Here is a 114122-nt window from a genome sequence, read left to right as displayed (position 1 = left end):
CCACATTCCGACTTCAAAACAGAACAATGACTTCACAACTTAGGAAATGGGACCTTCCAAGGAGCATGTGAATGCATAAACCTGGAGGTATCTCGGGTCTAATGAAACATTCTATAAACTTGCATTGTGGGAATTCTAGGATCCAGGATGTTTGAACTTGAGCCATCACAGCGACGACACATCAGGATCTTGTCTTGTAAATTTTGACCATTCTTTGACAAACCTGTCTCACAAGTCCCTACAACTTTCTGACCGCTGTCCAGAGGGGATCAGAACATTTCTGACAGAGGGTCAACCATCCGAAGTGGATTAAAACCATCAGGAAGGATCTATGGCATGCTGTATTGAGCCTTCAGACGTGGGTGGTGTTGTCACGAGGCACTGTCCCCTTGACTGTTGGGCAGAGTGATAACGGGCGGCTTTGCAGTTGCCTTGAATCGATGTTTTGACTTTGAAAGACAAAAGCATCAGTTGATCAGGTCACCGTAAGGAAATCAAAACAGCAAATGCTCCTGCTGATTGTGTTTTACCAAGTGGTATGTGCAAGATCTTTTGTTTCGATGACAGTGTGGTCAACAGAAACAAGAATCACCGCCCTGCGGTTGTACGCCTCTGCCAACCAGTGCAGTTTCAGTCCGAATACATTTTTGTGGACTGACTCATATGAGATCTATGTGAACTTTTACAACTGAAATATATTCAGTTCATCTTTGAATCCAAGCGACAACTGGTCAACATTTGAAGAAATTTTCTTAAGGTAGACTTTGGATACCATGTACAAAAAGGCAAAAGGCCAAACCATGTTTTGTGAGACCAAGTGACTTTGACCTATGACCACTCAAATCTAAGAAGGGGAACAAGTGAACATTTGTGCCTAATTTGAAGAAATTCCCTTCAGGTGTTCCTGAAATTTTGCGCTTACAAGACCAAAAACGTGTTTTGTTAACTAACAGCGACCTCGATCTTTGACCTGTGACCAACTAATTTGTATCAGCTCACCTGCGAGTCCAAGTGAACATTTCTACCAAATTTGAAGAAATTTCCTCAAGGCGTTCCTAAGATATCAGATTTAAAAAATGGGACAGATGGACAGACAACTCCAAAACATAAGCAGCATTTGACTCAATTCAACGTTTTTATTGCTGTCTCAATGTCTTTTGCATCTTTACATGGAAACACAGGTGTGTGTTCATCTCAAGGTAACAGGGGTACAGTCAATGTCAGTCAATCAAACATACTGTAGGTCCAGTGCAAAAAAGTAACAATCATCCTTACAACACAGAGGGCACGGAATCAAAAAGAAATATATATTCTGGAATACATAATATTAACATTTGGTTTTTTTATAATCTCAATTTCTGTGAATTTTCACACAATTGTCCTGTAATGCTCCACTGAAGAATAACTTCAAAATAATGACAGTAGCTGTAAATTATTGGCTAAATCTCAACTTCTGGAAAATATCCCCCGTAAACAGACAGTTCTAGGAAATTGCTATCAGCCTACTGGGTTTTGACATTTGTTGTTATCAAGCAGCAGGATTCATCCGACCAATAGATAAGTAATTCATCACAATCACTGTGCCCCCTTTAACTTCCTCACCTCTTCCTTCTTCTTCCCTCTCTTCATCAAAGCCATCATCATCTATAAATTGTCAGTTCAGTAAATAGTTTGACTTAGTTTGAAACAAGAGTTTTCCAACGTTTACTTGAATTTACTTTGTGCTTAGAGGATGGCAGTAAATTCCTTTTTTCAATTGTGGATTTGTGTTTTCAAGCAACGTCTGAGTTCCCTCTGTTAGGCGACACCTCACTCAAGCCACCAGCGTCCTCCTCTAACTCTTCTTAACACTTCCTTCCCTCGCAGACTCAATTCTGCTTTAGCAAACACCTGCTCACAGTCTTCGTCACACCCTCCCACACAAACACACACTTTCTTTTGACCTGCATTGCTCATCCGGACTCTTGTTCGTACACAGGCTGGAGAATAACAGTTGCAGCACTTTAAACAGAACTACGTAACTTTTGAAAGCAGAAACAAAATAAAGTTATATTAAAAGAATGCACCCGTGATCAGTCCAATACCCTCTAGAGCCTGACTCTGTCTGGTATGTCCATGGTAGCTTGCAGTGGCAAATGTTAGCAAACCTAAGATATTGGCAAGCATGTGACATTACTAAGTCACTAACCTTATGAATCCTTTCTACCTGTGTTTATGTTAAGTTTTAGCATTTAGCATTGTTGTGCACCTGCCACAAGTTACATAGCCTTGCTGTAAGGGAACATGGCAAACTTAATGCATATTCATTCATTTTTCTGCATCATGTTTCAGCCCACTCCAACAAACAGCAAAAGGACAGATTGGGCCAGATCTGTGGTTTTCTTCACACGATTGGTACATGTTAGATGGAACATAGAGGGACAGTGTTGTGGTGTAAAGGAAATAATGTGATGTATGTACTAGTTAAGAAATGTGACACGATATACATCTAACATCAGTCTCCTATGCCTCATACATAACGTCTTAATTCAGATGATTTAACAGAACAATAAAAGAACTCAATTCAGTCACACTATCAAAAACTTCCTCAATAGGCTGGAGGTGGGCTGGGGGTGAATGGAGAGATTTGACACAAGAGAAACAGAGACAATCTAGAATGAGACATGAGGAACAAACTGATCTGGAGAATGGTGATAGACACCAGAGAGCGAGACGAGTGCAGGCTGAGGAGAGAGCTGAGGGAATAAGACGCAGCAGAGAGAAGAGATGTGTTGACAAAATGAGAGAAGGAGAGTTGGTGGGAGAGTTAGCGAAGTGAGTCACAGCGAGCCTGAAACAGTGGAAGGTGTGGGAGGAAGTGCACTGATCTCTTTCTCTCTCATTAGTGACAGAGCTATAGTCAAATGTTCAGCAGACGACAAAGTGAAGCAGAGGAAGAAGAAGTCCGTATCTAAAAATTCCTCGCTGGATTAATTCAGATCAACACACGTCTTTAGGCACGACACTGATTTAAGTTTGAATATGAGCTGATTTCTGTGCTGTTTCTTGGAGCAGGTGGAAGAAAGATACAGCTTAAAAGGAACATACTGATCATTGAAAATGTGATGTCAAATGGCAGTTTCACAATAATGATAATAAAAGAAACTTCTTTTCCTTCAACATAACATAACCCCAAACTCAAGACTAAATTTAATAATACTTTTTAGTCCAAATCATTATCAAATCTGTCATTGTAATCAAATTGCATACAATGATTTAATTGGTATTCATACAAATACATTATTGCTTTAAAAATACTTAATTCCAAATTTAAATGAACATTGAAAAAATTAAGCAATTGGATGTATAATCTAATGAATGAAAAAAGTAGCTTTTGATTACTACGTGTATGTACGTACATGTATACGTATGCATATATAGGAGAAGCAAATACAGGCTTTACTGTACATTGGACAGTTGGTGGAACCACTGTTGTAGTTTAAGACTAATTTGGTCTCGTCTTTTCTGTCCTATGTAGACTCGAATGGCCAGGGTCTTGCTCAGGATCCCAGCAATTAACCAGTTCTTACATAATCTAACACAAAGTAGCACAGGGCCTGATGCTAATGTTACATTTCTTCCGCCGGACAGATAATTCTAATGTATTGTGTAACTGGACGAATTGGTCAAGATTTAAAAATAAAAAAGTGAACCCTTGTGACTTGCTTGATATTGAAATGAATTTGAATTGCTAAGAGTTTATTATACAATACATGCATTGCATTGTATGTAAAAGGGGTTTGAAATGATCTCCACCAGTTTGGACCAATATTGTGTTGAAACTTTACACAGCTAAGCAAATGTTAGCTTGCTCACCAAGAGTTGCTATCTTAGCCACATGCTAACTAGAAACTCTGCATTACACTAGGTAGCTCAAATAGTTCAAAAAATATTAGCCCATGTTAGCTAGTATTCTGCATCTGTCAGCATACATTTAAATTCCTGTGTAACTAGATATCTGGTCCTGTGTTTTGGTAGCAACTGAGCAATATCAGAAAGTTTGTATTCCAGTTTAAATTACTCTCACAGAACCAGCTGCTGTAATATGACATCAATAAAAACTCAATGTATCACTGGATATAAAACATTTGGCACAATGTCTGATAGTCACAAAACTCAAGAGTAATTACAATATAGAGAGGAATGTATAACTAGCTGTTTAAGCTAAATCGGACGAAGGAATAAAAAGACTGGTAAAGTGAAAATGAATCTGAAATGAACAAATTGAAAATTCACATTTGAAGGTAAAACCCAATAACTTCACTTTCACCAAATCTAAGACTGTCTTAAACATAAAGGTAGGCTATTAAATGTAAGAATGCTAGCAACAATAACGTGCATATTTGTAAAAATTTGCAAAACACACCAGTCCAGGGGATTTTGTAGGCGGATATGTTGGTTGTAGTCTTTTGAACTTTGTTAAATAATACACCCCAAATCATGTCTGTTTTGCAGATATAGATTATTTTTCGTCAGATCTCTTTTCATTAGTTATCAAGGGAAACCAATAAATCAAAGCCTTTGATCTTTGGTTTCTTGCTTTTAAGCTCATTGTGTAAATAAAATTAAAAAAAGAAAAACATACTAAATATTATAAAATGGGGCTTTTCACTTTTTCAGCCCAGCTAATTGCATCTCTTCAGACCAAGGGTCAACAAAAAATCATTATTTTTCAAGGTGACCCATTAAAAACAAGTGTGCGTCCCATGTTGGGTGGTGAAGAAACAGATCTAAAGCCAACGGCTCGCAGTGAGCTCTTATACACTGACTGGACTAGAGAATGACTTGAAATGTTTCAAAATAAAAATAATTTCAAAGTATGATATATTACAGAAAGCATGTACAGAGAGGCCATTGTGCAAAGAGCCTGACTTATACATGTTAGGAGAAAATCAACCACAAAACAGAATTCACATGATACTTTGTTTGTTCTTAAACACATGGATATGAGCCTTCAGGTTCACTGTCAGTAGCTCGTGTCCATGTTCACAAGTGTTCTAGGATCATGGAAATAACACTCTAAACTCTGCTTTGGGATAGAATTTCACATTCATTAGCCTATACTTTTGTACACATACTGTACATAAAGATGTCCTGTCAATTATACAATATTTAGAAAACAGTGCTTGTTACAGGAGTATTTACACAATAGATGCAAGAAAACAAAAAAAAGCATTCACTGCCTTTTTGAGTGGAGTTGATTTGTGTCTTTACTATTTATGCTGTACATCTGAATTAATGCTCCTACAGTAAAGTTAAAGGCTCTCCAGGTCCTCAATTAAATCATAATAAGACTAAAGTAAAATAGTGCCGATCTGAAATAGAGTGAACGCTCAGAAAGGACTGATCCAAAGCGGTTTGCGTAAGAAAATGTATTGGATATATTAGCAACTGATTTCAGGCTAAGCAGAGAAATAATTTGAATCTCATTAATTAGGAACAGAATGGTCTGTTAATAGTCAAAGAGAACTATGGTGCAAGGATATTGTGCATCTTAATCCTGACTTTTGTCCTCACTATAAGGTTTGCATGGACAGTATAATTACAGCTAAGGATACAGCTAAATATAACTGATTGGGTCTATAATGGTAATGGTCATGCTGACTCACTGTCACCCAGAGTAACTGTCAGAAAAACCCTCTTCTTTCAAGCAACCGCAACAAAATGTGGGATGACATAAGGTTACCGTCCAACTCAGTCCACATTTTGGCCCCAACATCTGGCCCCAAATGCCCAGATCATGTCCTTAGAGGGAACGAGGTTGAGTAACCGCTTCTTTTGTTGCTTTCACTCCTTTTCGCACAGTGGCTGCTTGCATGCGAGCGAAGCAGATGATCCAGTCACACGCCACAGCCAGGCAAATGGATATAAGTGAAGAACAGATAAAAATACCAAAGTTACCGTTACAATGGAGCCCTTCAGAAAAGTGAACTGATCCTGGAGAGATGAGCTGAATATGGTACAAACTGAATAGACTCCTGTGGTGTCTGACAGATGTGTACAGGAATCTTGAGGCCAGATGTTGACCAGTGATCTGGTGTTCATGAGAACTCGCCACATAATCAAAATGATCAAATGATGACCAAAGAGATCAGGCCTGTTAAAGATTACTCTTCCATTGACAAGTGAGGCAACAGTGATGTCCAGAATTTTGTGCTGCTGCCGCTGCAAAAATCAAGGATGGGGCGATGGATTCAAGCATTTTGTTCTGCCGCTGGCATCATGGTCAACTCAACTGTGGATCCATACATGGAAACTAGACATAAGTGATGCATCCAGGAGAATTTAGTTGATCCTTGTCTTCTGCCCATGGAGGTCAACACGAGTCTGCACAAATATAAAAAGGCATCACCAGGCGATCACAGAATAAAATAGGCAGACATCACCAGTTGATCCCAGAGTTCACAGGTCCAGTCATTACCAGCTGAACAGAGAGTTCTGTCCAAGAGTCATGAAGTAAATCTGACTGCTGCCTCCCGACTGCACTGAGGCGAAGAACACCTGCAGCAAGAGAGACTCAGGTTTAGGAACAACATTGAATGTCCACAAATGTTACTGAGGTTGTGAGTTCAATGCTGCTGCACAGTAGAGGATAATCTGCCCGATTTCTTGGTTTGATTTAGCCCTCCCAGGTCTGTGAAATCACTGCTCTGAAAAGGTTTGTTTAAACGCCAAGTGTGAGGTCCTGCGTCTTGACTGGATCATCTAGTGTGTGCTCTCATGATTAAAAGATTAAAACTCGATCACATCTGTCGTTATCTCTTTGGTCGCCCACATTTTAAAAACCAGTTAAGATTTGAAAATCCTGTAGTGTGCAGCAGGTGTTACTTAGGTTATATTGTTAAAAATAGATGAGTAATGTGGTTGACAACAAATATCTTTCATCACTTTTCAACAACAGAAAATTCCTCCTCTATGTACTAGATTTCTCAGGGGACTTTCAGCCATATCTCAGCAGATTGAGTTTTCTCATGAAGATTGTTCAGCTGTCAGCATGTTTTACTTTTTTTAATGTGAAAACAAACAAGTGCATCTGCTAAGGACGGCGTGGCCTTGAGTGGCTGACAGTTCTGAGAGAAATCCAGTGAGTGAAACTTGATTCAAGACCACTTTGAACCCAGCTACTATTTCTTAGGTCAAGAATCACTGATACTTGTGCTTCTTAATTTTTAGTAAGTATAAGATAATGGAAGCTCATTTAGTATAAATACCATATTTATACATTTTAAAAAACATACTATATCCATCTAAACATCTACGAACAACTAGATTTAACACGACACTTGGGTTAGGCTAACACTAACTGTACTCTTTACAACACTGTTGACTGAACATGGGGCTTTTATTACTTGATAAAATGTGAAGGTGTACATTTAGATAATAAATGAATGTATGTGTTTGTAACTCCTACCTTGTCATTCCTCTCACAAAGAAACTTGAGTTTCTGGGCCTTTTTGTGCATGAAGACTCCCTCCAGGTTCCCTGTGTTGGCAGACCTCAGTTCAATGGCCTTTTCTCCCCAACCCATCACCTGGTTAGACTGCAGGTAGGCTGGAGAGAGAGAGAGAGAGAGAGAAAGGGAGAGAGATGGGTAGAGTTCAGGTAGGACATGTATGTGTGTGTGTGTGTGTGTGTGTGTGTGTGTGTGTGTGTGTGTGTGTGTGTGTGTGTGTGTGTGTGTGTGTGTGTGTGTGTGTGTGTGTGTGTGTGTGTGTGTGTCTGTTCAAATTGCTGAGGCCTCAGAAATAATAATGGCACCATATGCTGAAATAGCCATTTTGGAGAGGTACCAGGTCATCAAAAGTCAGGAGAAAAACAAAGTACTGTTTTGCTTTGGACAGTGGAAGTCAACTTTTGCCCTCAAAATATCTCTATGGCTCAGAGCGCTCATGATGTTTCTAAACCTTTAGGGCCTGATAATTCATCACATGCAGGACAAATGAAACCATCACAGATCATGTACACTCCACCAACACATGTCAATAGCTATTTCATTTACAGGACACTCATGCTCATGCTCTTCTGTTTCATCATTTATCCAATTAATATGTGAAGAAGAAAAGCCCTGTTGCCTCCTACATTTTATTTATTTATTTGTTTATTTAATTTAAATGATTATTATTCCCCCCCATATAATCTTATGTGGGACCAGGGGTGGATAGGGGGTTAAATATTAAAACAAATCTATTGTATTTCCTTAAAAGTTAAATAAATATAAAATAAAATATTAAAAAAGGAAATCTGTATGTGTGGTCCTGGTATTATTCATGACGTCGGGACCTAAATATGTTTATAAATTCACTTTATGGGGATCAAAAGCAAGTCATTATAATGTGACTCATTACATTTAGGGTGAAGACATGTTCAAGGAAAAGGTTACAGTTAGTGTTAGGTAAGTAGTAACTATGGTTACGGTTAGGGTAGGTCTCCAGGAAATCAATGTAAGGCAATGACCTGTGTAAGTGTGTGTGTGTGTGTGTGTAAATATATTCCCTACAGACTGTCCTTGTGAAGCCAACACGCTCACATTGAGAATCCCTACCATTTTATTTTTAGTTCAGCCTGTCCCAGATCTGTCTATATAGAATCTGGTTCAGGGTCAGTCCTCAGTGCTCAGGGCACCTCCTGGTCTAGAATCAGTGCATCAAACAGCAAGTCATTATAAACTCTAGCTGTTGATTTAATATCTTAGTTTAGAACACAAACACAGTGTATACTTTGATAATGTGTGTTTTTCATGCCTGCGAAACAATATGCACACTCCTTGTGTCCATTTGTGAGGCTGGCTGACTGTTAATGTGATAATAGATTTCGCTCATATTGCACAGCTCTACGTTTGTGTGTGTGTGAAAGAAACGTACCGACTGATGCAGGCATCTCCCCCCACTGCAGCACTGTATCCTTGGTGATGCGGCCGTAGGTGTCAATGTAGACGCCCTCGTCTTCGTAGCAAACCAGAACCTCCGTTCCAGCGCTGTTTGGCAAAATGATGATGGCGTGGGGACGGATGGAGCCCTGGATCTGTGAACCAAAACACAATCCATCAAAAACCAACAACAACCAACCCACCAACCGAAGACTGTGCTGCAAATTCAAATACTTCAGTGTGTTTCAATGTTCGGACACTTCTTTGTACATAAAACACAAAGGCACATCTTATGGTAAACCCATTAAAAACGACCAGAATTAAGAAAGTTAACAGTAAAAGACTACTATAAAACTACAAAATTAAATTTGACTTAAAGGGGGAGAGGTGGATTGTGTTCTATTGAAATGCAATGAAATGGAATCTCTGAGTGCACAGATGCAGTGACATATTGGACTTCTTTTAAAAAAACGAGACTTCATCATACAGTTAACGTCCCTGAGTGAAGCATGAAGGTCAAATTCATGACAGATTTCAGTTCTATTTTATAGGAAATGACCAAAACCTTGAAACAGTCAAATACTTGACCTCTACTATTTATTAGCAAAAGCTTTCAGTTCTTTTGAATGACCCCTTATCTTTTTAGATTTTAGCCACAACCACTATCTTCATGAAACTAAAAATATGCATTAACATTTCTCTATCCAGAAAAGAAACACTTCTCTAAATGTTCCGGAATGTTTATCTGACCGTTAAAGACAATGTCATTTGTTCAGAAACTGAACCAACCAGAGGTTTGTCTAACCAACCCAAGACATTTATCTGACCATTTCAGACATTTCTCTTACAGTACAGGAACACATCTCTTCCAATTTAGAAACATGCATCAAGTCAAATCAGTAAGATGTATTGCACTAATTCAGAAACATGCATGTCAGACGTAGTGAATGTGTTTTATAGGAAAGCAAGCCAAAAATAATTATGAAGAAAAAAAAGGAAGATAATTGTTCATCGGCAAAAAACTAGTTGAGAAATCTACTACTGAGAAGAACAGTCTAAAAACAATATGCCAGCATCTGTCAAAAAATAAAACTACCCAGGATTAAACTCTGCAGCAGCTCACATCTTAACCAAAACAGGGAATCCCTGTTCAAATCCAACAACGAAGCTCCACCAGAAAAAGAGAAATAAAGGGTTAAGCAGAATTCAGTGCTTTGTAACAAACAGCAGGTCAACGTGAACATGTTTCCTACATTACCAGAGTGTGAGCCACCACGATCCTGAGCATCAGAACAGGCATCCACAGACGCAACGCAATCTTAATCCTCTGCCTTGGAATCAGCATTGTGACATAGTTTGCAGGCAACAATGAACGATGCTCGTGTGCATGTGTGTGTGTGTTTGTGCTTCTTCAAGTGGGTGAGTGGTGCATTTGCGTGTGTGAAATGTGGGTTATGCTTGTGTTTGTGAATTGCTTTTGACAATGACACAGTGTTGTGTGAATGTGTTTTACTGTTGATGCAAGTGGGGGTGTGTGTTTGTGTGTTTGTGTGTGTGCGTGTGTGTGTGTGTGTGGGAAGATGAGCGATGTGGGAAGAGAAGGTGTGTGTGTGTGAATGAGTGCGTATCAGAGTACAGATGATGTGCAGCTACAGAGAAATCCTGGGAGTGTAAAGGGTCCGTAAGAGTCCTCAAAGAAAGTGAACTATGAGCATGTTGAAGTAAAGGTGAGTGGGTTTATAAGTACGCTGTAGCTGAGTGTGTGTGTGTGTAAGAGAGAAAAGGAAAAAAAAGAGAATGAGCCAGGCTTGAGAGGTGAAAAGATATCGCAGCGGCGGCGGCGGCGGCAGCAGTATAAGGCACCAGTGTAGTAGGTAGCTGTCTGCAGACTCACTTAATATACCAGAGTGACGGAAAGAACACATACACACACACACGCACACATGCACACAGTGTGGGACAGGAGGGGTGTATTTTTAGCTTCTTTTTTTTTTCTTGTCATACATCTTTCTTTCTCCATCTTCAACTTTCTAACAGAAAGTAGCACATGTTGGGTTATACTCGCTTGTGTGTGTGTGTGTGTGTGTGTGTGTGTGTGTGTGCGTGTGTGTGTTCTGACCTGCTCTTGCTCTTCCCTGAACTGAGAAGTATTTCACAAAACATTTCTCCGTCCACCCACTCAACACTATATGAGCACAGAGTATTTAACATATTCTAGTATATGAACCAACAAAACAAATAAATAATGAATATAAGATAGAAATACTTGTTGTAGACTTCATCTTAGAAAACGAAAAATCTGAGGTGGATCTACTTGAGCTAAAGACAGAAATAACAGGATGTGTTTGAATGTGAATGTGAATATGACTCATCAGAAGCAACAGTGAACTTTAAGTGCCCACATACAGCTGAGGAGAGGGAACAAAATCCCCTGCTTCTTTCATTGTATCAGCAGTGGGAAATTATTTTCTGCATTTAAAGAACCTTATTGGACATGGAAGTAGCAAAAGTTTACAGACTCCAATGAGCCATTATAACTTCATCTTATAGATACAATTAAAAAATATGACCAACAATGATAGTACGTGATCTATTTAGCCACTGAATGCATTTGTTGTTAGGCATTTAGCAAAGACATACATTGTAATAGAGATTGGGTGCTCACGAGGATAAACTAGAAAAGGAAATCTCAATGTGATAAAAGATTGAAGTTTGGCAGTTGTACTTTTTAGTCCACTGGAACTTACTATCTGTCTCTGCTCTGGACCCTCATACAGGTCAAGCCACACATTGCTGGATCCTACATGTCATATTATCTAACAGTGTCTCGAAGCTCCCCTGCCTTGTGAATATCCATGCATTTTAAACCACACAGTTACAGTGTGATGCATGCTGTTTGTTTGAACTGAGGTAACCTGATGCATCACTATGACAACACGAGGGATATTTTCTGTGGACAGCTCTGAGTTCAGGAGCGATGTATTTGAGATTTGATCACACGGACACTATCAGGAGGTGGCCTGAGACGGGGTTACATTCTTTTAGCTGTGTGAACGTGTCCTGGGTCACATTGAAGGATAACCTCAGCTGATGTCCTCTGACCCACTATATAAAAATATAGATATAGATTTTTAGTTTTTTGAGTAAATGAGTAAATGAGTAAATTAGTAAAATTGTTTCAGTCAGTCCTCATTGCCTCACTCCCCTCTCTGTTTCTCTCTCTCTCTCTCTCTCTCTCTCTCTCTCTCTCTCTCTCTCTCTCACACACACCCGCACACACACACACACACACACACACACAGACGACTGACCCGTCTGTCACAGTCATACTGACTAAAAACATCATCATTTCGTCTATTGCACACAGCAGTGATGTATGTGTTTATTTGCATATAGAGCCGTGAAGTGAGATCTGATCACATGTGGTCAATGGAAACACATATGGAGACTCAACCTATAATATAATTGGTGTTCCATTGTCTGATCCAGCACCAGTTTCAGTCAAAGTGCGACCCACTGCTTTAGATCTCTGAAATCAGGACTTCAATCTCTGAACTCACAAAATTCATCTTTTTAGTTTTTGATGCTGTTTGATGCTGCATATTAGTACAAACTCACCATGTGAACAAATGTAGGAGATATTTAAGTTAAGAATACAAACATGTAACATACAACATTCACAATGTGTCACAATATTCTGTTGTCAGTTCTACCTGCCCACAGACTGGCGAGAGAGAGAGAGAGAGAGAGAGAGAGAGAGAGAGAGAGAGAGAGAGAGAGAGAGAGAGAGAGAGAGAGAGAGAGAGAAATTTAGCAAATGAACGATGCAACATTGGATGATAGGAGGAAAACAAGGAGATGGATGCAAAAGGAAGAGAAAAGAGTGTAACAGCTATAGACGAGTGGGAGGAGAGTGGAGGGGGAGGATGGAGGAAAAACAGTGCGAAATAAAGAGAGAAGTGAGTGACATCTGTAGACTAAGAGTGGGAGGAGGAGGTGGAGAAGAGCATCCTGAGGGACTGAGGGGGTGAGGTGAGCTGTAGAATAGAAAGTTAACAGCTGGTGGATATAAGGAAAATGTGGGGCAAAATCAAAGTCAGGTAAGATAGAGAACTCTAGCTTCAGGGAGAATAACATCTATATTTCATCAGAGATCTCTTTGCTACAAAATATTTAAAAGTTCAGTACTGGAGGAAGCATTTTCATTAAAAAGATCCTGGTCACTGCCTGTATTGTTTTCTACTAAGAGAGTTCTGCTTCATTCTGTATGCTTATTATAAAAAGAATTGTATTTTCGTATTGTCCTATGTTGCTTTTATACCTGTTATATTTCATGTAAAGCCCATTGAATTGATTTGTTGAAATGTACTATACAAATAATCTTGCCTTGCCAACCTCCTTCAGGTTCATTCTTAATCAACATTGTAACCTTCGTAACATATTTTGACTGCTGACTCAGTAAACTCAGTTAATTCCTTCTGCAACGCCTCCCATTTTCTATCGTGGTAAAATTATGAAAAAACGTAGATATCACAGATATTATCATGCTTTGTTCAATTTTTCTCTCTTTCTCTTTTCATTGAAAATCCTATTTGTTTTGCATTTTTTGAACTACAATTACCGTCTCACACTTTTATGCCTCTGCCCACAAGTCAATTTTATAATCATGTCTGTCCAGACTCATACAACATGTGTGTCGTGAGGTCACCTTGAACATTGCCCACCAAATTCTAACCAGATCATTCTTGATATATAATACGTCTTTTACACCAATGATTACTGGGGTTTAAATGCGGGTAAACCTGCTAAATAAAAAGACAATATACTCCTTTCCCATTGCCAGTAGGAGTTTGGAGGATCTCCAGAGTTCAGTTCATGTCTGAAAGCAGTTTATTTGTGAATACTTGAACCAAATTTGAATTTGTTTTGCCTGAAAGCAATCTTGTAATATCCAGTTGAAGAAACAAAATCACAGCGACCTTGACCTTTGACCATCCATGGGTCCAAGCAAACAGGTTTGCCAAATTTGAGGGAATCCGTCAATGTGTTCCTGAGATATTATTTTAACTAGGCCTCTGTGTTCAAAGTATATATATATATGTATAAAAAAACATACACATAATATATATATATAATATGTATATGTAAATAAAACGGAGACTCTTACATGAGTAGGCAGGTAGAGGTCGTACGGTGTTCCAGAGTCGACATCGATGGCGTGGAACCCGGACAAGGAACCGTAGATGACCTTTAATCTTTGACCTGCCTCCACTGTCAGGTCAACAGACAGTGGTTTTTGAGGCAGAGACCTGAAAGACTGAGTAAACAAGTACACAAACACACTATTTAGAATGTGATGAGTTAGAATAAGGACAGTGTGAAAACCTTGTAAGACTTCAACCATTATCTTTACTGATAAATTCTCAAAATAAAATGTGACATCACCAGAACCACTTCCTTAATAATTAATCAGCATTGACTTTGACAGTTTGAAGAGCAGCTTCATAAAGATGGACATCCTCAAATAGTCATGCTATTCGAACGAGAGCTTCAAGTGTATTTTGGACTTTTTCTGAAGAGAGAGGGTTAAACTATGAAGTGTGGAAAAAGTAGCTCAGGCCACGAAGGACACAAAGAAATGGGACACTGCTCTTCTGAGACTCTGTGTGTATAAACTCCCACAGCCTGGATGTGTCATGTCTGTGTGCATGTGCAGATGTTGAGGAAGTGACCCTATTAGATTAGATATTTTGGTCTACGTCTATCAGTGTTTTGTACTAGATGTAATGAGACTCTACTACGTTTTTAAGACGCATTGTGTCACATTGTTTATGTATATTTACATATTTTTCATTTTACACTTTTAAGTAATCAGTAACGAGAGAGTAATTGTTTCACTGATCCAATCAGAGCAGGCAGGTCATTTTACATCCCGTCACCCCTCGCTTGAGAAGAAGAACCATCGGCAATGGATTTGGATGAACCCACCGCAGAGACTCATCCGTAATTCTAAATATATTTAAAAGCAATTACTTACATACTTTGCTCAAGTAGAAACATTAATGTGGTACCTTTACTTTTACCCAAGTACATTTTTGACTATTTATTTGTTCTTTTACATAAGTAAAAAGTGTCCAAATTTATGACTATTCACCCAGTTTTGCTTGAAATGTTTCACTGCTCACAATCAAGGCCAATCTGCACTGCAATCTGAAGAATCCTGCTGATAGTGTGGCTAAAAGACATTGTATAATCTACAGTATTCATATGTGGTGTAAATAATCTCTATACAATTCTTTCACACTGATACCAGACACACACACACCACTAAATGTTACCAACCTTGAAGGCCATGAATTTGTGGTAGGGCTTTGGGGCCCAGGCGTACACTTCCACAGCATTCTTCAAAGCAATCACCAGGAACTTTATCTTCTCGTAACGCACTGGAAAACAGAGACACCTTTACAAGTCTGTAACTTCCCCCCCTGAGCTTAATGTCATGGGGAAATGAGAGCCGTGATAATATGATCCATAGTGCTCTTAAATAAGAACTTAGTAGTGTGTACTTACCCACTTTATAGTGTACACAGCCCTCCAGGTCACCTACTGAGGACCAACCCAGTCTCTTCTCCACCTCTGGGTCATTATGGAGGATTTTATTCCTTAACCAGGACAGGTAGTACAGACGGAGCTTGTTCTTTTTACCTAGGGCAGTTATCATGTTAACATAGACAGAGGTCTTTGTGCCAATTCAACTGAAAAAAACAAACATTATTCGTCAGGGAGATTCCCCTCACTTGGTCTGGCTGCAGTATAAAAGCTGGCAACATTCAGCCAGTCTCTTCCCCCCCCCCATTGCCTCCACAGCATTTGGTTTTGTTAGTACTTTGATTTCTACATTTACTCTATTACTTTATTTATTCACATGTGTTTAGTTTAAAGTCATGTGTGGTCTCCCCTACTTTATCCAGCCTTGAGTCGGGTTGTGACAGAGGGGAATTCAAGACAGTGGAGGCAAATGTGTGCTGATGGCATACCTGATTCTTCAAATATTAGCATTAGCAAGATTTGTGACTATAGTTATTATGACAATCTACGTCACGAAAGAAGACAGAAAATCATTGGCAAAAAAAACCTTTATTCCTCACTATAACATGATATTTTGAGATATGACAGTGGCTTCTCTGTTTCTCTCTGCTTCAATCTAAAGGGTAAAACAAATGCTCTCAGGTAACATTTACCTGATATAGTGATGAGCACATTGAGTCCTTCCAGCACATCCATCTGCTGAAACCTCCGCCTGCTGATGAGAGAGTAGACTTTCCCTTGACCGCTCCTGTCCAACAGCCACAGACCATTCTCTGTCCCCACCAGCAGATTCACACCTATGCAGCAGAACGGAGACAAACCTTACACTCACAAGCAAAATGCTGGGCCATGCACCTATCTCTCTGTGTGACACTAGTAAATCTGAATATTGGATATTGATGCACCACAAATACCATGCAGGCTTCAGGTGTGACACAACACTGGATCAGATATGTATTTCAAAGTAACAAAAACAAGTGATATTGAACTACGAACCCCATAGTCCTGCACAGAGCACCTCTGTGTTGAACTTCTTCTTGTACTTGCGGATCTCTGGAGTGTCGCTCTGTGGTCGAATGTTGGTTGGGTTCACATTCACCACAGAGCCCTTCCTGTGGTTCTCTCTCTTGATTGGCTCGCCCTTAACACCAGCTACATGAGAGCAGAGAGTTCACAAAAACATGATGATGACCTCATGTAAGAAAACATCCAGAAAACAATCCAGGTATTATTTTTGATAAGATAACATGATGATTAAAATCTATTGATGACACACTGTTACATCTTTTTTTATTAGAGCTGTCCTTTAATTTATGGATTTTGGTCAACAAGTGTTTCATTCTTTTCTGAGGTCTATCACCACATGGTCTCTCCTGACAGAGACTTGGCTGTATTTGGATGTTCTGAGATCTATTTCATTTATCATTAACCATTAGTCCTCCTGATAGGCCTGGTACTGGCAAAAAAACATGAACCCAAAGTCTGGAAGAGATCAACTACACCGTACTCTAGGAACTGGCTGCATGAACTTGTGTCTGTTACACACATTGAGAAACTGCGACAAAATTCTTCAAAATGCCAACGCAAATGGGAGGAACCTGGGGTCCTTTTAACAATACCTGGACTTTAAACACATTTTTATTTATATACTGTTGTTATTTTCTTTATATAATTATTTTTGGTTTTGTTGCTTCATATTTCTGTAATTTCTGGATTTAACAATTGCATGTGGATGATATGCACGTTAATACGTATTGTTTTTTTGTGTCCTGGACACAAGACAAACTTTTCTCCGTAATTTGTATCTCTCCCCTCATGTGTGTCTGTGTATGAGATCAGGTTGGGCTCTGGGCTTTGACTTGTGTCTGTTCTTGTTTCGAAAATATTGATTAAAAGAATTGTACTCACTGGGGCTCTGTGGCGGTGATGATATGGGGATCAATCTCGGATCGATGAAGGACAGGAAGGAGGAAGTTGAGGAGGTGTTTTTACCAGTAGGACTGCTGACAGCCTGATGAGTAGAACAACAGTAAAGACATTTATTCCAGTGACTACAACTATGTAAACTTCAAAGATCAACACCTTTCAGATTCACTTCCTTAAAACAATTGCAGCAAATAACTGGTTCTTGTATAACAACATATGAAACACATGGCTGGCTAAGAAAGTGTTTGTGTTATTATGAAGACTGATACAACTGTAGTCCTACCAAGACACATTAATACTGATAAGAAAGCACCAAAGCTGTGCCACTACCTCCCTCTAGCGGATAAATCTAAGTGGTGCAAATGGTCAGAGTAATTCTTTTAAACATGTTAAGTAGCTTTGACAATGGACAATGTTCTCAAATGCTTATTAACTATTTAGGTCGTTCAGCCTATTATCATCACAATGACACAAGTTTCACAGAGGTAATTCACTGGCACATTTCTTTTTTCTTTTTTCATCTGTCAATAACCAGAATCAATCATTTTCAACCATGAACTTTTTGCAGTGGATGTATTGATTAAATGCATAATTTCTGAAGACAGACTCTGAAGTACTCTGGGCTAAATATTAACTAGGAGAACTACAACATGAAATAAATACCTTGAAAATCAATATTATGCATGTGCAGGTGCGTGTGTGTGTGTGTGTGTGTTTGTTTGAGTATGTGTGAGTCTGTCTCCTTGTGTCTGTCTGACTGTACATTCTGTTTACCGTATTGGAATTGAGTTCCTGATGTGTGGGGCATCGAGGGGCTGTGGGCGACTGCGAGTAGCTGAGTTCACGTGTTTGCTGCTGTTGGCACAGTGTATTATGGTTAGGACTGCAGTGGGAGGTTTTCTGCAGAAGGTCTGGCAGCAGGTAAGTATCGTCAGAACCCAGCCGAGAAGTCTGTACAACACAATCACACAGACACACACACACACACACAGTAGTAATAAAGTGATGGAGCAGCTGAAGACCCCTGGCGGGACAGGCATTAACAGGAATTCTCTTTATAGTTTTGTCTTTTATAGTTAAAAAGTTCTATATTTTAACTGATTTAATAACCACAGAGCCTGTGAATCCATAAGCACCCATTTACAGTATGTGGTTTGGACAGTACAGTGTGGACATTGCAGCTTTCCGCTGTAAAACATGAAGATGCAGAGAGAAGTGTGGAGAGGAAACAGGTTAGTGTGTGTGTGTGTGTGTGTGTGTGTGTGTGTGTGTGTGTGTGTGTGTGTGTGTGTGTGTGTGTGTGTGTGTGTGTGTTTGTGTGCAGGGTACCTGGTGCAGATTGTGGTGAGGTTGCAGGACGATACCATCAGGTATTCTTCTGTAGTATTTCCCTTTTCCATTGGACAGAGCAGACCTTGGAGCACACAGAGCAGTCACGATTTTAGAAAAGACTCTGACTTCAGGTCATTTATTAGTAATGAACAAGATCAATTCATCCCATGGCAATAAAAACAAGGCTGAGTAACTTCCTGGGAATGGCAGAGGAGCCTGATAAAAAAATAAACACTAATCTTTTTATCCTCTCCATGAGCAGACTCAAATGTATTTATCGTTTATAATACATTTTGCTTTAACATTTGTGGTAATGTAAAATGTAAACCAATGACAGATTAAGCTTGTCCCAGTTTGATTATCGAGGTTTAGATGGCTCAAATAAACCTTAAAGACATCCATGGGGTTTTATTCCTATATTTCTATATGCGCTATAATTCAAACTTGTCAGTTTTGTGGGTTCAGCTCAGGTTTAGGGGTCAGCAGAAAGGTCTTCATATATACAGTAGGAGTTCTCAGCAGAAATCTGAGTCAGAGTTAGAATAGAGACTCTTCATACTAATTCTCCACTAGTTTTGAAAATTGGTTTCACATTGTCTTTTCTTCTGCTTGCAACATGTCATGTGCCACTGAAAGAATTGCTCAAATCTTTGTATGCAAGACAACTTTGTTATTCGAAAGTCCCTTTTAGATTTAAAAAGATCAATGCAGGGAATATACTGACGATGAAGATCCCCACCTGTTCCTCTCTTCATCATCACTGCTGCCGACCTCATCACTGGAAGAGGAGTATTCTGTGGCTTTGTTGAGCCGGACAAGAGCAGATTTTACACCCTGCATGATGGAGGTGAGAAACAATATGAGTAAATGAGGTGAGGAGAGATCAGAGATCAGTATATGCACAGGTATGCGTAACATAAAAAATATCAGAGCAGCAGCACGTGATCATTGCTGTGAAAATGTCAAGGTTATTTACTTGTGTATGCCCGCCGGTCATGTTTTCTCTTGTGCCTCTGTGCTGCTGGAGACGGTGATTTAGAAGAGGACTCTCCAGCTTAAAGTAACCTACAAAACACACACACACACAAACAGCAGTTATGCCACGAGAAAATAATAAAACACTGAACCCATACCTGGATGATGGTGAGAGAGGCCATCATGAAAAATGGCAGCCTTTGCTTGGGATGATACTGTACATAGGGTGCAGTGGAATGGTCTATTTTCCTTAGGAAGATGAATGAAATGACACAAAAGTATTTCAGCGGCCGCCATATATGTGGAGTCTCTGTCATGGTATTAGCATCTGTCCTGGATGATCCAAATCAAAAGTAGTCACTGGAGACACAATCAGGCAAATGTTAATGCCAGGTATTAACCAGTGCATTTAGAGCTGTTCATATATGATCGCATCTCTCAGGACGGATGATCAAATCAAGTCCGAACTGGTCTGAGTGTCAGAAGTCGATATAAAACTTTTAAGGAAGCAACATCTTTTTGTTAGACAAATCACATGGGCTTTTATGTTAAATAAAGATAACATTTTCACCAGCATAGGGAACACCATACTCCAGACAGAGGTTACCAATCTCTTGCCTCCCACCCAAGATAATCAATAGATATATTATGTATGTATCACTGCAACAAATTGCTGCACTTTCCTACAACAATGCAATTGAAAGAACAAAGCAGCTTTTTCTCAGTTGCAGAAAGAGCAAACAAAAGGCTTTTCACCACAGTAAAGCTGTATGAGTCTCTAGGTGAATCTCTGATCTGTGGCTCTACAACAAGTTTGGTCGAGGCCAGGAGCCAAATTGAGTGGGTGGCATAAAAAACATTTTCCTCCCAACTACACACAGAGGCCAACTTGAAAAACATTTTCTCCCCGGTCTTTCTCTCTTTTTAATATCCCTCCTTGTAGGTAAAAATGCAGTTTCCTTACTTCCGGGCACAGTGGATACGAGGGGAAGAGCTTTATAATATATGTGATATCTATTTTCCTGTCTAGACACAAGATTTGAACCTATAATCTGTGTTGTACATTCTCACTGCTTAGAATATGTGTATTTACTGTATATGAAGTTTGTGGTGGGCTTGGTGTGACTTGGTGTATGTGTGTGTTTATGGATAAACTGAGTGTGTGTGTGGGTTGAGCTGGAAACCAGTGACTTAATTGTTAGCGAACACATGCACAACCCCTTAAGTGATTCTGACAGATTAGCAACTGCATGCATTGCTGCAGGGCAATTTACAGAAGCACAGGAAACACAGACATCCTTTGAATGCTTCAACAATCTTGGGAGATAATGGCCACAAGTCCCTGGCACCTTTGTTTTGGAGATCAGAGGCTGAAAAGTTTGAGACCCCCTGATTAAGACCACAGGAGGTGACTGAACAACTGACATCTCTCAACTCTTTCAACAGAACTGAGCCAACCTGCACCTTCTGGGGTTTCTCTTTACTTTTCATACAGCAGAACACAGCATGTGGATAAGCATTAAAAGTGAGTTAAGGCTGCACCGACCTGGGGGCTTGCTGCTGGTAGAGGAGACGACGTGGGGCTGAGACCTTCCGCTTTTATCTGCTGCAGACACCGAACTGCCACTAGATGGAGAGAGAGACACACACACACGCAGAGTAACACAGGTGGAGTGTAAAAAACTAAACAAGTGGTACAATAGAGGGAATTGTGATGAAGCATTTCTATCCATTCTAATCAAGTATATCCTTCACGCTGCCACTGCACAATGACCCAATTTCCTCACCATTAGTTTTATCTAATCAAAAGTAATCATCTAAGCCAAACTAATCTGATTTACCCATGGCCGACTGTTCTCTAATGGTATATGCCAGTACACTGAGTTGTAGTGTGACATAAATCCTAACAACAATAAAGATTCACTCTGGCTGGAAGAATAACTGCTTACAGCATGGTTACAACACCAAAGATTACAGATACTGGTATTTGCAGCTTGAGGCAACCAGCTCAGCTGATGCTCAGAATCAGATGGTGGGTGTTTTCAAAGTAGAGAGAGCTGTGTAGTGTTAAAGGGAGCTGCATTGCTAAATTATAATTATAAATATTCTAAAAAAACATCAACAGTGAAGCATTGCTTACCTACAAACAAACATACACCAACCCTCATTAACCCTCTGAAGTCTGGAATCATGCCGGCATGATTCATTCAACAAATTATTTCATACATCATTTATCATTTCAATATAATTTTCCATAAATTCTCCAGGTAGTCAAGTCAATAATAAAAATGAAATTTAAAACCTATGTCAAGGTCAACATATGTGAAGGAATGTTGGAATCGCAGAATTACTTACACCTCCCCATCACCGAAAAAGATTTGAAGTAGTCCAGTAGAGAATAAACCATTTTATTTTATTTTACAAACTACAGCCAAGCTGAGTGTACAGAGATAAACTCTGACTAAGGAATTTATAGGCTATTAGATTACTATCGGTTATTCAGTCTATGTTAGTCTTGTTTGTAGTTTGATTATTGTATAAAATAATTAAAACACAGAGACATTACAAACTATGCATATGGCAAAAAAAAGTATCTTAAATACGATCGTCATTTTTAAACGTGATGCAAGTAGCATTAAATTGTATTTTTTAAAGATGCATAATATCAAATATATTTGAAATGGCTATGAGGAAGACATTGTTTTTAAAACCTCAATGTTACACACATTGTGTTTTGGTAAGAAATATAACGCTAGTGTTTAAATGCCAGTTTACCATTTAAGATCTACAGAGTGTAACAGTGAACACCCATTATTAGAATAACTCTGGTTCCAGAACACATTAAATAGATGTTAACATAAATAACACCTTTTTAAACGTGTTAAAGACTTAGTGTGTTTAATACGATTTTTCCCGGCCTAAGTTTTCTATTATTGAATTTGAGACTTTTTAAGACCCTGTGGGATCCCTGATATATTGGTGACATTCTAACAGCTCTTAGATTATTAGATGAATATCTGTGTATTGCTTGTGTATGCTGTGTGAGCACAGTGTGACAGTGCTGTACCTTGAAGCAGCCCTCCTGTGTCCCATCACCAGCTCTCTACAGTAAATCTTGGAGGTAGTGCGTTCTGGGACCTGATATTTACATGATAAAAAGGGCAGATTTATCAGACTTAATGAAAACACATGGTTAATAAATACACAAAGATTGCAACCTCCCCGTGGTCCTCAGTACTTATTTTCTCTCTTCATAGGCTGGAACGAGCTCTTTACAAGGATTTCACGTCCAGCCCAACAGGGACTGCAGCTAATTAGAGGGAGGTTTCTACAGTTTTGATGTGGACAACAACTTCAGCAGTGCCTGAGACGCTGCAGAGCAAAAGTGCAATAAAATCTTTAATATCTCATTGGGAGATATTTAATACTGGGGATTTAATGAGACCATTTGGTTGAGCTGTTTTTAACGTTTCTTAACATTTCAGTGTTGTTCCTCTAAAAACCATGTCCAAACCTTACATGTGGAGTGGAAACATCATCTGAGTCAGGGATCTTTCTCAACTTTCTCAGCAACATTGTGCTACTGACGTGACACAAGCAGCATAGTGAAATCAATACTAAATCAGTCTGTGTGAGTTCTGCAAAGTATTGTTTTCTTTTAAACTAGAATTTTTTTAAACGTTTGATTCTTCTCAAACTTTGTTCTGCCAACCAGCTGGTGACCTTTCAACCTCTTGTCCCCTGGGTCACACGACCTAGTTACAGACAGGAAGACACACCCAGCAGAGCAGGAAGAGAGCTGTGAGAGTACCTATCACCCTCTGACAAGTTGCCCACATCCTGCATCTGGATACAAACACACACAAACACGCACGCACACACACACACGCACGCACGCACACACACACACACACGTTTGTACAGCTATCTTAGTGAGGACACTAATTGGCATAAGTCATTCCCTAGCCCCTTACTCTAACCCTAACTATCCAAACTAAATGCCTAACCCTAACCCTTAACCTAACCTAAACCTTATTCTAACCCTGACCCTAAAACCAAGTCTTAGCCCCCAAACATTCAATTAAAGGGGGGTCACAAAGTGAGGACTGGACAAAAGGTCCTCACTTTCCCAAGTGTCCTCACACCGTAGGTTGTAGGCTCATACTGGTCCTCACAAAGACAGCTGTACAAGAGCACACACAAACACACACGCACTCACACTCGTGCAGAACTTGCTGCCTGTTGTTTCCTGTCTAATATTGCGGCACACGCATGAAAGTCTTTGATGTTTTGAAAATCATTGCACGTTGAGGATTACAAAACCAGGGTTAGTAGGGCTTTATAATATCAAATAAATCAGGAAAAGCTCGACCATGAGACTGTTCACTTGATTTCAGACAGCTGTAAAAGTCCTAAAATACATAATATTGTGCTGTACGACTCCAAAATGTTAAAAAACATTCTTCAGGCCACTCCAGTCTCTTACGGCAGCTCCAGCTTCTACATTGAGGTCACAGGAGAGAGTAGTGAGTTATTAACTGCTCTATCGACTCCATATGGTCTCCTCTTCGCTCAGCAACATAACATAGCAAACAGACAGCTTTATTGGGCTCCCCTCCCCTCTCTGTAGTACTTATTAGTTGTTCTATCAACTCCATATGGTGTTCGGTTAGTAAATACACCTAACTGCGGAGCCACTTAGTAAAACACCTAGTGGACGAGCAGGGATGTTATAGTGAGAGAAAAGTGAATTACAAGTTTTGGAGTATTTAAGGTGTGTTAATCACAGAGAGGCAGTTAGAGGCACTTCAGAACAAGCCTCGAGCCAAAACACAACACCTCCCCAGCACAAGCACATAAACATAAACAGCCCAAAACACAAACACACATCAACAGTATGCCAACCCTGTGATGGGTACACCACTTCTTGCTTGGTGTGACAGGATGCATCTCTCACACACATTTGCCAACCTCATGTGATGCAGGCTACATCCTGTGCCTGGCATGACACTAAGAACAAGTTCCCCTCTCAGAAAAAGTTGTAACTCACTTTAGGCGGCTCATCGACTGAGTCCCAGAAGACATCATCGGTGATGGACATGGGTGAAAATGGCGACAGGGGAGAAAGGGGCATATCTGACATGGAACTGCTGTGAGGGGCGTCTCGACTAGAGCGCAGATTGGCATTCTGGGAAAATAAGAAGTACAACCATGATTATTGCATTTGTGCATTGACCCACACATCCACCCACCCACTCACCCGACCAACCATCCATCCACTGGCATATCAAAGGGCCAACAAAGACAGACAACTAAACATTTTCACGTATGTTTAACTTTCACTCATATTCAAACCTACAATTGACAATTTGGAGTCTCCAATGAACCAAACCCAAATCTGCATGACCCACCCAGACACAGGGGGAAAAAAAGCAAATTCCAAACAGATAGACCCCAGCCAATTAGGGATTTGAATCTGAAAACTTCTTGCTGTGAGGCACACTTTGAACCATATCATAGAAATCACTACAATCCCAGAAAAGATGAACCTATTAATGTTTCCGAGCTGTAATTGTAAAAATAATGCCGTACTAAAAAGGGCAGAATACATAGACGAAACATTTTCTTAAAACAGAGGCAAGAAAGAACAGGCAAAAAGAAGGTGTAATGTGCTAAAATTAGTATACCTGGCTGAGGTGAGCTCTCTGCATGGCTGGGGTACATGGACTAGAGCTGCTCCCAGAGCCCATCCTCGAGTGCATCTGGCTGGGAAGACCAGCAGCCAAGAGCAGCCGGGCCAAGTTTGATTCTTGGATGTCCATCTACAGCAGAATAAACATGTAAGACTGTGTGTGTATGTGTGTGTGTGTGTTAGATGGGATCAACAAGACCAATGAGATTTATTTTTCAGACATAAATTACTTTGTGCAGAAATGAATTTTACATACAAAAAAACATGTTTCCTTTTACAGCAGATATTAATGTCAGAAGATAAGTTGAGACTATGACTGTACATCCTGTATAACCTTTTATAATAAGGTTTGCATGAAAAGTGATGCAGCCACGACGCATCATCTTTGGATGTCTGATAACGGCTGAATCAGCATTTTTTGCAGGTCACTGAGGGTAGACTTGTCACATTCCTTATTCTACAACCTTTTGCAGTCCCTGCAGTCTGTATTTAAAAAAAATCACACATTGAATTAATTTTAAAGGTTACAAAACTCACAACTTCAAAAATTCAACTTTTTATAATAATGTTTTGACTCCTATGTCAGGGTTTAGGAATGATCTTCTTCTAAGAAGTTTTCACACACTCGCCCAGACTAAAGAGTTCCACTAATCAGTCATATGTCTGAGCTTGTTTTAATAAAAAAGTAAAACCTGCTTTTGTTTTTCTTTTCTATTAACTATAGACGGTTTAACACAATCGTCTAGAAACAACACCTTAGGTCTGTTTCCTGTTCATGTTCCTAGTGTGGTTTAGCTACTGTGCTAAGAATAGAGGGTGTGAACCACATGTTGTCATCAAACAGTCAGCATCCAGTAAACCATGACCCATTTACATGGAAAGAAAATAAATAATTGAAGCTGATTTAAAACACTGCAACACCTTCACATCCAAGGTTGAATGTTTCATTTTAGTTTTTTTCAAGTTTCACTCATAACAAGTTGAAAAGTCCTTGCTGGTACATTGTTTACACTGGAGAGCACCAGTTCCAGACTCTGTTCTCACTTCTTCCTTGGGCAACTGTATTTTTTCAACCATGTCTGCCAAACATTTTTCTTATTTTCTTCTGGTGAAAAAGGTCTGTCTAAGGATGACATGGAGTGGACAAACCAAGTTCGAAAAAGGGCTGGGAAGAATTGGTGGGGGTCTAAAGAGGGACTAAAAACTGACTGAGGAGGGACGAAAACATGAGAACACAGAGGAGGGTGCGAGAGAGACAGACAGAGTGGAAAAAAGTGGGATGTGGAGGCAATAACGGGTGCTAGATGGCTGAGGAAGGCTGGGTTTTACCACTGAGCGCTGGCTGTTTGCAGGGCGGCTGGGTGAGGAAGCGGCAGCTGTAATCCCACTTTTAGCTGTTAGCTTCTGGACAGCCGCCACAGGCTTTTCTCTCTGCCTCTGCCTCTCTCTCTCCCTGTGTCTGTGGTCGTGCTGCAGCGACAAGAGCTGGGTTTGGTCCTTGGGCAGGGTGCGGTGGGATCGTCTGGCCACTGAGGGCTGCTGATGCTGGGCCACAGCCTGGGGCTTGGATTGCAGCTGAAGCTGATGCTGGGGGTGCTGGGACTTACTCTGAAGCAGCTGTTTCGGGGCCACGGCTCTCTATGTAGCAAACATGAAAAGCACATATAGAAACTAACAAAGCCTGGGAGTGCCTACATGAAGTAAGACAAATGTATGTATTGAATTGTGAGGTTTTAATAAACAAAATTTACAATAAAAGCAGGAAACTTAAGACCGGTTATTGTAAAGTCAAGAATATAAAGCAACTACCGAGACTCTAGATTCTAGACATATTTCAGGATTTTTATTCACACGATAACTTCAATTCTTTCTCTTAAGTCGCATACTAAATTTGCAACGTACGTTCCTGCTATTTTTTGGTTTTTATGACACAAGTGTTTTTTTCAACTGATTTCAACCCCTCTTTCCAAGATTAACTCAATCTTCTTGATTAGATTGACTCTAAACTGGCCCTATTTTTAGCTGAATGTCACTATTCTCAAATCACATACGTGGCATATTTAGACAGCCATTTTGATCTGGTAAAAAGGATAATATTGGATAATGAAATTTTACTTTAGAAGAAAAGAAGAATCACTTCAGATAAAAATCACAAGGAAGTTGCTATGATATTTCAGTTTCTAATGAGTCAAGACGTTCTAATAGAGAAACAAGTGACAGAAATAACAAGACTTAATAATTTAATGTTGTGCAGAAAGAAGAATTGGATGTTGAATACATAATTTGACAACACCCATCATCTATAACTATTGAGTTTGCATAAAAAATATTAGTTTTCAGTGCAAATTAATTGATTGTTGTGTTTGTGTACATGCTAAAAAAGGCCACTCCCAGGTTCTGTAGAAACACTGTAGACAAACATGGCTGTGAAAACATAATAAAGCATATACTGGATCATCAAGCTTGTTGTGCCACACATAGAAAGAAAGCACACACAGTAAGACAGAAGCTGATTTGGTTTCAACCACAGACCAACGTGTGAGAAAAAAACCTTAATTAAGTAGCATTCAGTCAAGCAGCTGGGTCTCTGGCACAAAATGTTCACAAAAATCTGTTGAAGTTTGTGCAGATCAGGACTGAGAATGAGCTCCAGCTGGGTCCAGAAAGTCCAAACAAGATGGATGTAACATGACACATTACAGGCAGTGTAATGACACAGTCTCGTACTATATGCTGTGCATCCACAAAGTTCACACAGACACACACCACGGTGTTGATACCGGCCCAAATCCATCAGGACCTGACGGGACAGGTCAGATTTGGACAAAACTATTTAAATGATATTGGGGGTTGGGTCGGTGATGTTACTTTGGCAGATTTTTTTACACTGCACTTTTCTGTTATCAGGGAAAACAAGCGATAGTGTCAGGATAACACAGAGAAGGGTAACAAACTCAGCTTATATTAACTGCATCAGGCTTGAGTCGGGTTTGGACATAAAAAACAGAATGCCTGCGGTGTTTGGGCTCAGTTAGTTTTCTCTTGCGCTTGGACAGTTTCAGACAGAAAAATGGGTCCCGAGATGCACTTAAAAACCCACACGCTCCAACACATCACTTTGATTTTAGTAGTTAAACTTTCAGGGTAACGGTCACAAGCCATGTAGTACCTTCCAAACCAGTAGACCCAAAGGAATAAAACAACGTGCCATCCTGCTGTTCAGACGTGAACATGGCCACCACATGACAACCGGCTGAGGTTAGATTCATGTGAATGCTGCCATAGCTGGAAAACCACCTGAGATTTAATGCTGTTTTCTTGAGGACAATATAGGGCTCACACAGAACTGAAATACCCAACATACCATCCACCAGCCAATGTCACACATCAGTGCCCGAGAACAAGGTCTATTTTCACAGCAAAATTAGGAAACAACTCATGTCAGCCAACTGCAATTTACTATCCAAATCACCACTGAATAAGAACCACTAGTTGCTCTATTTAGCGAGTTACCCAATGGTAATGAATGCAACACAGTGAAAGAGGACAAACAAAATAAATATAGGCTCATACCCTAATAAGTCCATCTAATATTTAGAGCGACACCAGGTAATTCTTACACTTTAAAATAACAGCCTCAAAACCACTTTGATGGTGCACAAACTTAAATAGGGAGAATGGCATGCCTGTCATTGCCACAGCGCCCCCTGGATTCCTGAAACTGCACTATGTAACACTGGTGTACGGTGCCAGTACTCAGTAGTTTATAATCAGAAGCCAGGTTAACCCATTTTGATAGAGATTTGGCTAGCCGAACAATTTGATTTGATTTGCTGTACCTAATGCTCGGATATCAATAACTGCGTGGGCTACTTGTTTGCTGTGTTAGCTTGTCAGCTTGTATCATCTCAAATGTCACAACAAATTAAACAAAATGGTCATATTTGTGTGAACTGTGTCAGTCAACATAGTTCTTTGGCTTCTGAGGTTGCCACTTTCAAATAAACAAATAACCGTGTGAACAGCTGTGTGCATGGGGAGGCTCTGATCAAACTTGTATTTATGACAGTGAATAACCCAACCCACCTGTAGGGGGAGTGCGAGTATAGCTGAGAGCGAATCTTGCGTTGTGTCGCTTTAATCAGCGCTGTACCCAGCTACGACAATGTCAGTTGAATAGTAGATCAAGCAAAGTTTTACCGAACTGAAAGATGTTTGAACAGGGTTCAGCAGGACGCTCAGTGTGACAACAGTGTTAATGTAATTAACGACCTGATGTAGTGGAATGATTTTATGTCATGTTTAATGTGTGCTTAAAGAGTTTTATTCTCATATGACAAAAGCTGATCTTAAATCTGCTTAACACATAAACAATACATCAAATACATCTGAGGACAACAGTTAAAATTAAAATAAAGTCAAGCCCAAATGAGGACAAATATCTCCAATACCAGGGACAATGGTAAAACTCATATATGTCGACAATTGAAACAGGTAGATTATGCCAAAGTTCGCATGACTAACCTCAAGAAAGAAAGAAAAAAAATATTTTTCTTCTCAGTCCAACTCACCAAGATACTTGATATGTACAAACCCTCTGCAAACAAGATACCACACACCAAAAAGAAGAGGATTACACAACAGCTAAGATAAGAAGCTGACCAGCATTGCTGCGAATCATAGATGAAAATCCTTCAGCAAAATTAAAAGTCATACTTAAATAGTTGTTAATTCATGTATCCCATCTGTGCATCCAGTCCTTAAATTTAACAAATCTACAGGCTATCAGGCAAACATCAAGAGAGACTCTCATTATACCAGAAAACATCAGGGCAAAGAGATGAGGCACTTTCAGAGGCAGCAAAGAGAAACAGAAAGAGTTTTCAGAAATCGAAAACAGCAAAAAGAAACGTGTATAGTGAATTTGTATTTCTGAAACCCCTAATGAGATTAAAAAGTAACACTTTAGAGGAATACGTTGAACGGGAGATACTAGAAATGAAAGCGGCTCCACGCTGTGAACAATGGAGTGAGGGGTGCAGAGAGGAAACAAGTGAGGTAAGGATAGAGGAGGCATGCTGGGATCGGAAGAGACAGAAGAGGTGAGCTGGGGAGAGACATAGAGGGAAGGCTTAGAGACAAAAGTGATAGCGTGCTGTGAGAAGCATTGGCCTAAAAGCTTCTCAAAATCTGACACTCCTGCTACGGTGCAGTGTGTTTCACTGAGGTCTCTCTGAATCCTTAATGGAGTCCCACACAAACGCTGAATTAAAAGCTCAGATCTTTTACTGTCTAATTGATTGAAAACTTCAATATGTATGAACCAGTCCCACCAGGTGTATTAGAGCATGAATGAAACAAATCTTTCACTGAAAATTATAAAACATAAATTGCAGACACTTGGACAATTGACTTCGTTCTCCATTTGTTTTCGCCTCCTTTCTCCATTCCAGTGTCTTATATCCATTCTCTCTATCCGCCTCACTCTTTCAATTCTCCCTTTAAAGTATAGGTGTCGTGCCAGAGACAGCACCAGCTAAATATTCTCTCTCTCTTTTTCCTCAAAGCATATACTCTCTCTTAAGACCTAATCCTCTCATCTCGTAAAAGAGCCTTGCTACAAGTCAGTACATTGTTTTCTCCATTAATCATTTGATCAGTAAAATGTCGGAAAATACTGCAAAATGCCAGCTACAAAGTCCTGCAGTCGCAGGTTACATTTTTCAATGTCCAACAGTCCAAAACTTTAAATATCACATAAGACAATCGAGAGGATGGACAACAGAGGAGAAAGAAAGAAAAGATCAAATTCTCCTGATAGGTTCGCTGTTTGCATACAGTACATCTTACACCCCGAAGCGATGTGTCGTCACTGACTGACACCATCAGCATCATTAAAAATGTATCTGCGTTCAGTTAAATAACAAATTCCCCCTGTTCTTTAATGACATGTGAAAAGACGAAGAGTGATGGATTGTTACCTGCTCTGCTGTGAAGTCCAGAGGCCTTACTGACACATCGGCACTCCCCTTTCTGCCCGCCTGGTCCTGGACACACACACACACACACACACACACACACACACACACACACACACACACACACACACACACACACACAGTTGAAAACAGAAAACCACATGGTTGAAATAAAATACCTGTCAGTATATTCCATGACTTTGATAACTTTTTGATTGAAGAACTAAATCATTTGAATTCAAACCTGTCCCACATCAGGATATTCTCACAAAGTCCTCACAAAAATGTAGGAAGACACACACACACACACACACACACACACACACACACACACACACACACACACACACACACACACTTTAATTAGTGTCCAAGGTCCTGAGCACAAGTCTGAGAGGTGGGAACTAAAATATTCAGAGTGTGCATGGTATGGCGCTTTTAGCCAGCGCCCTCAACTCTGAATATTTCATTATGACCTATTTTCCAATTTCTCCTCGAAAAACCTTAACTGTCCAAAGAGTTCAGACTGGATTTTCTTTTACATTTACAATGTTTAATTGAATCTGCACAATTTCAATATTTGCAGTGGTTGCACCATTGCCTTTAAATTGCGTTTGTTCAGCTTGGATTTGGAGGGTCACATTCTGCTTAAGCTGAAACGGAGGCGATAACAAACTTAAGTAAATTGAAAAGAATAATATGAATGCGAATGAGTAAGAAATCCAGCACCTGATATAAACGGTGCTCAGTGAGTAAAGGGGTATGTTTGCCAGAAATAATCAAGCTTAGTGGTTCTAAAAACCACAAATTGCATCTATGTCATCAACAAGCAAACAAGCAACAGGAGGACATAGGTTTTATGGGAATTGTAGTCTGTAAATACAGCAGATAAGATAGATCATAGCACCTACCATGGTCTCATTATTAACAGTTTAGATTTAACAAAATCCCCTTATTAATTATTCATGTAAACACTATGTAAATGTTTTGTTTTGTCCCTAATGTGCAATGATTTAATGTTCTCCACAATGGTTTTGCAGTATGCATTTAAATGTAACTTTGGTGGATTGATTTTATTATTAATAATAATTTCTATATACAACAGCTTAAAATCAAATCTTGTGATAGAGATGATGCAATAAGTTGATGTTACATCAGTGTTGTACAGATAAAAGATACCAGCTGTTCCATCACAATACCCTAACATCTGTAAGAGAACAATGGCGCCTTCATGTCGCTAAGTCATTCTGGTGAAAAAGGCTGTTTTATGCAGATAAAATCTTTACTCTCTAAGCATCAATCTCCTTTAGTCTACACTTCCAGAAGGCAAGCAGTTACACAAACGTGTGGCTGGGGGTCGCTTAGTATAACCACAGTCTGCTGGTACAGTGAGGGTTCAGAGCACCCACAAGAAAAACAAATATTTACTGTACTATACACACAAGCTAGCAATTCTCAAAAGGTGTACTTTGGAACAGTGGTATTTTAAACTAAAGCAGTCGGGATGAGAGGCAGGTCCTCTTATTCCAAGGCCATGGTTCTCTGCTGGAAATCGATGGATTGCTCTCTCCAGGTTGAGGGTGAGTTACTGCCCCAAGTGAGGGAGTTTAAGTATCTCTGGGTCATGTTCACGAGTGAGAGAAAGATGGAGGGCGTGAGATGGATGGACGGGTCTGTGTGGCATCAGCAGTAATGTGGAGGTTGTGCCACACTTTTGTGGAGAAGAAGGAGCTGAGCCACAAAGAAAAGCTTTCAGTTAACGCGCAGATCTATGTTCCAAATGTAACCTATGGTCATGAGCTCTGTAGTGACCAATAGAACGAGATTGTGAATATAAGCTGCTGAAATCAGTTTCCTCCGACAGGTGGCTGGGCTCAGCCTTAGAGATAGGATGAGAAGTTCAGACATCCAGAGGGACCTTGGAGTAGAACCGCTGCACCCTCACATCAAAAAAGGACAGTTGAGGTGCTTCTGGCCGGCTAGCTCTGTGACCCAATGGATGGATGGATGGATGGATGGATGGATGGATGGATTAATAGATGAAAAGATAATGTAATGAGTTCTTTCAAATTATTAATTTTCTAATAAAAAAAGGGCAAAAAAGAAGGAAATCCTCCTATTTGACAGATTATAACTAGTAAACTTTAGTCTTAGTCGTATGATTGCTACAGCAGAGCAAACAAAGAATGGGAATAATCACGCCTATCAATCTTTTTTCTATACTCACTTATCCTGTTGAGGATCACAGGGGCCTGTCCCAGCATGCATTGAGGCAGGGAAGATCATAGAAGTATTTTTAGTCTATTAATGGGAAGTCAGACTACTGCTTTCTCAAATGAAACAAAGTGTTTACAGAAGTGTTTTTTCTTTATCACAGCAGAGTTGTGTAATTCCACCCATGACCATGTACTGTCCCCATCCACTGCAGAGATTCAAACACGTACAGACACTCGCCCACGTCTCTAATCTTCAAACCACCAACAAACCACTGAAACACACATGACACTTGCCAAATCAATCAATGTGTGAACTGATTGGAACCAATCAGTTGAGAGCGTGCACCCAGGCAAGCTCTTTCATCTGACAAAATACAAGACATCACATCACACACTCACTGAACCCATCACACAGTTAAATGCAAATGCATTAAAGCTTAATGAAGCATCAGATAGATCCATTACACAAGCTGAACATAATGAGTTAGAGGCAATCTGTGTCATCAGGATCTAACACGTACAGATACCGCCACACACACACACACGAGAGCACACCAAGTAGATATATAATGTAAGTAGACAGATATTAATAGAATTGAAACACACTGTCTTCTACATGAAGAAGTCACAGCCATGAACCTGCTTTGTGGTGTTAAAATACACCTATTTAAACTCATTGGTGTGTGGGATGGATTCATCAAGTATGTGTTAAAATTAATGACTGTAAAATGAACCTACGATCGTAGGGAGGGCTATGTGTCTTTGTCTGAAATGAGGCGAATCGGCAGAGACACCTCAGCCTGTCTAAACATATTTTGTCAAAAGTTACTCTGTAACTCACATTAAAGTTTTTTTTAATACCACATGGATTTGTGTGATGTTCCAAATTGAGTTTTATTAAGGTCTTTTATAGAAACCTCTTTTAAGTGACGGCCCTTCTTCTAAACTTCAAAAACTGTAGAACAGATACAAAACAAAGGATTTCTGAAACTTATTCAATCTCCAACTAGTGTACAAAACCTTTCAAAAGTACTATGACATGCTAATTTATTTTATAAATGGGCCTTTTGAAATATACTTGTATGTTTAAGAACTTCAAGGTGCACCTGCATAAGGGAAGTAGTGTTTGATTAGCTTGTAACTATAACGTGTAAAAATCTGCCCTTAACAATCTCTCCTCTGTGCCGCTACATTGAAGAGAGAATGGTTTCATCACCAGGATGCCGAAGCCTGACGGGTGCAATGACTACATCTGTGCATCAGTATCAAAAACACACCTTGAGCTTTCAAGTTCCTGTGAGAAATCAGTTCAGCAACAAATATGTACAGCTCCATCACACAAGAGGCTGCTCAGGGTAACCGGGCTTAAATAACTTTGGTCTAACATTAACTACAAATCCAGTACAACCTAAACACGATGTAGAAATGTGATCAGTGCAGCACGATAATGAAACTGTGTGTCTGCTGGAGGTGTGAATGGGAAACCTGTTGTGATGAATCAATGAATGCAGGCACATTTTAATGCTACAAGTTAAAAAATGTCCTGCTTTCCTGAACAATGCGTATATTTGAATGTTAAAAAATTGCAAACTGAGGTTGTGTAATTTGTTGTATGTGGGATTTTTTATCTTTTTGTAAACTAAAATTGTATCAAGTGAATGAGGTAATTTCATGAATCAGATCCCTTGAGGTTCTGAAGTAGAAAAGATCACTAAAGTCAACAAGATTTGCGCCCTCTTGACCAACTTACCATCGGACCAATTAGCATCAGCCATCAGAGCCTTTTCACTGGGGCGGCTTAAAATACTGAAACATTTCAGAATTTTTATTTCCCATAATAGTCAAGGAGATAGAATTTATGTTATGTTTATTGTCCTAAGTAAGAGATTCATCTTTACCAGCCTCCTGTCGCTCCTCCTGTTCCTCCCGTCCAGTAAGATTCTGTTGTCATGGAGATCTGACTCCTCCCCAAGCAAGACTTCCTGAAGATCTGCCCACTGAAAGGCACAGTCCGCCAGCTGCTGCCTCTGCTGCTGCGAGCGGGGAAAAGAAACGTAGTGCAATAAAAAATTTACTCAAAACCACGTCCAAAAACTTTCAAAAAGACGGAATCATTTGTATTAACATGAATTACAAGAAATGGATCGTGAAAAATTGAGCTTTTAGATCATTAGCATTACACACAGTTGCACACTTGGATTACGTTTTTCAGGTTGAATCTGTCAGATCAGTACAGGAAAGATGGGACGCAGCAGGTGGAAGGTAAGGTTAGATGTAGTTGATAAAGCAATTTTTTTCTCCAGCAGTGCTCTTGCCACCTGACTGTCCATAAGTGCTGAGTGACTACAGAACAGTTTGTGGGCAGTACTTACAACCTCTAACTTTTGCCGTTGCTCGTGTTGCTGTTGGATCCTCTTCTGTCTGTCCGCCACTAACTGCTGCTTGTATCGCTCCTGCTCCGCCAACTGTTGCCTGTGCTGCTGTAACGCCTGGACATGGATTAATATATGATTATATTTCTTATAGAAATTATCTAAAAAATTATAGAGTAGACTTAAATTCAGTTTCATTTAAGGAAAAACATGGACTTTAAAATCTTCATTGCAGATAAACCAGATAGGATGATCGCAAAGTTTTCTAACTTCACTCTGCACCATAGACTGTTTATAAAAGGCTCTGCACACAAAAGCACAAAAACAAAGTGTATAGAACTTTTTGAGGAGGTCTGACTAATGACAAGGAATAATTTTAGGTAGTTTAACCCAGGCCAAAAGAACACAACAGTACAAACAGGCAGGTTTAGAACTGGCATGGAACTTGTACTAATAATATCACTAGTTAGTACGTCAACTAGGAGGTATTTTCTTTATTGATTAATCTGCCAATTATTCCCTCAATTGGTAAAGTGTAATATGCTTGTTTTGACATAGGAAACAGTCACATTTGAAAAGGTGGAACCAGTGATTATTCACAATTTTGGCTTAGAGTATAACAAAAATTATTTTCTGATTATCAAAATTGTTGCTTATAACCTTTTTCTGTCAATAAACTGCTCGATTAATCGAAAAATAATTTCAGTTCTTCAGAAAGAATCAAAGAATTAATTTGCTGTGATGTTTCCAGCATGTTGATACGGCAAATAAACTCTTTACCAGGAGTTTCTAGCTATTGAGATTGTATTTCTAAAATATTCTGTGAAGTTAATCAAGCACTCATTCAAAATTTTAGTTTTTACTGGATGTGCGTGTTGTTTTACCACATTTTTTGCTTTGAATTAGTAGTGATGGCATCTTTACTGTACATTAAGAGAATAGGACTGAATGTGTACAAGGTTGCGAATGAACTTGAAACCTACTTGTCTTTGATAAGCAGCACCTCCTTCCTGACCTCCCTCTCTGCCTCCTTCACGATCTTCTGTCTGCAAACGTAGAAACTCCCGTCTCAACGTCCACTCACCAGGAACATTCACGATTGAGCTGAGAGAGGGCGAGAGGGTGAGAGAGTAAGAGAGAAAGAGAGAGAGAGAGTGAGCGAGAGTGAGAGAGGCAGAAAGAGAAACGGTGTGATATTTACTGCGACAGCTATGTACCGAGAGAAAATGGGCACAGTTACACAAATACACACTTAAAGCTCATCCTAGGAGAAAGTGCCCGGCTCCAAGTGCCATCTGCTGTTTAAAGTCCAGAGACAGTAACAGAGAGGCTAGTGCATCTGTCTATTACCATAAAAAAACACACACACACATATGCCCCGCAGTGATTCATTAGCAATGAATTTACTGGGGGACATTCAAAGTGACATTAGTGTTTATGTAGTGATAAAAAACAGTGATAATGAAAGCAATGACACATTTTATAAAAATCCGACACCTAGTTTGTACGTTCACCTGGTTTCTTTAACCATATATGTCTTGACACCACATTGCAGAATCAGTACATCTGACGAGGTTCATTAAATGAACATTTCTTTTTGCATATGTAAATCTGCACCAACTGCTGTGGTTCTAAATTATTTCTCAGCACATTTGAGCAGACTTTCATAACACTCCCCAACAGCATTTTTTCCCATGACGTCTGATGGCTGAGTGGTTAAGGTGCAAAGCCACATACGTGCACATGATGAGCACGGTTACGTTCCCAGCCAGGGGACTGTCGTTACATGTCACACGCTTGTTTCCCTGCCCTTGTTTCCTGTTTATCTTTAACTGTGAAGTGTCAAATGAAGTCAAAATGCTGAAACAATATTCAATATTCATGCCAAGTGTGAAAAGGCTTTTACCTGGGCTCTCCTTCCTCCTCTGTTACCTCGTCCTCCTCTTCTTCACTGCCACTGTACTCATACTCTGGACCCTCTGAATGTGAGAGAAAGAAAGAAAGAGAGAGAAAAATAATTTATTTATTTGATATAAGTTAATACAAAAAAAATAAAATCCAATATCTCCTCACAAGGACTAATGGAAACGGATCATTTAATGCACCTTTTATAAAATATTTAGACAGCTATTAGAGCTGAAATGATTAGTTGATTAATCTCTGACTGACAGGAAATGATGGATTAATCATTTAGGTTTTTTTCCCCAAACAAAATATCCATCCACACTCTGGCTCCAGTATGAATATCTGAGCTATAGACTCGTGATCAGTCAAATTGAGCAATAACAAGATGTCACACTGGGCACTTGGAAGTTGTGACACTGTTGTCAGGCATTAAAGCTCGGGTTGGTAATCCTGGAGAAGCTAGCAAGAGCGGGCTACATGATTACTGATTACTGATACATCCCACTCCTTCCCATTGGCCCTTCAAAGCCATGCCCCCAAAAGACTAATAGAGGCCAACGTTTCCATGCCTTGCTTGCTAACTTTTGACTCTCGTCTCTGCTTCAGTGGTGTATCCTCTCCGGCTGCGCAGTGACAGCACAGCCAGGCAGGTTGATTACTGGCAGACAGGTATGCAAACAAATTGTATTCCGTCCTGCAAGGGCCACAGACACCAACTTTTTTTTTTTCTTTTAACACAGCTTAATTTATTGATGTCTATCACGACATGAAGAGGTTTTCTACAAATAAGACAAAAAGTGTTTGAGAAACAAATTATTATTATGATTTATTGTGATACATGATATTTAACTGTAGCTCTAATGGCTATTTCACAGTGGTTGTAAATCTTTGAACATGTATCACCAGCTGCACACCACTTGTGGAATGTTCCCCACTGTATCCTTGACTTACTTGTCCATGTTAATATGAGCTGCATGTCTGTAAGTGTTGTCAGAACACTGAGGTATGGTTTGTAGGTGGTGCTTTGGGTGAACACTTTTGATGTGTAAGCACTTCTGTGGGTATTCTCCTCCGGCTCTCTCTGAACCAGCCACCGTTTCATTATAAATTCCTCCATGCCCCGCCGTCTTGTTACATCGTCTGCCACCAGTAGCAATTTTGTCATTTACAAAGCCACACCAGAGCATAATGTGGGCAAACTGGGGCAATAAGAAAGTAAATCAGACTCTTGTTTGGTGGAACACATATGGCACAGAGTTGTTATAGCGGGGCACGGCTTCAGATGAGGAACGCTGAGTCATCTCAATGCCGACCCAACCTCATTCACAAAATAAATGTCTCTCCTTTCCACATTCACCTCCTGCCATGGGACCCATAACACAGGCACTGTAGAGTGGGTCAGTCAGACAGCTGAAAGTAATAATAATATCTTTGCACAACCGTTTTTAAAATGAATATAAGAGTCATGATTCCAATAGTGATTTTTTTCTCCATGCAAATTTTTAAGTGTTGCAGTTGTTTTTTTTTATGTGTATATAGTTAAGTCTATATAATTTGCAGTTTTGACAGTGGCCACTACAACGGAAATCCAGGGGTTGGGCGGTCATTGCCCAGAGGCCAGGACGATGGGCCCTGGCAAGCTTCTCATAACAACATTTGGCCGGCATATGGCGTGAGTAGCTCGGGCTGACTTGACCTGACAAGGCGTATGTTGCCATTAACACGCTTTAAAGGTAACACAATACAGGTGTGTTTGTTCAGAGCAGAACGAAGCAGCACTGAGGAAATCTCTGCTCTGTTGCTGTGATGTCATGTTTGAATGTGTTGGCTCGGGTTTTGTCGTACTGGGCCAAAGTTGCAGGAGGAGTCTGCATTAATGCCAACTTTTGTCAAATGCGAAGAGGGCAATTTTTTTTCTCCGTCTGTCTGTTTAGCTGTGTGTGTGTGTGTGTGTGTGTGTGTGTGTGTGTGTGTGTGTGTGTGTGTGTGTGTGTGTCTGATTCATGTGCCAAAGCAGAGACCATCTTTGTCCAAACTACACTCTTGGCTAAGCTAAAAATTACATATCCTTTTCGCATCTTGTCTGGAGCATTGACTTTTTTTCTCCCTCTTTTTTTCTGAAGAAGTGACTTTTCCCACACACACTTGAGAGTACCAGCATTTCATTACTCTAGAGGGGAATATGGGAGCACACACACAGACACACACACACACACACACACACACACACACACACACACACACACACACACACACACACACAAATCTGTTCTTAAACACATCGTATACACACACTCCGACACACACACAAATCTGTTCTTAAACACACTGTATACACACACACACACACACACACACACACACACGCACACAAAGCTTGCAGAAAGTCTACCAGTCATTAGTGTGTTTTTATAAGTTAACTGAAGATTAGAACCAGATGGCCATTCTGTTTCCTCCTTCCTTCCCTTCAGCCTCTCGCTCTGCTCTGCTCTCTCTCTCTCTCTCTCTCTCTCTCTCTCTGTGTCTCCCTCTCTCTCTGTCTCCCTCTCTCTCTGTCTCCCTCTCTCTCTCTTCTGTCTCTCAGCTGTGTCAAAATGAAGATGAAAAGACAAGACACTGCTGCTTTCATTACTTGAGTATTAACAGTCATCTGTTTCTCACTGTTTGACTGCACATGTCGGAATCACACATTCAGCACATACAACTCATCCACAGCCGAATGAATCTTTACAACAGTCTAAGAATAAATTATTCTTAGACTGTACGCCTCTCTGCCCCCCCATGCCTTTCCATATTCCTAACTTGCCCCATTTTCAGCCTCTCTCTCTCATCTCCTCCTATTTTTGTGTCTGCTGTGTCGAACATCGCTCTGAGTAAACGTAGAGAGGAAGAAAAGAAGAGGAAAGGTCAGCTGTGAACAGCCTGTTGGCTCGACCCCACATTCTCCCCCTCACGCTCTCTTATTGTCGCCCCTCCTCACTTTCTCTCCACATTCAGCTAAAATATTAGACATAAATTCAAGTTCAAAAGCTTAATTGGCCCAGGAGGAGGGACACCTGTTGTCTTGCCAGCCCCGGTGTATCAATTATTGTTTTTTCAAAGATGTAACTTTATGCATAGCTCAAAACACCTTGATAACTACATCAGTTTCTTGTTTGGTTTCGGTGCAGTGCAGCAATGGTGGACAGGCTTCGGTGTAGATTTACTTTATGTAGCAGTGAAACATTTCCCTTAGCAGCATGCTATAAATTAGCAGTAATGCAGCATTTGTGACAGGCCGAGCAGAGCAGCTGCTGAGCCATGAATGCAGCTGGTTCACAGTCTCAACTCAAGGGTGCTGGTTGTTTTTATTCCAACATGTGGCCTGAAACTCACATAATCCTTGTCATATCTATCAGGATAAGGGTTGGGCATTGTTTTTTGTTTTTTTTAACTGGTCGGGTGCCTGAAGCAAATTGGAAGGTAAAGTTTAATAATAATAAGTGCAAAACTCCAACTTCAATAATTAAACATTAAATAACAGTTCCAGTACTTAATACAGCAAAAATACTCCAGCTCCAAACTCGTCATCAATTGTTTCGACACACCGCAAAGGCCAGGGACGCCCACACTGCTGGATGATGGGCTTTACATGAGGTCATGCAAAGAGGTCAAACACATGTTCATCCCTTTTGTTGGGGATGTGCACGTCCCGGTGCCGGAATACTTTCTCGTAAAATACAACCACATTTTGGACTGAAGTTTTAGACATTTTGTTGTTGTGTCGACGCAAGTTTGAGGTAGCGACTAGCCAGCTAAGTGTAATATTAACGAGGCATGTGCAATGACGTTTATGTTGCCAGTAAGCAGAGCAACTTTTTCACCAGGCTCTGTCAGTGTACGTTCACCTGTGAACGTATTTAAAGCATTGATCTGCGCTCACCTTTCTCTCTCTTTTTCCTGGTCCTGTCCAAGTGATCTTTGAGCATGATGCGAACTTGTCTCTCATTGGCTAGGTCTCGGATGAAGGCGTGTCTCAGCAGGGCGTCGGTGGTCGGTCGATGCAGATGGTTCTTGACCAGGCAATTATCAACGAACGACAGGAAGCGCTTCGACCTGTGTGAGACAGAGAGAGAGGGACACAAAAACAATCCATGAAAACAAATTGTTTAAAGTACAGTAGGGCTGCAAGATATTAGGAAAACATGTGATATGTGATAACGTTCTTGAATATTGGGATGACGATATGACTTGCGATGAATAAACAAATGCTTAAGTATAGGGTTAAAGTCTTTCGGCTTTGGTTTCACTGCTTACATAGACCCAATACAGAAAGTGGTCTATGCAAACAAATAAATGAATGAAAAGCATTATTTCCATTCCAAAAACATGGTTTTATTGAAAAAATGCCACCTGGCGACGGACGCAGGGACAACGGACAGCTCCACAGCCCGAGGGAGAAGGCGCACAGCCTGGTCACAGCGCCACCAAGTCCGGGGCCGACACCCAGGGAGCCATGCACAGTTACACTAAGTCCAATAACAGTGATCATTTTGTGTCTTTTCATCGGTGAAAAGTAATTTTTTACAGTAATTTCCTGCTCCTCTCGGTGTCTCTATCATCCGCGATGTGCACTATGCCAACCGAATAGAGCTAAACCAAACGCGCCCCGTTATCTCCTCCAGCTCTCCATACATTGTCTAAGTTTACAAATTCATTATGTGATGGTCAGTGTTGATATTATGGCGTCATTTCAAACAAATCAACATTTAAAGTGGAGCGAGTCCGAGACATCAGCTGAGTCTAAGAGAGAGAGAAATAGAGAGCAGCGGAGTCAGTGTGTGTGTGTGTGTGTCTGCCCCATTACTTTTCCCTCAGGTTCTGGGACTATCATAAATAAGCTATGCAACTCTTTTATATAATCAACCGCTCATAGTGATGAATTTGAGCCGGGACAGACGTGATCACTAGAAGTTTCTTTGTTTCCACATTAAATCCAAGTTTTACTTATCACAATTATTCAGGTCTCTGCTAGTTTTCTTCTGTAAATAACTCTGTGGTCAATGGACTTGATAAAAACAGTTTATACACAGAAACTTGAGTTTACAAATGGTTAGTGGCTTAACTGAGGAGAAGTGATACATTAACCTACAAGCACATACATTTAATACATTGATAAAACAAGTTTTCAATCAAATGTAATAAACTGGTATAAAAATAACCATGTACATTATTCACACATGACAATCAATAGCAGCGTCTATAACCTGCCACAACATTCTCAAATATTTTTTTTAACTCACCTACTGCAGGCTAGTAATCACTTGTTTGAGTGGTACCAAGGAAAATCTGGGCAAAAATGCAGACTTGAAGTTTAGGCAGCGTCTCTGTGTACCTTGTGTTTGAGACGTGTTGTCTGTGGTTTTAACTCTGACAAAATAGTCAGGCAGTGTGTTGCTGCTTAGTTTTGGGGTTCCTGGTCGCCTTAGGGCGGCCTGGAGGTTGAAGAACTGCAAAGCATTGATACTACAGGCTGTTGGCACTATAACAAGCTGTCCTTTGAACTTGTATTTCTGTTGACATTAATACTGAATGAAAGAAGGGATGAGTTCAAGTTCAAGTTCAGTCCAAAGAGCGTATTCAGTATGCATGGGAGAGGAGGAGAAGGGAGGACAGTGAACGAGAGGGACAGATGGCCAAAAATAAATTTCTGAATGAATCTCCACTGAAGATTAATAACATGTAGTTTAAACTAAACTGAGAACAATAAAGAACCGACTGCAAAAAAACACTCTGTCCACCATTCTTTCAGTCTTTTTAGGTCTTTACTTTAAATTAAAGATTCAGTCCTCCTGGGCATGGATGATACCAGCCTTGCACAAATCTGTGGCGTGATGTCCTGCCATGCCTCACCCATGATGCTGTTCAGCTGCTCTGTGCAGAAGGAGTTTTGTTGTTTTACCTTCCACCCTAAAATACTTTTCTTCCTTAAAAATTCAGTTTTAGGGATCCTTGTCATTGTGGAGCTTTCTTTTACTGTCAAGCATCTTGAGACTGAGATTCCAAGAATATAGTTGTAATATTGCAAGTGTAAAGTCATAGAATTAAAAGAACGAAGTCGTAATTTTACTAGAAAAAAGTTGTTATATTACAAGTGGAGAGGCAAAATTTTATGAGACAATTCATATTTAAAAATAAAATAAGAGGAAATACTCAGTAAGGAGTATTCCACTCCCCTTGAATCTAAAATCTTGAACCAATGTCATTTTTTCTTGAGAAACTACCCACATCTTTGAATATCACGCAGATGTTACCAACGATAACCTCACAGTCAACCGCCATCAAAGATTGAATCACTGTGTGGTTCTTTCTTCTGAATAGGCACAGTTTCCTACACAAGCTTTTCTTATTATATTGTGCTGCTGGTGAGCACAAAAGATGAAGTATTTTGTTATTTGTGAAAGTTATACTAAAGAATAACTTAAAAAGATGCTCCACATTCATCATTTCAACTTAGGTGAAAGGCTGATCTTCTGATCTTCCCCTGCTAAAATTACACATAACCTAAAATTGCATATTTATTATCGTAATATGAGACTGTATTCTCTTACATTTACAAATGTATTTCCTTAAAAATTTCAACTTCACTCTCATAAAAAATGAAGATTTAATTCTCATAATATTAGACTATTTCCTCATAATATTACAACTTTATTTTCAAAATTACAACTGTATTCTCGTTATGTTATGGCTTTATTTTTCATTTTAATACTTTTAATCTAATACTCACATTTCAGTGTTTGGCTAAACAAACATTTATCCTTCATCTATGAATGTCAACTCCACGACACCTTCCGCCCTCATTCAGCCCGTGTTTTACATATTTGTTTATGTTATCTATGTATTAGTGTTATGTGTAATTAAATGTTTTTATTGTGTGTTGAGCATTATACTGTATATACCGTAAGCCCAGGGATAATAGATAGAGAAAAGCACTTGGCTAAATCTGTTTAAATATTGTACACTGTCCCTGTTTGAAATGAACCAGTATCAAAACAGTCCTTTCACAATCGACCCTGTAGACAAGTCACTGTGGTTGTCGTGACCTGGTCCGCCCCAAACATCCAGGCATCTATCTGGTCCAATCAAATTGAATGAGGTTTTATCTGACCAAAGAATGTGCTGGCAATATCCATCACGCTTTTTGTCATTCTCTGGCAAAGTCTGATCGAGCAGTTTTGTGAGCGGTGGTTTTCTTCTTGGACGCTATGTGTAGAGGTTGACTTTATACCACTGTCTAATCAGCAAATCAGCTACTGAAACCCTGATTTTCTTCTGACGAATCAGAGGGGCGACAGCTCGCACTGTTATTGGTTGTATGGCTCTTTCTGTTCCTCCTAACCACCTCTGCAGCTGTATTTGAGGATGTTCAGTAACCCACTGCTGCTCCGTTACCCTCTTCATGAAGACTCACAGTGTAACCATCTGGAGCCCACAACCACAACCCAGACACAAACGGAGAAAAACGATTACGTTCACAGGTTATTATATAACGTTGTTCATGTAATTAGCCTCAGGTGTAATCCTTCATGTTTCTATGTCAGGACAGACCTGTGACTTTGAGCTTTTCTTTTAGAAACAGAGAGTCGGGATACGTTTCAGTTGTTTGTCTGAGGCATGAAACCCACAACAAAGTCCACTTTCATGTCCTGTTTTCAGAAGGGAAAAGTTAAACACTGCCCTCTACATCCTGTTGTGTGTGTGTGTGTGTGTGTGTGTGTGTGTGTGTGTGTGTGTGTGTGTGTGTGTGTGTGTGTGTGTGTGTGTGTGTGTGTGTGTGTGTGTGTTTATGACAGAGTTCAGAGGCTTACCATTTCTTTGACTTCAGTTTGGGCGGAGGGTTTCGTGGAATTAAAAATAGTGCTCTCATTGGATGCATGTCACACAGAGCTACGAAAAGAGACAGAGGGGCAGAGAGGTAAAGAGAGAGAGAGAGTCACAGTGACAATAAGAAAGAAAGATGAACAATTAACAACTATTAATAAATGAACAAATTAGATGGGAAAACAAAGCAACAATCTGTTAACATAAATCCCTTATAGTTTTGTGTGTCACTTACGAGGGGCTCCTTCGGCCATCTCTAATGCGGTGATGCCCAAAGACCAGAGGTCACTCTGAAAACAAGAGACAGGAAAAGGTTAAAAATGGTGCACAAAGCTCGGCTCGAGTTCCAGTCATTTCCTGTAAACTCGGCATGTCCTCTTTTAATTCAGATAGTAAATCAGTTTGTGCATGGTGTGGGAGTATAGATCAAGGGATTACAAAAACAATTTCAAGCCAAACTTCTGGCAATTTACAAGAAACCGTGGATTCAAAAGGGGTTGAATGATTACTTCCAGAGAAGGATAGAATGAGCTGAATTTACATTGAAACCTGTTTCTGTGAACTTTGATGTATATAATCACTTTGTGTAGATGGAATGAAAAGGCTTGTTTACATTTTTTTTGTCAGGAATCAAATTGTTGCATGAATAATGATGGAAACCTGCTGAGTGTAATACAAGGGAATGAAAGTCTAGACATAGTCATTGCATGTGTCTTTGGCAGATTGGAGGGCAATCAGATATCAAAAGCAGGTATGTAAGTATAAATGCAAATTAAAGATAAGAAAAAAACTCAGGAGAAGTATTCTGGCCAGATGTAAACGCAGCTGTCTCTCCAAGGTGCATATGCAAGCTTTACTTCTCCCATGTGTGACTGTATCTGTAAGTGGATGATGATCTTTCCTATTTTGATAATGGCTCTAAATCAGCCACAGACGCAGTGAATTCAAATAATCATGCAGACAACATAACCTGCTGTTGCAGCATTTATCTGATCGCTGATTTTTATGGGTGAGAGAGGACTGGTTTTTACTGGTGAAGATGAGCACATTTTTCTCTATTTCGCTTGTAGTTCATCAATGGGTGTCGAGTTTGTGCTATGGATAATTGCTACTGTATATACCTTGTCAGCTACATTGTTATTGTTGTAAATAAATTGTGTAGGAGAAGGGTTGACCCAGGATTTGTAAAGCCCCTTTTCCTCTGGTCCAAAAAAGTATCTTGCAATAGGAATGCACAATATCAGCATTCACTCCCAGGTCAAATGACTCTTCTTTATTTTGGGGGTCTTGACGCTGGCGCAGCACCTTTTCTGTGTTTTTTTGCTGTTATAATGTGAAATGAACCTTCGGGGGTCTGTACTACGAAGCGAATTCAACATACCCAGGATATCTTACTGAGATCCAGCTGAACTTAACCTAACAATCGCGATCTGGCTAAGCAGTCACATGAAACTGGTTATCAACTCATTAAATCAACCCAGGTTTTCGTCATCAAGATCTGAGCGCATGCACATGAAAGGGGTGGGGTTTACTGCAAATGACCAATCACAGACATTGACAAGTGAACTGATCGCAGAGCTGCATATTTCACAACTGAGGAGCAAACTGTTAATGCGAGGAGTAAATACACATTATCCAGACTAAAAGAAACACAGTTACAGCTGCTAGATGCAGAAAGGAAGGCTGGTAAAAAGATCTCTGATTGTGTGAATCTGTAAGTTACGGAGGCCCCTGGTGACATTTGGTAAAAAAATATATTATGTGACCCCGACATAATTACGCGTAGCATTGAGATAAATAACTCGAGGCTACGAGATATGAATCTGTTCTTTACTAACAAGACCTGTGGAACTGAACTGAAGAAGCCTCTTGGATGAGAGATGAAACTTTTTATTTAAATACATGATGTAGCCTCTATAATGAGCTTTAGTTTGACACACGCTGTCTGCACTGACTCTGAGGACACACTGTGGTGGTAACGTTTGCAATTACTAGTCAAAAAACCCATATGGACCTATTTTAGTGCACCAGGGTACACGGAACGTGACTGTGCGCATTTGGCATAGTGGTGACAGGATGCGCCTGGCGCATCTGGAAACAGGGGGAGATTGTACTGGGTGTGTTAGGAGCGGGGATTGACCTAACAAACCAGACATTGTTTTAAACTTCCCTTATCCTTCCGTGTCAGGAAAGTGCGCACCGCGCAACAGTGTCCTGTCACTTTGGTGAGAGATGACTGTCTCAGAGAGAGAGAGGGGAGGAAGGGATGGGGGCGTCAAATGGTAAATTTCTGAACTATCTATCCCCCATTCCAAATAAATATTTAATTGCATAGGATAAACCTACTTAAAGAGAAGTATAAAAGTATTTAACTATGTCTGGTTATTCCACTGCAAACACACCAAGTACATCGATATAAGTAACTCCCACAAGCAAAGAAACGTAGAGCGGTGCAGACAGTCTGTGGTACTGTGAGCACGTTGCTTCTACGTGTCAGGCTGGTTATGTTCGACTCCAGGGGATGAGTTATTCCCTCTGATGAGAATCTATATTTTTCATAAAGATACTCATCAGCGTATGTAAAAGGATTTTGTCGCTCTCTGAAGACCCTTGTCCTCCTCAATTCGAGCACTGAGCTTCACAGGATCCTCTTCTTTTTTTTGCTCCACAGGATCCTCTAAGAATGGCGATGTCATGATTCGAAAGAATTGATTGGTCAGTGGGCACTGCTTTTATACTGCTTGATCTCTTATCTCAGGCAATGGGAAAAACAGCTTTTTAGCATATTTACCTACATTCAAAAAAGCCTGGGTAAACCAGGATGGGTTGGATTTAGAATTGTGATCTGGTTCACAAAAAGAGATCATCCCATTCATTTTCTAAATAGACATTTTGATTATCAGCCATAATACTGCAAACATCCATGGTAGACTGACCACAAGCCATAAGACTGGCTGATTGGTGGAGCACACTGTTACCGTGGAAATGTTTACCACAACCACAAAAACAAGGTTGGCTATGATCGGATGGAGAAGCTTTACATAACATCTACCATAGAGCAACCAAGCAACCACCTCTCTAACATGCTGCGGAAAAGAGTCCAAGAGAGTGAAAATCAACACAAAATCAAAAAATTCTAGAAGCAGCGCTGGAAGTCATTAGAAAGAAATGATTCATGGGATTCTTCACTCTTAAAATGATGATATCCAAAGTCTTGTACCTTTACCTCTTTTTTTTTTCCACTGGGTCCAAACTTAAAACTCTTTTTATAAGATTTTCTGCCTCACACTGTTTTCCATCTCACATGCATCTGTCAAAATAGACATGGTTCTCCATAGGCTGCTTAATGGTTTCGGCTTCTGCTACATTCAAGTACCACATCCCAAAGCTTTTTTTAACAGCCAAAGTCTATTTTTGTATTTATGTGCTTGACTACACAGACTGTGTGACATGTGTGACCTACTATCAATACTGTACAACTAATCTCTGTGTCACTTCAATGTTTGAATGTGGTTGATGAGTGGCTGCATTCAAATCTCACATATGGTTTGTGTTAACTGATGACAAAGAACATGAACTTTCACAGAACTAATCAGTGTTTGAAATGCTCTTCGTGTTTCTGCTGGATGCCCAACTTTTATATTCATGAGTCACCCGAGCTGATGGGAACTAACATAATCCTCAGTGTTTTTTTTTTGATTTTTTTTTGCAACATCCCAAGAGGTTACTCAAAAATGTCCTTGAAGTTTGCCAGAATACTTTTGCGTCATCAAGTACCCTGTAGTCATATGTGGCATCGGGGTTCTCATCACAAGCGATGACCTCTGGAGCCATCCAGTAGGGGGTACCAATGAAGGTGTTCCTCCGACCAATGGTCTTGTCCAGCTGAGCCGACACTCCGAAGTCCACTGAAACATAAAGAAATGTAGAACAATCTGCAAACAACCGCAACTTCTTTGAGTGTTTGAGTATTTGTGTATGTATGACTGTGATTGTTCTAAAGTTTGGCCTGGAGGGATGCGCGTGTGTCTGAGAAACTGCAAAGCATGTGTAGATGTGTCATACCCAGTTTGACTTCAGCATTCTCTGTGAGCAAAACATTTTGTCCCTTAATGTCTCTGTGAATCACATGATGGGAGTGAAGATGGGAAAGACCCTGGAAGACAAACGTACACACATACACACACACACACACACACACACACACACAGTCAGATGACGATCACTATAAATACGAGGTCAAAAAACATTGCCTTCATTGTCTGTTTTCAAGAAATGCTGAATACAGAGTGTAATTCAAACTACTTCCCCCTCCTGAGGAAATTCTACATAACTTTTCTTTAGGTGGCAGATTGACTGAGTGGTAGTGGCACAGTTTGAATATGGGTGTCTCTGTGTGGTTTGCTGTGTTTGTGTGTTTGTACTCTTTCTTCTTCAAAGGAGGTTAAATAAACAGAGGAAGTGAGACTTATTTCAGAGGATGACTTCACCGTGATATGCTGAGTGTCTGCGTGAGTTTGTGTGTGCACGCTAAAACAATGGGGAGACAGCATGGCCGACAGCAGCAGAGAAAACACTGGCGTCCATCCAAAGCCTGTTGTCTCTCAAAGTTTTTCACATCCCAAAAAAAAGAATCTGTTTTAATGTTGTCCTTGATCATGTCAGCATTAAGGACATGATATGTTGGAGCTGATACACTCGATCTGCATGTGCAGGTCGGTCAGCAGAGCCGCAAACACAAACACCGACGCAGAGAGCACTGCAAACATCCTGGAGTCTTTCTCAGGACCTTGTGATCTCCTATAATGATAACCATAACATCTCACAGACATGTTTTTTAAACTGGCCTTTTAACTACTCAAATGAGAAAATAAATCAATTATTCCCTCTACGAGCCGATCCGGCAATATAAATAATCAGCTCGGCTTCTTCTCTTTGAGGCTTTTGAAAATAATCTGTGTTTCTTAGACAACAGCAGCTACTCTTTTGACCTAAGAGCCTTTACATCCGGAAGAAGTTCACTTGAAATTGTTTGTGTATCTAGTGCAAGTTATTTGAAGACTGCAAATGTCTCTGACTGCAGAGCTGCAGGACCCAGATAAACAAAACCCATTTATTATTATTATCATCATTGTTATTCGTATTAATATTAGTAGTAGCAATAGTAGTAGTATTGTTATTAATCGGTGATGCTACCAGTAATAACACCATTATATCTATAAATTGCATCCCTATTATTTTCATTATAACAAGCAGTCTGACAGAGCTTTAATATGACGGTTACACAACTGTTGGTGGTCTCTGTTTCTTCTCTCCCCTCTTTTCAACCCACCTCAGCTCTGTTCTCCATTTTTCTCCACTCACCCCAACTGGTCGAGGCAGACTGAGTCTGGTTCTGCAGGTTTCTTCCTGTTAACAGGGAGATTATTCTCTCCACGGTCACTGTAGTGTTTGCTAGTTTTGGGAACTGTTGGGTTTTGCTATAAGGTCTCAACTTACTATTCAAAGTGCCTTGAGATAATGTATGTTGTTATTTGGCGTTATAAAAATAAAATTGAATTATATTGAATTGAATTGAATTAAAATGAGTCATCACATAAGAGGAAGGCAGTGGCTCAAGCTGATATCTGATTGGCTGCTGAAGTGCCCCTGTCTGCTCAGTAGTGTTTTTTTTATTTTTATTAAATTAATCACTTACTAACAATTCCAATAGTAAATATGACAACTTGTTGAGAGTTTTTATTATCTAATCTTTTTGAAGAACATAATGCACTTGAACAAGGAGTCATTTTCAAACTATATCAAATGATGTGTGTCTTTGCCCAAACAGTAAACAAGGAATTACATAAATGTGCACCTTAAGCTGCTCTCAGACATGCACTGGACTCCACAAATGTCCGATTGAGACGCTCCACAGTTTCTACGGACTTTATACTGGCCTGCTAGTATAATGTCCATAGAAATCTAGAAGTCGAAGTGTGAACATAGCAGGGATGGATGTTGGACATATAATTGGCCCCTCTGTGTAAATTGTGGCACCTTTATGACCCCTGAGAAAAATCCTAGATAGCAACAGGGATCTGTGTTAGTACGGTACATGACGTACTCCACATAGTGTACACACCCCCGTATACTGCAGAGCTGTAATAAGTGTTATTTTGAGTACAGGGTTCATTTTCTGTTCAATATTAGATGGGTGGTGGTTGGAGCACTTCCAGGAGAAGTTACATGTGTGAAAGCTGAATCACCATTATAACAGCAGGCAAACAGCGATTTAATAAAGGAGTCAAAAGTACAAAGCCTGTGTAACATATGTTAAAAGTACAGCTCTCAGTGAGCAGCTCAGTCGTGCAATCAGAGCTTAAAACACAAAATGTTGTATCACTAATGTCAAGTGGAAGCTAAACATTTCACTTTGTGGAAACATACAGCAGCTTAAATCATTTTAGTTTGGAATTCTGGGTCAGTTTTGAATACATTTGGTAACTGTGCTCCGCAGTGTTTTACTCCCAGTTACATTTTAAAAAGAACAAGCATTTACATTTGTATAATTCACAGTGAATTTGAATGTGGCCCACTATCCCTAGTAATGGAGGTTGAGGCTAATGGATATCATAGTGTTTAGAGCCATGACAAATTATATTATATCTCAAAAATGAAATTGAAATAGAAAACAGAAATAAGTATTGAATTATCCAGGGGATCTCCTGATAAGCACAATTGAATATATCATACAATAACATTTTCAATTTCAGGATTTACCAATAATAACGTAAAATATGCAAGGATCAGGCAAGCTCAGTTTAGACACATACAAAACTGAAAACAGTGACAACTTTCAAGTTGAAACTGATGACATGAATTAATGTTACTGACTGAAGACCAGACCAAACGAATACTGTAAGGGTTAGAGCTGGGCCAATATTAGCTTTTTGTATTCATAAATATATGTGTGTATTTGTAACATCATTACATTACATTACTGTATATAATGCAATATACTGTATATTTATGCCTATAAACGACAGAAAAACTGACGGAGAGTGTTAAAAAGTTCATGTTTCAGCTGTAAAATATTCCACTTGGTCCATATCGGGTTCACAGGTACAACACAGCAACATAACAAAGCTTGAACAAACGTGTTTTTATCAACTGAGAAATGTATCTAGAATTCCACCTATTTTAAGTTTTAAAGATAATGAAATAATTTTACATTCTTTTATCTCATCACGCCTGGATTACTGCAACAGCCTTTTTACATGCTTATACAGCAAAAACAGAGGCAGACTACAAACTGTACAGAACTCAACTGCAAGGCTTTGATTTTTGAAACACTTTGTTTTGATAAGTGCGACATGAATAAGGTTATTATTGGGGGATGTAAATAATCAAGATTTATACTTGAGGAATGGCCAATTCTTTAAAGTCTTAAATATCAATATTATTATCAGCTTCAGAAACCCAGTGTGGGTCCGGTAATGGTACAGGTGTTAAGTGTTTGTGTGCACTCATGCTGTGTTACGTGACCTTACCCTGAGCACCTCTCTGCAGATGTAAGCTATCCAGTCCTCCTTCAGACAGTTTCCTTTAGTCTTCTTCACCAAGTCTGTTACTGAGCCGGCTCCACAGTACTCCATCACCAACTAGATGGACAGATGGAGAGGCGTCTATCTCACACACAGAGGGACTGTACCAATCAAAATAACTATTAATATCACTGTCTTCTGATCTGAAAGTCAAATTCACAATATGACGGTGATATATGATGATTCCTGACAGGACAAACCTGGATGGGGTAGCAGGTGTTTTAGAAAATAAATAGTTATTTCAATTTTCTGTCACTCAAAAGCAATAAGCAATAAAAACACAGATGAAGTAGTTCACAAACCCAGAGTTGGTGGTCCTGTCCAGCAGGCTCTTTCTTAATAAAAGCTCCGTAATAGGTAGCGATGTTTCTGTGGTGGGAGTAACTCTTCAACATGTTGATCTCCAGCTTGATCTCCTCTTCTTCCTCCTAAACATAACAACAGATAAAGATTGTAAGCTTATTCAGATGATTCATTAGAATTACCACTCTGTAGTTGTATCCCTCTGTCAGGCAGAGCAGTTTCAGTCTACATGCATATTTTTAAGCTAACAGTGACATTTGACAACTGACAAACAATCAGTTCATCTTTGAGTCCGAGTAACTACTGGGCAAAATTTGGCAGATTTGAGAAATCATGTTCGAAAGGCCAGAAACATGATTTCTGAGGCCCCCGGGAGCTTTAACTTCCAGATGAGTTTATTATTGACTCCAACTGAATGTTTGTGTCCTATTTAATGAAATTCCCTTTGGGTTATGCAGATATATAATTTTACGAGAACATTAGGTCAACATGACCTTTCACCACCAAAGTTTAATGAGTTCATCTTTGAGTCCAAGTGAACCTTTATACCAAATTTGAAAGGATTCCCTCAAGGTGCTTGTGAGCTATTGACCTTGACCTTTGACAAATTGAATATAATAAGTGAGTCAAACTGAACATTGAACCAAAAAAGTTCCACCAAGGCGTTCTTGAGATATTGTGCTCACAAGAATGGGAGGGACTGGCTGTCGAATGTGCAAAGACATAAAAACAAGCCCTTTTCAGTACGACTGATCTGCTTTTAAGCAAGCTATTAAATGGCAGACAGGAGGGCAGCTTTCATAACAGAGTGCTTTATACCGTTTCAGCACATTGAAGATGTTAATAGTTGCACTTTCTTTAACACTTCTTCCTCTTAGAAACAGATTTAAATCAGAAATCAGAAAGATGTTGGTGCTTAATCCTAACTCATATAAAAAGGCTTGAATGTTGAAGGATGGAACTTTCAAGAAAAGCTGAAGTTTTACAGTCCATACAACACGAACACGTACACATCCAGACAGACTGCATCTCCGATCAGACTGTCGTGTAGCCTCTTCGTGACCCTTCGTCCAGCTACTGGACCTTAATACAAATACTCCCACTTCTCAACGGAGGTTGATCAGTCAGTCGGAGGCAAGGGCAGATAGAGCGGCCAGAGGAAACAGAGTGCAGCACTTTTTGTTTTCTGCTATAAATCCCAGGACTGACTTGTGACTCCTCCAATTCACTGAACCTCTAAATCTACACTGGACTGGAGGAGAAAGAGGAGAGGAGGAGGAGAGGAGGAGGAGCGGAGGAGGAAGGAGGAGTAGAGCAGAGCTGGGGAGCTGGATGTGGCTGTTAATCAGAAAAGAGGAAACAACAGAGAGTGTCTCTCAAACACTGACCTCCTTTAAATCTCCACAGGACAGGAGGGGAGAAAATGACAAGGCAGAGTTTGAACTTTCACCCCCATCCGAAACACAAAGACTCCTGGATATAGCGTGTGTGTGTGTGTTTGTGTGTGTGTGTGTGTGTGTGTGTGTGTGTGTGTGTGTGTGTGTGTGAAGGGAGAAGGGAGAAGGGAGATAATAGCTAAGCATTTCCTGCTAAAGACTTCCCCTCAACACAGAAGTCCCAGAGTATCATCAACAGCAAATCAATCAGTTCTGAAAAAGCAGATTTGGTATGGAAGCTATACAGAAACTACAGATTCACATTTAGTGGGGCTGCAACTAAGGATTATTTCCCTTTTCATTTATTCTGCATATATTTAGATTAATCCAAAAATCTATGAAAATTGACAAAATGGTGAAACGTGACTGTTTCCTGTTCCATTTTTTTGTGTGATTGTTTTGTCTGTCAGGACAAAAAACCAAGGTTCAGTTAGCTGTGACATAAAACAAAAGAAAGATATTACATCTTCGAACCGTGAAGCTGAAACGGAGGCATGTTCTGTATTTTGAACAAGCCATAGCTCTTCCATAAGACTATATTTAGACACAGTTAAAGGTTAACAACAGAAAACTGTCTTATTGCCATTTTCGCTTGCTAACCGTCGTGAATAAATACAAAAGGCAAAGTAATAACGAGGATAATGTCATTTGTTTTGCAGGTAGCTGGTTAAAAAAAATCTTGGATAAATAAGAAATTAAAATGTTGATTCGATGAAATGATCTTTAACAGTGTGAGATTTTTAGATGTTTAGGATACTGAAATCTATTCATTCAATTTGGTGCAATTTTTTTTAATTTAAAGGGACTGTTGGGACTAGGGAGAGGTATGCGCTTTAATGAGTGCCATTCTAGTTAATTAATGGTTAAGATCACAATCTGTGATAACATGTTGTTATTAGCCTATATTTAACCCTACTCTGCTGTTCTACATCTGTACACCACAAGCAATATTCAACCAGACCTCTACACCTCAGCTGGAAGACCACAACACACAACACACTCAGTCAAATCGTCTCCCTCTTTACAGCCTCAGAGAGACTCCTTCATCCTCAGATTGATTTACAGTGTGAGTTGTATTAATATTTTATATAATCAATAGTATCAACAAACTCTAAAGTGAACAAAATTTTGTGTGAAATCTCATAAAAAATACTTCAAAACAGAAGTTATGGTGGAAAATGTAAGAAATAAGACTATATTATGTAATTTTATATAAGTAGATTTTAGCTTGGTCCTGGTTGTGTGTCTATGCATCAGAAGATGTTGTCTAATGGATTGTAACAGCTCCAACGCTTTAATTGTCTGTATGAGGGGAAAGAGAACACAAGACAAGACAGATGCACTGCAAAGCTGCTCATTTAATCTAATTATGAATTGTGAAAACCTTTTTACTGGTGGAAACAATTGCAAGTGTTGTGTGATATTTTTCCATGGAAAAAGAGGGAAATATCTCCATGAAATAGGGTCTAGTGTTCTGTCTTTCTTTTGATAATGTTACTAGACAGATAAAAAGATGGAATAGAACAAAATAAATGAATAGAGGGGAATGTTTGAAACACTTTAAACACTTCTCTCATTCTGGGTTGATAGGGACAATTTTGTAAGTAGACCCCAAACATTATATATAATATTTTGGTTTACACTTACATTGAAAACCAAAATGTGTATTTTGTTATATTAGTGTTTTCTTTTTATTTATAATAAAATATCAAGCTTCAATTACACATCTGTCTCATAAGAGTTTGATGACATCTTACGAATCATTGAAATTGATATACACATATATATGAGTGTGTGTGTAGCAGATTTGATGAGTTCTCAAACGAAAACGTAGTAGCATAGATGTAGCCTAAGTAAAAATAACGTCAGCTCAGGCTGCTTTAAACTCCTCATACCACTCTAACTTCGTGAACCAGTGTCATGCACTTCTCTGCTTTCCATCTGTCAATCTGTTTTCCCATAATGCAACAGATGCCCTAAGTGAGGGAGGTTTCTTTATCTGCCTTTAAAGACAGATAACAAACAACGTGCTGACTGATTGAGCGAGACACCATGACACCAAAAATCGTAACTGAAATAAAATGCAACTGAATTTTCATTTGACTTTAAACCACTGGTAATTTTTTATGTTTGAGGATTTTCAGCTTGCTGTAATATTAAGTATAATTGTGCATGAGAATGTATTTTGTGAATAAATTAACATTGACATTTCTTTCTGGTTGTGTTGAACTAAATAATCCTGGATGTTTCACTGTAATATTCCCCCCCAAAAAGCAACAGAACGACTAAGCAGAGAGCAGAGGTAGAGACAGTATGTGTGCGATTTAATGAAGCGCCTGTTTTTACCTCTGTGACGTCCATGACTTTGATAGCTGCCAGCTGGCCTGTCTTGACGTGACGACCCTGGTGGGACAGACGAAGAACGAGTTCAGATCACAGCAGATATGAAAGACTTAACACCTACGTAAACATTTTTATTTTGACACACAGAATAAAATACAACATGCAGTAAATATCACTCTTAACAACAGCAATGAGTGTTGTTAGGAAACAGCAAATGTCCCCAGGACAGATGTCCTCACATGTGACTGTTCTTAAACAAGAACATAACTCAAATGTTTCGGGCCTTGGAATAAATTATCTATGGGAAGAAGAAGAGAAACTTGGCCATGGCTCTGCAATCAAACCTGGATGAACTCCAAAATGAAAATAACAATTCCTCTCTACTTGATTACAGATGTAAAAATCAGATATGTTCAATTACAAATTGATCAGCTCTGTAGCATTTCTTCATGTGCCTAAGACAACCAAAATGGGTCATCACATAAGCGGAGGCTCAGGTTCTATAATTTTTCACATTAAATCACATGTGCATCTTTGTGAATGGGCAAGACAGGCAGGATCAAAATATAAGAGATTGGACACCAAGCACACTAAATTATCATCTCCTGATTACAACACAAACTGTGTCTACAGTTGAATCTATAAGCATAATGTATAGACAAATAACTAAACAACTTTTTAATGAACATCTGGTTTGTGATATTATTTGCAATACTTGTAGACACAGTTACGTCTACATTCTTTCATTTTCTCCTCAGAGGGACAGTCAGAGAGAACATGGCACTACGCGAGATGAGAGGACACAGATCTGTAAAGTGCAGTCAGGTGAAAAGGGGAAAATTGAAAACCTTGTCATGAGTCAGAAAGCTGACAAGATACTAAGCTAGAAGCTACTCTTCAGGCCTTTAAGATGTGTGTGTGTGTGTGTGTGTGTGTGTGTGTGTGTGTGTGTGTGTGTGTGTGTGTGTGTGTGTGTGTGTGTTTGTAACAGACTGGAGGGCATGACAAATCCCACTAGTCTCTATCAGTCAATATTCAGCTTTAGACAGAGATCCAGAGAAAATCTGTGAGGAAAAGATGAGATATGTTTTATTTTGTCAACACCAAATTTCAGTAACACTGTCTTTCGTTTCCAAAGAGGTATTACTCAGAGGACTGATTTCTCTATCATATACCAGGGAGATAGCACAGTGTTGAAACCTGTGTCTAAATCAACTACTTCCACATCAGCAGAGTCTTCAAAGAATAGGATTCAGCAGTGCTTCTCTGAAACTTCCATTCAATATGTTACTTTCAATACAATCCACTAGTTGAACTATGTCAGGGTTTTAAAACCTAAAGGCCAATTCGCACTTTCATGAGTCTGTTCTCTTCCATGTGATGTAACTGTTATCATACCCTTGTCTGCAAGGGTTAGCATGGACATCATATGAAGATGTCCATGCACAGCTCAAAATGTGTCGCAAATGTGCACGATCCAAATAATGAAATACAAAAGGTTTGTGAAATGTTTGTCCTAACTTTAATTTTCTTTGTCTGTCCACAAGTACAGCAAAAACCAGAATAATATTACAGCAAACTCATCTGAGGGAAGTATTTGACCAGAAATGCTGTAAATGTCGGTAAAACGTATATAAAGGAATCAAAGTGGACGTTTGACAAACTTTGTTAAACTGTATATGGAAATGTGTCTTTGTTCCATAACTCAAGACAAAGTGGTCAAAGTCCTGAGCAAATGACTTCACTTTGTTACAGTGGCTCATGTAATAGAGGCTCACCCGTACATTGCATTATGCCTTGTAGGTGTTGTCCTTCAGCTTGTGCGAACTATGCTTTTTAATTAATCAGTGGAGTTAATAGATAAACCACCAATATGAAACCCTGAAATATATCCAGTAGTGATGTGTTTAAAAATTCCAACATTCATTCCAACGTGGGGGGAGGGAATTTCAAACTGTATTGACCTGTTGCAATTAAAACTATACAGTTCAAATAATCAAATATATACAAATGATTGCATGTCATGTCAAATTGTTCCAAGTTGATTTTTGAATATGACCTAAAATCCAAAACACTATGTAGAACACTGCATTCTTTGTTACATATACTGTATAAGTACCTGATGTGTTTCATCCTAAATTCACATGCATGTAAACGGTTTAGACCTGAGAATAGAAGGTTAGGAATATTCTTAAAAACAGTGAAATGACATGCTTCACAATAAATGATATTTAAAGTCACTTTCACGCATACCTTGTTTGGTCTGGACCTTCTGACTTAAAAGAAAAGCCTGAAGGTCCAGACGAAACCTTTGTTCATTTGTCTGGACCGTGGTCAATATGTTTGAATGTCGAGGATGTTCATTTTGCTGGGAGCAAAACCCTAATGATAAAATAATGACAACGAAATTAGCAAACTGAACTGGTTCATTCATTTTCTCCATTCAACGTAAACTACTGCAACTACGACTAATATTCAAAGTTAGTCAGTACCATCGCCGAATTGACAACACGCTGACGCCAAACACATCCCCATCTATAAACCAATGAAAGTGTATATAAGTATAGGTAGATGCAGCCCAGGTGATTACGACAGGACTGTTGAATGTTGTACAAACAATGTAACAAAGAAATTAACCTTGGTTTGGACTTTCAGGTGCGAAAAGGCCCTAAAATGTTGCTGAACTGGAAGCAGTGAGACTGACCCTTGTCAGACAACCACCTGGCTGACTTCTCATATATTTTACTGTCATACTGGATGAGAGATCTACTGTGTCAGGCTCACTGAACCCAGTTCACTATGGCCTTGGTTCTGTCCCCACATAGAGGACATTGTGTCCATAATTGCGAAGAATTGTGACATCCAAGCTGCCCCTGCTCTGACTGTGATAAATAAGGCAACGGCCTTCCTGTCCCTTTAGACTTAATGGTGTCTGCTGGCTGTGCTGTGGCCACAACTTACAAATGTGAAATGTTCTTCTCTCAACTAGGCTATACCTATTAACAATCTGCGGCACTGACATACACACATGCACACACACACACACACACACACACACACACACACACACACACACACACACACACACACACACACACACACACACACACACACACACTCAAAGGGCTCTGTGGTCTGTAATTAATTGGACGAAGCTTTTGCACTTCCGACATTTACGTCCAGTGAATGTAACACACAGGCTTGAGACAAAGTACCAGGAATCAATCGCACACAATATATCCAAACTTAAATGTCATCTCCATATCAGTCTGTTGCTTGTTGACTTGCTCTTTCTTTCTCTCTCTGTCTCTCTCTCTTTCTCTCACACACACACACACACACACACACACACACACACACACACACACACACACACACACACACACACACACACACACACACACACAGTGGCAGAATAAGGGAACACTTCAAATATTGTGTCAGTGAAAAGGTTATTACAATATATTCATACATATGTAAATGAGATAGAGAGAGAGACATTTATAATGTAGACAGCGAGGGGACAAATGAGAGAAACACTCGTACTTTATCTCATTGCTGTTCTCTGAACTTTATATACCCCCACCCCCCTCTGTGTGTCCTTCTCTCATATCCTCCTCGGTTAGTTACATATGTGCACTTTGTGCTTGACTGGATTCAATCACGGATCCTCCCTCAACATGTAGGGATGGTGCTATTTAAAATCACACTGTCTGTGTGTGTATATGTGTGTGTCAGCTATAAAACAGGTGAATTGAAAGATTGGGGAATAAAGTCCATGGATAGTTCTCAGCAGACTGTCTGTGTGTGTGTGTGTGTGTGTGTGTGTGTGTGTGTGTGTGTGTGTGTGTGTGTGTGTGTGTGTGTGTGTGTGTGTGAAACAACCCTTTTTTCCCTCTACATTCAATTCTCATGGTACGTTCACTGGCTGGCACTACATGGTTGAAAGGGCTGGACTGGTTTCTATTATATTGAGAATAATGCTGCAAATGGAGAGAGAGCTGAGAAAGGGAACCTGCTCCCACTGGATGTGTGTGTGTGTGTGTGTGTGTGTGTGTGTGTGTGTGTGTGTGTGTGTGTGTGTGTGTGTGTATGTGTGTGTGTGTGTGTGTGTGTGTGTGTGTGTGTGTGTGTGTGTGTGTGTGTGTGTGTGTCTTCTGTCAGAGAGGAGATTCAGGAAGAAACCATCTTCTTCGTTATCATGATGTGATTCTAATGTATTTATTGCTGTGGTTTGATTTCTGATGTGTCAGAGACGAGAGATAAATTGATGAAAAACAGTTATCAACTGATATTATCTTATCACAGTATGACAACAATTTTGAAATCCATAATTGATTGGTTTGGCTAAACAATACTGATACTGTCCAGTGGTGAGTTTAGCACATGATTGTTCAATTTAAAGCGGAACTCCACCAACGTTGCATGTTAATTTTGGTCATCTCATCATGGGGAGTAAGGGTGAGCAAAGAATCACACTCACTCAACCTATCTATTTGTAACAGTTAAAAAAGAACCTTGCATTAAAGATAGTGTTTTCAAAATGGAAAACATGAGCTAAATATATCTACTAATTCCAGAAACCTCTGTGTGTCTGTCTGTCTTTCTGTGTGTGCTCTCATATCTGGAGAACTGTTCACATGCCAAGCACATGCCGGGGCTGATTGGCCTCTTTGTTTTGCAAATACATCTATTGAGATCAGGCAGTTTTTCATTAAAATGTCATTACATTCTCAGCATTACCAATCCCTTAATTAAATCTACTCCAAAAGTGAATGGGTTCTTCGTCAGCCCATACCCCAACCTTCCACCAAGTTTCAGGGGAAACCAGTTCAGTGGTTTGTCTGTAATCCTGCTAACAGACAGAGAGACAAACACACAGCAATGAAAACATAACCTCCCTCGTGGAGGTAATGGTCAGATGGCCCGGCTCTCTCGGGGAGAGCTCCTCAGTGTGTGCAGAGACTTGTATAAAGTCTGCTGTGGCTCTGGAGGGAGCTTTTTTAATGCCTGGGAAAATAACCCTGATTATGTCATCACCGTTACTTTATCTGGACTTCAGTTTGAAGACAGCACATTTTAACAGGGAGCCTGTGGTTACAACTTTAACATAGGCAATTGTAGGATTCATAATATTAAAGCTTGACCCATACTATGGGATAAAAGACTGGATATTTAAGCCTCTGCATTGATTAAGACCACTCTTCTGTTCATGTGAGTTTTGCATTTGTGTTAACTTTATTAAAGAGCAATATGAATTACATCTTGTACTTTTAATTAGAGTTTTGGCATTTCGAAATTACAGTAAGGAGGACAGCCCCCCCCCCAAGAATATTCTGTAGTTAAGTTATTCTCACTGCTCCCTATCTCACACACACACACACACAAACACACCCACACACACACAGGCACAGGACAGTGTGATAGAGGACAGCAGACAGATTTATATTTATTTTCTGGAGACTTTCTCTAATCTTAGCCATAACTTCTTGTCTTCACTTCTCCACCTTCAAATGTACTGACTCATATGAACCAACCCCCCACAAACAAACACACACTCCTGGGTAATCAACACCATCCATAGCTCGAAGTCTCGTGGGAGGGCTGCTTTCCTCTTCTCTCTCTAGTTTTCAATTGACTCGCTCCCTCTTCCTTCCTCTCCTCCTCTCTGTCTCTCTGCCTTTCACCTCTGCCTTCCTTCCTTTTCCCTCTCTCACTTTCCTCTCTCTCCTTCCTCTCTTTTATTCCTTTGCCTCCCTCCCAGTCTTTCTGTTTTACCTCTAACAGACACGGATGAAGCGACTCCACACTGTGTTGGAGGATGTTTCCTGTCTCCCTCAGCTCAAACCTCCACCCACCAACGCTTGGCTTTGGAACACAGGCTTTTATTACAAAATAAGTTAGTTTTCATTAAAAAAAAGAATTCTAATAATGTGTGACAGTGTTATCGGAGAAAGAATGTTTTTGCTCGGCTGAGCTATTTCTTACTATGAATAATAAACTCGACATATTTCAATACCTTCTTCAAAAATAAAACCTCTCCAGTGTTTTCCCCTGTGCAGGATGTGGTGAGGTAGGGTGAGTTTAGTTGCCTCAGACATGGCCAAAGTCCAAATTTTGACATCTTTTATACGTGAGACAGCAGATTAGTTACCATGAGTAAAGTAAGAATCATGTGTAGTCAGTAACAGGAAGATGGGTGACACCATTGAAACTAGAAGGATTTGAGGAAGTGAATCATGCTGGGAATTGTATTGCGGCAAGCTATTTGATGGCTGTACACAGTCCGTGATGCATGAACATGGTGTCAGCAAGCTTTACGAACTATTGAACCAATACCCCGAGAGCAAATTTGGACGGCTTTGACCTTTTAAATCTGACTAAAGTGACAAATTAAGATTTGAGATACGTTTCAATTTACTTCATACATGCTATAAACATGACTTAACCAAGCAGATCAGCGACACAGCCAACAGACTGATAAAGCAAGAATAATTTAACTTGTTTCATTTAGTCAGAGTAGCTGTTAATTTCAGCCTTACTTATAGTAGAGCTGTGTTGCATCAGCAGTGTCCATAGGGCTTAGCTTGAGTGGATTTTGACATTGTTACACACACACACACACACACACACACACACACACACACACAGAGAGAGAGAGAGAGAGAGAGAGAGAGAGAGAGAGAGAGAGAGAGAGAGAGAGAGACAGAACCACACAGATGACTCTAAAGCAATGGCTTGCAGGGCCAGGGAAGGGAAGTTCCTTCTGCAAACAGGGAAACGCCCTGAGTGTGTCTGTGAGTGTCGGTGTGTGTGCATGTGTGAGTAATGACAAGATGATGAGAGAGGAGCAAGCACAGGTTCTGTCTCATCACAATACTTCTCTAAAAGTCCAATAAAGCAACTCAGAAACTTGAAGTTTATTTGAAAAGTTTCACAGCTGAAATGACAACTGACCGTCACCTACTGTGCTGTTCAGGAATCAAAAGCCACTTTTTCCTGTTCAGCTCTAAAGACACAAATCCGAATCTACCCTCTGTAAATATGGCAGTTTTTTCCGTTGTAACCCTGAGACAGTACAAACGGACAACAATTCATGGCAAAACAAAAAAAATTCAAGAAATTCCTGTGAAGTTGTTTCAACCCACATCTAAGGGCTGGATCTCTTTGTCTCGGGGCCACAAAACCACTGCAGGCATACAACTACCATGTGATTACTACTGCACATAATACATCTTTTAACACTATTGTGAACAACTGTGCATGGGAGCTCGAACATCAGATGGACAAAAAAGATTTTGTCCTTAGCTGCATGTGCTTGGGACACCCACAAGTAAGAGGTTAACTATGTGAAATAGATGCTGTGCATGATAAAACAAAGATTTAAGTGAGGAGAAGAGAACAGAACAGAAGTTTGAGGTTATAGTAAATATAAAAGTAGAAAGGAGTGATGGGCCGGGCCACTTCCCTCTTTGACCACAGACATTTTTCTTGGAACTTTTTGGGGGACAGAGGAACTTTACCTGTATTTAACACTGCAGGAATCTCAGTCCATGCAGTCTTAGCTCTTGTTCATAAAAACTCTCTACCATGACGTTGCTTTCCAGTCAAAGCCATAACCTATAAGGGTGGAGTTTGCAGCATTGAATGTCACTAACTGGTCGAGCAGACAAATAACCCCAAAAAACAATGTGTAGGATCCTCTTAAAAGTCTCCATCTCACACTTCTCTTTGGCATTTTTATATAATTTCTTTTTAACATCTCCCACTCGCAACAATGATGACTCTGTTTTCTTCTTTCGTGCAATGATGTTGTCTCAAGCTACACAGTGGCTTTTACAATCTGTTATTGCTCTTATTTTTTCTAATCATCACAGCTCTTAAAATGTGGTGGTAATGCAAAAACAAAAGTGAACTGAGGATTCTTTGAGTTTCTAAGTAGCTGCTGATTTCTCAGTCTCTGGGGCTATTTGGATGAAAAAGGGCCCGATTGTTTTCTCCAGCCCTCCCTGCTCCCCATCTGACTTCATCTCTTCTGACTGTGTCCATCCTAGAATGCCCGCCGACCAGGACGCCGTTCCGCTGAGTTCAAATGAAAATGAGGCTAATGGGGTCACTGTCCTCCAGTGTCAGTTCCCACTGACACACTGACTGACTGGCAAATCATCAACATACAAGGCTGTGCAACACGAGTCAAAGTAAAATTTAACAATCACAACAATCCGCTCCTGATGTTAGCTGCAGATCAGCAGGCAGGCTTTGATTTGGAGCAGAAATAAACAGCAACATAACTTAAGTTGGACAAAAAAAACATTGAACCCAGCAACAGAAAGTGGGTCAGTGTGGTTTGAAGTAGGGATGACAACAAACTAGGGCTGACACTTTTATTTGAAATTCGAACATTCAATAAAATGTGGGGGGAAAATGCATATTCGAACTGGAATGACCTGAAGTAGTTTCACTCGTGATACAGTAGAGGGCTGTCAGCTTAACCTATTGCATGCCCTCTTGACCTATCAGCAAATTAAGTCAGTAATGTTATGTTGTTTTGCTACGAAAATGGAGAGGGAGGAGTATGTTTTTTTTATATATATTCAAACAAAATACATGTCATGTCATATTCGTTCCAACTTGATTTGTAGAAAAAGGGAAAGCCCTAAAACAAACTGCACACTACAGTGAGTCCGATGTGTGGTGTCATCCAAGTGTCCGGAAGCCCCAACATTTAAATTGTAGTGATGCTAACATGAACCATGCGCATGCCCTTGGGCGAGAGCTTATGTGCAGTGTGTGTGGTTTTACTTGGTGTAAATGACGCCGCACGGGCAGTATGGAGGCATTTTGTGCTTCTTTTTTTTTCTGATTTATTACGTCTGAAGAAGTCACCAGTTACGTCAATTGTATTGGATTTGGCTGCAACACTATTTACCCCTGTTTTGTGGACTCAAACACTTCACACACCCCTCCATCGGCATATAGTGGTGAGAAGATAATGAGTGATTTTTCATTTTTTGGTGAACTATCCCTTTAACTTAAAGGGGACATAGCATGCCCATTTTACCACAAGTTGATATGGTTCCTTGGGGTCTTAATGAAATGTCTGTAACATACTTTGGTCAAAATACCACAAGGATCATTTAAAACAGCACCCTTTTTACCCTGTATAAAACAGCCCTCCACAGAGTGACCTGTTTTGAGTGCCTGTTCCTTTAAATGCTAATGAGCCAGCTCCCCCCTCCCCCCTCTCCCCCCATGATTTTAAACAATATAAATTACATATTTTATACGATATAAATTATCAAATATGCATCCCATACTTTGTATTCCCCTTCTGTTGTCCTGGAGTTTTAATTTTCCCAATCACATAATTAAATGTCCCCCTCTGCCCATCCACTACAAGCACACAAGCAGACAGACAGAGAGAGAAAGAGAGGGGTGGGGGGGGGGGGGCTATGAAGACCATCATTTACCCCCGAACCCCGACATTCAACGGGTACAACAACAAGCGGAGAAAGCAGAATCGCGGGCTGACCTTATATATACAGTCTATGGGGCTGACCAGCGCGGAGAAATGCTCGTCCCGTGTGAACAGCCAGGCGGCTGCGTGCTTGGGAACGGCGCTGCGCTGCCTCGCAGCCTCGCAGCCTCGCTGCCTCCGGTGTAAACCCGGCGTAGCGAGTGTGGGGGGACGGGGGGGGGGGGGGGGGCAAGACCATGTAGGGAGACTTCCAGTTCCTTGTTACGACACAAAACCCAGGAAGCGCAATCGAGTCGCTCAAGCATGACGTTTCTGACTTAGAGGAACTATAACAAAACGCGCGAGTGTTTTTTCCCCAGAGTTTTTGGGTTGGTAGACATGCCAGATACCCACATTAACCTGTAGAAGCACTAACAAAGTGGAATTTGCATGCTATGTCCCCTTTAAACTGCCATATCTCTGTCATCTGGCTCCTGTACACTACAGAAATCATAAATAAAACATACACATTTTACAACAAAGTTGGTTGTAACTAAACATGTGTGGATTTCATGTGCCGTACATATGTCTTTGAAAATAAGTGTTACTTTTAGAACGTAAATCACAGTCAAATTCAGTTTATAGACTGCATTCCTGTTTTTTTAGCACAGTGGCGCGCAACTTAATTTTGGCTGGTCACACAACCTCCCAGCTAATTTAACTTAGCTAGATTGAAATGGGGACAAGAGTCTGCGTCCATCAGGCCGTTGATAAAGACTCGGGACTCTGAAGAAAACTATAAGGAAAACTCTGCAACAGGCTTATCAAAGCAAAGAAGCGAGCACCAGCCCAAAGCGGTGCTCCTAAAGGAAACTAGTCAGAACTTATACTGTTCGGATTGCTTTTCCTCTTCTTTGTCATTTTGGGGAGATGTAGTTGTATTTTTCTCAGCTGCAACACCGAATGTTTAGGAGAAAACTGTGAGTGACAACGCTTCAAGAGCAAGTTGTAAAGGGAAAGGCGCAGTGATCTCAGCATCATTGTAGAAATGGTGTGTTACTGTGTTTAAGTTGTGAGTCTGCAATACAAGTAGCGTACATGACAGATTTGTTACACAACTGTTTGTCTTTGGGACTTGTAGTCTCCAGTCCATCTTGGCACAGGAAGTGATTGTTTTGTTGTCTTACTCTTCCAAAATAGATAAATACCTTTTATGTCATAAAGTTTATATATGTATTTCTATATTTGATAGTGACACATTATGTCAATGTTCAAAACAAAATATAGTATATCAGTTAAACAGAAGTGTGAGAACTTAAGATCAGAGCATCCGTGCTGGGTTTCCATTTAAAAACACTTAAACTGCAATGTAGCACACACATAAATAAACAGAGGAAAAGCCCAGATGCTTAGTCAGCATCTCCAGCACTCACATCAGTCCCCAACCAAGTGTTTTCTTTGGGGGCCGTGTGTGTGTGTGTGTGTGTGTGTGTGTGTGTGTGTGTGTGTGTGTGTGTGTGTGTGTGTGTGTGTGTGTGTGTGTGTGTGTGGTTGTGTAGTGGAAGTCATTGTTCAATCAGCCCCAGTTCCTGCTCTGGTTTCCCATGACGAGACCTGTTACATTGCTGAAAGCCCACTCGCAGACATACACACGCTTAAAAAGTGTGTATGTCACAAGAGGCCTCATCGATGTCCAATTAATAGCCTGTTTGCAGTAAACTCCATTACTGACTATAGCAATTCTCATAAGAGACCATTAAGCTTTGCTATACTGCGAGTGCAGTCACGAGTATTACAAACATAACAGTAAATGCATTTAAAGGGCAAACACATGATTAGAATAACCAAAGAACTGGTGATGCTTCAACTGAAGCTCAGGGACAATTTGAGGAGGAGTCATTTCATTAAACAGAAATTAATCCGTGGCAGAAAACACCGAAACAATTACTATTCTGTGGAGTTTCACTCTTCACGAAAAACAAAAATCCTCTGAAGAGTACAAGCTTCTTAATTTAACACAATCGTCAATAGTGCTTTTGCAGTATAAATTGGCTCTGTCTGTGGGTTGTTGACACCCGAAACACTGAAATGTATGTTCCTGAATGAAATAGCTGACCATATCTGGAGATTTCCCCTGGTCAAACCTCAATGAATGTGACTCACAGGGGGAAATTTATGATTTTACCACGACAACTGTGTAATAGCACCTTGTGTAAGGGCCAACACAGGCCATACTGTCCCTGTGCATCTCTTGCAACATTTCCTCTTTCAGGAAATCAAGTGGCAATTGAGGCACACACCCACCTTCTGTTCCACACAAACACCCCCCCCCCCCCCCCCCCCCCCCCCCCACACACACACACACACACACACACACACACACACACTCTGCTGAGAATTCTCCATGGACTTCATTCATTCTTTAACCCTAAACTTTTAACCTCTGCCTTAATTCATACCCTTATCTTAAAGCTACATTTTTAGCAAGACCAAGCCAAAGTAGTTTATTCCAAAGCTGTTTTATAGCTGGCTTCTTCTCCACCAAACTGAAATTGCTCCTACTAAACCAGCCCAGTACAAGGAACACAACTGTCCACAATCTGTGGCTTGGTTTAAGCAACAAAAGCACTGACAGTGTCTTCACACAACCCCATTAAGAGTTCTCATGCTGTAGTTACTACAAGAGAGTGTTGTACTGTACTGTACTACTGATTGTACTGTATATTCTGCCGGAAAACACAAATTGTCTGTGAACATTGAATTCATATATGTGTTAAATGTTCAACTTGCCTTTTAGCAACATATCCTTTCAAGCAGCTTTCTAAACTGCACTGCATGAAATCATCCGGAGGGGCTTTATATGAGAACGCACATTTCCGAGTCAGTGGCTGTGGCAAGCCCACTAGCAAAAACTTTGGAGCGCGCCTTGATGAAGTTTCTACCACGCAAAAGATGCAAAACTAAAACAAAAACATCAAAATATCTCAGGATGAAAAAGTCATCCGTGAAGAAGACAAAAAAAAAAAGATTTGTGCAACATTTTCTGGAGTTCATGTCTGAAAACAGCTTGACTGTAAAAAAGAAATTGTGATTTGGTCGCACTTTAGTTTCCTGCAAAATGGATTTACTGTTGCCGTATAGTTTTGTACAGCATTGTTTGTATAGAAACTTTAATTCGATTTTTTTTTTTGCAGGAAAAAACAACCATCCTCTTCAATAAGTCATTTTAGATTGCGTCAATGTCCCATCACCTTTGGTAAACATGCGTTTTTTCTGACTTAATAAGTGCTTGAACCCACTGCTGCAGAATCATTGATCAGCATCTCCTTTTTTAGATTTTCAAAACAGAAACTACACCATACAGCCAAATAAGCAGTTTGTGGTCTAGCAGCAGCATGTGAACATAGGGCACAAACATCTGCACAATTTCAAATAAGACTAAACACCTCCTGTAACCACAAACCACTCACACACGTAGACCAACAGATATTGCGATAAGGAAGTGAGCCCCACCCAGGGCCCTTTAAAGATGATGCAGATGCTGTGGCGTGTGTGTGTGTGTGTGTGTGTGTGTGTGTGTGTGTGTGTTTTTAAGTGCTACAGGATATTTCAGTCAACTGAGAGTTTTGTATTTTTTTTCCTCCCATAAGAACTAGAAGTGGCTGTCGTGAGTTTTACCATAAGTGACGTGTCATATATGCTAACACACCACATCTGCATGTGACAGAGCAGTTGATGGGTGACAGACGCATCAACTTTGAGAATCAAACTTACTGCCAGCGTTTAAGTCTGCAAACCATATTTAGATGAGAAACATGACATTATATTAACTATTTGTATCAGCCTCACACTTTTCAGCAGTTTTTATTCTATTACTTGCATGAGACAACAGCTGACAAAAAGAAAAGGAAAGACAGAAAAGAATCAAGAGAGTGTTTACCTTGTAAACTTGACCGTAGGTTCCATTGCCGACAACTTCCACCAACTCAAAGATACCTGCTGGATCCTGGAGGGGGACAAAAAAAACACGTTAACAAAGTTAAAGTTTACTTCAAGTTGTCGACTCGCGATCTTATCATCAGAAGTCACATTTGTGTAAAATCTCTGTACTTATCAGCCGACATGGTTCTTTGGCCTCTGAAGTAAAGCTTTGTGCAAGGGGAGGCTCAGACCCTCTGTACTTACGACAGTGAATTGCACATTCCACCTGTAGGGGGAGCCCCAGTATAGCCGAGAGCAATTTTTTTGCGTGATATTACTCGCACAAGTTTGGCCGTAGGATGATTTGTGTTTACTTGCACTGATCGCGCGAGCAATGTGAGTAAACTAAATTGAGTATATTTGCCTGTTGTCCTCAGGAGAAGAGGAGAGAAGGACTACTGGCTGAAGTGACTACAATTGCTTCGTTGTTGTGGAAACAGAGGAACCAGCGCTGTCGTGTGTGGGTCCACAAAACCATCTGGAGGTGGAGAGCTCAGGGAATATTACCATCTTCTCCAGGAGCTGCGCCTGGATGATCTCTGTTTCCAGCGTCACCTGAGGCTGACCAGTGGCCAGTTTGATGACCTGCTAGCTTGGGTCGGTGGCAGCACCTTTCGCCGGTGAGTTACATTCTCAAACTTATTGGCTTTTGCAACATTTCATCACGAAAGTGTTTTGCGTCTTCATGAGTCATGCTTTGCATTGACTTTTTATGTAGTCTCATGATGCGAAAAATTAGCTTTGCGTGTGGTGTGAACGTACCATAGGTGCCGGTCACACATACACAAATGTTTTAGCGATGAACCCTCCACTCACCTCACCTTCACTTTCAATCTGTGCGAGTGGGGAGGCGAATAAAACATTCGGTTCCTGTGACGAGGCCAATAGCAGCGTGGCTTTTGCGTGGAGTTCAACTTTTACCCACGATTTGCGTATGTGTGACCAGGCCCTAACCTGATTCATCCAGAGAAAACAAAGCTGAGGGTGCACCAGTATAGAAAAGGGCAACAAGTTCATGCCAAGCAAAAAATACAACAAGTTTTAGTTTAAATGCTCAGTTCTGAGGGCAAATGAAGAACAATGCAGTGTTCCAGTAGGATGTGGACTGAGGAAGTGCAACTACAAATGTAGATAACATTGTGAGCTAAGAGAATCTTAAATAAGGTTTATAGAATCATTGAAAATGTCCTTAAGGTGCAATTTTGAAGCGACGAGATATTTGCACAATGAGAGATTTAACAGGAGTATTGACATATGGTCCTATAGACCCACATGATGGGGCTTTTACAGATTGAGCAATGAAAAAAAGATGAATACAATTACATCACTGCTTTAAACTAGCAAAGTGTAATAACTATGTGTATTTGAGTTAAAAACCAGTCACGTGAAGTGATTTCTTGCCGGTTTTCCTCACATTAAACACACACAGGTAAAGTTGGGAAGCTTTCCCTGATGTCGACCACTTGTTGCACGGCTGCATGTCAACTCTCTCGAACCAGCGAGCCAAAAGGAAAATCCCGAGTGTAAACAGTGCAGCTTGTAAACTTCACAACAAACGGGACACGGTGCAGGCAGAAAGCAACACGTCACAGGATGAAATACACACGCTCCTCACTAACAGTCAAAACACGGTACAAGGGAAAAAGTTTCTCCAACACGACGTGAAGTGAGTGGAGAGTAAAAGAAGAAGAAGAAGGAGAACCAGTGGCTGGGGACCGTTAGGTTCGAAACCCTCCACATCCTCCACTGTTTACCCAGAGCTTTCTTAAAGAAAGAACAGTTTGTGTGCTTACTCGTAAAGCTGCCAGGTCTATACTGTCCAGGCTCCGGGTGGTGTTCTCCCTCGACATTGCTGCCAGTGACCGTGTCAGCGTGTTGATGTTTGTGGTGCAGACATGGACGCTCACACTTTCTTCTCTAACTTACGGACTAACGGCGTTTCCTCCCGTCGGGTCCATTCGGAGGCTCCGCTGGCAGCATCAAGCCAGGCGGCGCTGACACACACTACTTCCGGAAACACCTTTCAGAATAAATCGTGGATCCAGAGGGCAGGGGGGGGGGGGGGGGTCTTCAGCTGAAATCCGATTGGCCCCTGAGGTGCCCCTGTACTGTCAGTAGTTTTTTTTCTTTAAAATAAAGTAGTCACCTATCAAGAATACAAACAATAAATATGACCATTTGTTCAGAATTTTCATTTTCTAAGCTTTTTTGATGTGTTGAAAAACAATTTTCACCACATATTCAATAATGTGTGCTTTTGCTCAAAACAACTTAAATGTGCACCTCACCGAATTAGGAATTGTGCATGGATTTTGTACATACTGTATAATTTTTGCCCCTTAACTGCCTTGATTTGGAAAAATCCTAGATTACTGCAGTATGCCAATAAAAATGACATTTGCGACTTTTGTTATATATTGTTATGGAGAGGAGATGAAACAACAACCATCACGTAATACATTATAATCATATTAAGAACAATATTGAAGTCCCCATGTACATAGGCGTGAGGGAAAGTTATTCTCAGGATGTTGACATTTTCTGTCTCGGGACCAAGTCAGACTTTTACTACTCAGCTTTTATTTTGAAATGCCCAACTCCGTGTTTTCGGCTGCATGCACTCAGCTTCACTCCACATCACCGAGTTTTGCTCCTGAGAAGTGACTTTTGCAGAAAATTGACATCAAGTAAACTCCCGGAAAAAAACGAGGGGACGAGGAGGCCGTGCTTTGCCAACAGCCTGTTTCAACAGTGCGTCCTCACCAACGCAGCTGACTGGAAGTGATCAAATGTTGGAGGCTGCACAACAATCTTTCCACGTGTATCCGCGTGTCCGTGCGCGTGTGTTTTTGTGATGAAAGGAAGAAGTGAAAAAAAAAGAAGAGTACTCCTGTTAAAAACAGTCATTGTTTACTTTACAAATTATTTTTCTAAAAATGAGAATCAACAGCAGGATTAATGTTTAGTAAACGTAACAGTGGCGGACCAAGGATTTTTCTGATTCAAGGGCCATTTAGGGGCCACAATTTACATGAGGGGCCAAATAAATGTCCAACATCCATGTACAACTCAGTTAAGTGCACATTTAAGTCATGCTTTGTTTAGAGTTAGCTGTATAGCTTTGAGCAAAGACACTTCATTGCTAGTAGTGTTAGGAGGTGTAAGTTTTCTTTCTTTTTTTTTTTTTAACTACTGACAGGATAGGGACTGGCCCCACCCCTGGATCCGCCCCTGGTTGCACACTTACACAAACGGAGGAATTTAAAGTGTGACAACACTGAACATTCCCCTGACATTCAGTTCAGCCTCATCCATTTCTGGGCTGGGTTTCATTCCTGCCCATTAATGTTGCAAACCATATTACAACAGTTAACATCTTAAGCAGTTAGGTCATCTGTTATTTTAAAATGTTAAAACTTTAAAACTCTGCCCTAAATGAATTAACATCTGTTTTCTCCCATTTTTCTGTATTGTCCTTGTGACGGTTTGATCTACTTCGGAGGAAATAGGGCCTGTCCATGGCAAAATAAAGATGCTGATACTACTTTCAAGTCTCACAATTTTGTATGATTGCTATATTGACATGTTAATTCCATTCATCCATCCATCCATTATCTATACAGCTTATTATTTGAGGGTTGCTCGCTGATATTGGACGAGAACCGGGGAATACGCGGGATAGGTCGACAAGATAATTAAGTCCTATTGTATGTACTGATTGTATGTATGTACACTTATTCAGTGTACGTACTATTCACTATTCACTTATGTACAAAAACCCAATTGGATCTTTAGAAAGGAAGTTTGCTGTTGCTAATGTGAGCTACCTATTGACTTTAGCTGTAATGTGTTATCTTGTTTACCTTCTAAAACCTGACATAGCTGAATTTTTGTCCACTTGGGGGCAGTGGAAACAAGTTATTAACCCAACATTGACTTGACTTAAAGGTTCAGTGTGTAAGATATAGTGCAAAGGGATCTATTGAATAGTGATGTCCTCATGAGTGTGTAATCATCTAAGTAGTTTGAATTGTTTTCTTTACCCTAGAATGGGCCCTCTATATTCAATAACTTTATATTTACCTCGGTAGTGGATCCTCTCTACGGAGGCCGCCATGTTTTTTTTACAGTAGCCCAGACTGGACAAACTAAACACCTTTTGAGTTTTTAATACAAATGAAGGCTACTACAGGTTCTCCGTCATGTTTAGAAGAGGAGGGTGAGGTGAGGGATATTCAGCTGCAACATGCAACGTCACCACTAGAGTTCACTGAATTCTACACACTGAACCTTTAATATGATTCATAAACGTTTAACTTTTCTTTTAGCTCCATTTGTGTCTCCACCAACTCCTGAGTCCACTAAGTTCACCAGTTTGTTGTTAGCTTTGTCTGCTGTTTGGTGCTGCTTAAAACCAAATATAGATAGTAAACAATTTGAGACAGCCGGTACATCTATTGGTGACAGTACAAGTACCCCTGAACAAAATCTTATTACAATATTGATATGTGCTCATTGTTTAAGTAAAAATTCTACCTCATTCATGTCATGTGTCATAATGTAGCCCACTAAAGAGGTTAAACAGTCCAGTAACAGCTTTATGTGTATGAAAAAATGTCTCAGATTCAGATTCATTATGTTTTCAAAGTTAATATATATAAATATATATATATATAAATGTATGTATGTTGCAACCTCAGTTATTAATTCCACAGTGTTTATTTGCTTTACCCATGTAATTATGTGTTCAAATGTAAAATGTATTGGGAAGATGGAGCTTGACATTCCAGTCCCCTGAATGAGCCAGTGAGTCACAGTCAGCATGATGAAATAAGGGTCATTATGTGGTGGGACACAGACACTGTGTGTGTATGTGTGTGTGTGTGTTGGGCAGTAACAGAAAGATTAGTGTGAATGAAGGAGAATAAGAGAAAGATGGCAAGTGGCTCTGTTGCTCCCTCTGAATGTTTGTTTGTGTGTATAAGTGAATGTGACAAATTAAAGAGTAAGATGAGGGGGTAAGGCAATGTGTGTGTATGCGTGCGTGCGTGCGTGCGTGCGTGTGTGTGTGTGTGTGCGCATGTGCATGCTGCAGTGAAGAATGGTCTCTCTGTGGTTGCAAACAGTGGCCCTGTTCACACTAAGGTCAGCTGCCTGTACACACACACACACGCGCACACACACACACACACACACACACACACACACACACACACACACACACACACACACACACACACACACACACACACACACACACACACACACACACACACACATACGCAAAGAGACTCATATCCAACCTAAACAAGTCAACATTCTGTGAAACAACTGAAAAAGAAAATTCCAGGGTGACTAATGTCGTTTGTCTGTCTCTATCGTTTCTTATTTTACGTGTGTGTTTGTTACATAAAAAGTAATCAGTGTCAAGAGGAAGTTTGCATTCCACTTCTGTAAACCATTTCCTGAGAGCACCGACCTACAAGCATGCACATACAGATATACATTAGTAATAGGAACTGCATCACTTTCCTCAGAATAAAGAGAACGTATGGAGGAGCTATTATTTTACCAGGCATGTTAAAGCATAAAGCTAATAAACTTTATTACTACTTATAGAAAAGCTCATATGCAAGAAAGAAAAAAGTGATATTACAAGATGGACAGAGGGCCAATTCCCATCATGGTTCAGAATGGTTAGTCAGTGAGGTTTGTTAAAACCTTCAAAGAGTGACTTGTACCATGAGTCTACTGTGAAGCTGACACATATATCCTTGACATTCAGTAACTGTATATTCTGTGGTCTAAAACCTAAAGATGTTTGCACTTTTTAAGGCCATAGCCTATAATTCACATGTTTGTAGTCATCAAAGAACTCGGGATATTGTCATCCTGAACAAGATCTCTCTCAATTCCACACATTCCTTGCAGCTGTATAGTCTGAGAAATTAGTAATCTAAAGCACAAAAAGACATGTTGAAAGAAAGTGGAGTTTAAGCTGCAGATCTACAGACACACTGACACCAGGTAGTTGGAACGCTTGTCGTTTGACTCCTCCTGAACTTGTGATGAATGATGCAGTAGACCCAGGTCGGGCAGGTCGGAGTTACATTGTCTGACGTCCTGACAAACAGATTTGCAGAGAACCAGAAACCTTCAAAAGGAAGATTTCATTAATGAAAAAACAAAGATCAACTTATTTTAATGTGTACGATTTAGGAACAAATTTATGACAGCGATGAACGAAACAAAAATATGTGGCAATCCACTGACCCCTCTCCAAATCACACCACACACAGTTGAGCTGGTGAATATGTTAACTGTGAGTAATCATTACTTATATTAATTTTACCCAACGCTACCAATCACCTTGATCACAATAATAACATATATTATAAAAACTATATTAACTAAGTAAGCAAGGGGACCTGTCCAGGGCGAACCTCGCCTGTCGCCCAATGTCAGCGCCCCCCAAGATCCTCAAAAGATAATAATATTACTACAAAAACGTATTTCTAGTACAATCATGGCTCCTATGAGTGCGGCTGACTGGAGTTTAGGATCTGTGAAAAGAGAGGAAGAGTTTCTATACGACATTAAAGAGGCCATAGTGGTAGAATAAGAAAAAGATGCAGACTGGATCGGTGACCGTTTAAACTTAGACCCCTCAAAGTAGTTGGCTGCTGGAAGAGCATGTCCTCACACTAGACGACATTTCTTTTTATCCATCTGAGGACTTTTGGTCCCCCTAAATATAAAAATATACGAATAAGCACACATAATGTACACGTGAGTTTTACTGCGAGAAAAAGTTTCTGCAGGGGCATAGTGAAGTGATTCTACCAGGCTGGCTGAGCACATCTCTTTATCTGTCTCTGTCTCCCTCAGTGTCTCCTTATCTGCCTTTTTCTCATGGACGAGCCTCAGACGGCTTCACAGACTTTAATAGATAAAAAATGCACTGAGATTTAAGCAGAAAAAAGCTATTGAAGGGATTTTTGTTGAATCAGAATCAGAATCAGAATCAGAATTCTTTTTATTGCCAAGTATATTTACATATACAGGAAATTGCCTTGGTGTGGTTGGTGCCTTTGGACATAACAACAAATCGGACATAAAACAACAATATATACAGAAAAAACAATAGGCACGTGCGGTGCTAAGGTGCAGTGATTGGTTCCGGATAGTGCCAACAATATATAAGTTATAAGTTATGTGCGGGGGGGCAGAGTCAGTGTGATGCAGGGGGCTTGTTTGTGAGCCCCACTGCCATGGGGAAAAAACTGTTCAGGTGGCGCGAGGTTTTGGTCTTGATGGCCCGGAACCTTTTTCCAGATGGGAGTCTCTGGAATAGGTGGTGGCCGGGATGGGAAGGATCAGCAATGATCTTGCCTGCTCTCTTCCTGGTCCTGGAGTGGAACAGGTGTAGGAGAGCCGGCAGGTCACAGCCGATGACCTTCTCAGCTGACCGAATGATCCGCTGCAGTCTGCCCTTGTCCTTGGCAGTGGAGGCAGCGAACCAGACCTCAGGTCCTGTGCAATTATAGTCCCCAGGAATCTGAAAGACTCCACTGTTTTAACTGGGGAGTCGCACATGGTGAGGGGGGCGGTTTGGGCTGGGCTCCTCCTGAAGTCTGCACATCTCTTTATCTGTCTCTGTCTCCCTCAGTGTCTCCTTATCTGCCTTTTTCTCATGGACGAGCCTCAGACGGCTTCACAGACTTTAATAGATAAAAAATGCACTGAGATTTAAGCAGAAAAAAGCTATTGAAGGGATTTTTGTTGGACTTTAAGTGTAGAGTTATAAAGGGATTGTTAAAAATAATTTGATCATGTCCATATGAAAAGTTAACAAAAATGTAATCCACACCCACATCCATTTTAATATGAGTTTATGTCACTCATAAGCTCTGATTTCCTACCACACCACAGTCCCTCTCCACTTCCTATTCTCTTATTTGCCTGCTTACCACACGGGAGCGCTGTTGCTTATGTTTGCATATTACATTACTCTGTATATGAGAGAGAGAGAGAGAGAGAGAGAGAGAGAGAGAGAGAGAGAGAGAGAGAGAGAGAGAGAGAGAGAGAGAGAGAAAAAAACCACATGTGGCAGCTTTAAAATCTCTGTGAAGGCAGTCAAATGAGGAAGTGGCTATTATGGGTACATAAGTCTTGGTTTGAAAAAGAAGAAGACATGTAGGTACTATAAATAGAAGACAACAAAGTCTCCCAATAAATCTGCTGCATCAGCAATAATTTCAACATTATTAAAATGCATTAATTTCCCCTAAAGAGGCCTCCTTGCATAACTATTTTATATACATAGGGTAGAATACATAACCTTCAGCAGGAAAAACATACTTTGGGAGGGAGATAACATAATAAGGAAGATCATAAGCAGAGAAGCATGAGAGTGGAATGACTTGAGCTGGAATCTTACTCACAAATACTACATTGGAATCTTTGTCAAACTCAGGACCCACATTAAATGAATCTGACCTCCGATCACTTCCCACAGCTTCACACAAGGTTGTCTTGCCTTGCTCATAGTTAAAGTATTGAGCTACTTGTTAAAAAAACTAAATGTAACTGAATTTCTGATGTTTTTCAGTTGGAATAAGCTAAAAAACATCTCTTAATGTTTTCAGGGGCTGTCAATGGCTTGTGTGACCCTAATCTGTATAAACTTTTTCTAAATGTGAATATGCAGAATATGAAGGAGAGGGTTGAGCAGGTTATGGTTCCCAGCTGGTTAACAGAGCAAAAGAGTCCGAACACATTTATTATGAACAAATGATCGACCATGACAGTTTTAAACCAGCGAAGTAGCAGCAGCTAAGCAGTAAAGAGCCCTTAGAAAATACACCACAAAGCAGTCCTTTCTTCTGTTGTTCTAGATGTATGGACTGAAGAGACATAATCAAAGAGCAAGGAAACAGAAAAACTCAGATTGATGGGTGACTACCATCTTTTTCTTTCCCTCTTTTTCTATCTTCTATCGACTGGATCTCTATGTGGACCCTGCAGGCACATATTAATACTCTGGATACGAGACACACAGATTGGCAACCAGCTACTTTCAGCATTTACACAGATGATACAGGAAATATGAGCATTAATTTGAAGTCGTGTTTCTGACGACCCTGTAAAGTCGAAAATTCACTCAATACATTTACTGCTGATCTTCTAGTCTCCTCTTTAGCTGCAACATGTTATGTTAGCTGGAGGTTACAAGTGTCTTTCTGCCATTTGGGGCTGGCAGCAGCATGAACCCAGTTTGTACTGTTTAGCTTTTCACCATTGCAGCTGCCTACTGTGTCTGGGAAACAGAGACTGAATGAATGTTTTTGGCCATAAATCACTGAGTTAGAAGACGCTTTACAGCTGAGTCAGTTGATGCAGTTTATACCGATTATTTTAATGACAATAAGTGAAACTTTCATGTTAAATATACTCTTTTGATAAATGATTAACAATTAAATATCACAGTTTTAAACAACAATTATTCACATTCAACTATCATAGAGATAATTCACAGAGAACAAACAATGATTACATATAATATTATATAAAATTACAGATAAAATACAAAAGTTCATGGCAATACATCCAATAATTGAGACATTTTAGTCTGGACTAAAGTATTGGAAAGAGGGACACTGTCCTCCCTACACAATACCCAAGCAGATAAAAACAAGGACTGTGACTCCAACTAACTGATGAAACTAATTGGATTCAGCAGCATCTTCTTCAGTGTTCCCAGAGGACGGAGTACAGGTGGGGGACTATCAGAGGTAACACCAAGCCCCTCATGGTCACACATCATGCTCCAAGATATTTACTTTGCCGTCACTGCAGGGAAAGTCCCTGACAATGGTTCCTTGCCTAATTGCAATTACTCCTTAGCTTTGATTATTGGAACACACACAGTTGCCAGTTCAGTCACTTTTCTGAAAACAATGCAGTCTAATACAACAGCAGTGCAATAAATCCTACTGTGATGAGATCTAAAATGTACATATACCTCTAACTGTTTTTATATATGAGGGAAAAGACTAAATGTTAGAGATATTCCTCTGTTACTTGCAATACTATCAAGATTATACTATTAAATCACCCTAATAAACATGAATTTGAATCTAGAGTTTTAACAAAACTAAAGCAGTTTCAACCAATCTCAATTTATTTTGGAATGGCTTCAATATAGCTGTGTATCCTGGCCGACATCATAAAAGTATCCAAAAGGAATAAACTCTACTTAATTAGGTAACAACATTTATTTTCAGAGAAAAGCTGTAGAGTTCAGAAGTTCAGAACATGTTATCTGAGAGATAGTACTTCAGTATCAGTCAGTAATACATGACTTCACTATCAGATCTGTGTTTATTCTCTTCTTACTATTTTCAAGAACTTTTTAGTTGCAACATGAATAAACCAACAGAGGAGTTCACTCTTACAACTTTTTGTTCAAAATTATACATATATATACTTTTGCCCCTAGTACATCTGTTAACCTGAGGGGTTTATGAACTTTACTGTGCCAGCCACCAGGGGACAATCAAGATGCTTTTGCTTCAGTTTTGGGATGTTGTTGTTGATATGTTGTCCATCTTATTAACAGTGGGCTATACTGGGCTGCATTTGAATGAATATCATGGAATTTAACTTTTACAATCTTTAACATCGGAAAAACAGGTTGCTGCGCCACATACGTGGTTCTACAGGTTGTACTGAACTTATCATGGGTGTGTTTTGGGCATAGCATGTAATAAGAACCAACCAGATTGTCATCTCTCATTCCCTTTACTAATGCCATTGCACCCTGGCAGATTGTAATTATAAGGGATGAGACAGGTAGTATGAGAGAGCATGTCCCTGCAGAGCAAACACTCTCACTCAAAGTCGGTTTGTGTACGCTTGTTATGCACCCGCGTCTGTAGGTACATATTACTATCTTGATAATGCACCCTGAAAATAACTGAAGAATATTGTACCACTGACTCCAGACCAGGTGTTTGTTGGTCAATTTCACAGTAGTTTTCCATTTTCTCAAGATAGCAATGCGGCAACAGGTCGCTCAAATTGGTGAAATTGACAACTGCATCTGTCTGAGACTTGCGGAGACATTTTGCACCGGGTGTAAGATGGAGCCCATTGAGTCTGACTCCCCAGATGTAGACTGTGAGTATGAGCCTGCCACTGGGTGCCTCTACCACACAGCATTCTCTTCCCCTTCTGCTTCCGCCTGAAGGCTGAGAGGTAGGGGAAACAACAACCTCAGAGCTGCAACAAACAATGCATTAGCTGCTGAAAATGGCAAGTTTTCACTAAGATTTGGATCGAGTAATCACACAGTTGACTTTAACTGTACTTCTTTTGGTGTTTTTTTTTATGGGGAATTGTCCAGTTATATTAGTGATCACCTCCTCCAGTTGCTCCTCCTCCTCCTCCTCCTCTTTGCAGCAGTGCCATTGCTGCATCCTGGGCTTAGTTCCACCCAAGACGATTGTGATTGGTTAGAAGAAATACAAACAAGACAAATGTTTTTTACACGGTATAACAGTATGAGTTTCGGACAGACGATTGTGGAGCGCTGACACACCTCTGTGGAGATATGAATATGTGAGTCTTGTGTTAGCTTGGCTTTTTTCAAGTGAGGTTTCTGTGGTTAAAGACACTTGTGCACACTTTATGTTAATTGTACCCCTGCAAATAAAACTTTTTCTTTAATGTCATTACAGTTACTTTTAAAATAGAAGAGAAATGTTATACTTGTTTTGTAGGGGCTTTAAATGCAGACAAGGCCATCGTTTCACAGTGAGGTAGATTCTTGGCTCAATTCAGCTTAGTTAAAAATGCAAAACTGTTCTCCATCATTAAATATTACAATTACTATTTCAATATCTTCAAAAACATGTGCGCAATCTTTACAAACCTCTAAAATATGAACAAATTTAGCTTAGCCTCAAGACAGCTGTATCTCAGTCAGTCTTGGTATCAAAAGACGATGATCAAAACATCATCAAGGCAGTAACTTGAGATTGTAAACAGAGTAACTGTGGCTCTGTGCAACAGTGTAATGCTGTTACAGGGTGCAGCAGAAGGATTTAACAGCCATTTAGTACTTGCGTCTGATATATTCCCCAAACATCCCAAAGCTGGTCAGAGTCCTGCAGAATTGTTGTAATGACAGAGCTCCAGTAACAGTTGCCGGCAAAATAAGGTCTTGATTCCCTGAACAAGCCACTATGAGGAGGATCTGTTAGTGTGACCCCCAGATGTCTCATGCACAGTCCCACGTACACATCTTCAACGTAAATAGCTCTAATCTGCAACGACGCCTCCAGTATCTTAATGGGTAAATCCATTGAGAACACATAGCCCAGTCCCATTGCATACGGTGGGTACGTTGACTCGGGGAAGGCAGACACAGGCATAAACCACTTTGAGTTATGGTCTCGAAGAACAGCAGAGCCCCTCGCCACGCGTCCGGTCATGAAGAGATGTCGGGGGGCCGTCATAAGCATGTAGACAAGGTTGTGAACATTTAGGAACATGTCCGCATCGACCTTCATGGCGTAGGAGGTGTTGGGGCAATGGGAGTTGAGCCATTCAAACATCACCATGGTTTTAATGGTGAGGTTTTTGTAGCTGTCCATGAAGTCACTCTGGAGCATGTCATGATGTCGCCGGCTTTCCTGTAACAGCTAAAGAAAGAGAGACTTAGTTTCAAATGGTGATATGAATATGTTTTTTGTAAACAAGTGAGCAACCAGTAGTTTATTTAAACATCCAGATACAGAACTTAAAAGAATAGTTCCTCCAAATGATAATTCACTCATTATCTACTCACCTCAGGTCTCTTTAGAAAAAACACTGGAAACGCAAATGTGGAACCGAAATCTTTTAAAAGCTAATATGGTTTAATCTAGAGTTAGTCTGAGGGGATGTCTCTGTAGTGCATTTTGTTTGACTGCAGCTGTAACTTGGCATCTCAAGCTTTCTCTGCTCTGATTACCCTGTGAGGGTTATACTATCAGAAGCAGCTGCTGTTGCTCATTCCATTGGTTGTCCTCTGCAAACAGCAAGAACAGAAATGCACTTTGATTTCCCCCCAATTAACCTTTGGACCATTTTTTCTTCTCTTCAGTCATGTTTTTGATGGTCAAAATGGATTCTAAAAAACGCACACACTCACTTGCTCCTCAAGGACCTCGGACCCTTCTCCCTCTCCGGACAGTCCCAGCAGGAAGTAGTAGCTGACCACGTGGCCCTGCACTGTGGTTTCTTTGCCCCATGTGTTACGGATGACGTCACGGGCCTCTCTGTTATGGGGGGCTACTGGGATCATGAGAACCAAGAATGGTCTTTCCTGCCAACATCTGTGTGGCTCGTCCACTATGAAACGATATGGGTGTGGGTATGCCACAAAGCACTGTGCTGTGACCTGTGCAAGCAGAGGGGGTTAAAGTGTATAGGTCACAGAAGCATCTTGCAATAAAACAAGATGAAACAGCCTGATAACAGGGAGAAAAGCTGGATTTATACCCCATGCAAGGGAATATTAGGACTCTTGTAGGTACCATAGGCTTGATATAAAGATGGACGCCATTTACTCCCACTATCCAGAAATGAAGCCAAAATATATGAACGCTGTCATCTTGCACTGATGACTACATTTGGAGCCAGAGCCAGAATCGACCAATCAGGAGTCAGTCTCAGCTGTCAATCTCAGCGAGTTTTTATGAACCAAATAACTAACACCAAACTTACCATCCGTGTGATGAAATAACAGAAACCAACTTTGAGAAATATATAAGTGCACACGTGTGACGATGGTCATCAGTGCCCTGGCAATAGGGATCGAAAATGGGCTACAGGCAGTGGTGAGGTCTCTCAATACAAGCGCTCCCCCAGCACAGGAGGAGATGAACGCACTGGAGACAAGCGCAACTTGTGAAAAAGAAAACCCCTGTTTAAAATGTAATGTTGGCAAAAAGAGGGACATAGGAAGACATAATGAATGTCAAGGTTATTTTTTCTTTAGGTTTGAGGTACATTTTCTATTCTTTAGTGGCTGACCATGTGTGCGCAACGCTGTGCCGATTAGCACCTACCTTTCAAGCGTAATAAATATAGACAGAGTCACAACCACCGCAATTATTGTCAGGCTTTGTAGATCACATTGTGTGGGCTAAATTAGAGTATTTGCATCTACTCCTCCCACTCAGGGAAACGCCCGATATTGCATATTCGTTAAGGTAAATTGCTAAATGGACAGCGCGCGTTGTTCTGCACACAATCCTCAGTGTGCACCATTAGTAGATCAGCTTGCATGTTTTTTGCAGGTGAAATCAAGTTTGCACAAGTTTTTACACGCGCAAACCATTAGTAGATCAGGCCCTAAGTCCACTGTGTGAAAAGGTGCCCACCGCCATTTCTATTAATTGCCCCCCCAATCTGAGAAGTCTTGATCCAGGCCTGTACCAGAGGGGAAAATACAAACATAGAAATCCCAGTTCTTGCAGTATCCTCGTGGTATCATTATTGTACACATGAGCTGTGGTGTGGCCTACGGTTATAGCCTATACATGTGACTGCTGTATAATAATTTAAAAATAATAATAATAATAATATAAACATGGCGCTTCAAGTTAGGGCTGGTAAGTTGTTTACACTTTGTATCTTATTCATTAAGATCCTGTATACGATAAGAAAAGTTGTTTGAAAAAGAAAAGAGTAATTGTCTGTGGCCCTTGCAGGAGTTAGCGAGTGAATGATGGAAAAGTTGTCTTCTCGCAGTTGTCAGTCAGTGCACGTTCATGTGTTGTGTCGTAGCTTTGATGAGAGGGCTGATAGGAGGGAGTGGATGTATCTGTTGCATTTTGTGTAGCTTGCTCTTGCTAGCTTTTCCAGGATTACCAACCCTAGCTTTAAAGCAGGAGTGCAATTTCCGCTCTGCTGCTGATGACTCATCTCAAGTGCGTGGTTGTTCCTCTCACAAGATAAAGAGGAAAAACAGCACAGCTACATTATGTGTATATTTTTTTTGCCTTGGTCCTTTTCAAAGCTCCCTTTAACTCTGAAATGGAAGCAGAGGCCAGTAAATATACTCACATTGTAGACTGTCGTTATATTGTTGGAAGATGCCGAGCTTGTCCTCAAAGGCCTTAATATTTCTGTGGTTGGATAGAGGAATATGAACATTAATGTTCCCATCATGAGGAACAGCATCAGCCAAATCCACCACCTCCTAGTTCTCGTCCATGGCGTCTTTTCACTGCCGAGACAAAAGTTAGAATGGTCATCTTTAATGCACTTGGCCGCATCGCAGGAGGGGGGGTTGTTGGGGTCAGGAACCAGGGAGCACTTTGCTAATAATGCTTCCTCCTTGCAGTAATGTAGGTGTTCCTCATTAGCACTAATTTATTTGTGGCTGCTTAGAGACAGGTGAAGGAGTTTCCATTAAGAGCTGCATGCATCAGAAACAAGCACAACCTAACCCAGAGCAAATTGAGCTGCAAGCACTTGAACTATGCGAGAAAGGTGTGACGCATGTTAGCCACAGTGTTACTGGAAAGGCTTAAGGAGCTTCTCTGTACGGACGGCACAGCTGCATGCATGGTACATATAGCAGTCATACTCTGAACTCTTTCTCTTAAAGCTTTAGGTCATAACTTATAGGCTGCATCACTGCTGGTAACTGGAGAACTGCATAAGGTATAAAAAAGTATGACTCAGATTGTCCCCTTTGATTTTTTTTTATGCAACGAGTCTGTCAACCAATAGAACGCCAGGTGTAATGCAGGGGGAAATAAAACATGGCAGCTCCCGTTTTGTTTTTATAGATGCTATCAACAGTGTTCACTTGATGTAAAAGACTTGAGTTCCTTAATTTGCTCCACGTTGACCAGTCTGCTGGACTCTGGCTCCATGAAGATGTTGTTTTTTCTTCAAGCACACCGACAGGAAGCTGATGAAATAATAAAGCGTTGGAGGAAAACCCGGTTTTATGGGATTCTCAAACAGGGGAAACTAACACATCCACAAAGAGCATGGGACAATTGAATTCATCATCTTCATCTTGCATTCTGTTTGTTGGGGAGTTTTTTTGAGCAGAGGAGAAAAGCTGAAGCTGGAGCGCAGGGAAATTGAAGCACAAGCAGGATATATTTGAGTGCGAGCGCAGCGTACAAAAACTGAAATCAACAAGCACTGCTCTCAAACTGAAAGACCATCCTTTTGAATAAAGGTAGAGGGGGGAAAAAAAGCCTTTACAATAACAATCCACTAAATATTAAAGGGAATGAGAGATGGCACTCTAACATTACATGTAATGTTCAACACACATATGATTAATTTGGAGACAAAGTACAACCCTATTGAGCCCTGAAGGACAAATCACAACGACAAATGGGAAAATACAACAACAAAACATTGATGGGATGTTTTTGATTCGTTGTTGCGTTGTCCCATTTGTCATTGTGATTTGCACTTCAGGGCCACCGTATGTTTTCCCTGAGTGCACTTGCTTCAGGCACCTTAGACAACGAACTTACATGGTTAAAAAAGAACCATCATTGTTTAAACTACACATTTATTAAAGCCTACAGTACTAACTCGTACACATTATCAGACAAATGTAATATATATTTAAAATGTAGAAGAAATAGTAGGAAAAATTCACACTTCTTCATATCAACAGATTCATTTTCTGTCACTATGTCAGTAATGTATAAAGACACAAATAATAAAGGAAGTAAATAGATAAAAAAACTAAGAAGTGGAAAGAAATGAAAGAACATGAAATAACTGAATGCTGACTAACAATTATTTGATCACAATTTGCATTACATTTGTTGTGGGGACTTAACAATGTGGGATACACAATGGTTGAGCAGTGCTGAGGTTTGGTGAGAGCTTTTTCTTTAGGTATGTGAAACCTGAATCCTCCCACAGCCCAAGTTTTGACTACACCATGTAGAGCCATACATTAAGTTGTCTGATTGAAAATGAATGCAACTAGTTTTCAGAGGAAATTTATTTCTACATATGAGTGACTTGGTGATGCCACAATATAACAAAACAGATCCAACTAAAGGAGAAACAAATTGTCAATTTAGAGACATATTTTGAGATTTTCTTTCTTATTTAAAAATGTGATAATAAAAAGCACAAAAATAAATATTACACAGACGTAGTCATAAATATTTCATCGAAAATCGATCTTCCTGGTTTTCACAGCAGAGAAAAGCAAATATAAGCACTATTTATATTTGCTTTCCTTGTGACCACCTGATTAAAAATTACAGCTGAACAGCCTGAAATCACTCATGTGCACATAAAATCAAGACATTAGCTCGAATGTTTATGAGCATCTCCTGTGTGGTTGAAACCTATTTTGTAGTTGAAAAGTAAGTTTTTGCAGACCTGTCTAAATACATATATAACCTGTCTAAATACTTTTATGACCTGTCTAAATACATATATAACCTGTCTAAATACATTATAACCTGTCTGAATACTTGTATGACCTGAACTGTTTATGGTCTGAACTATGACCTTTTTATTACTTATTTACTCTCCAAAGAACTAAATGTATGTCTGCTCTATCTCCAAAGGAAACATATGTAAATCAGTTTTCTGTGTCTTGATTCCTGTATCAAACTGCGCCTACAGAACCAGTCTGAACTGGCTCAGACAACCAGCCTTAGTCCTCCTATATAAGATCCTTGCATTTGACTGTCCTGCATCTTCACTCTGAGATCCCTGTGACTCTGTGTTGATCCTTTCTGCAGAAAGCCCCTATTAAAATACACAAAGACAAATTTGGTGTTTCCAGCCTCTTGTGTTTTCAGATTTCCATCGCACTGATTCACTTCAACCAGAGCCACACAGGATCTATTAGTATAAACACTTGCACATCACTGTATGACCCTTTCAAGTCAATGCATTTTAAATAAACAGAAATAAAATCTACAACTCACCTTTTGGGAACAGAAGTCTGCATCATGGTTCCAGAGTGATGTCAAAGCTGACAGCTGTGGATGGAGACTCACAGACAAACAGCAGCGAATAATGAGGATGTGACTTATGGCCGTCTGACTGAACTGTGGTTTGTGGTGGAGTCTGTGAGACATACGAGCCATTGCCCGAGTCTCACAGAACACTGCTCTGCAAAAGTACAGCCGATCAGTTGTGCCAGATTTAGATATGAATGCAGGTGCAGGATATGCCGCACAGTCACCTGCTGATTGTGTATAATTGGGAGCAAAGTCCCACTGTGTGTTTTGACAGACAAACTTTTATGCAAAGTAAAAACATGCTGTTTGGCATTTTTATACTAACTTACCGTATTGAAAAAAGACACGTCAATCAATGGAGACTAAGAGCAGGATCCAGCTGTTTTGAAAGATTGTTCTTTCGTGAGGGGATTTTCTCATTGCTGCGTTTTCCTCTGTCCCATAAAGAGTGATATGACATTTTCTCATCATTGGAATTGTTTATCTGTGACACCGCAGTGATGTTTCTTCTGAAAAGTGTCACACTGCGCTGATGGGGCAAAATGTGGTCACCATGAACTTTCCTGGTAAAAATGCTTGATGAGTAAATATATTATTGGAGAATCCACTGTTTCAGTTGCATGTGGTTATGTTGGTGACTCACTGACAGTTATGTTACATGGTATGAAACCTGCCTTGAGGGAACAAAATTCTCTCAGCAGATTAACATCACAAGCACAGAGATTGACCCTGTCAGCTTTAGTTTTCTCAGTCAGCAGTATTTGTTAATGCACCTGAAGTAGGGCAGCTTTAACAGACAGTATCTGTTATACATATACATATACAATAAATAGTCATAATCATAATTCATAAACATAGTCATAAGATCTGTCACCTGTGATGTGCTTCAACAATGAGTGCAACATTTGATCTGTGCAACGATTAGCCTTTCGTCCTCGTTTAGGACACTCAAAGATGTTCTGATTCATAAATTTACGATTGTCATGTTGAGGTGTATGAATATCGCTCATCCACAATGTGAATTTACTGTCGTATGAGGAACTGAAGGATGTCATGCTGCTGCAGTGGTCGGCACTGTCACCTGAGAACTTTAAGATCAGGGTTTGAAATCTGGCCCAGACTGGTTCTTCCTGTGTGTAGTTCATATGTTCTGCCTGTTTCAGCGTGGGTGTTCTCAGCTTTCTCTGGCTTCCTCCACATGACTCCCTCCCAGGTATGGCTCCGTCTCCCTGTGATATGCAGGCACAGCAACTTTCTTCTAAAAAAAAAGTTTGTGTGTAAAATGTCTACAGATGCAAACTTGGATGGGGCTGTCAGCACAACTGCACAAGCTCTTAAAAATCTGTGCCTGTTTTGAAACGACTACCTTTCAAAGTCTGAATAAATTCTGCTCACATCTTTCCTCGACCTCATGATGTTCCCATCCAGGTGGTTAGGGTTTTGACCACAATGTGCTGTGTGGGTTGAAATCTTTTGAAAACTAATAACAAAACAAAACAAAACTGTGGAAGTAATAAATTTAAATAGTTTGATACATTGATCTAATATGAGAAAGAGCAAGTTCAGCAACGAGATCTGGCTAGAGAACAGCAGCAGCTAAATATCATATACAGACAAAGGAAAAGTTGGCTCTCAGATAAACAGACTGGAGACTGTAATTGAAACTGTAATTGTATCTCAATCCTTGTGAGCTTAATCGGGTTTGTACATGTGCAGAATGATCTGCAAATGTGAATTGAGATTTGTATACGTGTAGATAAATCCGCAAATGAATGTATAGATCTGTAAATATGGAGATTAAACTTGAAATGGGTACATAGATCTGTGGATTATGTAAACTCTGGAACAGTGAGGTGTTTATCCTTAATGTTCAAATTTTAAATGTCTTGTTTAAAGGTTCAGTGGCCACGTTATGATTTAAAAACAAAGGGCTCAGTTTAAGTTAACAGAAACATAGAGGTTGTTAGTCTGAGGTGATTTTATAATAATGAAGATATAATTATCAATATTAAATTTCATCCCTGTCAAGATACCCCATAAATCCCACACAGTGGACCCAATTACTTTCTGTTTACTGCAGCTCAACACCGCTCAAATCCTATTCAGCTCACTGTACCTGAGTTCAGCTCAGCTCTGATTAGCCCAGCAGAGTGTGAAACTGCTTTTATTGTGTAAGAGCCGCTGTTTGTTTCCCCTAAGTAGAACAGAAGGTTTAATGAAGCCATCAGTGCCACCAGCAGAGCTATAAGCTAATCCAAATGACGGTAGGAAAGAGGAAGTGAGCAATTAGTGAGCACTAAATGTTAAAGAGACGGAGTGGGGGGGGGGGGGGGGGGGGGGGGGGGGTATGAGGAGGACATGAAAACAGCTGGCCTAAAATCTGGCAAAATAAGAAATTAAGAAATATAAGAAGAAGAGAAGGGTAGAGTGAAAGAGAAGAAAGAAGGCAGAACAGCTGACTGTGTCAGATGACAAGGCATTCAAATTGTATAAAACAACTCATATACTTTTTATTTGCTCTCAGTTAAATTATTTCAACCAATATATCCAATGAATACTCAAAGAAATCAGCAGAAATCAAAAGACAACCACTATACTGTATATTGCCATCGAATATAACAACTCAAAGAATTAATCAAATATCCAGAATTCATTGGTTCTAATAAGACAGTGACAGTACCTTTTTGTAAATTCCAAACATTATTCAGTTTGCTTAAATATTATGGTAATAAACTTGTATTTTTTAAAGCTCACAAGAAGAATGTGTTTTGCTTCAGCTCTGAGTCTGGCTTTTTATGCAGTTGTCATCTTGATTCCATCCATCCGTTCATCCATCAATGCATCCATCCATCCATCCATCCATCCATCCATTCACAAAAAGATGAAAAGAATTGAAGCAAAAGAGGCTCTGGGTCACACGCACACACTTAACGTGGGTGTTAACAAAATGTAGGGAACAAATCACTGTCATGTATGAGTCTATGCTTAAGTTATGGAAGCTGTACAGAGATTATTATAACAAACAAATATTAAAAACAGAGTCTGGTAAAAGTTCCCACCAACCTACTCAAAGGACAAAACTTTTAAATGAGACAAAACAAAATAAATATTAAAAGTGTTTTTAGAGGGACACCTCCTTTTTTCCCTTTATCAGTTATTATCATTACTTCATGGCCGGACAGAAAACAAATACCGTATCAACATAAGACGCTTATTCTTCTCCAATGATGACTGGGTCATCAACTCTTGTATCTATGTTTATTTGATTATTTTTTATCTAAATGGGTGGTCATGCAAATAGAAAAAGCCAAGTCCATAATGCTTTTAGCTCGGTGGTCAAAGTTGGTAGTTCATCTCTTCGATGCCTCTTGACAAAAGGACTAGTTGTTACAAGGTGGTTACAAGGTGATGAGCTGGCGGGTTTCTTCCTCCTTGTTCAAGAGGAACGCAGCCTTAATCAGCTTGGTTATGCAACTAGCTAGCTTCCAGTTTAGCTCACTGTGCTTTCTCAGTTAACCCCAGGTAAATCCAGCAAACTCTGAGAAACAAGTTTTAGCCATTGCTTTATGATCACTTTGCTGGAATGTCCTCCTGTCAACCATTTGAGGTTCTCAGAGCTAAACCAAGTTGGTAGCTAGCTCGCCAGCCAGTAAGGAGTTGTTTCAAGAGGTTGACTTGTTGTTTTAAGGTGGACTGGTATTCCAAAATCATTGCTTGAAATCGGCCTTGTTTCCTGACAAGCCACCTTATCAGAGGGTAGATCAATATTCGGAGACCTCAGTCGGTAGAAGATTGACTGGCATTCACGCTACGTTTTGCTCTTCAGTCAACTGGAGTTTAGCAGATGACAAACCAGCTGGTTTTTCACAGCTGGTGTGCAAGCAGACTGTGATCATGAGATATTTGGGCTCCGAGGTCCAGCGTGGCAGCTTGTTTGACAGACACAGTTCTATTGACTGTGGATTCATAGTCATCGTTTTAGTATCCTGGAACTTTTCATTGACTCTTCCAGTTCATTATAAATACATGTCCGTATCTGTCTATAAACTGCGGTAAAATCCATTGGACCAGTCATGTAGTATAATATTATTCATTCCTTTTTATCAAATGGTCGTGGAAACACATCTTACAAACCAGTTTGTGTCAGTCTGTAACCAGTTGGTAGGTCCAAATCCAGTGTGCAATGTTTTTATAGGTTTTACAATCTGAATCCATCTGTTTGTGAGAAATCCCCAGCCATTGCACCCAACCACTGTGAATCTGAGCCTTTTGCAGTCTTTAAGAAGTCCTTCGTTCACAGCGCGGGATGAAATGGCCCAAACCGAGTTCGCAAGCAGTCCACACCCAGTCTCTCCTGACAGCAAGCCTGTACACAGTTCAAAAAAACCAATAAAATCCAGTCGAACAACCAGTCTGCCCAAGTCCAAAAGCCAGTGAAAAAGCAGTCTGTAAAGCAGTCTGTATCCAGTACCAGGTGAGCACATCTACCAGATGTCAGAGCTTAGTTCTCTGCTGGTGAGAGGTACGAAGGTGCTGTTCAGGTAGGGCTCGGGCTTTTTCCCAAGCGTACTGCTCTGAGGTACCTGGGAAACAAACCACACAACAGTGATCAACAGGAATCTGCCCAAAACCACAAGTCTTAGACAAAATACACGATTAAAGAAAAAGAAAAACATGCTGCATTCTATACTATATACAGTCATGCATGCATTGTATTTCACCATGCCTCATATATGACAAATAAACAGCTATATGGCAACTATTTCCCAGTCTGTTAGAATAAATAAACATTTGAGGTTTTCTTTCTACATTTTCTTTTATCCAAACAGACCTCTTGTTCCCCAGTGAGCTGCTCTGAACCCCTGGGGAGAAAAGAGGGGTTTCATTTTCAATGTGTTTCAACTCATCTGTACGTGCACACAAACAACACAAAAGGCGTAACTGTGCAGATGTTGGATGCAAAAAACTACAAAGAACAACAAAAAACACAAAATAAAAGTAGCACTTTATTTTCTCCAAACCTGTCCATTCAGTAGTGTCATAGGGATGTTGCAATAGACGTGGCGCCCCCCGGGTCCCAGAGTGGAGAACTGCACGGTGGAGGGAGGTGGGAGAGGGGGTGACAGGGAGGACGGCTGTGGGGGAAGCTGGAACTCATAACTGCGACAGAAATGCCTCATTTGGGCTGATGTAGCTGTGTGACCCCCTCCAAGTGGCAAGGTCATCTGGTTGTAGTCCGGGATCTCTGTCGCCAAGGCAACCTGTGGTTAACAAAAAAAAAAAATTGGCTACAGTACAATGTTATTCCAAGAGGGAATTCAACTTTATTTTAGCTTTTACTGCTGTCATTCTGAAGGTTTTCAGACTTAACTGTGGAAGTCTCATTCATAGCGAATAAATGAAGCCCCTTTTCTTTTTAAGAAAGGGTCTGAAGAAAGAGAAAACTCATCTTTGGTTTCGGACTTATAAAATTAAATAAAGGCCATGCAGCAGGCTCAGCCGCAGTGTGAGCTGTGGTCTGATGGGGCTAGAATGTGGTCCCACCGGTGCATTGCATGTGCAGCCACCCCTCTCTCATACTTACACCAACACTTACTTATGGACAGAGGCCCTTTACTGGTCCAGTCTATGTCACATGTTGTTGGACCAAAGCACTTTTAAGAACTATTGTTTGCAATGAATTTTTAATGACATGCCACCCGCCTGCAGAAACTCCATTATAAAGGGATAAATAGTAAAGCACGTGTAGGTTGTGTTAGTAGGTATGGGGGGGTTTCCTGTCACATTTTGTTGCGTGCATCAACTATATGCTTAACTGGCATATATAAGTGAAACTAATTATTTATTAACAATAAACAATTTACTTCCCACTTTGGAGAAGACAGTACAGTTCGAACAGTATTTATCTAGTTTAACGATTTCTAGATAAACATTTGAGCCCGACACACTAGGTTGAAATCTTTCCACAGCAATTCATTGGCCATCTTTTTTCATTTCGAAGGCCTTTGCAGACTACACACATTTTTTCATGCGATTATAATGGACATCGATGACACTTTTGGAAGCTGAATTTAGACAATACAAGCTTTGACTTTTTGTTCGCGATATTGCAGCTTTTCATTTTTCAGACCAAGGTCGATTTTTCCATGGTTTTGCTTCTGACATCTAACCAATCAGTTGTTAGAGAAGACCTATCCAGTCTGATATAAAGTTTAGTTGCCGATCTATTTGATCAATTTGCCTTTTGACATTACTCACAGTTATTTTTGGCTTCAAAGGGATCTGATGTTGATGCTGACTTAAATTAAATATTCAAATACTAAAGAAAAAAATGGGATCTTGGTGCCTGTGGTTGCAGGAGTTGTTAAAACTGTCCTGAAATACATCCTGATGTGGCTGTGGTACAGTTTAAGTTCCTAAACCATGAAACTCACCAAAAATGTTGTCATTCTAGTTCTGATTGAGTGAAAGGACAGGATCATCATCGCTTCATGTTGACTCCATCTTTCTTTACCTGAGGCGTTTTTTTTTATTCGTATAATTCATTCGCTCAATTGTATCATGCTTAATGTGAGTAGTCAGGCGCGTCAGAATTTTGCTCTGAATTATTTGCAATTTCGTGCTTATGTTGATGTGCAAACTCTTTTCATCTTATCTTTTTCAATGAATTCAATTCAACTACAGTAGTCTGGTTTGATCATTAATCACAGGTATAGGCCTTTAGCCAATCACACCACTGCTGCCCAACAGGAAGCATGTTAAAAACAAACATCAGAAATGTCATGTTCTTCAATTTCATATGGCATACAGTATTTACTGTTTAAGTAGTAGAATCTTAATAAAATGATCCATAAAATCCAGCATCTGTCTGTGTGATTTTGCCATTTGTTTTTACATGTTAAGGTGGAGAGGTAGGAAACAAATATTGCCCATCATCACTAGCTGAAATCACTGGTTTCAGAAACATGCAGCCTATAAACCTTGACAGTAGTTTGAGGTGAAACAGCCGACCTGATGATGTCCGTGGCGACTTTCATTAGGGGGCACCAGGGAGGCGGAGGTGGTTGTCATGGCAATCGTGGAGACAGTGGTCTGTAGGTCACCGAAGAGGCCCTGTTCACCAGCGTCCATCACCTGTTAGGAAGCACAATTAAATTGTGTTGGTTGACATGACTTAATTAAACAAATATAGACACCCTTAATAGAGTATCTCATACAGTATTCTACAGCTGCAGATACTACAAGAGCAACAGATTTCCCACATGTCTCCTGGCACACCTCATGTCAGAGATGATAAAACCTCAGGTGCTGATTAAAGCAAGTGTTTTAGAACATTTAAAAAAGGTAAAAAACATATTCATAGTTTGTGTCATTTTCTCTGAACCATTCTGCTAAACTTTACTTGGTTGAGTTTATGTATTTGGTCGCCCCTGACACGGTCCATTATTCAAACAAGACAGGTAAACAAAGGTCCAAAGGGATTCAGGCAGTCTATAAAATGCCATCTGCCAAGGTCTGTGGTGGTGAGGGGTCAAAACACACTGATACACAATGATAACACAATGCAACACAATGATAGCCATTCATTGACTGATGCTGAGCATGATGGATCTCCTGAATTCTTCCCTGCTCTTGTGCAATTTCTTAGGGAGTTAGGAAGTGTGTTCCTTGGCCCATAAGCTGAAGAGGCACTTCACCTCTTCTTGTCTTCGATGTGGTTTGTCAGACTTTCCATACACGAACAAGTGCAGACTATCATATGTCAGTGTCTATCCACTTAAACTCACACGGACCGGGATATCAGGGTTGTTTCATGTCGGTGTTTTTTGACATTGTTTATGTTTGAAAAGCATTTTTTCCATAAACAATCCAAAAGAATAGAGTTGATGTTCCAAAGTTTTGGTTGGTAATCCAGATAGCAGGCCACACTTTGAAAATATAAAACTGTTAAAGGAAAAAAATGTTTTAAAAACAAATTACCAACCCGACCTTTAACTGTGCTGTGCTATACATAAATAACAAAAACATGCAGCGATTGTAAAACAGAAAAAAAAAGGTAAATAGCAAGCTAAGAGAGAACTGGTGAGAAAACCTAAATACTTTTGCACTTTTAACGTGTACTCTCATTATCACTGTCCCAGTTCTACAACATCTATTGTTACAGCACTACAGGACATAAAGGTTCCATCCTCTTCACGGCTCACTCTGTAGTGGCGTCTTCATGATTTCTCTCCAGTACCGAGCAGCAGGTGAACATCTCTTTGCTAATCAGGCCATATACCACCTAAGGTGATAACACATGGTAAAAACGGACATGTTTTTTTCTGTTATGATTCCAATTTTAATATATTAGCTCATTGGGCATTTCAAAGGCCATCTGTTTGTGAATGTGTGCACAAGGGAGCGTAAGTAAATATGCTAAATCCACAGTGTTTTTCCCGAGCTCCTGGCCATGCCATATGTAGAATGTATAAATTATACATATGGTCTGTGAGTAGCAGGTAGAGCAGTGGTTCTTAACCTTATTGGAGGTACTGAACCCTGCAAGCTTCATCAGTGCATTCACCGAAACCTTCGTAATTGGAAAAATAAAATATGATTTCTTCAAAACATAGGTATATATTTTATTAGTGCACAAAATGAACCATGCATCAGTTGCACACAAACTCACTGTGTTCAAAGAACACAACCAACAAAACATGAATTTCACACAAAAACATAACTCAATGAATATTTACTGCAAATCAATGTGACTTTTGCTGTTGCCTTTCAGATGGGTACAAAGCCGAGAACAGGCAGAGTAGCCTTTTCATCGAATCTGGCTCTCTTCACCTTGAATTCAGCGAGCGTTGTGTTCTTGTATTTCCCATCTCCATGCAGCTTTAGGAAGTGTTCCTTTAGTTTTGCCGGTACTAGAATTGCTCAACTTGGCATTGCAAATCATGCATTGAGGACACTGACTCCCATCACGTTCCTTTATACATGTGAATCCATATTGTACGTATTCGTCCAACCACTTTCTTTTTTTGCTCGACATAGTTAGTATGAAGGGATTGAAAGATTAAAAGAAAATCACAAATGACGTACAATCACAACAGCCACAAGTCGACTACTGAGCGCACCAAGTTCCTGATCACGCAATGTGGCGTGATCAGCTGCAGCCAATGATGGCCAAGCGGAGCGTGACGTCACGAATAATACGAGTGGGCTGAATTTATCTAACACGGCGAAGAAAAATTGTGTGTTGCCAATTTTTTGACAGCCGACAAAAACGGCCCGACATTGCTAGTGCGAACCGGGCTATACTGTGTGTGTCTTGACCCCTGCCGAACCCCGGAGAGTGACTCAACGAACCCCTGGGGTTCGATCGAACCCAGCTTAAGAACCACTGAGGTTGAGGGTTCCACTACATGGACACATTCATGTGTTTTCAAAGCTATTTTATTCTTACAGTCACAGTTGGCTTTAGAGAAGAATAAAAATGCCCCCTGTCCATTTCTGCTGTAGTGTTTCTTTTGGTTGCTTATGCAAACTTTTGTGGTTTTGCTCAAACAAACAGTGCCATTGTGTACATCCATCCATTCATCCATCTACTACCTATGCAGGGTCATGGGAGGAGCTGGAGCCAATCCCAGTTTAAATTGGGCGAGAGGTGTGGTACACCCTGGACAGGTTGCCAGGGTAACACAAGGCCAACATACAGAAACAAAGAACCATTCACACTCACATTCCCACCTACGGTCAATTTAGAGTCTCCAATTAATCTAACCCCATTCTGCATATATAGAAAACCCACACAGACACAGGGAGAACATCCAAACTCCACACCATAAAGACCATAAAAGATTTTTTTGCTGTGAGGCGCACCGCACCCCTGTTCTGCCCCCACTGTGTACATAATACATGAAAATAGAAAACAAGGAATCTGAATTGACTTTAGCCTTTTGGTAACAGCAGTAAATACCTGGCGTCTGGATAAAGTCTCTCTGCGTTTGGCAGGCATTTCGTAGACCACCTGTTTCCAAAACTTAGAGGAGAGCTCATTGCTTTTAGGACCCCTCCACTTGATGATGGACAAAACCTGAAGAATAAAGAAGAAGAAGAGAGGTGAGGAGATTTTTTTTCCACTGGTGTTTAATGACACCCTCGACTTCCCTCTCTCTGTACCTTGATGGTATGTTTAAGTGCTTCAACCTCTTGGTAGTTGATGACATTCTTCAGGTCGGCACACTCTATCATGATCACCTGCACACACACAAGCACAGATGTGGAGGTGTTTGAGAAGAGTGGGAATATGACCGTGTCCGAGCAGAACAACGTCTCACACTGTTCTCATTGTTCAAGGTGCGTCAAAACTTCCTTGAATTGTGTGTGTGTAATTAAATCACACTTCGTCTTTCGGATTGATTTTCTGTTTACTTTGTTATCCACACCTTGATCTCCCCGGTAACCAGCATAGAGTGGAGGCGTGTCTCTATCTGGAAGATACTCCACCCTCTTTTGGCGACAAACTCTGGAGTCAAAACGATGATGAGGCGTCTGCTCTGCTCCACGCTGCGAGCCAGGTCCTCAATGTAGGCTGGGGGAAAGAGATATAGAGACAAAGAGGAAGGGATGGAGTGAAAAGAGAGAAGAATTGTTATTTAGAATGAAGTAAAGAACGAGCATTAACTAAGTCAGTTGTGAGCGGCCACTGAGTCTTGCACCACGCACGCAGTACGCTCTCATATGGACAGTCCATGGGCCCAAAAGGATAAATCCTGGTTAACTTGCACAGAAACAATGTACAAGTGCTGCGTGTGCTCACTGTCCTGCATTGAATATCCCTGTCCTTACAAATTCAGACATGGACATAGTCTATGTACTATGAACAGCACAGAAACATAACTTTAAGGCAAACAAAAACAAGCTGTTAAGTTGGCACATCCTTGTATCCCTTACACTGGGTTTATGTAGCTTATATAAACTAGAACTGACCTCAGTAGAGTTCATACCCTCACCAAGGCCCAACAGTCCCCTAATGAAACCACGTTTAAATTCACTAGATCCAGATTTTTATTTGGATCCGCACCAAAGTGAACCCAGTCATAAATATCAAGATCCATGAATGAATCTTTGAGAAATCAAGGAAAATCTGGAGCCACTCCAGAGTTTAATCGGTACACTGACGAAAACATAACCACCATTGGCAAAAGCTGATAAAACAATTCTGTTTTACTACTCCAAAGAGCCTTAAATGAATCGTTTTAAACAAATAGTCACTCAATGAGTTCTTAGAGAAACAAGATGTATGTTTCTTTGTTTACACAAAAAAACACTGAAAACATTCACAAATATGTTGGTGGCCTACCAGCCCGACGCCAGGGGAAGATTCTGTACATAGACAATCTATTTCTTCTGCAGCTCCACAATGTTTCAGTTTAATTTGACATTGTTTGGGACATTTTATATGTTGTTACAAAACTGAAGGAAGTTGTAAAGATCAGTGATTAAACATAGTGGCAGTAATTTGATTTATGAGCCACAACTGAACACGGGTCACTAATTAATTCACAGATAATTAACTACTACTCACAAAACAAGGTCATAACATGACATGAGATAAAACATTTAATAACAAAATGACATTAAATGACAGGAGGAAGCATTTTATACGCTAATGTTAAAATCCTATTTTATCTATCCTGATCTTATATATGGCCAGAAGTTAATCATTAAAACTTGAGATAAAAAACCTTGAGGACAAAATATGTTGGCTGTCTTGCTCTGTAATTGTTAGATATAAATATAAGTTTGAAATAAAACTGTTCCAACAAGAATCTACGGAAAATGAACGTGCCATTATTTTGTTTTATTTTCATCATATAATCTTACTAAGATCTTGAGAAAAAAATGTGCATTAGAGAGATGATGGTCATGGTTTAAACTTTGTGGAGTGTGTCTTACGCATGGAGCCAGAGCCAGACTGTGGTAAACCTAGCTTAGCATCGGAGCTAAATTGTCCCTAACGAAGATGTAAAACTGTTTATAGAGGGAGTTATGTTTCTTGCTGAACAATAGATGGGTGCAGTGGACTGTATAGCATCCTGAAGTGTTAGCACACAGTTGCCTGGTTTGTTACATCTTGTAAATCAGACAAACTTAGTGTTGTTGCTGTATATTAATGTATTTGTGACTTAAATATGACAAATGAATATGAAAGACAGAAAAAAGTGATTTTGGGTAAAAGCTAAAACAGCTTCAAAGAGAAAAGGCAGGAATAAGTGGAATATAATTTGACATTAGCATACATATAAATCTCCGAATATAGTATCTGCCTGATTCCTGATGGCCGCATCCTTCAAGTCATTCTGTCCATAAATGACAGGGGAGATTGACAGGAGTGTGTGGAAGTGTGACAGAAATGCTTGTGCAAGAGTTTTGGCTCTGACACAGCACAGCGAAGTCACTCTTTAAACGGGGGGACCATGCAGCGTTGTGCTGATACACCAACTTTAGCTTTCACCGAGAACTCAAGGAGGGCAGGTGATGAGATGCGAAAAGTGAGGGGATCTGAGGTGGAGCTACTTTATGTGTCAATACAAATATGTGTCAATACGGAGCCAAAAGAGTTCACTGCACTGCTCGCAGAATGTTCCTGCTGATCCTCGCTGTGGTGCTGGCGCTTCATTTCAAGCCTGGTGCAAGTTGTCCCTTTTCCATTTAATTATCTGTGACATGCTGGATGTTTTCTGCCCCGTGCATAGCTGAAAATGCTCATTATTTCTTAAATTTGGATTTACTGAAAATCTCTGTGTGTTCTGTGAACAACCGATTGCCTCCCTGTGTATGTCTCTCTCTGCCGCCTTCACCAACTCTTCACTTGCTAACTAAATTAATGACAGGGAGTCTCCGACAACAAATTGCAATTTCACGCTCAATCTGAGAGGCACAAATAGTCCAAAACATCCCCACATTCAGTCCCAGTCTTATTCTTGCTTTTCTTTGTCTCACTGCATCTTCGCCCTCTCTCCCTCCCGTCCCTTCCTCCTCCCGCTCTTCATTTTTTAAAGGACCATGTAAATTAATTAATATAAAACAACAAAAAACAGTGATCTTGTCACCCGCCTCTTTCTCTTCCTGTTGTTTTTCTCTCGCCCTCTCGTTCATTCCGGCAGGCTAATGGAGTGGATAATTGAATGGTGTATTTTAGGGTCGCATCACCATGTTGCTCTGTCAATGGCTTTGGTGAGCAATGAAGAGGCACCTCGCTGAGTCTGTTCTCCACACGTAACCTTTAGTTCACACGCAGCACAGACTAAGTGTGTGTGTGTGTGTGTGTGTGTGTGTGTGTGTGTGTGTGTGTGTGTGTGTGTGTGTGTGTGTGTGTGTGTGTGTGTGTGTGTGTGTGTGTGTGTGTGTGTGTGTGTGTGTGTGTGTGTGTGTTGGTATGCACAGTGGACATTTGCATTTACAGAGGTTTTTGGGGCACTTGGATGAAGCCTCAATTTCGGAAGACATGTGACTTTTCCATCTTCTCTCAGCATGCAGCGTGTGTGTGTGTTTAAAGAAGGCATCATTCTGGCTGAGGGCAGACGATAGAGCGTGTGCTGATTCATTATGAACCTTATTTAAGTCAATTTATTTATGTATTTTAGGGGGAAATGTTAAATAATGCAGAAAACACACATTAGTTTCTTGCTTTCTAGCCGCATTATAAAACTACATATGTAGTTACAACATTATTCTCCTGACGTTTTTAGGACAAGATGAAAAACATTTTGTCAACAAAATGGTAATACACAGTGGATAATGGCTCAATATTTTATTTCTTGCATTAGTTTTATAGGTAACCTGCGACCTCACAGACTATTGATATGTTTTCCATGGTTTTCTTTAAAGCAGGTATATTAACATATTATTACAAATTCAGAGAATAACATGGGATGCATTTGTAACCAATATGATATCAACAAATGGTGGACATACACTGTGAGTAAATTCCAGATGAAAAATATTGTTGATATCTTATATGCTAATGAACCCGCTCAGATCTGTACCATACTCTTCTTCAGAATATCCAACACTACACTGACTGGAGTCATTAGGAATCGATTGTGTTTGGTAAACAAAAAGCTGAAGTCATGTGATCACGTCCACGCCACGGCCTCTGGTCCATTGGAAGGCTTCTGACACTCAGTCTCTCATTCAGGATCTCTTTTGTCTGGTCTTTGTGAAAATAAAAAAACAACAAAAAAGCTTCTTCCTGTGGTTTGAATTCCATATCCTTAAACAAATGGCCAACAACTGCAACAGTTGTTATTAGAAGCTTTTGCAATTTAAGAAATCAAACAAATATACTACTGCTAACTACGAGCAGGGCAAATATATAGTTTGTCGGCTTGGTTTTGTCAATATTCATGCAACTCACTGTCTCTTTCTAAAGTTGTTTTTTCAATTTTCTATTTGTAATCTGTGAAGTCTACTGACTTCTACACTGTTCAGTCATCTCTGTCCTTTCCCTTCGACTCCTCTGCTGCCGAGCTGTGACATATAGCTCATGAATGTCTGAGGCTTTTTTGGAAATGGGGTTTTGTCAAAGGCAATAATAGTATATCATTTACTCAACCATACTTGAAACAAACCACACAACATGATGTTGAGAAAGACTCTTAGCTCAGTTACAAATGAGATTTTGATTGAGGATGTGCAGTGGGTTTTAGGAGGTTCTCTGATAATTGTCTGTGGGTGAGTCTCTATGATGAAATGTCACAGTTAAAATCCAATAAAATATTATTGCAACTTGCAAGATTTCCCCCCCCTCAGTTTCGACGATGCCATTTTACTTTATTTTAAAACATAAACTGACAGATGGATGCTGTGTGCCTGCATGGGGGCATTGATGATTATCAAAGTGAAGGGTTGACTTGAGCTATGTTGAGCAAAAAAAAATCAAATGTGTCTTGAGAATGTGCAATAGTGAGAAAATGGATGTAAGGCACAGCAACATTGTTGTGTTGTGTATCAGTGTGTGTTTGTGGTTCGAGTGCACATGTTACAGCTGAGAACAGACACAAATGTGTGTCTGTTTGTGAGTGTGTTATGATGAAGACCCACATTCATTCTTATTTCTTCTGACAGAGTGATGAATTCTGGGTATTGGGAGCTACAGCGGCCCATAGAGAGAGGAGTGTAAAGTAAGTGTGTGTGTGTGTGTGCGTGTGTGTGTGTGTGTGTGTGTGTGTGTGTGTGTGTGTGTGTGTGTGTGTGTGTGTGTGTGTGTGTGTGTGTGTGTGCTTGTGGGGGCAGGTAGATGGATGTATAGATGGATACTTACTACTGCTGGGTATTAGATCTCTGTCTGGTATAAACAGCTTGTAGCCATAATGTTTCTCCAAAACATCTGGCAGGATCTCCAAAGCAAACGTTTCCTCATCGCTGCTCGTCCTGTCAGAGACAGACAATGACAAATATGGCTCCAGATTCACATTCCAATGCAAAAACATCACTTATTCACTGGTGTTAATGCATCGAATGGGTTCAATATGAATGGATGCATATGATTGCATATGGCAGTGATCAGGCTCATAGGGGGTTAGCAGATCACAGATACAAGTGGGAGCCTAATCGTACAAACAAGCAGTAAAATTGTAAAATCAATTCTACCACTCACAGGTGAAGGGCAGTAAGGATTGGTGTAATGTGGTAATTTCTCTAAGAACATTTTAAAAGCCCGGCAGCAGCAAGTGCAAGTACAATGCAATTATTTCACGCTAGGATACGTAATTAGTTGCGGTTAAAACTAGTCCACACAGATCGAAAAAATATATATCAGACAGATGTCTAAGTTTTGATTCTGATCCAATTCCTACTCCATAGTCTCTTATCACACACACACACACACACACACACACACACACACACACACACACACACACACACACACACACACACACACACACACACACACACACACACAGCTCTGCACACGATGCACAGACATGAGACTGTGGTATCAGTCTTCTCATTTCACTCTAAGAGAGAAAGCCCTTGGGGTAAAATCACAGTAAAATCTATACTAACATATTAATATTGGAATCAGCTGGTCAGGTAAAGAGCAGCATGTGTAAATGTCCAGCACATGATCAAGTCCTTCTTTTGTGCTGCAGTCACTGACAGGTGGTGAGCCAGAATGAAAAAACACCAACAACTTAGCTTAAGAGGTTCACGTGTGCACTGAGGTAACTCACCTGCCCAGAGAGTCCAGGTCCACTTTAGTGTAGGACAGGTAGCCATCGTACTCCTTATTATCTGTGAAGAGAGGCAGCAGGAGAACAACACATTATTCTTTCTTTGAAAATCACTTTAACTCGTGAAGCGCCTGCATCACATCACCGGTTATATCTACATCTCGGAAATATCTTTTTGTCTGATCATCTCTAAAGCCCACTCATATCTTTGACCGCTGAGAGAAGCATGAAATCGCTGGGCTCGAAACACAGAGAATTTTATCTTTGTTACAACTATACATTTAAAAATGCACTTTTTCCTCACCTGTAATGATTCTAATGTTACGTGTGTAGTATGTTAGACATATGTTCCTAATAGTGCTGTAAGCCGTTTCTTGACTTGCTCAATGTGGACACTTTCGGATCATTTCAACATCTTGTCTGCAGCACATGGAGCTTGGAAACCCCCTGCAGAGGAATCAGACTGACTTAGAACTTTGAGTGAAAATCAATACTTTGAATCAATACAACCTCACGTCTGTGTAATTTTCTCTCTGCGATTGTTTTATGTAGCCATGATTCATCTGCTCCTATTGATTTGTTAATTTTACTTTTCAAAGGGGGCTATACAAATAAAGCTCATCATTATTTTGTCAATGGATACAAGAATAATCACCCAATCAACTGAAAAAAAAACTAATGCTGATTTACCTCGGTGCTTTTTTCCCATCAGTAGCTCCCTTTGACACCAGCGTGTCTAAATTAAGGGTAATCGTTGTTGTGTTTATCAACTTGATTCTATAATAACTTCACAATGACTTTTCACTCATTTCTCTGTTCAGTCAAAGTCACACACACTCGTCGAGTGTGAGCGTTGTGTGCTGCAGTGAGACACGGAACAAGTCTTACCATCCTCAGCTTCATCACTGCCAAAGTGTCTCCTGTAGCAGAGCATGATCTCCAGGTTGTAACACTTATAAAGCGCAGTCAGGACCCCGAGCAGCAGCAAGATGACCCCGAGACCACCAGCCAACTCCAGACGATACATATCTACAGTCCAGTCAGAGAGAAACAGTGAGGGGAGGAGAAGAAGAAGAAGAAAAATCTAAATCTGAAAATCTGAAAATCTGAAAATCTGAACATCTGAACATCTGAACATCTGAACATCTGAAAATCTGAAAAAAAAGTATGACGCTAAAATCTGAAATTTGTTTAAGGAGTGAATTGGGCTTGGGCCTTAGTGTGAGTAACTGATTTAGAACATTTTATATTTTCTCTTTGATATTTCCTGATAACAAAATCTCTCTCTCTCTGTCTCACACACACACACACACACACACACACACACACACACACACACACACACACACACACACACACACACACACACACACACACACACACACACACACACACACAGGGCAGACATATGAGATGCGTTAACATAACTTCAGTGAAACCACAAAACCCGCTGGATGTCAAGAGGTGACTGAATAAGAGCTTAATTATTATTCTGTGTTTATTCATGTGCTCATAGGGTGTCTTAAATTACCATGCAGCTCTGTTTCTGCTGCAAATAAAATAGCAAAAAGCTTTGCAAACTTTCAGGGATAGTTCACCGAAAAATGAAAATTCACTCAGTACCCACTCACCACTATGCCGATGGAGGTGTGGGTGAACTTTTTACGTTCACAAAACACTTTAGGAGTTTCAGGGGTAAACAGTGTTTCAGCCAAGGCAACCACGTCTCCAAACGTAAAAAAATAAAACAGAAAAATACATATCAAGCATCCATACTGTTTGTGTGGTGTCATCCAAGTGTCCACAAGCCCCGACATTCATACTCGACTCAAAACGAGATAATTTAAACCGTGTTTTAAGCCCAAAGGTCCACTACTGGAAGTAGCGAAGCTAGCGGGCGTAGCGTACCCCGCGCATGCCCTTGGGTGAGAGTGTGTGCGGTTTTCCAGTGCGTCCGTGAGAAGGTGAATGTGCCTTCAAGGAGGATATCAGAGGACATTTAAGCTTAGAGGCATAATGTGTTGTTTCCTCTTTCTTACTGTGTGGCCTTGCTTTGACAGGAGAGGCAGCAATGAGACTTTCTAGCTGCACTCAAAAGCCACACAAACATTTGTCCTCTATTGGGAGAAAAACGCTAAGGCTTAGCCAAGGCTAACGTGCATTGCGTATGGAAGAAACTCTGTCACAGCCAATAAAGAGCAGTGCATATAGCTGCTTTCCTTCACTATTCAATGGAGGTGAGCGGATGTCCAAGGACACAGTACACAGTCATGGTTTCAAACTATGCCACTGACCGACAGGTTGCTAAGATGTGCTGCAGTGAAGAGGAGTCTGCACGAAAGTAAACATTGATGTAAACCACACTTTACAAATGTTTTATGAAGAAGGAAATATGTGTTTACTGGAGCTCAAAGCCACACAAACTGCATTTTGGTGATTGACACTGAAGATAAACAGAAGTTCAGTTTATTTATAAGAACTGACAGAAACCCATAGAGCACTTGTGCAGCGTTCTACAAAACTGTGAAAGTTGGCAAAATACTTCCTGTGTTTGGCCAACTTACAAACCTGAGTGAGAGGGAGACAGATGACCTCAAAGCAGCATGTTAGACACACACACACCCACACGCATGCATGCACGTATGTGCGCTCTCTCACACACACGCACACGCACGCACACACACACACACACACACACACACACACACACACACACACACACACACACACACACACACACACACACACACACACACACACACAATCTCACACTATGAGGGACTGATTGTGCTATCATAGGCAATATGAGTGTATGGGAGATTAATGGAACATGGCTAGTGAATGACACCATGGGAAATATAATCTATCACTATCTCCCCCTGTCACACATGCACGCACGCACGCATGCACACACGCACACTGCAGCATACATGATGCACCAAAGCGTCAGGGTACGAGCACACAAACACCATTTCTGTCTGTTGTGTGTGTGTGTTTGTGTGTGTGCGCGCGCGCACATGTCTTTCTATAGTTATGAGAGCCAATTTTGCTACATAAATGCAGTTAGAAACTTGCTTTAACCTTAACCATTACGACTTCTTACCTCACCCTATCCTAACCTAAACCTAACCTTAGAACATCTCTTCATTTACCCAGTGGACACTTGCTTTTTGTCCCTATGTGGACGACAAGTCCCCACAACATGAGTAATACCTGGACAACACACCCACATAGAATACAATATGCAAAGTGCTGAGGAACATAACCATAATTTAAAAGTGTTTTAATTGTATACACAATGCTGTGAAATTGCTTTTAACACAACATTATTATCATTTTAGTGCATGATTTGGCCTTTTATCCTAAGAATTGATTTCCCACTGTGTTCCCACTGACCTGAGGTCAGACACTGCAGAAGCAGTGTGTCATCATGACTGAGAAGCAGCAGTCAGCAGCTCTGTGTTTCCACCTGAGAGCACGGCCTCACCTCACCACCTGGTCTGAACCGTCAGATGCAATCATACAAGTGGCCGAGAATACTAGCTCCCATTGACATCTTATATCTCACAAATAACCCAAATGGGGTTTTGATCCACATTCAAAGGTGCACAATAAGCAGCACCAACATTAAACTTCATGGTAAGACTATCAAAATAAAAGCTGAGCTGTAGTCATCTGTATCTACTGCCTACATTGTAGATGCATGTTTTTTGTATATGTATCTTGGTGTGTGCATCAGCCTGATTTTTTGATCATTTAATAGATTTGCATCTCACTGATGAATTGAAATTTTAAATGTTGCTGTTTCCTTTCCTGTTTGAAGTATAAAAAGTACTTTGTGAGACACAATTTTAAAGAAAAAAACAAAAAAATCTTTGAAATGAACCCCCGCAATGCTTGCATGTTTTTTTGAATCATCACAGTACACAGGTATAATCTAACTGACGTTACCACATTTCACCAGTAGACGTCTCTCCAACTCTACTCTCAAGCTAAACCACTTACACACAGATGCACTGACAGCACATGGTGGAAAGAGGAGGGACAGCGACAGAGCTAGGGGGAGGGGGAGGGGGAGTACGGGTGAGATGGAGCTGCGTCTGAGAGAAATACTGAAATGTAACTAAATATTTGCTCGACAGAGAATGAAACTTCATTACTTTCATTAGTAATGAGACACATTGAGAAACCTCCGCTCCTGTCTCCATCTCCTTGCCTCCATCCATCCGTTTCTCCCCCCGTGTGTTCCTCTCCTTCTCTTTTTCTTTTCTGCCCCTCTCTCACCACTCCCCCCTTCATCTATCTCCCTCACATATTTCCCTTCAGTACTGTTTCACTTGCTGCCATCTCCTGCTATCAGTGCACAGTATAGTGGGTGCGGAATTTGAATGTTGAATTTTAAGTATGTTTAGATGTGAATGGTGATGGTGGTGGTGTCTCAGAAATTTAATTGCAGACCAAAAACTTTTCTCCCTGTCAAACTCTTTCTCTTTCTTCACAACCAATGTAATGTGCCTGTTGAAGATTCACAGGTTTGACTTTTTCTCCGTCTTTTAGTTTTTAATTTCATTCTTATTTCTGTATTAGGAGAGTAATTAACATGTGCTGCCAAAGCACCGTGTCAAAGTTACCTTAACTATGGGGTCAAAATAGATTTTCTCCCAATGTTCCATCTGTCTCATCAATCTCCATGGGATGCTGACAATGCTTGAGGATGCAATTCCTCTAATGGCCACTAGAAGCTGCCATTATTGTAAGTCCTCGTCCCATCACTGTTAAAATGTCACTCAACTGAATAAGACTTAATCAAGTCATTAATTCAGCTCATAAATGATCAAGTTCACTCAACTTGAGGAACCAAGTTCAGTAAATGTAATTGTCCTAAATGAAACACAACCGGTGTTGTTTCTATGATTTCTGTGATAATGTTTTACAGTGTTCTCTTCTTGTTAATACATGTTTATTTGACTTTTTATTAAGTGACTCTTCGGGGTAATTTTTACATTGTATTGTGAAATTAGTTTGATGTCATCACTCAAATGGAATATTTGGAGGGTGTGTCTCCGTTGCTCATATCAATCCTCATTATAATCCCCAAATCTGGATTTTCTCCCTCCAGATAAAGATACAATCTTGGCAGCCTGCAGTGACTCGAAAGCTTCAGAGCCCTCAGAGTGAAAGCTGGTCCTTCTGCTTGTCATTGTCTCTCAATCCCTTCTCTCTCCTGTCAGCTCTTTGAGTCTGCCTCTTTCCCTCCACTTTTCTTTCTAGTAACTCTCATCATGGTGGCTGAAGGCAGCTCTTTCTGCTCTGTCAGTTACAATAAGTAGATATGTATGGTGTATGGTGTATGTACTGTAGGTGTGTATGTGTGTGTGTGTGTGTGCATGTGTGCAACAAAGATGCATCAACCTATTACCTTTGGGTCACTGCAGGGTGAGAGCACACCCTAATTCAATCACACACACACGCATTAAATCAAGCTTTGATAACTTGTGTTAATTTAGGATAACTTGTGCTTTGTTTAGTCTGTTGTGTTGTGTTCAGGAGCCTTAATATGACTCTATAAGCTTCAAGGCTTCAGGCCAGGAGGTGCCCGAACAGTTGTCTGGCTAGTGAGTGGTCAGTGAAAAAATATACCGGTAGACATCACAAATTGTTTTGCCAATGCCTTGAATTTAGATCTGTTTGTTATATATAAATAATAAGAACTAAGGATCTTAGCATGTGTACACATCCACTTTTGTTAGTTCAATGTCACTGTGGTAGATGCATGGTAAAAAAGGTTGTAATTAGTCTGTTAAGTAATGTGTATAACCTGCAGTAAACCAATCAGAGTGCCATCACCTATTCCCTTACGGCCAGGTGTTTGCTTGCACCTTGGGGGGTTGCCATTACATGTGCAGATAGCCAAGTACAAAGAGAAAACGCCTCTCTGCAAAACAAACGCTTCATTTAGCACGCATGTAGAACCCCTATTTGTCTACTAGAGTGTATGTGCATTGTAGACCTGCCCATGTAGGTGCATATAACAGAAATACTGTGCCGCGGGGCCCGAATAATCACTGACTACATCATTGTTGTTGTTTTTTTCTCTTTACACAATAAGTTATGTACTTATTTAAAACACCATACCACTATGATGTTGCCTCTGATTGCCTTTAGCTCTGTCTTTTTGTGGTTCAAACAGTTGCAGTGATTTCAGGACAAATCTAGGACCATATTTGCACAGGTTATATGGTCACAAGCTCGGCAACTGACTATCCATGCCAAAGAAAGATAACACATCTAGCCTTCATCGGGAATTTGTCAGTGAACTTTGGGGAACTCCGAAGTGTTGAGAACATACACAACAAAAATAATAATGTGTCCCAAGATGATCATTGGCACCTTTGCACATTTTGAATTATTTTAATGAGCTATTTTGTAAGACTTGCTATTGCTACATAGCCAACGTTAGCATTGACAGCTCACTTGTCTAGAAGAAACGTTGTGAGTTAGTCATCAAACTTCATTATTTCCTTGCCAAGAAATGTCAAAAGCAGTAACAATGTTTTGCTTTGATGAATCCAATTCAAATCGAAATCGCGCGTTCACGTTCTCACGGACACACTGAAAAACCGCACACGTAGCTATGCGCGTTTGCATAGCTACGTCGGCTAGCATCGCTACTTCCGCTAGTGGACTTTTAGGCTTAAAACACAGTGTAAATGACGCCGTTTCAAGTCGAATATGTATGTCGGGACGTGCAGACACTTGGATGACACCACACAAGCAGTGGAGGCATGTTATGTTTTTTTCTGTTGTTTTATTACATCTGAAGAAGGGATCACTTTGGCTGCAACACTGTTTACTCCTGAGACTCCAAAAGTGTTTCGTGGACTCAAACACTTCACCCACCCCTCCTTCGGCAAAGTGGATAGTAGATAGATAATGAGTGTATTTTCATTTTTCGGTGAACTATCCCTTTAACAGTCACTTTTGTGATAATTGATCTGCGTTTGATTTTTCTCTGTCCAATGCAAATTAAAAAATTATAAACATTTTTTTAAAGCAAATCTTTAATTTCTCATCTTTGCATTAGGATATAGAGCAGTTCATATATTGTGGCAATACTCACATGTTTCAACGTGAATGTTAAACTGAAGCTTGATTGAAAAAATGTATAACCCAAATCAAATCGCTGTCGCAATATCTGTTTGGAAAATCGCAATGAGATATTTTTACAAAAATCGTTCAGCCCTAATGCTAACCAGCTAGCCACTAACAACATGCCAGCAGGAAAAGAAGTAAACACAGAAGAGCTTATTTCATTTAGAATCAGAAGAAAACACGTATCGGATGCATAGAACGCTCTTACAGTGGCACAAAGAAATACTGTGAAGTTATAGAATCATTTAAAGTGGTCATAACTGCTTCAAGTACTAGCTATTCTACTGAGGGTTTATGTCTTATATTCTTTATATGTGTGGATGATGATGTGCAATCTCAAATACAGGGCCATGCGTTTAAACATTGCCATTACACTTAATGTCTCCCGTGAGGGGAGTGTACAGTCTGTGCTTCTGTGCTTATGTCAGATGTGTTCGTACCCATATGTAGAATATGCTGTAAACTATAGCCAAGGTGCTTATGGGTTAAAAGTAAAGCACTGTACACACACAAACACATACACTTGTAGACACACAGTTTCCTGTGCTCATCCAAGTGATTACAGTGTTAAAGAGTGACGACCCCCCAATTCTCATCCTTACCCCCTCTGGAGGTGTGTGTGTGTGTGTGTGTGTGTGTGTGTGTGTGTGTGTGTGTGTGTGTGTGTGTGTGTGTGTGTGCCCGCTTGTGTCTGTGTGTGAGTCCCTAGGGTGCTAGTTAAGTATAGTAAGATAGATTTGACACCCCAAGGCACTCAGCAGAAGTCAGACAGGGAGAGAAAAAGACCTGTTTCAGTCCCTCCTCTTGCTCTCTCCTTTATTTCCTCCTCACTTCGTCTTCCCAATTCTCTCTCACACCCCTCACCTTCCCAACCTTCATCTCTCTATCTGCATCTATTATTTCTCCATTGTTCTCTATCTCCTACCATTCCACTGCCTGTTTATCACTTTAACCAATTCTCCCTGCCCTTGCTTTTCTGCATTTATTTCTCATGGTGGGCATTCATGCGGCTCTCATTTCCATTGAGAATTGAGGTAACGGAGACAATTCATGTCCTCCCACAGTGCTGTTTTGCTATTCTCTTTCCTTCAGTCACTCTTGGTTCCCCTGTGTTTCTCTGGGCCGTGGCCTCTGACTCAAACAGGCCTGTTCTCTCAGCTCATCAGATAGGAAGCACGATACCGCAGTACTGCAATAAATGTTTTACAAAGCGAGCGGTGCCCTCATGCATTGTCTCCATCTGTGGTGCTCAGCACTCTTTGCTGTGGTGTGTTTTTTTTATCACACTTTCTGGAGACCACCTGCCAGGTAAACAGTTCAGCACTGTGAAATCTGGCAACATGAATTTTAAGTCTGGATGAAGTCAGAAATTATGTAAATGACACGACTTTCTTTCATTCAGCTACAGCTACCTAGATGTTTGAAATTAAGCTGCAGACGACCTTCTACATCTCACACATTTCACGATAACAGCATTCAGTTAACGTCTTAATTATCTTGGAAGCTGTTCACATCCACAAATATTTACTGGGCCATAAAAGACAGCATAAATTCCTGAGCTGGAAGGGTATTCCTTGTTAGCAGAACCATAAAGAGAGATGGAATATGTCCCAGGTAACTAGAGCAGACGTGGTTTTATGTTTTGCGAGCCAGAGTGAAAAATAAAGAACTGCTTTTGGGAGAATATACTGTGAAAGCTTAGAATCCAGAGGCTCTCTATTTGTTAATGACAGATAAACCTCTAAATATCAATGACTAAGATTTTGTATCATGTTAGTTCAATGACACAGGAATGCAACTTCTTCCTGGTGACAAGTAGTGCATTACACTATTATTTTACATAGATTCAAGAAAGAAGAT

At 40.2% G+C, this 114122-nt stretch overlaps 3 protein-coding genes and 1 long non-coding RNA gene across 12 annotated transcripts in view; all 4 read right to left on the bottom strand.

The window, feature by feature from the left end:
• Window positions 1–1112: 1112 nt before the first annotated feature.
• LOC117768959 lies at window positions 1113–1525 on the bottom strand. The gene is made up of 2 exons (XR_004615122.1): window positions 1407–1525; window positions 1113–1350 (listed from the first exon to the last, which is right to left on the bottom strand). It is a non-coding gene; the product is annotated as an uncharacterized LOC117768959 (long non-coding RNA).
• Window positions 1526–3205: 1680 nt separating this feature from the next.
• si:zfos-2326c3.2 (misshapen-like kinase 1) lies at window positions 3206–72850 on the bottom strand. 5 transcript variants are annotated; one of them, XM_034597437.1, is made up of 35 exons: window positions 72652–72850; window positions 70818–70883; window positions 57424–57480; window positions 53641–53766; window positions 53285–53395; window positions 49818–49908; window positions 49530–49660; window positions 45988–46042; window positions 45740–45818; window positions 41812–41984; window positions 37891–37963; window positions 36968–37088; window positions 35985–36101; window positions 35511–35645; window positions 31400–31465; window positions 26748–27056; window positions 25414–25548; window positions 24777–24914; window positions 22794–22864; window positions 21273–21352; window positions 19728–19816; window positions 19491–19585; window positions 18749–18833; window positions 18194–18370; window positions 17402–17504; window positions 16490–16645; window positions 16147–16290; window positions 15476–15610; window positions 15248–15348; window positions 14073–14222; window positions 8901–9060; window positions 7451–7590; window positions 6461–6540; window positions 3570–6366; window positions 3206–3484 (listed from the first exon to the last, which is right to left on the bottom strand). In XM_034597437.1, coding segments are annotated over exons 1-34 (3807 nt in total). In that variant the 5' UTR covers window positions 72709–72850; the 3' UTR covers window positions 3206–3484; window positions 3570–6365. The 5 variants fall into 5 exon arrangements, with proteins under 5 accessions (XP_034453328.1, XP_034453327.1, XP_034453330.1 ...); XM_034597436.1 differs by having other exon boundaries at window positions 3570–6540; XM_034597439.1 differs by having other exon boundaries at window positions 3570–6540; window positions 18194–18274.
• Window positions 72851–82451: 9601 nt separating this feature from the next.
• LOC117768952 (beta-1,3-galactosyltransferase 2-like) lies at window positions 82452–88985 on the bottom strand. The gene is made up of 4 exons (XM_034597477.1): window positions 88846–88985; window positions 85976–86138; window positions 84057–84293; window positions 82452–83565 (listed from the first exon to the last, which is right to left on the bottom strand). The coding sequence occupies exons 1-4, from the start codon at window positions 88869–88871 to the stop codon at window positions 82966–82968; spliced, it is 1026 nt and encodes a 341-aa protein (XP_034453368.1). The 5' UTR covers window positions 88872–88985; the 3' UTR covers window positions 82452–82965.
• A 3760-nt stretch (window positions 88986–92745) lies between these two features.
• The window catches only part of il1rapl2 (interleukin 1 receptor accessory protein-like 2), a 373733-nt gene continuing 352356 nt past the window's right edge, over window positions 92746–114122 (bottom strand). For 3 of the 5 annotated variants that reach the window (XM_034597454.1, XM_034597453.1, XM_034597455.1), the window contains 10 exons: window positions 105999–106139; window positions 105111–105171; window positions 104198–104307; window positions 99315–99460; window positions 99049–99126; window positions 98846–98962; window positions 95893–96015; window positions 93903–94142; window positions 93713–93743; window positions 92746–93464 (listed from right to left, as the gene is read on the bottom strand). In XM_034597454.1, the coding sequence (XP_034453345.1) occupies window positions 93376–93464; window positions 93713–93743; window positions 93903–94142; window positions 95893–96015; window positions 98846–98962; window positions 99049–99126; window positions 99315–99460; window positions 104198–104307; window positions 105111–105171; window positions 105999–106139 (1136 nt within the window). In that variant the 3' untranslated portion in view covers window positions 92746–93375. The remainder of the gene's footprint in view (window positions 93465–93712; window positions 93744–93902; window positions 94143–95892; window positions 96016–98845; window positions 98963–99048; window positions 99127–99314; window positions 99461–104197; window positions 104308–105110; window positions 105172–105998; window positions 106140–114122) is intronic. The other 2 variants (XM_034597458.1, XM_034597457.1) reach the window with 2 other exon arrangements.

This window comes from Hippoglossus hippoglossus, chromosome 10, assembly GCF_009819705.1.
Source record: "Hippoglossus hippoglossus isolate fHipHip1 chromosome 10, fHipHip1.pri, whole genome shotgun sequence".
Lineage (NCBI taxonomy): Eukaryota > Metazoa > Chordata > Actinopteri > Pleuronectiformes > Pleuronectidae > Hippoglossus > Hippoglossus hippoglossus.
This window is presented reverse-complemented; position numbering and strand designations above follow the sequence as displayed.

Coding starts and splice junctions, on each gene's coding strand:
- si:zfos-2326c3.2 (XM_034597436.1), bottom strand. CDS start 72,708: ATGTCGAGGGAGAACACCACCCGGAGCCTGGACAGTATAGACCTGGCA. Junction 18,371..18,748: donor CTCACCACAATCTGCACCAG/GTACCCTGCACA, acceptor TGTGTTGTACAG/ACTTCTCGGCTGGGTTCTGA. Junction 6,541..7,450: donor TTTGTGAGAGGAATGACAAG/GTAGGAGTTACA, acceptor CTCTTGCTGCAG/GTGTTCTTCGCCTCAGTGCA.
- LOC117768952 (XM_034597477.1), bottom strand. CDS start 88,871: ATGATGCAGACTTCTGTTCCCAAAAG. Junction 84,294..85,975: donor ATATAACGACAGTCTACAAT/GTGAGTATATTT, acceptor GTCACAGCACAG/TGCTTTGTGGCATACCCACA. Junction 83,566..84,056: donor CCGAGGTCCTTGAGGAGCAA/GTGAGTGTGTGC, acceptor CTCTTTCTTTAG/CTGTTACAGGAAAGCCGGCG.